This window comes from Melanotaenia boesemani, chromosome 13 (genome assembly GCF_017639745.1).
Source record: "Melanotaenia boesemani isolate fMelBoe1 chromosome 13, fMelBoe1.pri, whole genome shotgun sequence".
Lineage (NCBI taxonomy): Eukaryota > Metazoa > Chordata > Actinopteri > Atheriniformes > Melanotaeniidae > Melanotaenia > Melanotaenia boesemani.
In genome coordinates this window covers 20,601,586-20,738,622 of record NC_055694.1, presented here as the reverse complement: position 1 = coordinate 20,738,622, position 137,037 = coordinate 20,601,586, and the positions used below count along the sequence as shown (strand labels likewise).

Sequence of the window (137,037 nt, the reverse complement as noted above, 5' to 3'; positions counted from 1 at the left end):
TTCAATTAAACATGGAAAGATTGCCAACAGAAGCGTTTTTCTTTTACTGCTGATGTCAGTGCTGAAAATATTGTTGAACTAAGTTTCACTTCAACAAGTCAGAAAACAATAGGGGTCATTGTCTGTCTTATTTAGGACATTTCACATATTTTGAGGGTCATTTAGTCATTTTGCCTTTGTTAATTTTATGTCCCATTTTATGTCCCATTTTACTCATACATCTTTTTGTTGTCATTTAACTTTTGAATCAAAAAGCACTCTGGTTTAACCAAGAGCTTGACACTTTATTGTGATGAACGTCAATATTACATAGCTTTTCTTTTCTTTTCTTTTCTTTCATTCTTTTTCCTCAGTTAACAGACTTATCTGTTCATGTATTGTATTGACGTTATGTACCCTTTTGCCCTTTAGGTGGCAGAACCTCGTTTTCACGGAACAAAAAGGAAGTCGGTCAACTTCCGCCTTCCTCCTCCTCCTGTTGAAGAACAAGCTACAGCTGCAATGGCAAAGCTAATTTTGCCGTGGCTGAATTGTCTTATTTTATTCAGCACTGTCCAAGCCGTGTTTGAGGATCAAGTAGGGAAATTCGACTGGTGAGAGTAATGTAGAGAACTGCTGAAATATGTGTAATATCTTTCTATTTTATAAGGTGGCCATGCTAATGCTAACACCTGTCACAGCATATAGCTGCGAGTCGGTGTCTTTGAATGGACTTTTTAGGAGAGGACATTGCAAAGTTATTCAAATAAATACATTTATTTATTTTTTTATAGCTTAGTTTTGACACTATTTTATGTCTATTTCTTATTAATGATCTGTTAAGAAGCCAGTGACCCCATAAACTCATTCAAATAATGTAAACTAGGCTGATTTTTTTTTTCTTCTTCTTCTTCTTTTTTAATTTTGGAATCTATGTAAAGAAGCTGATCATAACCATTGTACCTTCCTCCAATATTGTTTGCTTTTTCATTAGGTCCTATGTCATAACACCAGCATAGTTTTCATTGAGTGAAACAGCCAGTAGTTTTGCAATTATAATGATAAACTGAATCTTTTTTGTTCTCTTTTTTCATAGGAGGCAGCAGTATGTAGGGAAAGTTCGCTTTGCTCGTTTTGATGCACACATGCAGTCATCCAAAAAAGTTCTTCTAGCAACAGAGAGTAATGTTTTCGCTGCACTTAATACCAGGACAGGAGAGCTCTGTGAGTATCGAGTCATTCTGAAAGATGAGACATCTCTAAGCTAACATATTTTATTATATTTCAACTGCTTCTTAATTCATCTGTCAATTCAATGTCTGTTACAGTCTGGCGACATATGGACAAGATTGGGTCAGAGGGAAACATTGATGCTCTTCTGCAACATGGACAAGGTGCTTTTCCTTTGCCCCTGCAATTAAATTTTTTAGTTTGCTTCACTGTAAGTTTCTAATTCCTAAAACTTGTTTTTATCTCTTAGATGCAGTGCTGGTTGTCGGCAACGGCCGACTGCTGCGTTCCTGGGAGGTTAATATTGGTGGTTTGAACTGGGAAATTGTACTTGACTCTGGCAGGTGAATACCTCCCTTGCTTGCACTGGTTAGGATTGCATTTGTTGTTGTTTTGTTTTAAAAAAAACGCTTTTGTTATGTATTTTAGTTTCCAGTCAGCATGTTTAGTTGGACAACAGGGCACAGTTAAACATGTGGCTGTTTTGAAGAAAACTGCCATCTCTCTCCATTACCTGTCTAATGGTCATCAAAAATGGATAGAAAACCTACCAGAGAGGTAAGTTGTCATGCATTTTTTTTATATATTATACATAAATAATGACTATCTTTTATAACAAGTAGAATTTGTTCCTCAAATAAAAAAAAAAACAAAAAGGTAAACTAAAATTGTCAAATGGAATAATTTAGTAATTTCAGCTTTAAAAGTGCTTTTCTTTTTACCTCCACAGTGAAACTGTTGATTACCAGACTGTATACTCTGGTGGAAATGGGGAAGTTTATGCATTAGGAGTTGTTCCACATTCCCACATTGCTATTGTAGCCTACAGTTTGGAGGATGGAGAAATACTCAAGCAGGTAATCCTGTCATCTTAAAAGAAAACAAAAATGTGTAAAACATGAATTAACTTTAAACTTTAGAAACTTGTGAGGAAAAATTCAGTTTAATTTAAAAACGTTAATTATTTTCCTTGCTGGAAATTCTTCCAGGTCTCAGTGGAAGCTCCATGGCTGTCCGACATACCGACCAGCTGTACAGTGGTTGGCCAGGGGATCCTGACTTGTGTAGACTCTATAACCATGTCTCTATACACACTGGACTTACACGTACAATCACAGATGACCCAGATCCCCCTGCAGGTATGAAGCAACATGGAACAAAAACCTCTCAGTGTTTGTTGCTGTAGTTTAACTGGGTCTCATTCATCTCTCTCGTTTTGTCTCTACAAATTTCTGTTTCATTGTGCAAATGCTTTCCAAATATTTTTTACAAAATTTTTTTAAAAATTATTGTTTTCTTTCAGTCACTTGGACTTGAAGTAGTCGCTGGCTTTCATCTGTCCCTGGTGTCACACCAGCCTAATCCAGCCCTTCAGCCGCTGCCAGAATTCTTCCTTCAGCTTGGGCCTGATCACTATTTGCTTCTCCAGCTGAATAATGGTCAGATAGTTACGCTGAGGGATTTCAAACCAGTATGTTAAAAAGTTCTCCTTATTACAATTTTTCATGATTGATTGCAACTTTGTCACCCAAACACACTGTTTTTGTGATGTTTCACATTCAGAAATGTTACTCTATTCAGGTATTCAAGTCATTTGACTGTAAAGGTTTGTTTCAACAGCAGGGAAAGTTTCCAGGAACTGCAGAGTTTTGGAAGGTTCTTTCCTTGATCTTCTTTGTTCTGATAACAGTGAGCCTGAAGTAAACAGATTAAAGGAGAGATATTTTAACCCTAAAAACCACAATGGTCCTTTCACTGCTTTATGTGCTCTTGTCAATACGACAGTGAGGACAGATGTTGTCTCGCATCTAAAGCATACACTAGATTTAAGTTGAATTAGAGAAAACTGAGGTGTGAAGGAAATTTAGATCCTTGAAAAAGAAGTTTCTGAGATCTTAAATCCCAGGTTCAGTATAGATATGAGTTTGTCCAAAACAGCCAGTCCATGTATAAGTCCAAAGGTGCAGTTTAAGAAATTTTATGTTGTTTTTTTTTTGTTGTTGTTTGTTTGTTGTCAGTGACATAATTGTCTTAATTTACAGGCCCTGCTTGTTTCATTTGCAACAACTGGAGAGAAGACGGTTGCTTCTGTCATGTCACCCAAGAATAAAACAGTGAGTTTTTTAAATATTGCCTCCCTTAGTTTCTTTTAAGATTTGGTTTGCCATCGATGTCCATCTGCAAATTCCTGTGAGTTTTAGCTACTTTGTACAGTCATGGATGTCGTGTTGCTTATAAAATGATGATGTGTGATGTGCACATTTAGTTTGGTGAACAATTCAAATTTGTTACAATCTAGTTTAATCTGACTTTTTATGCAACTGATTGAAAGCAATATTTTGAATTTTACTTAAAGACTTGATAAACACAAAAGGTGGTTATTTGTTACTTCCCTGCAGGCTTGCAGTATTAATCTTTTTAATGCTGGAACTGGACGCAGACTTCTTGACACAACCCTCATTTTCACTGTTGATCCAAATGGAGGGAAACCAGAGAGGGTGAGTTTGGTTTTGTTTTATCAGTAATTTTGTGCCATGTTCAGGAACCATGACGTTCACACAAAGTTTAAAAATGACCTTGAGTTGAGCTTGATACATAAGTATATCATGTTGTTTGGTGTTAATGTTTAACAGTCTCATTCATTTTAATGATGTCTTTCAGCTCTTTGTGCAAGCGTTCCTAAAGAAAGATGATGCTGTTGGGTACAGAGTCATGGTGCAGACAGAGGATCACACACTCACTTTTATACAGCAGCCAGGTATGAAAAGCAAAACAGAGGAAGCTAGGAGAGGGCACTTTTTCCATCTAGCTTGTTCTAGATGATCGTAACAAACGCTGCACGGTGCACCCATGTTTATGTCTGTTTAACTTTATCCTGACTGCTAATAATGGGATGCTTTATAAAAACTTGACATTTTTGTTGAATTAGTTTTACTTTTTGAGGGTTTTCTTCTGTAAGAGGAATAAATATTGGTTGTTGTCATGGTTTGTTAGTCAGAGGTTGAATAAATGAACATTACAGATCATAAACTGCTTACAGTAAATCATACTTGTTGTAAATAGCATGTTAACAGTGAAGTAGTTTATTTCCTTGATAATTACTGTAGCAGTGCATAAACATCTGGTAAGTGGGACAAAAGGATTCTTAAAATAAGATCTGTACAGAAGCAATGACTGCAATGGGGCTGCTCAGCTGATTTATGTACAGCTGCAAATTTATAAAAGGCTGATTTACACAAGTTCATGTAAAACCTTGAACAGATATCTCAAATCACCTTTCAGTATTTAATTAGAGCTTATAAGCTATGTTTTTTTATATTTTATTTAACCAGGATCATATGCTGCATCACATAAGCCTTGGTGTTGTGTACAGACTGAAAGTGACAGGAAACTGTGAGACCCAACTGAATGTTTTTGTCTCCCTGCTGCTTCCATCTGTTCTCATCCACTCACCAGACAAGGTTCAGTTCATCGTGAGTGCAGGCGAATCATTCATGTAACTTTCCATATGTAACGGTGTCTTTTTCCATTTAAACACTGGATGGCACCAAAGTCTTGATTTAGTTTGGACACACAGCACCACTTCACTGATGTCAAGATGTTTTGTTTTCAACTAAAATAAATGTTTCAGAGGTCACTTGTGGTAAGGTCTTGACAAATTAGTAAGTGAAATGCTTGCGTTAAGTTGTAAGTCTTATACTCACTGTGTTATTGCTGAGATCCAGTACATCTTTCCAAACATCAAAGACATAGTTGGAGCAATGCCTTCTTTAAAGAAAACATGTTTGTTATATTCCACCTCCTACTGGCAACCTCACACCAGTATGGGGAGCACAAACAGACTCAGATTTCGTAACAATCACACAGTCTTATCCTTTCCACAAGCAAGAAGGGAACATGTTGGCATGGTGGTGTTAATGGAAAACATCAGTTGTCGCAGAATGTGGAAGGTGAAATGAAAGATTACAGAGTAATAATGAGTTTTTCTTTCCAGGGCGTGTAATGTGGACCAGGGAGGAGGCCCTGTCAGATGTGGTGACAATGGAAATGGTGGATCTGCCCCTTACTGGAACACAGGCTGAGCTGGAGGGAGAGTTTGGCAAAAAAGCCGGTGAATGTCAAAAAATTATTCTTTGATCTAATGAGGTCTTATACTTTATAATTATTTTCACTTTTTAGCATTAGTAGGTTTTAATCATCAAAACTGCTTTTTAAATTGGTAGGAGCCAATGGTTAATTCAAGCAAGCAAATCATGTGTTTGATTGGGTTATGATTCACCTGGTTTCTCTTAGCTTCACTCTCTTTTGTCCTGTTTTTATTGCTGCGTATGGATTCAGCCATTCAAGGTAACATATGACTGTGTAATAAAATGTAACTGTGCATCCTGAAGTTAAGAGCACCTGAGGTTTGATAGAAAATACATTTTAATATCCTCTCAACCTTTCTTCAAGTCAGCAAAGCAACATTATCCTCCTCCAAAGAAGACAAATGTGTTCCTGTCTTTTTCTGTCTTGCGCTGTTCTATTGAATATATCAGAAACCTGACACTAACGCCCACTGAAACTCACTAAGTAGAGTTTCTGCTTCTGCTGCTCCACTTTTTCTAGATGGGCTGATGTCTATGGTGTTGAAGAGACTCTCCTCTCAGCTCATCCTGCTGCAGGCCTGGGTCACTCACCTCTGGAAGCTGTTTTATGATGCACGCAAGCCCCGAAGTCAAGTAAAAAATGAAATTACCATCGAGAACCTTTCCAGAGATGAGTTCAACTTGCAGAAAATGATGGTTATGGTTACAGCGTCTGGGAAGGTACAAGACTAAATTTCAGCATCTGAGTCACTGTTTGTTAGTATTTCAGGGGAGTTAAACTGTATTTTTGGTTGTAGCCAAACTAGATTTGATTTATTTAGTCTAAGATCAGGCAGGCCTAAAAAGAAATGACACTCAAAAAACTTCAGTCACCTCTCACTCTTTCCTGCATAGCTCATTTTTGTTTTTTTTCTGTTAAGCTCTTTGGAATTGACAGCAAGACTGGTGGTATTTTATGGAAACATTACCTTGACAACATCCCGTCTAATGCTGCTTTTAAACTTATGGTGCAACGGACGACTGCACACTTCCCTCATCCGCCACAGTGCACACTGCTCATCAAAGACAAGGTATCTAACAAAGCACTGGGCCCTCTTTTTGAAAAGTTTCTTCTCGGGTGTCAATTTTACTGTCTTTAAAATAAACCCCAACCTTTGTATGCTTTTGTGTTTTTACATATACCATGTGTGATGCATTTTTTGTTTTCTCTTCTTTTTTTAATTTGGTCATCAGGACACAGGCTTGGCCACACTACATGTATTTAACCCCATCTTTGGAAAGAAGAGTCATGTCACACCACCTGCTCTACCTCAGGCAATACTTCAGTCACTAATGCTGCCACTCATGGACCAGGATTATGCCAAGGTCTTGCTCCTCATTGATGACCAGTACAAGGTCTGTTGCAAACAGTAAAGCAGCTCAACAACTTCTCTCACTAATTCTTCTTTTCAGTCTCTCACATATTACACACTTGTGTAAAATTATATATATAAAAAGTATACATATTGAATTAAGCATTTTTATCGAAGTCATTTCCACCCATTTATAACCTATAAACATTGCTTTAATCATAATTTTTTTTTTCATCCCAGGTGACTGCATTTCCTTCTACGAAGTATGTTCTGCAGCAGCTTCAGGAGACGGCTTCATCCATCTTCTTTTATCTTGTTGACTCTAACCAGGGGAGACTCTCTGGCTACAGACTAAGAACGGCAAGTAAATGTTTTACTTCACTGTTTCCAGCTTCTTCCAGAGACCGTATGTAATAACATTTAAAAAACAGACAAAAGACTTAATCTGGGTAATTTTGTGCTCTTAGGACTTGTCAACGGAGCAGATCTGGGAGGTCGTCATTCCAGCAGAGATACAGAAAATTGTCTCTGTCAGAGGCAAAAGACCTAATGAGCATGTACACTCTCAGGGCAGAGTAATGGGAGACCGTAGTGTGCTCTATAAGGTATGCAAACATCCTTTAAAATCTCACTGTGGAAAGACTAAAAAAGTTCTAATTTGTTTGCTTTTAATTATGTGGATTTTATCTGTTATAGTGCTTTTTTTCCATATTAGTCAGAAAGTTAGTCATTCCACATTTTCTCATCTAAGGAGACTTTCTCAGTGAGTTATGTGAGCACAGCTGTCTGTTACAAGAAATTAGTCTGTTCCTGCACTTGTCAGTGCAGACGTTGGACTAGGAGATGAATTAACAGAAAATGTTAGAAATCACACAGGCTGCACGGTGGTGTGATTAGCCTTGCTGGTTTGAGCCTCAGCAGGGGGGAGGTTCAAACAGTGGCCTTTCTCTGTGGCTTTTGCATGTTGTTAAATGCGTGGAGTCTTCGGTACTCCGGCTGTCCAAAGACTTGCATGTTAGGTTAATTGGTTACTCTATATTCTTCTTAGGAGTGAGTGTAAATGGTTGTTTTTTGTTTCTCTCTCTTGGCCCTGCGATGGACTTTCGCCAAACTGTCCCTGCCTCTCGCCTGCTGATTGCTGGAATAGACTCCAGCTTTCCTGCAACCCTGAACTTGACTAAGCAGTATAATGAATGAATGATGAATATTAGAAATCACATGGAATCATACTGTGAAATCATAATGTGCATCATTTGTTGGGCACATAGATAAACTGATGGTACTGTATGTTAGACCTTTTTGTATCTGTTTAATCTTTTTTTTCACATTGCGATGTCCTTTTTAAAACAGCAGTACGGTATACATATTTAGATGCTAATTAAATTAAAAAAATGTTGGAAAAATTCCATTGACCATTTAAACAGAAAAAGGTCAGTATTTCCAAGTTTGTTTTTTATTTCATTTTCATAGTACTTGAACCCCAATCTACTCGCTGTGGTGACTGAGAGCACAGACTTGCATCAGGAGCGCAGCTTCATTGGCATCCTGCTGATTGATGGTGTGACTGGTCGCATCATCCATGAGGCCATTCAGAGAAAAGCTAGAGGACCAGTGCACGTTGTGCATTCTGAAAACTGGGTTGTGGTGAGCCTGACTTGATTTTTACAGTTGGTTATAAAAATAGAAATAGCAATTCTTTGCAATTGTTTTTTTTTTTTTTGTTTTTTTTTTGTTTTTTAAGAATTAGCTTTTTGGCAACACTGATCCCACAATTAAGAAAAGGTTGAAGGAGAAGACAGATGATGCTTTTAGGGTTATGTCTGTACTTACTGCATCCCCTCCCTGTATCTGCTTGATTTTCCACAGTATGTATACTGGAGCACAAAGTCTCGTAGGAACGAGTTCTCTGTTATTGAACTATATGAAGGAATGGAGCTCTACAACAGTACAGTATTCAGCTCGCTAGATCGGCCACATGTTCCTCAGGTGCTTCAGCAGTCTTACATTTTCCCCTCATCCATCTCTACCATGGAGGCTACCCTGACTGAGAAGGGCATCACCAGTCGCCATCTGCTCAGTGAGTTCCATTGGGATAAATAGCTGTCTGCTCCATAATATCCTCCTTTTTTATTTTTTATATGTAATTAAGCATGAGCCAAATTTTCTAAAACACTGTCTTCAGCATAGTTCTACTCCTTAACATGCTTCTTTGGACTTCCTTTGTCAAAGTTGGCTTGCCATCTGGAGGGATTCTGTCATTACCAAAGATGTTCCTTGACCCTCGCAGGCCAGAAATGGTATCGGAGCAAAGCCGGTAAGTTAGGCTTGGTTTAACATTGAATTCTTAAATTTTCCCCTGTCAGTCCTGATCCTAACCGGTTAACTTGTTCTCCAGTGAAGAGAACCTGATACCGTATGCACCAGAGCTAATGATCCGTACAGAGTGGTTCATCAACTACAATCAGACTGTATCAAGAGTTCGGGGTATTTACACCGCCCCCTCTGGACTGGAATCAACCTGCCTGGTGAGTCCAGCTTTAGAGTACTGACAAACACATTTCAGCCTAGGACAATTATAAGGGAAGGCTGTCCTGCAGCTGAGAGCATTTCAGCTGAATTAACCATAAATGATTGTGTTAAATCTTTTTTCTTTGTAGGTAGTGGCATATGGTCTTGACATCTACCAGACCCGAGTGTATCCCTCGAAGCAGTTTGATGTACTCAAGGACGACTATGACTACATGCTGATCAGTAGCGTACTCCTTGCCCTTTTCTTTGCCACCATGATCAGCAAACGCCTGGCAGAAGTTAAACTGCTCAACCGGGCTTGGCGATAAAGCGATCGTCAAAGTCCCGCACCTAAGAGCCCCGCGGCTGCACGAAGGACCTCAGTCCGAGTTAATGAGAACGCTGAGGCCATGCCTGATGAAGAACACAGGCCAAAGTTCAATACGGCCCAGAAGGAACTGCAAGGAATAGCGGGGAGGGGGTGAAAGGAGGGGTTAGTTAAGGATTTACATGTTTGTTTTTTTTTAACTTATTTTGTAAAAAAGAAATTATGAAATAGAATGAATTTTCTTTTTTGCTACATCATTTTGATTAAACGTTTAACACATGACTACTTACAAAAGAATGGAAGAAATGTGAATTTATTCAATTATAGAGTTTCTACATGTGAAAGTCAAGTACTTTCACATGTAAGACTACGGTAGACATTTCTGCATTATCCAGCAGTTCAAATGGAAAGCGATAAACAATGTAGAGGTCAGAGAGTAGATACAGGAAAACACAAACAGTGTGTGAGCATGACTTGGTACAGTACCATACTTAAATGGTTAGTGTTTTAGCCTGCTGAACTGCCATGAAACTCAAATGCCATATTAAGTTGGTGGCACACGAGCTGTGAACATAAAGTGTAAGGTGATAATGTAGCATGGACAAGAAAACTTTTTTCCAGCTGTTCTGAAAACTCTTAACTAAAAGCTTAATGTTTACACACTGCAGGGATCTACTTATGGCTCCTTTATTCTACTGTGGAGATATTTTGAGCAAAAGCAGATCTGACAAAGAGCTGCTTTGCTCAGAACACAAACTTGATGCAATAAAGAAGCTACAAGTGAGGTCTTGTGGTGTAGGAGCATTTTTTTTGTTTTTTTTTTGTGACGGATTATTCATGTTTCAGTAGGGGTGTAAATTACAAGTTTGATCACAATACAATATTGTATTGATTCAGTGGATAAGGATTCAATGTTTGCTGATATCACAGACTGCCATGATGTTTGACTCGATTCATCATTTTACGCCTGAGCTTAGACATTTAAATAAAAATTAATATTGTGTGTATTGAGCTGTAAAATCTTTACATAATGTAAAAGAAAGCTGAAAGAAATTTTAATTTGTAGACATTAAAGCAGGATGTAGTGTACACAAAATATTTGTAGAACTTGATCATGGATACACACCACACCAATCAGCATTTTCCTCAAAAATGGAATTTTGCTTGTTATAAGAAAAAATGTAAACAATTCCACATCATTTTTTAAGCCAGTTTCATCATCGAATGATTACTATATCAATGTTTGATCATTTAAATTTGGATTGATGCTGTTGGGGCATTGATCAATTAATTGATATATAAATTCAGAGTGATGTATTTTTACACCCCTACAACTTGGCCCAGCTTTGTTTGATGTGGATGTGTGTATTTGTCTCAGCTTGTCCTGAAGACCCGTCCCACTGAAGGCACCGTAACCACCCTCACATGCTTGACCAAGGAAAATGACCGACAGTAGCCTTTATTTTGCAATTTTGATCAATTAAAACTTCTCTTGGGATTCCAGTCTGAGTGGTTTCCTCCTCTTTCCAAAACCTTCCATATTGCTGCTAAAAAGAACCTTAAAATAATTCTGAAAACACATTTAAATTAAATATGTAGGAAATGTGTAAACTCATAATTGACAACAGTAGCTGGGTTGTTGTAGCTTTGGTTTAGCAAAAACAAACAAGCCAGTTATAGAATGAATAAGTTATTTATTTCTATAAATAGATTAAAAAGCAATTTATTATTTACACAAAATAATGAACTTCCAGCCTTTACTATGTAACCTTCATTAGAATTTCCAACAGTTTGGTGTAACAAAGGTTGTAAACATGGACCTGATCTTCAGCAGTGTAAACATGACATGATTTCAGTCCCATCCACAAAATTAAAAAAAAAAAAAAAACATAACTAAAGATCAAATCCATTACTGTTTTACTATATAGACATTTGAGAAAAATCATTAAATTGATTTCTCATAGCGATTTAATAGTGATTTTATGTTTAAGTAACTTCAAGTTTTAATCAAGTTTGAATTTTAATTCTAATTTTGTGTTTTGATCTCTGGATGTAGGACTAAATTTACACATCTGCACAAATTACAATGAATCAAACCTTTACACGAAGGCGTAATTTACATACACTACCAGTCAAAAGTTTGGACACACTTTCCCATTAGATTTAACAGGAGAGTGTATTTAACAGGTAAAATGCTGCTGGATGTAACCAAAGTCCAAAGATCAAACTTTTTAAAAGTTAAAATCTGTGTAAAAGAAATGCAAATGCATTTTAAGAAAATACAAAGATTTTAAGAATCTACTGAAACCTCCCAAAGCATGGGCCAGGTCAGGTGAAGTATCTAATGCCTTTATTGATCAAAGCAGGATCTGATTCTGTATCAGTATTGACCATATTCTACAATGTCTAGCGTACATAAAATTTGAGAATTATTTGGCAAAACATGAAATCTATGAATAAATTAGTTTTTTCTCATAAAAAATAATAATAACACATTAAATGAAGAGTCTGAAACAAGCCCAGCTTGTACCTTTGATCATTTACCCTCAATAAGAAATACAGTATTAGCTCAGGCTAATTTTAGTGACGTGAGCATGTGGCTGCTGGGCTTTAAAAACTAACGCTGCAATATCAAAGTCAGCTTCAGTCAAAATAGAAACTCTTCCAGGAGATAAATGTCTCTCCAGTATTAGTGTTAATACTGAGTTGTAGATTGAACAAGAGGAAGCATCTCCAGAATACTGATAGGTAAATGTTCAGTCACAAACAGACAAAAACCTCACAGTTGCATAAAACAAATGCGTAAGTCATTTAAAAGAGTAACAATGTGATATTAGAAACGTGAGTACCCATTTTTCTTACACACTACAATAGGGTTTATGATGTAAGTCACTTATTTACTCTTCAGTGTTTCAGAAACAGTGGGGATCTCTACCGTTTCAGCCAGATGCCGGTACTTGCGGTCCTGTTTGGTTCGCTAAGGAGTCTTTCTCGTCTGTGTGTGTGTGCCGGTCGGTCTGGCGGCAGGAGGATGTAGTGTGTATTGCTGGCCTGCTTGCCATCCTTCAAAATCGGAACAATACATGGAGAAAGCTGTGCAGTAGGTGGTGCCCTCTCACTCTGTTGTCTTTGTAATGCCTTACTTACATAATTTGGGTTAGCAGCAAAACTCTGTGTGACAGGCATCACTCCGTTGATGTAAATTGGGAGACATTTGGGGCTAGGGGTGCGTGGTGGGCAAGGTGGGACTAAAGGGACTCTTGGAGGGATTTTGGGAGGCTTGTCTTCCTCGTTGGCGCTCACTGTTTTTGAAAAAACTGAGGGTTTAGGTGGGATGGGGATACGAGGAGGGATTTGGGGCTTTTCAGTGGGCTGAGTTGGGAAACTGTTTTGTGACTGAGAAGGAAGACCTGAACACGAAAATCGGATTCTGGATGAGTTGTGCTGTTCTGGCTGTTTGCTTCCAAAAGCATCCCTGATGCCAGACTCTGCATGCTGGTTGTCTTCTCTCTGGAGGGCAAAGGACCAGTTTTTAGCTCCAAACCTGCTTCCACTACTCACTGGCCTGTCATCTCTGCTTGGCCAAGACAAAGCGAAGGAGCCAGTCCATGCGCCCCCATCCCTTAATGAGTTCTCCTGATAGGCATGATTTACTTTGCCATAGTCTTTGCTGCTGCCCCTGCAGATGGCCTTAGGGCAGCTTTTAGGTAAAAGGCGCTGGCGATCACTGGTAAAGAACTCAACCTCACTATCAGCTGCTTCATCTGACATGAACTCCTCAGGGTCAGGCAGCGGCGGGAGGGGTTTTGCCTCTTTCTGATGGCCCCCAAACATTGCTCGTCTCTGAGGAGAAGGGACCACTTGGTCTCCTTCATTTGGCAGCAGTGTGTTATCTGATGGTAGCCGGTAAGAATCTGAGCAGAAGGGAGACTGGGAGAAGGAGATGTTGGCTGAGAAGGAAAAGAAGAACAGAGTATTAAAACAACATGAACTCTCAGAAATCCCTTTGTTGAATAAAGTCTGCTGATCACGGTTGCTTCCGGCAGAGCAGAAACAACTGTCTGAGGAAGAAACATGGAAAACAACTTGCTTACTGCAGATGTCGAGCAGGAAACAAAAGTAAAAACATGTTGCAAACATCCGCTTAACCTATCCCCTTCTTCGTCAAACATCAGCCACAACAGTCTGATTAACACAGAAACCCTCATTATCTGCAGCGCAGGCCATAATCTTAACTGAGCTTCCCATAACCTTCTCTGTGGAAACATCCGACATGCCCCAGACTGCAGGAACAGCTGGTGACCAGGGAGTGATAGCTTCCCCTCCTCCCTCGCCTTCATCTCTTCACGCTGATACACAACTCTGTTCTATGATGCCAAGCTCACCTACACTCTGTCAACTGTTTTATTAGACTAATGCGTTTTTACTCAAGAATAAAAATCTCTTATGGTGATGAAAGTTTAAAAGTGAACCTAATTTCATGTTAGATCATTCATTCTAATAACACTTATAATAATAATAATTCAACTAACAGAACAACAAAAGTCAAACAAAAGCTCAAAAAGGTTGGTTCTAATGCAAATATCCTATTTGTATGTTTTCCAGTTAACCAAAGATGTGCAAACTGGAAGCTGTTTTCAGCCTGTATGTTCTTTTATGGTTAAAAAAAAAAAAGTTTAACAACATATATGTAACAGTAATGTCGAAAAGAGACTCACGGTGAAATTCCTTGGCTATCCGCGGTGGTTGAAGCTCCCTCAGGTTGTGCTCTATGTCAGCACTCAGGCCAAAGCCCACTCTGCAATGCAAGACAGATTGAGAAACCCATATAGAGCTGCGTGTAAATCATTCCTGCACATAACCTGTCGTCAGTCATTCACGTTAACAGATGCTTCCACAGAATATATGTGAAACACTATATGTATACTTTACCGGAAAACAAAGTTAATGTCTTTCCTAAGCCATATTCTGTTATAATGTTTGCTTTGAATTTATCTAACACTGTAATATTATTATGTAATATTATCATTTACATTTGTTTCATAAAAAATATGCGCTCAACTATTTTTGCCCATTCTGCAAGAAGGATTTTTCCTGAGTTTCTGCCTTTTTTTATTTTGAGGTGCTGAATCAGTTGTAGTGAACAAGTGATCATTCTTTTTATTGATTAAAAAAGCAAAGAATTAAAATTAAATTTTTTAATGTCAAATACTGTCAAACAGAATAGATGCAGGAGCCAAAATAGTGTACCTGTTCAGGTTAGGCTGTCCCCAGTAGTTCTTCTGATTTCCATCCATGTTTGGCGGAAATTTTACTTTTATAAATTATTATCAATTATTATTATCCCGTAGATGTTGATATAAAACTCCAGTGCAAGTCAGCTCCATTGAAGCGGTAACAGCGTCATTGTAGTCAGTCGTAAGCTGTTGGAGATATACAGAAACTTGTTAGAGTTGAAGTGGAAGGCATTAACATGAAAAAAGTCCATGTTTCATCTTTCACAACTGGCATATGCACTTAGTCACTTTTATTTAAGCAGGTCAAACTTTAGTCAGTGAGACAAGCTGGCAAACACAGCATATAAACATCTGGAGCCCAGTAAAACACACCCAGCTAAACACCAGGCAGGTCAAGGGTCAGCTAACAGCTCAAACAAATGCCTTAAGAAAAACAGGAATCAATATAAAATATATATAAATCACATACATGTGATAAAAACAAAATTCCAGATAAACTACAAAATATAACATATTACATTATACATTTAGTTTAAAAAAAACTAAGCCAAAATGCAGAAGCAGTGTGTAAAGTACACCCCATCATTCAATAACCATTTCTAGCAAAAATAACACAAAGTAGTCACTTTCTGTATTTGTTATCAGTCTTTCACATCATTGTGGACGAATTTTGGTCCACTCTTTTCTACATTGCTACAGAAAAAGCCAAGATCATCACAGTACTTGACAATTGGTATGAGATGTTTGGCTTTCAATAACACGTTGCTTCACACTATGAAAAACACCTCCACTTTAGTCTTTTCTTTCTTTATTCCTGAAGTCTCATGGTTGGCTCAGATGCAGCATTGAAATCCTAAGGCATGCTGCCATGTGTTTTTTTTTTTGTTTGTTTGTTTGTTTAGAAAGAAATAAAGAAAAGGTTTTCTTCTGCAAACCTTCTGCAATCCTGCAACAAGTCAAAACTGTTCAGTCTTTTTCTAATTTCCCTGACATAAACTTTAACATTAATATAGATCTGCACAGTGGGAAATTTAGCTCTTGGGAGTTTAACCTTGAAGTCAGCTTGCTGGGATGTCCACTTCTGGGAGGATTGGCAACTGTCTTAAATGTTTTCCACTTGAGAATAATATTTATCGCTGTAGAATGATGGACTGTAAATAGTTTGGAAATGGAAATGTGACCCTCCCTAAACTATCTGGCAGCAACAATTGCTTCTCTAAGATCACTGCTAATGTCTTTCCTCCTTGACATGGTGTCAACTCACACCTGAATGTTTCAGATCAGCAACATTTCTTTAGAGGGGTCCTCAGACTTGCTGATGATCAATACACAAAGTTTATTTGATTAGCAGCACCTTCCTACTTATTACCCTCTTAATTCCTGCAGAATTCACAAGGGTGTATTTAGTTTTCAACATACTGCTTCTGCAGTTTTGATTTGTTTTTCTTAAATTAATAATGACAGGGTTCAATATGTCATGTGTTTTCATTCACATAAGGTTGTATTTACCTCAGTTTAAGACTGAAAAGAACCATTTTTTTCATCATTAAATTATTATTATCATTTTATTTAAAGCCTTAGATTTTTTTTCTTTAAAGTGTACTTTCTTTTTACCACAACTACAGTTATACACTGTTTTAGATGAGCCTCAAAGAAACAACACTCACAAAAACAGCTCAGTAAATGGCTTCAATCTGCTCTGGCAGCTGCTGTACAGTATGTATCTCTTTGTAGTTCCAGGCTATTGCACAACCCCTGGGTCAGATGTGGGAGGGTGATAGCACTCCTCACCCTCCTTCCTCTCTTTGACCATGAAACACGGCAGTATCCGCCCTCACAATAGGGGCTAATTGTCCAGGATTCCTATGTTGCTGGATGACTAACATCACCACTGAGGTGGCACCAAAGCACTGCACGTATGCATGCATTTGAAGAAAAATCTAGTTTTTTTGTGTGTGTATCAACCCATCATATGAAAAATTGTATTAGTTTATAAGGGAATTCCTTACTGTTAACATGATTTTAAAAAATTATGATTGATGTGCAGTTCCAGTCAAAATTTTGTACATGCCAGAAATGCATTATAAATGTATAAATTATAGATCTACATTTACTATTGTTTTCCACACTTTTAACGGAAATGTGAGCATTAACATAATAACACACATTTGACAGGAGGCCAGTGTAAGTTCTCCATTTTACTATCACACTGCCATCTCATTCTTCAAAGTCCTGCTAAGTTCATTGTTGAAGTGGGAAGCAAACAATGCAGAGCATGCAAAGACAAATCCACTACAAACAAAACAGTGGCTCATGCGTGTATTTGAATATTAATGTCATCCTTAAACCAACCGTCTGTGGCGTCATTTGCACCCGTGAGCCTCGGGGATGGAAGATGCAGAACAATTATGAATTCTACCGGCAATTACTCAGTGTCCATGAATGGAACCACTCTCAGCCGTGAATAGGCCTTTGTGCCACTTTGGTGCAGAGTGAAGCAAGCCTGAAAATACAAGTGAACTCTCCCATGAGGTTAGGACTAGAGATACGCCATGGAGACAAGCTAACAAGGCAAAAGCATGAGCCTGTGCCACACATCCCCTGCAGGAGGATTGAGTGTGTTGGAACAGTTGGAAGGACAAGCCACAGGCTGGCGAAAAACTGTTTGTTTAGCTCAGGCAGGAGCCTTGATGTGTTGTCCTTGGCAGTTCCAACCTCACTCTTTTCAGGCTTTTCACTGACCAGACCATTACAAATGAGCTAATTACTATATGGTCCTTGCATGCTTTACACTCGCACCAAACAACCCTTAACAGCTCTACCTAAAGTTTGGAGTGCTTACATACATGGAACATAGTTTCCATTTATAAGATAGAAGTGAGAGTAGCAAAATAATCAAAATTGACAAGTTTAGATATTTTTCTTAAAAAAACATATATATATATTATTATTTTTTTTCTATTAACATTAATTCCCTATGCACTCTACATGATTTTTTAATGGGCCAGATGTACAAAGCCATACTATAAATGTGACATGTCCCATACAGCTCATTAAACCATAAATTTAAACCCAATAACCACGTCAATGGCATGCAGCAGTAGAGTATAGGTGGTGTGAGTCAATTTTGTGGCATGCGGCAGGGGAAGAGCATTTTAAAGCATAAAAAACCTTCTAAGAAAAAAAAAGAAAGATAAAATTGGTAGCACAGCCACTATGCTAGTCTGCTCTAAATTAATCTGCACAGGCATTGCGTGAAGTACAGTACAAGAATGTACTATATAGCCTTTTAATCTGAACTTAAATCCTGATTTTGTGGCATAAACCCTTTGTTTCTGTGACAATTTTCTGGAGCTATTCTGCAGTTTCTTTAATACCACTTATGCATACTGTTTACAAATTGAAATTTTAACATTGTTTAAATAATTAAGATCAATCTATTTTGACTGAACCCAGTAAATTTGCAAGGTAGGAAAACATAGCTAAGATGTTATTTGCTTATAGTGGGCAAGAATCATGAGGGAATTTCAGACTTTGTAGACTGTGATTTTCTCTGAGTTATGTTTTTATATAAGCTTTTTAAACATAAACAAATTTGCTTTAATAACTATGGATGTTACAAGGAGTATGACTGACACCCAAAAGGTCCTGAATGTGAAATGCCTCATTTGGCCGAGTGAGAGAACCAGTTCTTAGAAAGAAAGTAGTAGCCCAAGTAGGCAACCCATTTACTAGACAACAGTGTAGACTAAAACTGAATATGCAGCATTATTTCCATATTTTCAATTGTATTTAAAGCAGTTTTGTTTCTATTTATTTATTTATTTACTTACTTACTTACTTACTGATTTATTTATTTTCATTATTATTTTTTTTATTTTTATGTTTTTGCAAGCATTTTAACAAGTGGGGTGCTCTTCAGCGCCACGCAACGGCTGACTGTGGGACTGTCTTCCAGCCTCGACGCCGCTTCCAGTGGCCGACAACAGAGAAGCCTGCAGCGGGCAGGACGGCTCTGAGCCCCGCCGGACAAATAACCTAATCTGTACGGTTTATTAGCGTGAAAAAAAAACCCACAGTGACGATCAGGAACAGTCTAAACTCAGTTCAACTAAAATATTTACAAGCAGGACAAAGTCTTTGCTGGTTATTTTTTATTCAGGTCCCCGTGAGAAAAACAATTATTAATTGTAACGTAGACCTCACGTGAAAGAAGACGTCCCTCATTCACATACAGCAAAACACAGCTCCCGGTCCACCTGTTCAAGTTAAACTAAAACCTTTTTTTTTACTCAAATAACTTGTTAAAAGTTACTTAAAGTAAATTTGAAAAGTCTCACCATGAAAATGCGGGCTACTTCTCCATCACCTAAAGTCGGGCTGGTCGATCGTCTCCTGTCCAGTGATAGAAAACGTTGTCAAACTGTACTGTGAACCGGTCTCCCATCAAATCTGAGCCATGTGCAACATCCTTCCTCTGTCAACAACACAGGGAGGTGAAACTGATTTTGTCAGAGTGACGTGGTTTTCCATAACTCCTTATAATGGATCCAACACCCTGAGCACGGTACTGTAACTCCACCCAAGAACGCCTTAAAGGGGAAAAATACTCCCCCAAATTAAACACCATACTACTGAAAAATGCAGCAAATACCTCACAAATCACATCCATCTGTTCATATTCGTCTTCCATATTTTAGTACTTAGAAATACTTGTATTTCCATTTATTGTAATAGAAATAATAATTATTCAGCTTTACCTTTTTTCAGGCTGTGTGGCCAGAAAATATAACAAATTGGTCATGATTGAATTATTTTAAAAAATCTGAAACATAAAAACAGCTCTTTTAAAAACATTATAATTAGTGGGCTACTTTTAATTAGCATTTTTACTTTACAGTAGGGAATATTTTAGTTTAATTATGTCCAGGACAGTTTCTGATGAAACATTGAAGATATTTGAAGATATTTGAATTTATATATATATATATATATATATATATATATATATATATATATATATATTCTCAGCTTGTAGTATTTGCTGGTCAATATATCTTAAGCCTAAAGTCACATAATTCACTGCGTTTCCAGCTTTCACCACAAAATGTGTGTCCTTGTGCCCAGAGACCTCCTGAATCAGAATAGTTACCTAGTTGTGTAATGAGTGTACAAGAACTTGTATTTCATGGTGTAGTAATCAAGTTTGCTCTGACCTGCGTGGGAGTCAGAGGGTATGTGGGTGGATTGGAGTGACTACAGCACTGATAAAGAGGAACTAGTTGATTGGCAGCTCAGTCATATTGGATGAGGAATTATTGTGAAGCCTGCATGTCATACTTGGCTGTTTGTCTTCACCCACACTAAGCGAGGCTAGAACACAATACAGAGGGTCATTTACCAGAAAATAACAAGGAAGTGAGTGTTAGCCATTCTTGTTTTTACCACGAAGTTCAGACCACACTGAGTCTGCAGTCTTTCCTCGACTCTCAAATGATCACTTTTAACTGCTGTAATAATACAAATACATCCTCAAACCAAAAGAAGCACTAAAAATTGTAAAGTGTGAGAGAGCGAGAGACACCTCTTTTTATTCAGATCTTCCATTGTAGTAACACACAATAAACCCATAAAGGTTCATATACGGATTAAGGAGTGACTTAAACCTGTGCAGTCACTGTAAATCATAAACTAGCTAAATAAATACACCACTTGTCATGTTGAAATCTGCTTGGATTGCTGCAATCATCAACTGTCATTGACATTTGTTTGCTCACAGGAATGCTCATTTAGTAAATAAGATGTTTGATCAACTATATGTTGTGCAATGAATCATGATTGTGACAGAGCTGATACTGCTGCCCGTTGTCACAACGCACCACACAAAAATAGAGAATAATCTCACAGTATAATGTAAAGATTTCTAGATTGAAAAGCTCGTAGCAACGACTGTACAGTGCTTTTAATGCACTTCAGAGTCATTTGTTGTACTTTGTGTAGGGATGAACACAAACATTCAAAATGTTTGCCACTTGGACCAGCAGCTCTGAGGGTGCCCTGCAGTCCTCTGTGGACACATGTGGTGACCCAGGATGCTCAGAGCTGTGGGAGCTGTTGTTGGGGTGGGCCAGTGTCTTGCAGTGGAGGTCAAGTCATTTCCTGCTCTGAGAGACCTCCATCCCTCACAGCTGTCAGTGCAGTCAGAAGCCCACCTACTACATCTGTAGCAACCCACACCCCCTCTTTTATTTTTCTTTGTAAAGATGTGGAGGATCAGTTTGATTATGTTAAAGAAACACTCAACAATAATGCTAGAGTTATCTGTAGGAAAACTATATTTAAGAAGGAAATATTAAGTTGCACTTTCAAAAAGTAGTGGCTTAAAACCTTTAAAAGTGGAAATATTTCAAAAGATATTCCTAATTTCAGGTTGATAGTGATTTTGATCAAAGTAGGTGTAACATATTTTCTATGGTGAATATATTTGGGTAGGTGGATGTGCTGACATGGTTTCATAGGGAATTCTCTTTTAGCGGAACCAGCTGAGTACAAACATGTAATAGTAATTAGAGCACCGTTATGGACCACAGACAAACATGCTTGCTGCTGTTTTTAAAGCCACAGCTGACTGATCTTGTGTTTGAGTTTCACATTCCTTTTAATCGTATTGCTGTTGCTCCAGTGAATCTGTGTCAGAGGTTTTTGTGACTAAAGACATTCGTGGCAGTTTATGAGATATAGAGTATATTTGAAATATACAACTCCTTAATTTAAAGTGGTTGCAGGTGCAATAAGTCAGAATTTCAACCCATAAAACCAAGTTTTTTTTAGATGAGTGCATCAGAATCGGTGAACCAGAGCTGAGACAAGCAGTAAAGTCATCAAGAAGGAACTTGCAGTAGTTAAGCTCAGAGATTCTTATGAAATTTTTTGATCTACGTAGTTTGTTGCACCTCTTTGTTACCACCCACCACTTCCTTCAGCCCAGCATGAAATATTCATGCCTTTGTTTCCAATTAGAATGACTATGATTAAGATCTGAATGAAGACCATTCACTGTGTTTGGCTTGCGTCTGTAGAGTGAAGGATGATTTGAAACACACACCCTTTGCTTAATCTGTTTAATCTAACGGATTTGCAGTTGGGTCTGACAAGATGGAGGCACCAGGAGGAAGCCGGGCGTCTCAAATGTCTGAGTGGGCTTCACTCTGTGGCCTTTGACCTCATCCTGTGAGTAGACAGCTCAGTTATCAAAGAAAGACCAGCCGTCGGGAGGAAGGGGAGGATGAACTGAAGTATGATGTTTGAGCTACTCTTGATTGATGTACTGTTTAGGAGGAACAAGAACCAAAAGAAATTCCTGGCAGCATTATACGATACACGAAACAATAATGTGTCTCATAAATAAAATGGATTTGAGGTGGAAAACACTCAGATACACACTCACGCATACACTCATGCTCATCTTTGTTAATCTGTTTAAACCATAGAAGCTCAAAAGTTTTTTTGTTTTTTTTTGGGGATGCCAACACAGAAAAAACAACAACAAAACACCATCAGCTGGCAAAGAGAGGGAGGAAGTGCTGAGAATTAAATGCAGTGTTGTGGGATTTCATGGTGTTGGCTTTGATGAAAGAAAGGGAACTGAGCTTGAAAAGAGCAATTCTTTAAATCTAAAACTAAAGGCTTTGGTGGCTCCCCTACCCATGATTTCAGGCCCCAATGTGGCCAGAAGGTTTTCAAGCCCAGCAAGAGGTCTTCCGCAGGCCTGTGAAGTTAACTTCCAGTTCATTAAGAGTTTCGCTTCAAATGAGAAAGGAGAAACGAAGGAGAAAAAGAAGCTCAGTCAAGTTGAAAGATTAAAAGATTTTCTTAAAGGTTTTCTAATTCTTCATTGGCAACTTAGCTTATCGGGCAGTATTTTTCATTTTGGGTAAAGACAAGTGTCAATATTTGAACATTACACACTGTTCACATCTTGTCCTGAGGTCAAAGTCTTTTTTGAGTCAGCACATGATAGGCAGGCTTGACTTTAGGAGGACATCGGAAACTACCCAAGTTTGGTAATATTTTTGTTGGAGTGATGATTATTTACATTGTGTACACATCATGATTTTGTTGTGTACTGAGTGGGGGCTGATGAAGTCACAACCCACAGATTTCCTTGGAAAGGACTGGATTCATTGTTCTTAGTCTGCCTTTCATCATTCAGCAACTTGGAATCTTAAGTTATTAATTAGTCTTCCTTTTTTCCCCTCTTTCTTTGTCTACCATTCCAACCCTCCTCTTTTTCCCTCTCTCTCTCTCTTCACTTACTCTCATTCCATCACTTCCCGTTGAGTCACAGACTTAAGGTTTACCTCTCCCCTCTCTGCTTTCTTTCTCCATTTCCTTGTTCAGACGCCCGTATTCTGAGGACTAAAGCTGTGTGACGTTATAAAAGCCTTCCAGCAGAAATCGATCTGTGGAAGCAAGTAGCGTTGGAGGAAAAACGTCAGAGCCGATGTAGGCGTCTCTTCAACTTGACTGATTTATGGAATGAAGAGAGGATAATGGGAGTATTAGCTCTCCAAATAATTCACCACTTCACTTGTCAAAACATGCCATCAGTCTTTATCATTAATGGAAACAAGTTAAATTCTTCAGAAAAAAAAACTGTACTAATATAAATATTTCCTGGGATTTTGATGGCGAAGTTGAATTTCCTATAATATTTTTCTAATGTGTGTGGGTATTTGCAGATGTACCCTGACATAGTGGGAGGAAGTGATGCTGGAGTGAGGTAAGGGCTTGTGTTAAACATTAACTGCATGCCTGAGTAGGAAGGAGGGCTGAGGGCAGGGCACAGTAAAACCAAACGGCTTGGTGGTGGAGTGTTTGACTCACTGAAAAATACAGATGTTGACTCAGTTGGCAAATTTGTCTCCTGGAGCATGTTGCCTGTCTGTGTGACATTTTGTTTGTGTACATCTTGTAATGTCTATATTAAGAAATAAGACAGTGGAAGTCATACAGAACAATCTTTTGTGAAAGAAAACAGAAACATAGGTTTATATTGGAAATATAGACTTGTGGTTTGTTCTGAAACTGCTTAAAGCGTCACTGAATCACAGCACGGGGAAAATGATACTTAGCTTTAAGGAGCGCCTATTTACACCACTGCTGTAATCCAGTCCTGGCACCAGTTTGTTGCTCTTTTCTGTCCAAAGTCAACTTGTAATTGTGACAACCCAAAGATCTGAAAGAAAGGGCCGTTGGACTCTCTGAAATTAGTCATCCTGGATGTGTTGCAAGACCCAGGAATGGTGTGAGGTTGTTGACATTACTGAGGTCAAGGAGTAGTTGAGGACACCTCTCACATCAGTGGCATGTGATTATGTGATGACACTGAAGAGCTATTCAAAGTGATCATGATCATAGACTATGGCTGTAACATAGCATGATTAATGTGAACTGAGAAGTTATTGTAAACACCAGTAAATTCAACTTTCCTGTTTAAATTAAAGTGATGAAAATTAATTTATCTATCATTTTGCTTCAATAAAATGTCCCAAGAGAACACAAACATACACACTGAAGTATTTAATTTCTACACTTTAGCCTGATTTAAAGAAAAATCTGCACATATTTAATAATTGCAAATTAGGGGAAAATTCAGATATTTGCATATCTGTAATGCAATTTTAATACAATTTAAGAAAACTTGTTCTATATTGGTCTTAATGTGAGTTAAGACAAATGGTCTTAATTTACTGGTAACATTTTTACCAGTAAATTCTAGTGAAAAGAGTTGAGATTCATACCTCAGAGGCCTTTCACTCAAAAACAGTTTTTCCCATTTTCTGAAAAGAAATATCACTTTTATTCCACATTTTCAGATTTATTCCTATCTACACTACTGTTCAAAAGTTTGGGGTCACTTCCCTATTGAATCCCATGGCAAAGTGACCCCAAACTTTTGAACGGTAGTGTATATTCTAAAGTTTTTAATACAAAAATTATTATTCATGTGATCAGTTTTCTGTGTCACAAATAAAATGTATGATTAAACAGTAGTTCTAGACTGGTTCCTTTATATTTGTGCAGCTGAAACAAACAGAGGGCGACAAACAGGATTATTATGTGGGACAACTGGGAAGCCTCATCAGCAGAGACGAGTATTAACGTAAGTGATCTCGCTGGTTTGTATGTCAGCTCCAGAGATAGTTTACGGACATGGTGTAAGTTGACATAAATTAAATTATCAACTAAAAGAAAAAAAAAAGAATCTATCACTTTTTGTGTGTTTAAAGGCATCTGTTTTACATTGTTTGCCAGAAATATAACTTCAAATGTCATCTCTTTGTCCTTTGCTGCTCTCTCCAAACAATATATACCACCATGCTTGTGTTTTATGTAGCATCAGATTAGAAAGCCAGCAGATCCAGGAGGACAGTAAAGAGCTCTCAAACAGTCCAGAGTCACCAATGGACTGATGCTAGTGTCCTCCAGGACCTCAGTGAACTACTAGGTGAGGGGCTGAAGGCTGACAAATGACGCATGGTGTCTTTGAAAGATATTTTCTTTGATTACTACACAAATAACTCATCTTGGCTTCAATGCTGCACCTGATCCCAGTTATTAAATTTGCTGTCACATCCTGGAATGGGGGAGGAAACAGGCAGAACAAAGGAGACAAAAGGGAACCACAAAACAAAATGGGAAATTTGATAACAGCCATTTTCTCAAACCCACACACATAATAGAAACATTTTTTTGTAATAAAATTTACTTTACCACAAATTCCTGGTTTGATTTTCTACACCTTCATGTTGTTCCGCTATATGAGCTGTCAGCAATTGTTGTTATGGTGTCTGTTTCTTTAGGGGTAGTATAGAGATGATATCTTGCAAGTGAAGAATTTCATCTCTGTATTATCTCTATACATCTATAAACATTCATTCATTTGTTTTCTATACTGCTTAGTCTAATTCAGTCCAGGCAATTAGCAAGCAAGAGGCAGGGTACACCCTGGATAGGTCCCCAGTCCATTGCAGGGCCAACACAGAGAGACAGACAACCACTCACTCCTAGGGAGAATTTAGAGTGACCAGTTAACCTAACATGCATGTCTTTAGATGGTGGGAGGAAGTACCCATGCATACATATGCGTCAACATTTAATTAGCATCTATATCAAAGCTTACAGGTGACGTTTATCACTCTGTACTGTTTGATGTAGTCAGACTTGTCCACATCTTGCCCTATATTATCGTTGTGATGTTGAGATTACATAATGTTTAACACAACAGGCCACTGTTTGTCTATTGCCTTTTGTAAAACATTGGCTTCTTAGTCAAAGCACTGCAGCACTGACACCTTGTGTCTGAAGGATGTTACTTCTTTTTCATTTATTCATTATTGAAAGAGCACTGAATGTTGTTTATATTATCAACATAACGTTATCAGGCTGGTGGTCCCCTGTAACCTGCTTGCTTGGTGGTCTGACTGGGGCCTTCCTCAGCCACATTCTGGCCGGACGCATGGTTGGGCTGGGAGTTGTGCTCCAGGATTGGTCTGACTCTAGCCTTTGCAGAGGTGTTAACGCATTTGAGCATTCACACTCATCTTTGAATACTCTTCATTCCTCATATTCTGCACTGACAGTCACTGTATTGTCCTGTGAGTTCATACACTAAAAGCCATTTTTATTTAGATTTTATTTTTGTGTTCCTGGTCTTTTGGTTGTTGCTGTGATACACATTTTCAGCTTGCTCATCTTATAGGTGCTCCTGATAACAGTCAGCTTTGTTTTCCTCCCATGGGATGTCCTCTGTTGCGTTTCTGTACAGGTGGAGCATGTTTGTTTGAAGAGCCGTTGCTTTCTGTCAGGTGCATCTTGTTCTCTCTTCTCACCACTTTTTTTTCCATTCAGCAGCAAAAGTTTAAGGAATTAAGAGTTGAAGATTTTTAGTGATCTCATAAAAATCTCAGCACCAACAGAGGAAAATGACCTGAACAAACTGGTTACCATTAACTGTTGCTAAACCACTAAGTTTGGCACTTAATTAACAGTCAACTACTCTGAGCTATACTTCCATCAGTCGAGGAGCAGAACAACACAGGTCCTCTCTTAAATCTATCAGTAAGATTTCCAAAAAGTACAAGCAGTTTAATCCCTGAGTAGATCAAGAAGCTGTTTAGAGAGACAGATCAGCTGTCACACATTTGCAGGCAAACACAGACGGTCAAATCAATTATTACAATTTACACAAGATTTGGCCCTTTAAATTAGATTAATTTGAAACTATTTTAAGTGGCTACGACTGGCCTATTAATGTTGTGTAGCGCTGTAGCTTTGCCAGCTGTCACCACAGTTCACTACCCTGCTCTCCACTCGTGATCGCTCAGCTTCAAACACAAGCAAATGGCTCATCAGTGTCTCCTCAGGACCAGATCGAATCAGGGAGGGATCATTGTTCTAGACACACAGATGGAAAAAAACAACACCACACAGTCAGGCTTACAGCTTACAAAAAGAAACTATAAATACATTAAAAGGAAAAACAGTTAAAAATATAATGACTAAATAGTTTTGCAAGCACTCACTGCCACAGCAGAAATAAAGGCATCCATGATGTGGTAGTCTGCCCCACCATGTCCACTCATACCAAAATTCCTGCAAGCGTCACTGCTTGCTGTGTGCTGTGTGGATCTCTGAGTCAGAAAGTCAAACACACGGATCTCATGGCCATTATAAGACAGCTCCCCCTGTGAAAACATGGATTTATTGGGTAACATGAAGCTTATGCTTCCTCTTAAAATGAGCTGCTTACATTTCTGTTCATTTGTTATCTTAAACGATATGTAAACTGGTTTTACTGACCTGCTACTGGCTGCACTGTGAGTACACTTGTTTTTTAGAACCAGTTTCCTATTTATGTGCAGTTGATGTTTTCTTATCCCTTCCTATTTTTTTCCTGAATCCACCTTCCTTAAGCCCTTTTAAAACTGGTCAAACAACCTTTGAACACCTGCAAATCTGGGCTTTTGAGAGCAGGCAGGCAGTGTTTAATCTCTATTTAGTCGAATGACTGCAGTAATTTACCTCTCAACAAGAAGGGAATGAAACAGCTCTATTTTAAAGGGATGAACCTACATTGAAAAACCTGTTATAACAAGTTACTTATGATGTAAAAATTGCATTGTAATCCCACCTTGCTGCCATAGATGGTTGTTTTTCTCTGGCAGATCTCCTCAGTGAATGCCACCATAGAAAAGGCTGCTGTCAACCCACCTTCAAACTCCATGTTGACAACCTGCAAAAACAAAAGATAGACCAGAAAGAAAAGTGGGAGGTTTCTAGCTGAGAATAAAGACCTTCAATGTTTGCATAAATTGCCAATTAACTGTCAATTTTTTGTTTATTATTTCTGGAAACTGAAGATTTTGGAGAGAAACTTAAAAGAAGTAAATGATAAAACTGTGTAAACAGGGTAAGAGCTGCAGAGGCTGTAGGATCTAGTGCTTACTGTCTGAGTCACTGACTAGTCTGGGAAAGATCAGGGCCATTCAACTGATGGTATCCTGGTACAAACTTAAAGGTTTAGGGAGGAAAGGTACTGTACATTGTGCAATATAGTTTAACAGCCAAAGTTTTCTCACCTGGTTACTGCAGACATCATTGTCACACTCATAGACACAGCGGCCATAAGGTCCAGTTCTCAGAGCTTCAGTTACAGACTCAATGTCAGGGATTGAGTTTGGGCATATGACTGACACTGGCCAGCCAGTGTGGCCCTGGAAAACAGACACAAGTTCAATGCACTTGAGCCTTGTATAAAAAGTGAACCATTCTTTTCACTGTTGGTATAGTAAATTATTAGTAAAAGCAATTATACTTGCCTGTTTCACTCTGTCCAAGTAGATTTTGCATGCCGAGTATGGACAGTCTCTTTCTACTGAACAGTCGAGGCAGTGGTCTCCAGCACCTGCTGGCTGACAAGAAAATATTCAGCTCAATTATATTTATGTTATGAATAACCTAAATTTTCTTCTTAGACTTTTTTTTGTGACAAATGTGAGGCAAAGCATTCTTTTAATAAATCCATGAACAGAACCCAAATAATTTACAGGGCCCCTACTGGTTATGTGTAAACAGCTTAATTTGTTCAGAAGAAATTTGGATTTGTCCGCTACCACATATACAAGAACCCGGTTTGAAAGGACTTTGCTGAGTTTACAGGTTCCCAATAACAGAGTAAACTACACACCTTGCTTTTTCGCTGGAAGTGGCTAACGGCTCCAAATGAGGACACTTTTACACACCTGCCAACAACAAACGTTAATGATTTATTTTCAGAATACTAAGCTGACCTGTCTGGTCCAACAACACCAGCTTCAGAGGGTTACAGGTTCTGCTAGCATTATCTGTATCTCAGCAGCCAGGAGACTGAATACACACAGCACCCTAGTTAACAAACCAGGATTTTTGCTTTTATTTCAGAGCCAAATGTATCTTAATGATGACCATAAAAGAAGCCTGGTTGATCATTAACTTCTGTCTGATGGTTTACCTGCGTGCTCCAGCCCAGTGATGAATCAGGTCGATGTCATGACATGATTTGGCCAAAAGAGCAAAAGAGCTCTCCGTTTCATTCCTCCAGTTCCCTCGAACATATGAGTGAGCAAAGTGATAAAACCCAACCTGAAACAACATTTTGATGCAGTTTTTAAACACATTTACTGACTAACACTTTAATAATTTAATAACTTTAAAGACAAACTATGCCAGACAACACTGGTACAATACAAAACTACCAAATGTTTGGTTCTTAAAATTATGATTTCATTATATATATATATATATATATATATATATATATGCCTTTAAATGGATTGTCAATATACAAATATATGCAGCATGTAATCAATGACTTGAATGAGGTTCGTGTGATAGAGGGGTGATTTTTCTTGGTCTTCATTTATCATGTTCACAAGTAAAATCTGTTTCCATACAAAGACATTTTTCTTTTCGTACCATGTAGCTCAAAACATTAATGAGTTAAGGAGGTGCTGCATATATGGAGTACCTGTAGTGTCGATACTGCATGATTTAGTGTTTATTGCTCTTTAGATACTCTTTTTTTTTTTTTTTTTTTAGAAAAAGTGAATTATTGTGATGCATCATGGAAAAAGGAGAAACAAAGGGTGCCTAATCTTGCAAGTCCAGCATTTTGGCTTTCATTCATACAAAACCTACAAGTGTGTTGGTATTGAATGTGTTGCTTTTACGAAGACAGACATGGATTGATGTGTTTGTATTCTTACCGGTTCAAGGTGCTGAATATGAATCACATCACCAATGACTCCAGCATCTATAAGCTCCTAGAAAAAGAGAAGGTATTTCTGAATATTAAATAAAATAAATAAATAATTTTTTCATTTTTATTTCTTGTCAGTTTTGTGGTTTAAGTATGCCACAATGTACTGAACTGTTTTACAATCCTATAAGAAAATAAGCTGTACGTTTACGCCACATTATCAGAAGAAAAGCACTGCATACTTAAAACTAATTATCACTGATAAAATTGAGGATTATCAAGTCTGTCAACAAAATCCTAGTTTGACCTAACTTTATTTAAAAACCTTCTACTTCCAATTCAGCGAATGTGTTGCTCATTAAAATGAGACACAAGCAGGTTACAAAGATTTTGGGACACCGGAACTCCCCATAATCCTTTAATTTAAAATAGTCAAATGTTTAGATAAACTCACTTGAACAAATATTTACCTTTATCTTGTGGATAAGTGGATCATAACGGAGAACATGACCCACAGACAGTATCACGCCACTTTGAGTACACGCCTCCACTATCATTGTGCAGTCTTCTGAAGTTGTCTAAAGTCATGCAGACACAAAGTGCAAAGGCTACTTGAGGGTATATCTTTTTTAAATAATAAGAAACTATAAAGTAAAAACAATAGTCAATTCAGACTATGGGAATCTGAAAAAGCAGTTAATTATTTTCATTTACAAAACACTTACTGCCATTGGTTTCTCCAGGAGAATATGGTAGCCCTTTTTTGCAAAAGCCACTGCAGGGTCCTGGGGAACATAAACTAGTTTACTGGACGAATTGTCCTAAACTTAGTGAGTAGTTTACATTTTAAAGAATTGTGTAAAACAGAATCGGGTCATAATTATAAGCAGCTAACATTTTCAATGTTATATTTAGTTACCTTATGAAGGCGATCTGGAGTGCAAATTAACACAGCATCTGCAAATTTCTCTCTTTCAGCTACACTTTGCCAGTCTATTGTAGACAACAAAGAGGATTTTAATTTCAAAGTTCAAGGCAGATAATTCTGAACCATTAAAATAAAAATTAAAAACATTCTACTGAGCCTCACCTTCAAATATATTTTCATCATCGATTTTGTGTTGTTTTTTAAGTTTGGTGCGGGCAAATTTTCTTGGATCAGCTACTGCAACAACCTGAAAAGGTGGAGATGGGCAAGAAAAGCCTGTCAGACAATACAACTTACCCACCACATGGTGTTCAGGTCTTTTACTTAGAGGAGATAGGGAAAATAATGCTAGACACAATTTATATGCAGTGATTTAAACAAAAACACTGTCCACTGAGCTGTCTCGTTGGGCCAGGACTCCCTTGAAAAAAGGTTTTAAATCTCAATTGGACCTTCCTGGTTAAATAGAGATTAAATAAATAAAAAAAGACCATCTCCAAACCTTCATGCGTTTAGGATGAACGGATGCAAACTGGGAGTAGTTCTCCCCTCGACAACCAGCTCCCACCACGATGACACGGACAGGTGAAGACATTCTGCAGCCCTGTGAACTGACACAGAACAAAGATGGGAAAATGCATTTGACACAGTAAAAATCCACAGTTGTCTAAATAAATTTTCATTTATAGGTCTAAACCAGTGTTTCTCTGTCCAGGTCCACAGAGCCCTGCATGTTTTGGATGTGTTACAACTTTAACACACCTAATTCAGACAAATTAGCTTCCTCGTGAAGTTATTTGCAAACCTGTTAACGGATCATTATTTTCATTCAGGTGTGTTAACGTAGGGTTACCTCTAAAACATACAGGGAAGTCCTGAGCTGAGGGCCTGGATTGAGAAACACTGGCCGAAACGAAAAATTGATCAAAAATTATAATCTAAAAGCCACAAAACTCAGACTATTCCATTTGTTTATCAGTATCACGGAGAAATTCTATAAGCCAAATTTTAAAAAAAGAGTTTATTCTACCTGTTTTGTCCCATTAAACTAAAAAGCCTTCTGTCTGACTTCCGCGTTGGTCAACTTTTAGTCAAATAAAACTGCAAAGACACTAGACTAGACTTCAGTAAATTAACGACGACGAATAGCTACTTCTTCGTCAGTAAAATCAGCCATGAAACAGCCCAACAGAGACTTTACGCCACCTGCAGTATACGCGAGATCCTTTTGCTGCGTTCACTGCGCCTCGTAAATGAGTAGGTCTTGCTGTAAAATCGTTATTTGTTGCAAAAAAGTGACCTCTGATACAATCACTAATGTAACAAGATATATGTGGCAGTTTAGTAGTTGTATGTTAAAAAAACAGCAGACAATAAAATGTATTTATTTATTTTTACTGCAAACACACAAATGCGACATTGCCTATTTGCTCACTTTTTGCAAGTATCTTTATTTAGCCACCCTATTTCATTGATTGATTACTAATTCCTTGTATACATCTTTTTTAAATATAAGAACCAAGTCGATTCATTTCACACAATCGGTAATGATGTCATCATACGACCAAAATAATGGATTGTCCGCCTTCCGCAAATTCTAACAGACGACGTACAATTGGCAACATAGGTCACATGACGTGACTGTAGCATGAGCTCGGGTTTTTCGATGAACGACAGCTTCAAACAAACCAGAAACCAGCTAATTTATTTTATTTGAGCGTATTCACAGTGACAGAATAGCTGTGCATCGCGACGTATTGTTTTTAAAAACATTTGTTTTACTGCTATTTGTTCTGCTATACAACGCGTAGTTGCAATTTGGGGCATTTGTTTCTGTTAGCTTACCAAGTTTAGCTTGCTAGCTAACATAAATATGAATATAGACAACGTAAATCAGTCTGTTACTACTGGAGTTCCGGCTACGACGTCTTCAACTTCAAGTAATTGCATCGCGAATGATAATACAACACCCAACGTCAGCAGCATCCCCTCGGTCACGAGTAATGGTAATGTTATGTGACTTTAGCTAATATCTATGCTGTCTGTGGTATTTCCTGCACACAACTGACATTCCTCTTTTGCAAGAGGATGGATTTTTTATTTATTTATTTATTTTTATGGGATCTGAATTTATTATTAATATGTTCTTCATACTTATCTTAAAATAAGTCTCCGACTTGTACGGACTTAGTTATACCTAACTTTGTTCACAGTAGGCTAATGGTTGATTCTGCTACGGATGAATGATTGTTAAACCATTAGGATGAACTGTGAATACATTTAATGTCAACATAGATGGATACATATTTTATTCTTCCCAAAGTAAATGACTGTTCAACACTGCTTCCAGCAGGATTTATTTATTGCAAAATAAAATGGTGTTTCTAACTAACTAACTAACTAATTAATTAGTAATATAACAGTTCTTAATTGCAAGTAAAGCTATCTTTTTTATGTTGTGTTTTAACCGATCATTTTACTCATCAGTTGCCACCACAGCGGCCGTGGTTGCACCATCAACAGACTCACAAGTGTCAAATGGTGTCTACATTCCTAGTGGCATTGCCAATGGGGATGTAAAGCCTGCTGTCTCCACCACACCTTTGGCTGATTTCCTCATGCAGCTGGAGGATTACACTCCCACTGTAAGTCAGTCGGGCTTTCATCTTTGATAAATTGATGACTCATAAACACAAATATAATGGTGTTCTTTTAGGCTCTTATATTTATTTCCTAAACATAAAGAAGCTCTTTTTATTTTTCAGATTCCTGATGCAGTTACAGGCTACTACCTCAATCGGGCTGGCTTTGAGGCTTCTGATCCAAGAATGTAAGTGCATGAAACATTACATGCTGATCTGAGGTTGCATCTGTTAGAGGCACAATGTTTTACATATTCATGAAAAGAATGTGGTTGTCTCCATCACCTTTTCCAGAAATGTCACTTTTTGGAGCCTGGTGGTGTAAAAATGACATGTTGTCAGCGTTTTATATTAAAATTCATGTTAATGCATTTGGATGTTTGTTGTAAGCATTTTCACCTGATACCTCATGAAACCAAATGACCCAAATCATATGTGTGATCAGAGTTTATATTTGGGGTTTTTCACGAGGTTATAACATACAAAGCAAACAGAACAACGTTAAACTCTTTGGGAAATCATAGTTAAACCATTGAAAATGTAAATGACGTGATCAGTCTTGTGTAAGCTCATAGGCAGGGCAAGTTTATTTGTTTAGCAAATCTTATGTACAAGACAATTCAAGATGCTTTACATAAAACATTAAAAACATTACAGCGGGGTGTAGGAGGGAGGTAATAAAAAGTACGTTAAAAACAAACTTTAAAAAGAAATAAACGGAATTAAATAAAAACAAACTAGAAAAATTTGTTTTCATTTTAATTTTTTTTTCACTATTATATTTGATTCTTTTTGCTTGTTATCTTGGCATTATAATCATAAAGACAGTCCATTTTTACAAACCAAAAATCTGACTTGATTTTTTTTTTAAGAGCAAAATTATATGCAGACTCATTACATTAATAGTCTTAATTATCACTATTATTATTGTGAGTGAAAATGAGGCCAGGCAAACTCTGATTGCATTTACAAGTTTCTTGTACAGTTTGGGGGGGAAAAAAATGACGTTCTTTTTGCATTCTGCAGAATTCGTCTGATCTCCCTTGCTTCTCAGAAGTTTATCTCCGACATTGCCAATGATGCACTGCAGTACTGCAAAATGAAAGGGACTGCCTCAGGAAGCTCCAGAAGTAAGGCAAAGGTGAGTATCAATCAAATTTTAACATGCACATTAACAATTAATTTTATTATTGGGAAGAAAACAAAACAAAAATATATATATTTTTCATTTTTCTTTTAATTTCTTGGAGTTATATTAAGATTTATGTTCTTAAACACATTTCTTATGTTAAACTTTTATACTTGGTTTTCCACAATACTCCTACATACCTAAACAGGTGGATGTAGTGGCTCAGTCATGTAAACTTTCACACATTTTTAATAAGATAAAGTGATTAAAATTAGCACTACCAAACGGTTGAGCAGCGCATTAAAGGGTAAATCTGAGGCCTCCATACAGTACTCTAAATGTTAGATCAGGGGTGCTGACAGGAGATTTTCTGCTGCTTTGAGGATGTTTTGTCCTTTCTATCATCTCATATTTACTGTTCTGCATTTTTCATCTTTCCCTCATAGGATAAGAAGTACACTCTGACAATGGAGGACTTGACTCCTGCCCTTTCTGAATATGGTGTGAATGTTAAGAAACCTTATTACTTTACATAGAATTCTGTTTTTGAAGGTTTTGCTTTTTCTTTTTTTTTTTTTTTAGTAATGATCTCCCTGCTGACCCAATAGAACCTGCCACTGCCCTTATTGCTAAATAAGCTTTGACAAATCTTTATAGCAACTTTGCAGTTTGTCTTTTTTTTTTTTTTTGCAAAACTATACATTTGTTAATTTGTGGAATTTTGTTTAATTGTGAAAATAAAACCTTTAACAAAAATGATGTTTCTTGAGAGATTTTATTTTTGGTGCTCCCACTTCCATTTCCAGTGCTTCCACTTTTCTTAAGACTAAAGAAGTTGTTTCATTTAAATGCATCTTGAATTTATTATGGAGCTTTAGATGTCATCTCTTCTCTAGCACACATGCTATCAGCACTTTCCTATTTTTGTATTTTATTGTTGGCCATGTGCAGTTGTGTTTTCCTGCTGTACGCTACATGAAATATTTTCTAAAATTAAATTGTTTTTTATAATTTTAATAACTAAACTGTTTTAGATTTTTATTTTTGTTTTGTTTTAGTAAATACACACATACATTGCATTGAGGCCAAGTGAACTTTCCTGTTGCACTGAGCAACAACAATGAGAGACATGTACAGTATTTTCAACATATCCTTTACTGCTGGGATTCCTCGAAGTGAGACAGAAAGCCACCTCTCAGATATTGTTTGGAAATCAGTAACTCTGCTGTTTACTTTAGCTTAGTTAATATCTTAGAGCCACATAATTATGTAGTTTAATCCCACACAGTTGAAATAATCATGTATTTGTATTTAAAATGTCAAGAATACACTAAATATATTTGATCTGTGCTTAAGTTTTCAGTAGTTTATAACTGAAAAAAAGTCAAATGACCCAATGACTAATGTATTTGAGCTCTTCAAACACATCACAAACATGTTCTTTTGATAGAAATGTACTATTTCCTTACATCTATTCACTGAGCCTTATTAGAAACCATCCCAACAGTCTACTGCATGTATAAAACCATCTGAACTAGACTAGTTTAACAGATTTAGTACAAACAACAAAAACATTTCTACTTGTGGCAGTAAATTTGGTTTTATTGTGCCTTACGCTATCGCCATGAGGATTCTGGTACAATCACCCATCATTTTATTTTTGTCCTTTCTGGCAATGCTCTTTTTACTAAAGTGTGGAGCTGTCACACAAATTTAAAAAGAATGGGGCCGTGAGTTTGTTGTAAAAACGTGAAATGACTCAATTATAACGTGATAACTAATTGTAAGAACACCTAGAACTAAGTATAATATAAAATATATTTTGTGGAGCTTGTTCTCGTCAAGCAGAAACATTTAATTTCTTTTAATCAAAGATTCATTGTTCTACTCTGATTTATTCTTGTACACACAGGGATGAGGGACAATTATGAGCAACACGGTCATGGTGCGTGCGTGTGTCTGAGTTGTCATAGAGTGTGGGTGTGTTGCTTTTGTTAACACGTACCTGTAGTTACGCCTATAGTCTTCATGTCTTTTGAAAGCTAAGATGACATTCATGCACCGTTGGGGCTGTGAGAATTAAATTACTGATACAAAGATGTTGCCCTGCCTCCTTTAAAGGTGCAACATCAACAGCATCAGTGTCCTCCAAGCTTCACCATTGTACAATCTCTCCCATGAAGTACAACTTGAGCCAATTTGATAAATTAGACAATTCTCTGATCTACTGCATGCGCAGTTTCCTCATTCAATACAGTTTATATAGTTTTCACTAAAAAAAACATATCACGTTATAAGGTCATTAGTTTAACGTTTTACAATAACTATAATGACGTAACACGATACGGTATTTATTTATTTTGTTTGGGTGACCCTACGCTTTGGTATCTTTTGACCCTTTTGAGTCCCCTAACATCTCTGATATGAGCGTGAGCGACATTCCGGTTCACACTCCTGACCAGTTGGTGGCGGAACTCACCAAATCGTTGCGTGCCAACATTAAATCAAGAAGAAGAAGAAGAAGAAGATCATCTCTTTGAGCCACCGTAGGTACTTCTGCGCATGTTCTGTGCATTCAAACGAGTCGCGTGTAATTTACAAATCAGTATATATAGTCTTAAGAAGTGCTCCAGGCTCCACAATGTCTGTTCAAGCAACAAACCCCAACAACCCGATTGTCTTCTTCGACATTACCATTGGAGGGCAGGTGAGTAGTACAAAGAGATGAGTTTATTTCCCTGCTAACGTTGAGTTTACGTTACAGCTTCCCTCCAGCCTCAGCACAAAGTCAGTTCTGAGTAAATGTTAAGCCCCTAAGAGCTGCAGCAAAAACATTTAAACTACCATATGTTTCTGTATAAATATATGTGATATGAAACAATGAAAAAAAAAATCTGTAATCGTGGTGTATCTTGTGAGCTGCGTGCAGGAGCTGTTGTGCTAAGTCGCAATGAAACCAGGTCAAAGCCATGTTGTCACCTTTGCTAAAGAGGTAGTTAAATTAATTTAGGACTTGGGGTTATTCCATTAGAAAGTCTATAAATCCCTACCGCTTTATTTTATAGGGCTGCATTTGTCTTTTTATAGGTTTGTTTAGTGACTTTTTCAGGCCCTTGGCTCGCAGACATATGGTCTTTGTTTTCACAAGCTGGCATAATTTTCTGATGTCTTAATGAAATGTCTGCGACATGCTTTAGTCAAAATAACAAAGTCACTGAAGAAGCTCTAGTTTTTCCTATTAATTTACACCTCTATTCAGTTGGATCATTTTGGGGACACGGAGCGACCCTTATATTTCCATCAACCATGGATCCCTCTTTTAGCTACCAACTGATTTACGTTTTGATGGGTGCACAGAGGTATTTGGCACCTTAATTGATAGCTGAGTTATAGTCACTGTAAAAGCAGTAAGAGAAACAATCTGTTATGGGGATAAAAATAATTTGAATATATTTGCCACACAGTAAGCAACTGACGTGTCTTTCAGCCCTACCTCATACCACTGGCAATGACTAAGTGCTTTATATAATGTAATACTATATTCTTACAGACATCTCTTCAGGCAAATAAAGAAATTCCACTGCAAGGAGACTGTATCTGTCTAAACTGGTGCTTTTAGTTGTATTACCTGATTGGTGTCAGTAGGTGGTATATGATTGCAGTTTTTTACATTTCAATGATGGTGTGTCATTCTGATCATGTGACATAAAGAGAATGAAATATTAGACATATGCCTCAGTGCATAAAAAAAAAAAGTGGACATGAAAAGTGTTGGAAAAATCTGGCATTTCAACAGGGGTTAAATGTCAGGATTTTACATGAAATCACAATAAATAATTTCAAAATGTTTCCCAGCTTTAATGGGGCCCTTTATCTTACATGTTTCAGTTGAAAAAACAAACCGTTTGCTGTTGTTACTGAGTAAATGTCAGGAAAATACTATGTCGACAGTACTGAACTCATCTTGTGAGGCTGAACTTAACCAGAGTCTGTTTAACTGATGACAGGTTTGTACACAAGAAGACCAAACAGTCATGCGGAAGTGCACATTCCTCTCGTTGCTTTTATTTCTTACACGGAGAACCGGAATAGCCACTTCACTGCTGCATGCTGCCATTTTGGTGTGTTCAGGATCACTTTTGATACATTATATCTTTCAGAGTTTATCCTGGAACACCTAGATATTTAAAAACAGTAGCTCACGCTGTGCTTCATATTAGCTGTTCTGAGCTGTTTATGGAGATAAAGATAGATTTTTAGACTCATTAAAACCAAGTACCACATACCTATAAAAACGAGGTTGGGGAGTAGGCAGAAGAACAAGATTTAGTGAAAGAAATATGTGCTGTGTGTTTTAATATTTTATTGGAAACTATTCAGTAAATAATGGATACAACAGAAAATAAAAAGAATGATAGAAAACAATCATCACAGCAGTATTTCACCGACGCTATCATTTCCCGTTTGTGTATTACGCATATTTACAAATAAAATTTATTGTTTTATTTACAAATTAAAGCTTCACAACACTTTGCTGCACAGCTTCTCAGATTATTACAGGTGCAGTCATAGCTGCAGCATTTTTGCTCATCCAGGTTAGTAGGAAGAGGCGTTATCGATGAAACTCTTGTTTTTGTTTATAGTTGGTCATAAATCTATTTTGTGACATGGCACATTTGTTTGGTATTCTTCTTCACATATGGAGTAATTTGTCTCTCTTCTCCTTTGATTGGTTAAACGTGGCCATAGGCAGTAGAGACTCATATGTGCCTTTGCTCAAATGCCAGTAAATCTGCCACATGCACACATTTTCTGGTAGATTGCTGTACTGTCCTTGTGTCTTACTCTTCACCCAGAATACCACACCTATTAGGAAACTATTGATGCACTCCAGCCACAGAAGGTTAACAGAGATGTAGGCTGGTACTGCAAAGCCATAGATTATACAGCCAGCAAACATAACAAGGTAAGGCACCCAAAACATAGTAAAGCACAGCACTAGGCTAAACCACAGAGGCGGCCGCCACCAGCTGTTCTTCTCCAGCTCTTTAATCTTACTGATTTTTGTTTCCATGCTGTATGTCCAGGTTGATGTGAAAGACAGGTCACTCCTCTTGTTTTCTTGCTTCTCCCTAGATTCGTATATCCTGTCAGCCTCTTCCACCCACGGGGGAATTTTGGACCAAAATGGCAGCAATATTAAAACTGCTGCTGCGAGAAGTCCCATATTAGAAACTGTAATCAGTGTTGACTCTTCAACCTCGCATACTATCTCTTTTATCCCAGTTTTATGAATTAGTTCCAATGGTTCAGCAGTGACTGTTCTAAAAGCATAAATAACAGCTTGTAGCCAAACCAGCAATGTCAGAACCACATTCCTGAGCAGCTTGGAGTTTGTGTGCTTGCTCAAACAGTCATCTCCTAAACAGTAATCCAGTAAAGTCAGGCACATCATGGGCAGTGGCAGTGAACTGTATGTTGCTGAGGCGTTGGCCAAGACGAAGCATGGCGACACAAAATACCTCTCAGCTCCAAGAAACCACAACGTTGCCAATAAAAATGTCAAAAGTAAGTCAGCTAGTACAATGGACAGGCTGAACAAGCTTAAAATGTAAGTGTACCCTTTCTTGGTGCATGAATAAAAAACACCTGTGTCAAGGCCAAACTTAAAAAGGAAGAGGAAAAAATATTTCTCGGTATTGTCTGTGAGAGTGTAAGACACCTCCTCCCATTGCTTTAAGATGGCCAGCATTTTGATGAGGTTTCTAGTTTTCGGAGATGATGGGAAGTCTTTCCAGCATTTATGGTCATGCAGAAGTGATAGAGTCAAGATGCCCCAGGCAACTCTGCAAAAAAAACAGTATAATTAATTATTTTAGTTTTACAAACAGTTGTCACAGGAGGTGTTGTGTACAGAGGGATATAATGTTAAGTCTGACACTAAATAAATACTCCAGCGTATTAACTCACCAACTCCATGACTTTAACCATTCTTCTATCTGGTCAGATGTTGCTATTAAACCTTTTACTTAAGATATTTAATCTTGTAATCATTCGTATATTAATATTCAGCTTTGTGCATTTATGTCTCCTTGTTTTTCTTTTATAATATGTTTTAGCTATAATCTTCTAGTTGCTTAAAACTGGCCCCAAATCCTGCTGCAAATCTCTTAGCAAGTCCTCCTAAATTCCTTTTTAGTTGCTATTAGTCCAATTTAGAAAACTATTTTACCGTGTAATATCAGGCACTAAGAGCAAGGGGTATAACAATACATCATTCTACATCAATTATATGGCCAATGACTTCAAGCTAAAATACAGACCTTGTTCTTTCTGGCACAATTTCCAATTATCACTAATCTGTCTTTGTTGTAAGAATATATATTTTTTTTTTATGGATTTTTTGAAATACCTGAGCTCAAGAAAAAACAAACATATTCTAATTGCTTTTTGTGATTTTGATATGAATAAAAATGACTGCTCAGCCAGTTAAGCTAAATATCAACCCAAATTTATAGACTTTATTGTTGGGTGTATCTTCTTATGCATGTAGCTTCTTGAAAATGAGTTACAACGTATAAAAAAAGTGTATTTCTTGTGTTAAACCAGGCCATTAGCATAACCCCGACTCATTCTGTTTTTTAATGTCTAACAGGAAACATTCACATTTCCTTTTTAATTTTTGCACTTTGGAATATTCTGACCCGACTTCCATGTCAGCTTTGCAGTATTCCACATACCAACATCAACGTAGATCAATTTCACTACATGAATTGTTTAACCAGTGACAAATTAGGCTGCTGGTTCTCCAACATGAAATATTAACAAAAGTCAAATTGAAAGAGTTAAAAATAAAAAGACGATTTTACCTCCCTGTCCGGTATTGTCCTGATCTAGTGAGTTTCAGTGGAGGGGCTTATCAAGTAGAGGGTGTGCTCCTTTTCATTTGCAAGAGTATGGCTGCTAACAGGTGGATCAGTTCTTTTTAAAGCTGCTCTTCATGGCTCCACCTTCTCACTGTGAAAGCACATATCAGTCTACTGTGTTTTCCCTCTCACACTCATAAGGTGATTGCCTCTTGTAACTGAGTGATTTGAATGTTCCATATAAGGCAGTGCAGAACAAAACATCCACTAACAATGCATTTGGGTGAAACCACACCCTGTAAGTAGTTTTGTTTGTTTGACCCACGGCAGTATACAATTACATCATAACTAAGAGATCCGACATCCAGTATTGTGTTGAACTTTAGGTTGCTTTCCAGAGAGGCTACCAAACCTGACAGGCTTGACTCAACGTGTTTGCTGTGTAGTATTGTTTGCTTTTAGTGGAAAAATAAACATTTAACTCAGCTTCTCAAATCAGCTGGAAAGTTAAGAGATGTGGTTATTTTTTTTCTGTGCTAGAATTCATGCAATTGTAAATGGCATGTTTTTAAAGTAAAACTCGTTTTCATATTCAAATCACTGTAACTGACCTTTTCTAAACTTCAGAAACATACATTGTGTGACAGGTTAAAAGCTGTCCTACCTGTTGTTACGCCCTGGACTTCTGACTCTGATCAGAGACGAGCCTTCCACAGATCATTGTTCTGTAGTTGATAATTGTACTGTGTCAAGACGCTTATCTTCACCCATTTTTTTATCTTTCTGAAGGCCGCGTAGGCCGACTGTACGGTCTAAATAATACAGCACACTGTTCGAACTAATGATAAAAGATGTGATGCATGCCTGTTTGCCGTACATATGCATGAAGTGAAAGAAAAGTTGTGCAGTGATGCTGTGAGGACAAATCTCCCTTGTACCAGCACTTCTGCTTCACTTCTCACTCTCGTGCACAGATAAACATGTTACAAATCCGGTAATTTACATGCCCTACTGCGTCTGAAGCCTGGGAGGAGACACCTACGCAGCCGTACTACACTTACAAACACAAAGTGCACCAATGATTTTGTATGTAATGAACTACTGTGTAAAGATTATGTGTTTGTTTTCCAGTATTATGTACTGTATAAATAATCTGCTTCACATTTACAAAAACTAAAAAAGACTAAAGAGTGCCAAAGTATTCGACAACAAGAATTCCTGTTCCAGCTAGTGAGATTGATGAAATGTAGTTGTTTCCATATTTAAACACCAGAAAATAGCCCAATCACAGCTTTCTTTATCGATGTTGATTTTAAAAATGCACTTCAGTATTGGAGATGTTTCCGTATATGATCAGTTTCCAATACTGTACTCCAATATTGTTTCTCCAGCTGTCCACATAGCCATTATTTTTTTTCTACAGCGTAATAAAACTGCCATGTTTGAAGTTTGTGAAGGTCTGAGGAGACCGGATTGTTCTAACGTGGTATCTACAGGGTGTGCAGAATTATTAGGCAAGTTGTATTTTTGAGGATTAATATTATTATTGAACAACAACTATGTTCGCAATGAACACAAAAGACTCATAAATATCAAAGCTGACTATTTCTGGAAGTTGGAGTGAGGCTTTTTTAGTTTTAGTATCTTAGGAGGATATCTGTGTGTGCAGGTGACTATTACTGTGCATAATTATTAGGCAACTTAACAAAAACCAAATATATACCCATTTCACTTATTTATTTTCACCAGGGAAACCAATATAACAACTCAAAATGTACAAATATAGATTTCTGGCATTCAAAAACAAAACAAAAACAAATCAGTGACCAATATAACCACCTTTCTTTGCGAGGACACTCAAAAGCCTGCCATCCATAGATTCTGTCAGTGTCTTGATCTGTTCACGATCAACATTGCGTGCAGCAGCAACCACAGCCTCCCAGACACTGTTCAGAGAGGTGTACTGTTTTCCCTCCCTGTAGATCTCACATTTGATGAGGGACCACAGGTTCTCTATGGGGTTAAGATCAGGTCAACAAGGAGGCCATGTCATTATTTTTTCTTCTTTTAGACCAGGGCTACTCAATTCGGTCCTACGAGGGCCGCAATCCAGCAGGTTTTCCATGTATCCCTGCACCAACACACCTGAGTCAAATTAGGTGGCTCTAACAGCCAATCAGGTTCTACACAATAACTCATTAATTTGACTCAGGTGTGTTGGTACAGGAATACATGGAAAACCTGCTGGATTGCAGCCCTCGTAGGACCGAATTGAGTAGCCCTGTTTTAGACCTTTTCTGGCCAGCCACGCAGTGGAGTACTTGGATGCGTGTGATGGAGCATTGTCCTGCATGAAAATCATGTTTTTCTTGAACGATGCTGACTTCTTCCTGTACCACTGCTTGAAGAAGGTGTCTTCCAGAAACTGGCAGTAGGACTGGGAGTTGCGCTTGACTCCATCCTCAACCCAAAAAAGTCCCACAAGCTCATCTTTGATGACACCAGCCCATACCAGTATCCCACCTCCACCTTGCTGGCATCTGAGTCAGAGTGGAGCTCTCTGCCCTGTACTGATCCAGCCACGGGCCCATCCATCTGGCCCATCAAGACTCACTCTCATTTCATCAGTCCATAAAACCTTAGAAAAATCAGTCTTATGATATTTCTTGGCCCAGTCTTGACGTTTAATCTTGTGTGTCTTGTTCAGTGGTGGTCATTTTTCAGCCTTCCTTACCTTGGCCATGTCCCTGAGTATTGCACACCTTGTGTTTCTTGGCACTCCAGGGATGTTGCAGCTCTGAAATATGGCAAAACTGGTGGCCAATGGCATCTTGGCAGCTTCAAGCTTGATTTTCCTCAGTTCATGGGCAGTGATTTTGCACCTTGTTTTTTCAACACGCTTCTTGCGACCCCGTTGACTATTTTGAATGAAACGCTGGATTGTTCGATGATCACGCCTCACTATCTCACTATTTTTGACTTTTCAGAGTCCGTCAAATCTCTCTTCTGACCCATTTTGCCAAAGGAATGGAAGTTGCCTAATAATTATGCACACCTGATATAGGGTGTTGATGTCATTAGACCACACCCCTTCTCATTACAGAGATGCACATCACCTGATATGCTTAATTGGTAGTAGGCTTTCAAGCCTGTACCTGTTGGAGTAGGACAACATGCATAAAGAGGATTATGTGGTCACTCACTTGCCTAATAATTCTGCACACAGTGTATTGTACTGTATTGACTATGGATAGGATGTCTTTTCAGATATTTGCATTCATTTCATGTATTGAGCCGCAACCTGGCTCAGTAGCCATGACAAATATGGTAACAATGCAAAGTATATTCAAAATATTTTAATTTATAGCCAACCAAGGGAAAATATAGCAATATGTAAAAAGATATGGAGATATGTAAATTAATGTTTGGTGAGTTGGATGGGTGTCAGTGTCATACTCTGTATATAAATTACAGTGTGTGCATGAAAATGACTTAATACTCTGTCAGTACTCTAACCGGTTGGTCCACTTCAGCATTTTTGTACTATTATACATAACACCAAATGATCTTGAACGATTAATCTGCATTGTGTTTAAGTAGAACTCCATTTCTTAGCAAGTATGCATAACATCTTCTCGTACAAAGAATAAATTAATCTGAGAAAACAAAAATGGATTCAGTGAGCTCCAAATTCATTTATGTATTTGTTTCCATCCGTAGATGCACAGGAGGAGCAGTTTTATTTATCTGCTATACTCTATGTACTACGATACGTTTGTTCTGTTCTGTGAACACACTTACTCGCTGCAGCGTTTTTAAATGTGCCACTAAACCAGCCAGTTATAAACTTGGATAAAGTCATCAAAATTGCAATATAATGAGGTATTACTGTTGTGTGATAAGGATTAGCAAGTACAAAGTACAAACTGAGTGCATGCCCAGAAAGGAGGAGACTAATTATTTTTTGTTCTGATGCATTTCCTGTAGCCAAAAACAGTTTTGAATGCCATTAAAAACCAGTTTGTCTTAACAGGGTGCTTGCTTTGGCACATGCACAACTATTTCTGAAAGTTTTCTCAACTGTCTTTTAGGATGTTGGACGGATGAAGGTTGAGCTGTTTGCAGATGTTGTTCCAAAAACAGCTGAGAATTTCAGGTTTGAACCAAGTCACATTTTTTTTTTCATATTCTGTTAAGAAAAATTTGACTTGAATAGTTTACTAACACTTCTTGCTTTCTTTCTTTCTTATTTTTATTTATTTATTTTTTTAAATCTTTTGCAGGCAGTTCTGTACAGGAGAGTTCAGGTAAATGTTATTTTCTTCACAAAAAACACTGCTTTCAAAGGGGGTCTAAAAATGAGCACAATCAGACAACAAACAAAAATATCACTTGCTGTGTTTAATTTTTATAACTAAAAGACACATTTATCTTTTCACTGCAAATGTATTTATTAAATATTTGTGTTAATCATAATGTTTTTTTAAAGTTGGCATTTCTCATTTTAAGTGTTGACTCACTTAGATCCAATAATAAATCTCTAATTATCAGTGAGATTGTGATAAAACGAGACATATAAAAAGTGGTAGAGGTAATAATCCCTAGTATGATGCTATAGAATCAATCATTCACATGGTCTGCACTGAATACCAGCCACAAGCACTTCTGTTTTCTGGAACATGTTTTTCTGACAAATCTGATAAAACTAGCTCCACCTTGGCAGGTGTTTAAGTCTGTTCAACTACCTGCACCCGACTACCTGTACACATCCAACATAATACAAAGGTCAAACCCTGCACAAAGAAAGTCCAGATAGTGTAATGAGCTGCTGTTTCACAATATTACAACATTTTTCTGGGTTTGTTTGGAGGAAATCACAACAGAATTTATTTTCAAAGCTACAGTTTGACAGATTACGTTACTGCTTAAGTGGTTGTCATTCAGTTTAAATAAGCTGGTTATGTTGCATATTTTCTTATTGTCTCCAAACCTGTCCTGCAGGAAGGATGGTGTTCCCATTGGTTTCAAAGGCTGCACATTTCACAGGTAATTCTTGTAATTAAAACAATGATATATATATATATAAATAAATAATACTGATGATGCTGATGATCGGATGAACAAGCTAAAACTTCGTCTGCTGAGAGATCTTTATTCAAATAATCAGTCTCATAAAGCTGACCTACAAAACGTTGCCATTAACAGTCTACAACAGAAGTGTTGAGGCCAAAGCCATCGACAGTCTCATTTGCATTAATATTTATCAGAGCTTTCACTGATACACCTGCTAGCATTAAGATTTTGCCACTCTGCTATTACCACATGTTGAATGCCAGTTTATCTTATTCTGTGCTGTAAGACACACCACGTCACTTTCAAGAGAGCTCTAGGGTATGGCCACTTTTCTCACAGAGCTACGGAGTATATCTAATAAAGGACTGAAGGGAGACTGGTTCTGTTAACTCAGTGACTCACACTTTATTTCTGCTCTTCAGCAGAAGTAATCTTTCACCTCTGCACAGGGGTGTGGTTTGTATCTGCTGTCATAAACACTGATACCACTCCCCTCTTTTAAGTAGAATAATATTACTGATTGATACAGAAACCCAGTTTGTCTTTTTTCCAAGTCTAATCTCAATTTGATTCTTTAAAAACATTTAAATAAGTAGAATTATTCTCACAGTGTAACATTAAAACAAAACTAACATTTTCTTTTCCAGGCCAACTGGCATTTCTGTAACACTTATTATAAACAATCAGCTCTAACTATGAAGGTGAGGTGGACTTCCCGTTCCTTTAGCTGAGGGAGGAGGATTATTGTTCCCCGGTTAGATCACTCAGGCACTTGAAAGTACCTTTTACCTAGTTCAAAATCCTTGAAGATGCAAAACAGAACTTGCAATTTTCTCTGTGATGTGCCCCCTACCGATGGCTACATCGTTATCCATCTTGCATTCTACCTGTACTGTGAACGCTCTCAAGTCCCAGTGGTGGTGTAGAGCTGGTGGAGTCCCGTTGCTAGCCTCAGTTATGTTGTCTGGCAAAGCTGGATTCTGTAAGTTTATAGGCTTCTCACAAGCACTTGATCAAGGTGGCTGCAATACAGTTCCTCTTGGTGTTTAAATAGGATTGGATTGAGGTGTCTTTGCAGTGGCTCTTACTACTCCTTTCTCTCTCATGTCAGATAACTATACACCGTCTCTTGGGTTCAGTCTGATTAGGTCACGTGCTCTGTGCTAGTTGTTAAGTTACACCTCTGTTTACCTCTCCTGCTGTTCTTTATCTCTTAGCTGGGCAATGTCCATCCATACCAGCTCTGGCTAAGATGGAAGCAAAGGCAGTTTAGTCTGGATTTCCTGCCCCTGAGCAGTTCAGCTGGGCTGTGTCTGTTTGCAATTTCGGATATTTTGAGCTGGATCAAAATATGAACTGCACACCAGTCAGGTGGCTGCTCCACTTTGGAAATCACTGCAAGCTATACCATGCTTGCCAACTTTTTTTTTTCACTTTTTGTTGGAGTGGGACACATGGGTGTTGACAAGGCAGTTTGTCATCATCTTTTAGCTCTTTTGTATTTCCCTTGTATTCTTTATAGAACACTAAAAAGAAACTGCTGTTTCGCTGATACAGTGGGACCAATGACACTCTGTCGATTCGTTACCAGTCCTAGAGCTACACTTGCAGAGCGACTAAGTAGCCCCTTGTTAATCCTTCCACTACATACACAGCTTTGACAATGTTTCTATTCATTGTGCTCAGTTTTGCCATGAATTTCCCCCTGATTGTAAGAGGCATGTACTTTTTGGGGGCATGCCTTCACCCAAAAATTTTATTTGTGTAGGCTCCAGCTTTGATCTGTGCTTTAAGGCTTGATACTAATTCTCTGGTAGCACAGTTACATTTGCTCCTGTGTCTAAAAATATGGTAGACCCAAGAACACTAGGATCTGATGCCACTTCGTGTTTTGCTATTATATTGTAGAAAGGGAAGTTGTCCTGCATTAACCAATAGAGGAACCAATTTTTTTCTTCATTGTCTTCTCCTTCAGTCATTCTTAATGCAGTAGGGAGTGAAACACGTTATTTAATAGGTCTGATTAATTTAAGTAGTGCATTGTCAACACAAACTCGGTCTGAATGAATGTTGCACCGCCCACCTGAACCAAGTCCCCAGTTATACAGAGTCTAGCAGACAGTCCTGGTTTGAATGCACCCAGAACATCCGTAAAAGAAAAGAAAAAGAAGGAAAGAAAAAAAATAACAACAGTTGTTGACAAAGCTACAGGTGGGAGAGAGTTGTTTGTTTAAGAAAAATATATATATTTATGGCTGATTGAGCAGCCATGTACAGTATGTGGCAGATACTGTCCAGCTTAACATGGTATTAAGATGGAAATGTACAATTTAGTGTCAGATTGATGATTGTTCACCAAAATTTACCGTGTTTCTGTTGTTGGGAATACAATCCAGTGTTTCTTCTACCATGACAGCATGTCAGTTCTTCTCTGATTGGCCAGTGTCCCTCCACTGTTTGTCCGCTGATGGGAACACGCCATCAGCGGACAACAGCGCCAACCACCGCACCTCCTCAGTGTCACAGAGACGGCAATAATCTTCATGAAGCACAGCTCTGTGTTCTTCGCATTTACTTTTTTTCCCATAGTTCAAGTTTTCCACTGCCGTTTGAACAGCCGAGAAATGCGCAAATCCTTCCAGATTTCCTTGACGTTAAGAAAATAGTCTGATTCTGATCAGTTTTGCTCATACATGCACAAAAAATGACACCTCAGCGATGGTGGAGGGTCTACATCTACCAGATTAGTCTATACTGCATTGCACAGGATTTTCAGCCTGTCGGCTGTAGCAAACAGGGAAGATGCTTCATTGCCGTTTCAAGCAATAATATTGGGGAGGAAGGAGTGTCTTGTTTATTGAATTCTAAAAGTAAATGCTTTCTTTATAAGTTTTTACTTATTTATTTATTTATTTTTTTCTTCCTGGGTTTAGGCAGTGGGATCAGCTACATTTTGCAAAGTTAGAACAAAAATTATAATGTTGAAACTGAAACCCAAACAAGCGCGTATGTTAAAATATATACCTGATTAAACAATTTGCTAGTGTTTTTTTAATGTTTACAGTTCTCTATTTAGTAAATTTAAGTCAGTGTGAATGTATAGAGTCAACAATTTTGCTAAACCATTTACAAATGTTTGCACTTTATTTATGTCAGTAGTTGTTTATGAATAAAGCTTAACATAAATACCATTTCCTTTGTATTTGTTCAACTTTACCCTTTTGATCGTTGGACTAATCTCTCTTTCCTGCCTTATTAATTCATCTGAAGCACGGAGAGGTTAACACAATGATTACCTGTTGCACATTTTTATTCTACTTTGTTTAAACAAATCAAGTGCTAAATGATTAATTCACCAATTCAACATGGCCTGACATGAACCTGAAATGTGTCGTAGCCTGGATCCAGCATATGTCAGTAAGTTCTGTACTCAAGTCACCACACCAAAGGCCCATTTATGTTCCCTTACATGCGTAGATGGGGAAGTCCGTTTCAAACGTTGTCACACATCACCATCGTCATACATCCATACGTCTTTTGCGTTGCCATGGTTGTTGAGTCAGTTCTTCCACTAGTGTGCACTGAGTTCAGAGCTCGCTCCTGCCAGCCGACATCAGACTGTTATCCGCTTCTTATTACTCTTCTTCCTCTAATACTGTTTTACTTTCATCTTTGTCATTGACAGGGTGATCAAAGACTTCATGATACAAGGAGGAGACTTTGTCAATGTGAGTACATGCACACCTCTTTTGTACTCTTTTCACTTCTTTTTATTCACAGTAAATATAAACTACTCACAGATCATTTCTATATATATATATATATATATATATATATATATATATATATATATATATATATTTATATATTTATTTATTTATTTATTTATTTATTTATTTATTTATTTATTTATATATATATATATATATATATATATATATATATATATATATATATATATATATATATATATATATATATATATATATATATATATATATATATTTATTTATTTATTTATTTATTAGTGCTGGGCAACGATTAAAATTATTAATCGCATTGTTTCACGCAAAATGTCTCTTTCCTTTAAAAGAAGGCCTACGGCTATATAAAGAAAATGCAGTAAATTTTGGTTTACAAACACTAACTCAGGGGTCTCCAACGTGCAACTCTGGAGCCGCAAGTAGCTCTCTGGACCTTTTACAATGCCTCTAAATATGTGGCTAAAATAGTTTTTTTTAAGTCTATCTTTCTTGTCATCAGGTTGGAAACCAGGGACTTTTTTTTCTTTTACTTTACATCATTTTCCACAAATATCTACATCCCTTAGAAGAAAGTCTGTTTATCCTCTTTTTTATAAAGGTTTTATGTTTTTCTTTCTTTTAAAACCTAAAAAAAACTAAAAATGGAAATAAAAATGTGGTTCTTTAAAAATAACAAATATCCTATGGTGGCTATATATATATATATATATATATATATATATATATATATATATATATATATATATATATATATATATATATATATATATATATATATATATAAAGTTGCCTTTTTGAAAAGTCTTGTAACATTTGCAGCTCTAAAGTAGTTTTATTTAGCTGGCTGAGGGAAAAATGGCTCTTTGGATTGGAAAGGCTGCAGACCCCTGCACTAAACACATAAACAGGTTTAGCAGCAGTTTTCTCTTTAAACAGCAACAGTTTAAATATTTCTTCATCTATATTTATAAAATCAAATATTTATGAGAAAGAAGGATGAAATGTTCAGGATTTACTAACTAAAAGGTAAAAAGTCAGCAGGATGAATTTAAAGCTGTGAAGCTGCTTCCTTCTAAACACAGAAGGAACAATATGTGATGAATATCAGCATCAGGTGAACAGACAGAAACAGGATTTGAATCTCACAGCTTCTAGATGGTGAGGAGAGAGAAATATTCACAATATGCACAATAACTTCCATCCATGCACCTTCAGTGCTTCATTATCCAGATTTGTGGCCCATAAATTCTCTAAACTTTAATTTTAAGTTTGACTGCACCTGCAGCCTCCGTTACCGGGAGTTAAGGGGTTAACATCTCGTCTGTAGATGTAACGTCAGGTCTGTGGTATCCCCAGAAAGTCCAGAATCTCAGCTAACAGCTCAGTAAAACCATTTCTATGACCAACACATACAGTTAAGACAACACATAATTCAAAGACCAGCTACATAAAGTCCAAAAAACATGTAAAAACAGACGATGTCTCCCCATGAACACGAGCCAACGACTCCTCTACTGAAAGCTCACATCTCACAGATTCCACAGCTGGAAGTTCCATCTCGCTATGACCAAGATTCACTGAACCAGAGGCAGAAGAAGACCCGATTTATGCTTTACACTTGTAAAAGTCAGAAAGCATGTCTTTGCTGTCTTGCATAAATTAAAACCGCATTCATAAAAAAAATAATAATAAATAAAAAGTTTCTCACTGTCTTTTGGAAGCAGTTTCCTGTCCAAAAATCACGATGAATATATATATATATATATATATATATACACACACACTACATCATACTGTTCACATTTTGACATTAGACCAAGACAACACCTAACACATGACAAGTTATTGAGGCATTGGCATTTTATAATATAGTATAATGTATACTTGGTCCACAGCAAAGAATGATCAAACTGTCATTATAAAACCAGAGCTGTCAGGTTTCTCTCTGGAAGATTGTGACTTGACTTTCTACTATGCACTAAGATGACTTTTGAAATGATTTAGCTCCATAAAAGTCAAATTCAGCTTAAAATTCTGAACAGTGAATTGGATATTATCTTTTCAGTCCACATTTACACTAAACCTCATTGCAGTAGATAAAGTAAATAAAACTCATTTCAAGTGTAGTATTATGAGGGCTACTCAATTTGGTCCTACGAGGGCCTCAACCCAGCAGGTTTTCCAAGTATCCCTGTTTTAACACACCTGATGCAAATTAGTCATTGTGTAGGATGTCATAAGCTGTTTGATCCATTTAATTTTAGTCAGGTTTGTTGAGGTAGGAATGAATTGAAAACCTGCTGGCCCTTGTAGGACCAAATTGAGTTGCCCTGATCTATGGGTCAGTTATGTTGGAAAAACATTTCTTTTCTCATGCGCCAATGCATGAATTCTGCATGGTAACTTTTTTTTAACTTATCTTGCTTTTAATAATTTTAATGTAATTTATTATTTTATTGTGATTATGTGTTGATGCCTTTTACTATTTTAAATACCTGTAATGTCTTTGTTTTATGTAAAGCACTTTGAATTGTCCTGTACATGAAATGTGCTATACAGATAAACTGCCTTGCCTATTTAATAGCTTTAAATGAGGAAAGGAAGGATTTCCCCAATTTAAAATGAATTAAAAAGTAGTGTATTTTTTTTTTATACCCGTGACTGTTCTAATCAGTCATTTGAATTTCTTTTACCCAGTAGTCATTTGCTGACTCCATCGCTCACTCATCCACATTCCCTCTCACTTCCTTTCACACTCATTTGCTTATCAGTCCAGTGTTTAAATTATAGAAAGACTGAAGCAGATGTTCATTTCCCAAAAAGACAATAAAAAACACAACAAATGTATAAGGAATAATGTGTCCAACCCATTAGCCAACACTATGCTCTCCTCTCCTCCTTCAAAGTTATACCTTTCATAATGTTTTTGTTCTTTTCTTAAGTTTTTCCTTAGTTTTAATATTTATCGTATACCCAACAGACAGAAATGTGCAAACTCTTAAGTGTAGTTTAAACACTGTTTGTTTTTTTTTTATTATTCTTTTCACCAGTCACCAGCTTATGGAAACTGCTTTTCTCCCCCCCCCCCCCCCTCTTGTGGATAAAAAGGAAATTACATTTTTTTTTCTCTCCACGGTGAGCCTTATTATTATAATGCTAATGTATGCACTGTTTATCTGTTATGAAGGGTGATGGGACTGGTATCTGCAGCATCTACAGAGGTCCGTTTGCAGATGAAAACTTCAAAATGAAGCATTCTGCACCTGGTCTTCTTTCCATGGTATGTGTGTGAATCTATGGAAAGGGCTCTAAAATCAGTAAGGGATGTAATTTGTCCAGGTGGGGGTGCTCTTGTAGTCATTTTATTCTATAAAAAAACAACTTCTTTAAATGGGAAGATTTAATATGTGCTTTTTATTTGAGTTAAGAAAAGTGTATCTTTCTCATCCATCTTTTGTGCAGGCAAACAGTGGTCCGGGAACAAATGGCTGTCAGTTTTTCATTACCTGCACTAAATGTGATTGGTTAGATGGGAAACATGTTGTTTTTGGTGAGTGAATCAAATGTTTTGAAATGTACACACATAGATTTTAAAGTTGTTTCCCTAATTTTTGTCTGAGTAAAACTGTTGCATTCATAACTCTTAGGAAAAGTGGTGGATGGTCTGCTGATAATGAGAAAAATTGAGGTAAAAACTTAATTTTTTTTCTGTAGGTTTATTTCTTTGTGCTTCAACAATTGGTAATATTGTTGTAATATATCCACTTTGTGGACGTGTAGCTATTTTAATTTTTCCTCAATTGAAGTTGATGTCAGCATACATGCATAGGACAATGACTTATGAGCTTTCATCGCTGCTGTGATGTTTAAAACTAAATGCATATGCAGCTATTAAAAAAGATATATCCTTCCTGTAACTAACACCCACAGTCTATCAATGTTTTTATTGCATCATATTTATGTAACAACTAATTATACTGTTGAGGATGATGGAAGTCTTTTGTCATTTTTATGACTTTTTTTGCTCCTTGCAAACAGAATGTCCCCACGGGCCCCAACAACAAGCCAAAACTCCCAATCGTCATTGCTCAATGTGGAGAGATGTGAACCTGCTAGCTACGTGGATGAGAAATTCACATTTCTGTATGTGTTAAATAGTGTCTAAATGGTAACTGTATAACTTCCCTGTAAAGGATACCTTTTCCCATACGGAATAGATTGAAGGTCGATTGTACTTCATTAAAGCCTCTTTAGATTTCAGACTAACTGCTGCATCAAATTGCAAATTATTCAAGTCATATTCTTTTGTGGCAAGACCTAATTTTTTCTTTGAGGATAAATTTGGTAAAACTTAATGTTCAGTGTACTTGTTTCAATTTCTGCCTTTTTCAGACTAATGGGAAAATGTGTTTGTGATCACCATATATCCATTTTTTAAATAAATTTGTACATTTTTATATATTTTTGCTGTTTTCTTTCTTTTTTGTCATAAGAAGTTGTCCTTATTATAAAATATCATTATTGTTTCGATCACAGTGAAAAGTCTATTTAAAATTTTTGATCAGACATGAGTTGAAAATTTAGTTTGGCCAACTACAAATATTCTGTCCATTGTTTTCCCCCTAATATGTGTTCAGCAAACATTTGATTTGACATCTAATTGTGTTGTCACTCAGCTATACAAACATATGTCATGTCTGAAAAAATTAACCATTTGCTTTAACGCTCAGGTTTTCAGAGAACTTTATCAGCAATTAAACAAAGATATGTTGTACACTGTGATAATTAATTGTATTAATGTCAGCCTTGTAGCTATGGAGCAAATGAGGGCACACACTCCACTGCCAAGCAATCCTCTGCTGAACTTGCAGCTACCTCATGTATCCTAGCCCTCTATACAAATCCAAGCCTCCAGACCCCATCCCCCACTCATGCTCTCCCCTCTACTGCCTTGGACATCGTTCCCTTGGCATAAAGAAAACCTTTCAGATGGAGTCTCTGTTCTTATGGAGGCAGGAAGAAGGTTTTTTTTTTTCTTCAAAAAGGGGTTCTCTCCATGGGAAGGCCTTCTGGGGTTTATTTTTGTGTGTGGGAGTGAGAAGCTCGGTCGTTAACAGCAAGCTCTTCACACATCGGCCAGTGCTCATAAACGGTGCCAATGGAGCATTAACATGACAATAGAGCAGGGGGAGCTGGGGTGGAGTTGTCTCGCTCTCAGTCTGGGTTTGTCTACTTTGTGTTAGTGGAAGTGGACTTTCTGAATTCACACAAAATGACCGTAGGACTCAATCACAATTTAGTTTTTGTGTACGCATAAAATGATAATTTCGTAGAAACTGTACACAGAGCAGGACTGAAATAATCTCTACCAAAAGATTACAAGATTCAATCACATATGGTCAGTGTATTAACTGTTTATACATTTTTGTTTCACTGGGGTGAAATCAACCTTTGGATAACCTTTTATCTTGGACAACATAATACAAAGTGTGGTAGTACCACATCTCAATAATAGTCACTTTCATTGTTTAATTCACACATTTTGTGTTTTAATGTTTCAGAATACGGTATTACTGGTGATTTTTTTAGAGTGCCACCATAAGAACCTCCAGCTGCAGTTGTAAAAAGTGTCAAAATGACTAAAAGATTGTCATATTCAGGAACAAATATTAAGGGTTTCCCTTTCTTCTTTTAAACTGGTCATTTGTCACTGAAAAAAAAGTTCTACGGTGCTGCATTTATTGAGTGTGGCTCTCCCCACACTCAAATGCAGCACATGTGGCATGTCACCAATGTGTGTGTTAATGTATGACAATTCTGTTAAAATGTATCAAATTTAACACGAAATTGGTCAGACACCAATACGAAAGCTAGCCGTTTGTGTCAGTATGTAAAACTAATCTAAGTTTAGTGTCATGTTCAAGTAAAACCCCTTTAACTTGACTTTCTGGAAGACACGTTCAAAAGGGTCAAGCTTATCTGTCTGGTTTGACTGGCTTTGACATCACTACAGGGCGGTGAAAATAGACAGGTACAATCTCTTTGACCAATCATTTCAGCAAACGCTTCGATCCAACGAGATTGGCCGTTGTCTGAACCAATTAGAAGTCGATTTCATCTACATTTCAGATTCCAGCCAATTGGCATGTGAGTAGGGCGGACCTTCCAACAGGAACATTCCCCGGCACTGTTACTCATTCTGCCCAGTTCGATCGGCAACGGGAGCGGAAAGAGGAAAGCTGAGAGCCCGAAGGCAGTAGCCCCCACCACCGCCGGCCCAGGTTACCATCTAGCACCGGGAAAAATAGCAGAGAGCCGCCGCCGGCAGAAGCCATTACCAACCAGTAGTAACCATGAGCAGCGAGGCCGAGACACAACAACCGCCGCAGCCTGCTGCCGATGCGGAAAGCCCATCCAGCCCGGCAGCCGCAGCTTCCGCGGGGGATAAGAAGGTCATCGGTAAGACTGTTGAAGCTAGTTAAGCTAACTATATAGCTACATGTTTTGTGTTAAAGTAGGGCGATGCGCCAAAGTGGTGGTTGCTCTTTCCACTAATCCGACCCGTGGCTGAATTGACTGTAAAGTAAAACAATATGATGATGTCGCTCATTGTAAGCATTTCTGAATTTGAAAGAATAAAATAAATACACATTACGTGAACTTTCACATTAGTCGGTTTTAGGTAATCTTTGGGATTGTATTTTTAATTGAATGGTTCAATAAAATATTGTGTTTTACTTAAACTTATAATAATTAGTTAAGTAGCCAAACCGTAGTCCTAATATTAATGCTAACTGGCGATATCGAATAAAAAAAAAATCCATTTGGCGGAAGGCTAATGTCATCCTAAAGCCCGACCGGTATACTTAATTAAAGATAGTTTTAAATTTTTCATTACTTTAACCTGTTTATTAAATTTTAATTTCGAAATAGATCGTGTGAGTATTCAAATAAAGCACGGATTTCAGCCTGTGCATTTTCTCTGTTCATCGGCCTCCTCACGTCAAATATCCGCTAGAGATACCTTTGAATCCAACCGTCCGTCACATGGAGAATCGTTAGAGTTAAATCTAGCCCTTATCGGGACCAGTATGTTTACATTCCCACCATAGTCTTTAAAATATAGGGGTTGACCCTGAACGGTTGGAACCTCAACGGTAACTGTTAGTAGCGTGGCAGCCTGAAAAGCGCACAGTCTCATTTCTTACCTACAACTTAACTGGCTACAAACGTTAGCTGCTTACTATCCCTTTGTTCGCAGGGAAGAACCTGATTCCATGTTTGAGTATTTTGTTCTAAATAGTCGGAACACACACATTTGTCCGGTCCAGTCGGGCAAACTATTCTATTTAATATCGATTCTCAACCTCCCTGGTTACACATGTCATTGGTTGTCTAGTTTTGGTCGAATTTCTGGGCTGTTACTGTGGCCTAGATTCTTAACGATTGCTCTTCGATAGCTACCGAAGCCATATTAGCCTAGCCAGCTAACTGTAGCTATTTACATGGCTGAAAGGGCCACCCAAAATGTCCGCCGTGTGGTGGCGATTTTATGTTGCCACTTGACTGTTATTAATGACGAAGACAGAATAACTAGTGCTCGTTTTCGTCTCACTTCGAAAACATTTAAATTTCACAGTAGATACTGTCTGGCGTGTTATGTTCATTTGCGTCTACTGGCTCCACTCCAACCACATGGTTCTCATACTCGGAGCTACATAGCTAAGCTAACAGGCGAGGGGAGGCTGCTGCTTGCTAAAGTATCCGGGTGCGACTCTACCACGTGTGAAAGCTCACGTCCTGAGCTTTACGTCAGAAAATGGGGCAGTAGGTCTGTAGTATTGCAACATCAGAAACGCATGAGGCTTCCTCAGCGTACTCCCTGCTTCCGTCTATGACATGCATATCACAGTTCTGCGAGACAATCTGGAACCATGAGGAGGATAGTGTTGAATCCATAAATCCGCCCTAAGTAGTGTGTTCTCTTGCTCATTATGGTTCATGTCTCACACCGGGAGCAGCTGGCACTAGGCACTCCTAAGCATCAGCATCTATAATAAGAGTGACAGTTGGAAGTTAAATATAACTTCAACATAATGTGTGGCCATGGCTAGTTTTCATGATGTTTTATTTAATTACTTTGTTAGTCATCTTTTGATGTTTAAAACTGTTCACCTATTGGTAGAAAACAGGAGTTATATTAAGTGTTGCACTGAAATTACTTAATTTGTTTAGTTTATTTAATTAAGTGTATGTCTCATTTCAGCAACAAAAGTCTTGGGTACAGTCAAATGGTTCAACGTCAGGAATGGATATGGTTTTATCAATAGGTAAGTGAACCTTTTGCTGTTTTTGCTTCATAGAGACTCTTGATATAATTTGTGTGGGCGTGAGTAAAGAAAGAACATTCTCAATCCTATTATGGTTATGCTTTGGTTACAGAGCTGACCAGATTAATTTTTCTTCTGCTCTCCATACTGTTGAAACGGCAGTACTTAATTAATCCTTGCACTTGCCAGCTTATTTGCAATCTGTTTGTAGAGGCGGTGTTACATTGAACGGCTCAGCAAGATATTAACTTAAAACTGTTCTTCCTTGTTTAGGAATGATACAAAAGAGGACGTTTTTGTACACCAGGTAAGTTGATAGTAGTGTTATATTCTTGTTTAAAAAACAAAAACAAATATCTCTGATTAAGAAGTTTAACATCTGATTTATTGATGATTTCAGACAGCCATAAAAAAGAACAACCCGAGAAAATATCTTCGCAGTGTTGGAGATGGAGAAACTGTGGAGTTTGATGTAGTCGAAGGAGAGAAGGTCAGTGTGGATTTTATTCACATATTCTTTTCCTTGTTTTGTTTAGTACCTTCTAAAGAAAATATCTTGTGTATTTTCTGTCATGGCTGTCAGTTGCAATAAATAATTTCTGTGCATAGGGAGCAGAAGCAGCAAATGTCACTGGCCCAGGAGGCGTTGCAGTCCAGGGAAGTAAGTATGCCGCTGACAGGAACCGCTACAGGCGTTACCCCCGGAGGAGGGGCCCTCCCCGTGGAGGAGACTATCCAGAGAACTATCCAAGCGATGGAGAAGGCGAGCCTGGCAGTGGAGGACGTGACAAAGGAGGCAGAGAGGGGGGAGACAGCGCCCCTGAAGGAGACTCGCAGCAACAACAGCGCAGACCCACGTACCCTGGAAGACGGCGCTACCCGCCATACTTTGTACGTAGACGCTACGGCCGCCGGCCCCCGTACACCAACGCACCACGCGGAGAGATGACTGAGGTATGCTGTCAGAGGGCTACTATCCTGAAGCAGAAACCCAGTTGTCCTATGACAAAGTCAGGGCACTTGATCATGTCATACTTGCCTCTTAACCCTCTCCTCTCTTACACTCACGTGGTTGTGATCAACAAATCTTGGTGTATCGGGGGTCTTACCAGTATGATGCAAATGGACTCAAATAGACCCCATCTACTCAGCTTTGTAGAAACACTCAATCTACTAGACAATAAATCTCCCAGTTTCATTACAACTGTTGACACTTAAAGAACCTATGCCTGCTATTGTTTAATCTGTTTACTTTCAGGGAGGTGAGGGTGACGAGAGCCAGGGAGGTCCAGACCAGGGGAACAAACCAGTGAGGCAGAACTACTACAGAGACTTCCGACCAAGGTTCAGACCAAGGTTTGCATGTTTGCTTCATTGATGGAGGGCAGCAATAATTGGTAGAGTGAAGTGTTGGTTTCTTTTGATCAGTTTTGGGGCCACGTGTGACACTAGCAAAAGTGCCACACATTTGGCCAGAGAAGCTCTCCTTTTATTGCAGCCAAACCTCAAATAGCAGCAGTATGTCAGCATTTGCAAAAAAATTTGTTTGTTTTATCTACAATTCTTGTTATTTTAAAGTGGCATCTTGTCCATATGATTGTGTTCTATGCATTATTTTTCTACTTAATAGTTCAACCAGTAGCTTAAATCTTCCTTATTGCCTGTTTACTCTAGAGGTCCACCCCGTCCCAGACCAGTGCGGGATGGTGAGGAGGACAAGGAGAACCAAGGCGGCGAAAGTGGTCAGAATCAACAGCCACGCCAGCGGCGCTATCGTCGTAACTACAACTACCGCCGCAGACGCCAACAGACTGGTGGCAAACCTGGCCAGGACAACAAGGAGGCCAAGACGGGTGACCCATCTGCAGAGAAAACGTCCGCTCCCGAGGCCCAGCAGGGTGGGGCTGAGTAGGAAACAACATGCCCACCGGCACCTACCATCTTTTACCATCGTCCGGGTAAGTCTGAAGTCTGTGCTTTCAGTTTCACAATCAGTGACTGACCACAGTGAAAAACATTTTTGTCATTGTTCTCCAGAGGGGTTTTGTAGCTGTCTAGCTTATCAATGGACCACCCCCTCCACAAAAGCTGATGCTCATGTGAAGCCACTTTTTTTTCTTTTTTTTTTTTTATAATTTATTTTCTTTCTGAGAGGAGGGAGATCACCAGTGGGTGTTCCAACGAAAGAGGTCATTCAGTGGATTTGATAAAGCAAACTGTCAGGCACCATAAAGTCCTCTCCCTTTTGGCTGGCTTTCATATGAGCAACAACTTTTGGATGCTTTTCTGCTATCTGGTAGTAATGCACATTTTCAGGCATGTCATTATGCAGAGTGCCAAATAAGAAACCCCTAATGGTTATAACATTGAATGAATGTACAACATACAGATGAACTGTTGGCTAAAATGCCTTTACTCTTTTACAGTTTTTTTTTCTGTCAACAAGAAGAAACATCAAGATCTGAGCAATAAAAATTTGACTTGACGATCGTCACAAGCTTGCACCATGTGTTTGACCAGATTACCACCAATGGCCTGCAGAATCTATGCAGACTTGTTTTTTTTTCCCATTATTTTTATGTGACAGCTACAATGTTTTGGGGAAACAACAAATGTTTTTCTAAACCTGTCCTAAGTTTTTACACCAAATCGTTTTTAAAGATAAAATTGAATTTGATATCTGGTCAGTTTGACATTTTTAAATAACTTTTTATGTATTCAAAACATTTTAACAAAATGCAAGCTCAAATAAAACTCAAGAAACCAGAAAACTTGTCTGTAGTGGTGGTTTTTATTTGATTCAAGTATACAGGCCATCAAAGCATCAGATTTCAAGCTTATAGATTGAAGGTTTGTCTACACATATAGAAAACAAAGGTATACTTTCTAAACTGCATCTACTTAAGTCTTCATGATTTGTCATGCAAGAAATGTAACAAGTATTTGGCAATAGGCCCCATCTTGAGGTTTGATTGCAAGCAGATGCAGGACGTTTTATTCGTAAAATACTCAGCTTTTCAGTGTACATACTACTAGAGTTGACTTTGGCATGCCCAAATTTTGAGACTAAAGATCCATTTTACAATGCAGGAAAAACATTACATTTATACAGGAACATCAGAACTAAGTTGCATGAGTAAAAAGGTCCACTGGGTTAGGAATGCTGCTTTTCTAAATGTGCAGCATATATTCGACGCACACTCAGGGTGAACACAAAGCTTTAATAGATGGCTCTGCAGCAAGTTTTTTTAAATTTAAAAATAATTCGGTCTGAACAATGTACAAAAAACTAAATGAAGCAGAAACCTCATGGCTACATTTTCTAGAAACATGACACATGGTCTGTTAAGGCTGTTGTGAAGTTTGTCCAGTGCTGACTTAAAAAAAAAAAAAACTTATGGTAATTATTTTCCTATCTGATTCAATAGCAACTGTCTGGAAAAACCTGAATATGGAGTGCTAATCTACTAGTGTGTGCATTTTGTCCACTCTAGCAAATCTTGACATGGTATGCCCACTGGCCATTCAAACATTTGTCTCTTTGCGCAACCGCTTCATACGTTGTACATTGTCCTCCATGGCAGTGGGGTTGGTAATCTCTGTGGCACAGTTTGCAGGAAACCAGCCCTTTTCTCCGTCCCGCATTCTCTCCCCATAGCACCATGCTAGGAAGAACACGGGAAAATGAATTAAAACAGTTGTCTGCTTTAATGTGAAATTTAGAGGGTGACAAGTGTCAAGCACAATGTGATGCTTCTTATTTAGTGATGGAGCCATGTAGAACTCACCTTCCTCTTTTTGCAGGACGATGACAAGCTCAGCCTGTCGCAGGCCAAGTTCATCTGGCTCCTTTGGCATGTAGGCTTTGGTGGCCTCATACTGCGGTAGATCTAAAACATTGATGCATTGAATTGTTTATATAACTAAAATTTATGTCTGGTAAGTGGTCTTTAATAGGTATCCGTTTAGATTGTTAAAAACAAAAACCATGTTCCACATAAGCCTTTGTTGGTTCTTTGCTTTAATGTCAGAATCTGATCTAAGACATTTTATTTTATTAAGGTTAAGGGCCTAAAATTAAACAGACGTAAAACCCTTCCAGCAACTTTTAACCCTTTTTGTCTACGTTAAGTTGTAGAACATGAAAACATTCACACAGTAACGAAAATATACTGTAACGGTCACATCAAAATCTTTAAAGCTGTGGCATCAGAGTGTAAGACTTTAATTAAACAGATTCATTTAAAAGAAAACGTATCTCATGTCTGTTCAAAAGTCATTTAGCCATCTGATCCAGTTTTAACAAATAACTGCAAATGATAGCACATAATTACTTTCCAGAGAAATCTTTCATGAAGTCCTTGAAAAGGATGGCCACACTTACATTTAGAATTTCTCCATGTAATTAAAGCATGCAGACCTACCATCTCTGTAAGTCAATACACCCGTCTGCTTGTTCTCTGTCAGAGCGATTATCCAGCGTGCACGGTCCACCCTTGGCAAAAAAAAAGAATCAGAGGTTTATACAATGAAGTCTGTTTTTGTAAAACATGGCAGCAGGTTGCAGTTAAGACGTTGTCAGCAGAGGGAGCCAAACACATAATGGCCCATTTTCAGAGTGTATGTGTGGGTGGCAATGTGAATTAATTGCATCTATAACTAGATATTCAAAAGATTAAGCCTGTAGTTGTATTTATTTCTGTTCAGTTCTGTGACAGATTGATAGAAGTCATAAGTGGATGGAGTTCCAGATGTGTTTTCAAATGTCAACTCCCATCTCTGGTACATTAAGTGAATATTGGAGCTATAAAAACATTAGATGGGGGCTTAGGGCAGCAGTACCTGGAGTCAGCTACTAAGGAGATTCGCTCTGATCTCCCCTCGCTGTTCCTGCTCATCTTCAGTTTGAAGGAAAGGTTGCTGGAGTTGGTTTTGGCAGATGGAGACATCTGTACATCTGTTTCCTCCCCGACTTCCACTTCCACATTCTCCAGAGTAGCATAGTCCAGCACCACAAAGCTCTCCTCACTGGACAGACAGAAAATCATGACTTTATTATGTTCAGTCACTGGCTGCAGCATGTAGGGACGGAATCAGTAATACTCTGACTAAACATATATATATACACACATAAAAAATAGTTAAACTATATTCCTTGGATAACTGCTTTTAAAGCATCTAATATTTTATCACCTGATGCCGAGGGACTAGGTCACAATGTTGACTGTGGAAGCACTAAAATGACTCCAATGTTGTAGGCAACTCCTTCTCTGAGCTGACATTGTTTGCTTTCTCCCTAATTCAAAACAGACAGCTGTACCCAGCCGAGCTGACTAGCTTAATGCAAGATTGAAGAATCTCAAGTATGCACACACCACATCCATCCTCTCTCCTTGCTGTCCCTTTTCCATCCACTTCTCATGCTCCCTGCCAGCAGCTGGATCCACTTAGTTTCAGACCCCTTTTATTTTATTCACCTAAAAAGTCACCTAAAAATGACCACATTACTTTAATACACCATAAGTGACATCATCCACTATTCTTCAACAGCTGATGCCCAAACAGGTTTGCTCTTTAGTCTTACATGTGATTTCATTTGCTCAGACTCTAAATTGTGCATTTTGATTGGATGTGTTGGAGAATATTTGCTTATATTTTCACAAGCTATTATAAAACAAAGTCAGTGAAGTCTCTTGGAAAACATGTGCAGCTACCAGCTCCCTTTTTAAGATCACTAAAGCATTTTGTGACATAGCAACATCAGTTTGCCCCATTCATTAAAAACACATTTTCATCTTTATCAACAAAATGTTATTCAACTTAAGTGAAAAATATAAATAAACAAGCTGTGCATGTGAACTCACGTTTTCTTCTTAGTGACAATCAGTACATCATTAAAGAGAAACAGGTAGTAGCTTCTGGTGCTGAAAGCCCTCCATATGCTGAGCTCCTCAGTGGAGATGGCGAGCTCACCCCGCTTCTTCAACCAGCGTGATGATGACACCAGTGGGAAAGGCTGTGAGAACACATGGTTAGCCAAGAAAACCAAGAAGTCCTTCTCTGTACCAGACTGGCTCTATCATTACAGGCGTAAAATCATTTCAAAGCTTTGTCCATGTAGATTTATGCTTCCTGCCGTTCATACAACATAACAACCTAATCTAACCCTGAATGCGTCTCTGCAGAAACATGCTCAGTTCGTACCTTGATTTTTCCAAACTCCATCTGCTTCTGGATAGTATACATCTGCTCTGTCCTCTCCATCCGCCTTGCTCCATCATTGCAGCTAGTGACCAACTGTCAAGGTGATAATTGTAGCAGTTACAACTAAACAATCACAGAAACACAGACACGTGACTTTTGAGTGTTTTCAAAGCATTTATTTGAGTTGTCAACATCTATACCTTGCTCATAGCTTGCAGGGCCCACAAAGCAGCAAAGTACTCCGCTGTCTGAGGTTTCGTTTTTTGGCAGATTGTCTGAAGACAAAAAGGGGAAAAAGTTAAAATATTACTTTCTTCTGTTGGCAAATGACCTTCATCTCATTTTCATTATTAATGGCTACAACTGGAGAACATTGTGAGATAATGTGAGAAGTTTACACTTAAACATAAGCCATAGGTAAAAAATGGATCAGTTATTTTAAGGCCCGACCATTTTCAAATGTCAAAGCAATACATATTCAATGACTCAAAAATGATTAGCCCACTCAGGCCTCATATGAACAATCCACAGCTTGTGGCTTCTCTGAACAGCTGCCTATCATTAGGACTGGCAGTTAAAGGCCACGTTAAAGAAGAAAACTTTCAGAAAACTGCTAGTTGGCAGTACCTGGTAACTGTGCTGCCATTCAACTAAACTAAAGACAGACATATAGACAGAGGTCCTTTATCCCCAACTGCACCCTGGTTGCTGAAAAATGGCCCACTACTCGTAGTGTAATTTGCATATGATACACTAACAATTTCCCAATTGGGATTAATGAAGTATCAATTATAATCATCTCATAAAATATGTAAACTAAAAGATGATGTAAAAAAGATGGCTTCTACAATAGGATAATGATCTGAAGAGGCCAAAACTGACCATTAAAACTAAGCACATGCAGACTTATAAATCTCTGGAGGTAGAAGGCATTTACAGGGTAAATAGATGGATATTTCAGCATTTAATGCGGTAATATTTGCCAATGTTGATATCACTAAATACTGACTATGGCAGATGGCAACAGCCAAAATGACAATAGTTAAAACTTTTAAAATAGTTCAACTTTTTTCCTTGTCTGTTATATTGCTTAAAATATACAAGAAATGTCTCAACTTGATGTCTTTTGGAGATTACGTAAAGCTTTGTTCACATTCCAGTTCATAGTAACAGATACTATAACCACACCAGTGTATCTACCTCACACAGACATGTTCAGGTAATTTCAGGAAATATGTGTATAATATATATATATATATATATATATATATATATATATATATATATATATATATATATATATATATATATATATATATATATATTTATATATATATTTATATATTTGAGAGCATGTTCATTTATGAGGGTAAACATTAAACTAACATCCAGCAGCAGTGGCAGCCTGGTTACTCTCTGCATGGGTAGGATGAGGAAGGAAAGCATGGGGAGGCCTCCACACTCAGAACTAGTCTCGATTTGCTTCAGAGTATCTCTGAATGCCGTATTATTGTTCCTAAGAGACACAAAAAGAGAAAAGTTCAGCGCATTCTGTCGTGTTACAGGAGTCACACAAGAGCTTGTTTTAGTTTGTTCTGCCACTCACAGCAGCCTCTGAAGCGTCCTTTGTTGGAAGGTTTCATTGGAGCAGTAGACAATGTAGGGTTCAAAGTGATGGGCAGCATGGTTCTGAATTATGTCGCTGATGTCTCGGATTACTGGGTTTTCATTGTGACGTTGTTCCAGGTCCTTAAAAAAACTGAAAATCCAACAAATCAGTGATGCAACCGGTATACACACAGCTCAGCGTGTTGGGGCTAAAATGAATTATAACATCTAAGTAAAAATGTTACAAGTTCACTTACACCACATAGAGATGAGCGTATGAGGGTTTTCCCCTTGTAGCTGGTTGCATCAGAGGGATGTACAACAATCAAATCCTTACGCTAAATTTAGAATACTTTATTTGTATTACAATGTATTTACACAATGATGCTGCAGATAAACTAAAGTCACCTTTGTTATTGCATAATTTTGTAACTATTAAAAATTATTTGTCAGCCATTGTGCCTTTATACAGAATTAATGTAACATTTTTTTTCACTACAACATCCACATAGTCCCTTTGTGCCAAATCATAAAAGCCTTTCCATTTTTAGCACATCAGTAAAGGCAGGTTTCGGCCTTTTCTTTTTAAACATAAAGTTGTAAAATGATACCTAAAACAAAACAGCCCCACCCAGGAAGAAACTAAATGGCAAATTCACATACAGATGCTGTGAGTTGACCAGACTTGTCAAACAGAATCTCCCCTGACAGATCCTATTTTACTCTCTCAGAATCAAAGAGGGAAACTTGCTTCTTCTGTTGCTGATAAAACTTGATCTATTAAGTTAAAAGCAGCACACAAAGGCAGTTCTCAAAAATATTACCATCTTAAAGCCCGGGAATACCACTCTGAGCAGCTAGGCAGCAGAACCAGTTTAGCTTGCGTGTCTAAACTTGTTAACCTGCCTGCAGGATACTAAGAACATGCTAGGGGAAAATACTCAACCTAAAACTTTAAACAAACTTACTCTCCCTGAGACCATGTTTCAGTGGGAATTCAAAGTGATACCATGACATAAAAACACACAATATGCGGTTCTACTGAAAAAGCACAACAATTCTTGTATGAAGATACTATTATTCTGCTTCTTTCTCTCTGATAAGATCCTTTTTTACTCAAACCTGCTGGTATTTTTAAAAGATTCTGACACACATGCACAAGTTAGATGCTTAACAGAAAACAAAATGATAGGCAATTAATACCTTTCATTAAAAAAAAACTTTTATTATGATGATAATGAAATAAATAATTTTATCAGCGTATCAAAATAAAAAAAGTGTTAGAGAAAGGTATTGTGCTGACCGTTGGCTAATGTTGTGGATGACAGAGATGTTGGAGAAGAGGTGGTGGTGCTCTGTGGTCGTCATGGTTTTCCTTAGTGCATCGCTGTTCTTGAAGTGATGTACCAGGATGCCCAAGCTGTGCAGGTATGAATGCTCTGAGGTGATGATCTCAAAAATGGCCTGTTAAAGAATCACATATAAAATGTAAATGGACTGTACTTATATAGCACTTTTTTTAGTCACATGTTGACCACGCAAAGCACGTTGGCACTACATATCACATTCAAGCACACACTCAAACAGCACTTCTCAGATTTTATACTGTGCTTTTCTCCTTTCTTACACAATCATACCCCAATAGACACATCGGGGGAGCAGCATGGGGTTCAGTGTCTTGCACGTTGACATGTAGCCAGGGGAAGCCTGGAATTGATCCACCAACTTTCCATTTGGTAGAGGACTACTCTTCCTCCTGAGTTACAGCCTCCCCGATTGAGTGTAAAGGTGCAAACAAAACAAAACAAAACTAAAACTAAATAAAACACATTGTGGTTGTATAGGGTCCTATTGCATTTTGCCTTCCACAGAACCTGCTGACACCCCTCTTTACCTTCAACTTCAACCCCACTTTGTTTTTCCCCTATTTGTTTTTTTCTTTTATTATAATCTTGGAATTAGAATGAACTGTTTCTCGCCCTATGTAATGAAACTACTCAAAATACTTCAAATTGGTAAAGTGGAAATAAAAAACACAAATAAAATCGTAAAAATCAAAATAAAAACTAAAAAGTGGTACATATATATGTATTCCCCCTGTTGATATGAGGCCCTTAAAGAAGTTCTGGTGCTGGTAATAATCACTTTCTGAAGTCATATAATGAATTAAATTAGGTCTACCTGCATGAAACTAAGTGTGAAAGACCTAAACAGGTCAGTTGTGGGGAAAAAAAAAAAAAAAAAAAAAATCCCACAGACCATCACTGAATCCACCATCACATAATTTAAAGAATATGGTGCCACAAAAAAAACTGCCTTGAAAAGTTTGTCCACTAAAGGTAACAGACAGCATTGTGCTTGGGGCTCATCTTTCTGACAATGAGCCAAAGCTAAAACAGCACTTCTGTGATTTAAGGGGAAACAAATGTTTTAGAATGGCCAAGTCAAAAACCGGACCTCAATCTAACTGAGAACCAGTGATTTAACGATTTCTGAATACCAGCAGAACCAGTCCCACTTGAAGGAGCTGGGGTGCTACTGTTTTGTTTGCGTGCTTATTTATTTATTTATTTATTTGTCTCACCCATTCATACCATTATCTATTGGTCCATTATGTTACTGGTTGTAATGAAAAAGGGGTTGAATACTTTTGCAAGCCACTGTACCTTATCCATGTAGGCTTGTAGGCTGACAGGGAACCTCCATGACACACCAAACGTCTTTACTTACTCTCCACTTCTTACTTCCCAAATGTGGGCTTTTGCTGTCATAATCTTTCTGTTTTCCTGTCCCATAACATGCATCCCTAGCTATGACAGAAATCAGGTGAGAGTCACATGGTGGTGACACACCTTCTACAATCTTTATTCCAATAAAGGTGAAGTGTCTCAGAGAAGACCAAAGTGCATGGACTGAGCTGAATCAAGTATACCACACAAAACAACAGTATTTATAGCATTCAGCTTTAGTATCATATCTGCAGGAAGTTGCCAATCTGGAGCCCACTGCTTTAATACTAAAACTAAATCCATGAGGGGTCTAAAGGTACAAAAATGTAAAATAAGCACCTGCTCAGGGGACTGCCAATGTATGATTACACTGGCAGGGTGTGGCTTTATTCAGCAACAGGAGCACACACAGGGTAGACCTTTGGTATTGACACAACATTTGACATCTTAGACTTCTGGTGAGGTCACATTACAAAAGAAAGATTAGCAAACAGAGTATTGACATAATGTAACCCTATCTGTGATTAAGAGTGATTTTAGAAGGATTTTGGAATTAAATAAAAAAACAGGAAAGACAAATTTAAGGTGTGTATGGTTCAAAAGAATGAACAAATATAGAAATGATAGTGGCTGAGTTATAATTTTGTGGACTTTTCTATACTTAACTCATACTTGGTACTAACATTTAAACTATTTTAGGCTTTCAAGCGTTAATGTGACCTTCATCCCTTTTTTTTTTTTTATAGAAATAGCTGCTTGAAAAATCTTTTGACTTTAGGAAAGTGCAATACCACATCACTAACCAATGTTAGTTGAGTTAAACACAGGGATGGGTTTTATTTTCCCTGTTTCTATTGTAGCCCCACAATGCAAAACATTTTTCATTCCCCACAGAAATATAAGTGCCATTGGGTTTAGTCCAGTTCATGCCTTCATCTGGACTTTAATAATGGGCTTTTCATACTGCAATTTGTGTTGCATCAGTCTGCTTTGTTATGTCGTACACATGCATTAGGAGCAATAACAGAGTCTGGACTTGTTTTTGGCTGAACAATAGGAAAAAGTCTAAAACAAGAACATAATAATGATCTGTGTATCCTTGTGGGTATACTCTCTTATTGATGAAAATAAATGTGTGGATGAAAGGCACATCTCCTGAACAGTCTCTCCACAAAAAAAGGCTTTGCATGCACATAGAACTGGAGTCTGCAGAGCATGCAGCCCATGCTAACACATGCAGACATCCACTGAGGGGTCAGCATGTAGCATCGCATGAATTTCCCCTCAGTGTGCAGAAAGTCCCCATTAGAAATGTTAAATATGGAAATATATAGACACACGCTTACCTCTTGTCTCTTTCTCTCTTGAGGCGTGATTTCTGTTAAAATATCAGTGTCCTTCACCTTTGCAAGACAAAATAAAAATAAATGACTAAATAGCAAAAACCAAAGTTAAGACTACACTATTTTTCTGTGTATTTCAGCGCAATACTTCTGCAAAATCAGTAACATTTGCATAGATACAGCAAGTAGAACAAGTCAAGCAACTGTTTACCCTTTAAAGAATGAAAGTAAAAGCGAGATGCAACAACACATAATCTGAGTGCAAACAGAGAGCTGTGATAAGAGCTTGATTTGCATGGTACTGTCATTCCATTTAAAAGGTTTACCTGTGGCAGCTGGCTCCAGGTGAGCTGTGCTGGTCTGTAGCTCTTCACTACAATGCCCTGTTCCTCCTCGGGAGGCTCCACCACCACAAAGTCTTCCAGTAGCTCATCCTGGTTGGTGGAGTGAAGCCCACGCTCACGCATCTCCTGGTAGAGGCATGGTGTAGCTGAGGATGGCAAAAACATCAACAAACCCTGAAGTTTCACTTCACATAGAAAACTATACTTCAAAATCCCACATGTACGACAGCAGGGGTGAACTTACTAGTTTTCTAAACAAAGAATTTACACTTTTAGAAGATTTAGAAGATTATATTAAGGTGATGATAATGTGAGTAAAAGGTAATAAGTTTGTAATCATGTTAAACATGCAGATAAAATCTGATGTAACTTAGCAGGACTGTTTCTGGAGGAGGAGTTGTGTAGATTTTGAGCAGCTGCTCCAGACAGATAACAGCTTTATGAAAACCCTGAAGTTTCACTTCACATAGAAAACTATACTGCAAAATCCCACATGTACGACAGCAGGGGTGAACTTACTAGTTTTCTAAACACAGAATTTACACTTTTAGAAGATTTAGAAGATTATATTAAGGTGACGATAATGTGAGTAAAAAGTTATAAGTTTGTTATCATGTTAAACATGCAGATAAAATCTGATGTAACTTAGCAGGACTGTTTCCGGAGGAGGAGTTGTGTAGATTTTGAGCAGCTGCTCCAGACATATAACAGCTTTATGAGACACTTCTTTAAATCAACCCCCTTTTAAATAGTAACAAAAAAAAAAAAAAAAAAAAAAAACTTTTAAAAACAAGTAAAAAATTAAAGCTGGTGTCAGTGTCTGAGAGTATAGCACAAGTGTCAGCAATCCACCGGTAATTGTCATGCTGAAAGCGTTCAGAGCTACTTCTTTCCTGTTGGACCTGTTGCCTCAAGCTCTTTTCCAAGAAATGGCATAGAAATTGTTCCATCCACATATCAAATCCAGCTTGCACTAAACATTTTCATTATATACAAAATCTGTGACATTCAAGTCCTTTGCGATCTTATTTTGAAAATGTAAAATGTCATGATTTCCCAACTCTCTGTAGTCATGTAGCCAAATTTAGCCAAGGGTACAAAGTGACACGAGTAAACATACCATTTTTGAATGAACCACGCTGGTTCTTCTTTCTTCCAAGTGTGCGCTAGAGAGGAGACAACAGAAAGCATTAGTTTCTTTGTTTTTTTTTTTTTAAGTGTACCTTTTTAATTATAGTCTTAAACATACTATGTATATATAAAAACCCTAGCCTATTAATTTTTGTACATCAGTCTGGAAGGCAGGAAATAGCGATGGAAACATGTCATCATCCTCATGACTAAAGGAGAATTTCAACATTGGTCATCGGCAGCACGCTGGCTGTGACTGATAAAATAAGAAAACTGATTCAAAAGTCAAGGAATGGTACATTACCTCTTTCATTTCTCAACAATTAAAAACAACGGTAGATTACAGGGAAACGCTGCTTCTGATATACACCTGTTATTATATATTTATAAGCTAACAACTGAAAGATAACTGTAAAGAAAACTATCTGTTAAGGCTTTTTAATTTATTATAACCAGTAAGTATACCGGTAGAGTACTGCACGTACCTTGCGACCAGGAGCGGGAGCTGGACCAGGACTAATTTCTTTCTCCTCATTAACAGGTTTCAGTGTGGTGGGAGCTGTTTGCTCTGCTGTGATAGCTTCAATGTCAATGCTAGTCACTGCTGCTCTGTACGACTTGTTCCTGCGGTTCCTCCTCAAAGCAAAGCCATCTCCATCACTGTCATAATCCTCCCAAGACACATCTGGTCCCTGGGTTGAGTGTCGGCTGTGGTTCCTACTGGTGGATTTCTCTAGTCCCACTGGAAACGTCACCACTGTGGTGTGGTGGCGGTTTTTAGGCCTGCTTGTTATTGCTAAATTCTTTGGGATGAGTTGATGTGTGCCAACCTTCAGTGCTGCAGGACTCTTTGTACTCAAAACCACCTGCTGAGGTACAACAATCCGATCCACTGTATCTTCCTGTAGTGTCGATGTTTCAGACTGGGGTTTCTGCAAGGTTTCTGGTTGGCAGCAGTTATCACCTGGCTCGTGAATATGGAGTTCTGTGGAGAATTGATTCTCAAAAATTAGAGGAGCCTGGTTGGCCTCACAGCTGTCTGATTTGCTTTGGGACATGGTGTCCTCCAGCAGTGATACTGTATCCCTCTCCTGAGCTCCTTCAATACCTACAGCATTCAGAAAAAATCTTATGAGGAGAGGAATAAAGCACAATCCATAAACTCCTATCAAGAGACTTAACCTATGACTCATTTCTCACTCCTACCCTGCACTTGCCCACATAACACACAGAAAGGCCTGCTACAGCAAATTTGCACCAAAGAAACTACAATTAAACAAATTCAGTTTTTCTGATGAGTGCCTGATTTGCTGTGGGAAGAGCTGACAAATTACCACATAATTCTGCAGATAGCCCAACTCTAAACATGTTTTCATAGGCTTAAAATCACGTTCATGACAGTAAATCAGCGTTGAGCACTTTAACGCTGTACTAACCACACAGTAAGTAAACAACTGGCTTGATATGACTTTCTTGTCCGTCTAATCGCAGTCTTGAGTTTACAATAACTATGCAGCCTGAAAGACGGATTAGAGTGGGAGAAAAATGTCTGCCTGACATTCCCATGGGTCATAACTACCTTAGCTGACACGCAGTTCCAACTCCGAGTCCATCAAGCTTACCTGAGAAAGGAGCGCCTCCAACAGCAGCCGTGTTAATCAGCGGGTTTGTCCGTCGGTTCTGGTCGAGCTGCAGTCTGACGGTGAAAAGGTGCGGCCGCAGTACTGCTCCGTCTCACTGTCACACATTTCTCTCGCACTTCCTCCTCTGTTTGCAGGGCGCCCATTAAGCTGAGCTGCTGACGTCACAACAGGTGAGCGCCAATCAATCATCGATGGTGACAGAAGTGACAGTTTAGAGCAAATAAGACCCACAGGAAGTCCCTTCGCGAGGATAAACACCTAAAAACTCATGCATGCCAACCGTTTCATGCAAGTTGAACTCCACCTGTTTTCACTTAATTACAAGTATCTGTCAAAGTTTAAGTTGAGCTCAGTTATAAAACTATTGTAAATACACGAGAAAACGTTTTGGTCATTTATTGTTTTTTTAAAAAAATATTTTCAAACAAATCTTTCTGTACTTGTTTTAGCTGTTAAGCAAAAATCGACTCTCTGCCTCTATCTGGTGGTCATTGTGAGGCATTAATTCATTCTCCATCTTAACTTTATTCTTCTAAAAGTCAAAATTAAATGTACATTTCCTACCAATCTGGCACAAATGAAGAAACGGACTAAGCAAACACACCACATAAATGCTACTTAAATTTTATTTAAATTGTCTCTGCAATTTTTTTTTCTTCTTACCTTGATAGCCAAGTTAATTATTGTTGCCGCTCAAGCCTTTTTTCTTGTCTTTTATTGTGGGGGAATCCATATACCAGAAAAAAATCAAAATATAATAGCCATTTATCTTTTTATCAACAGGGCGGGTAAGATTTGCAAGTTAGTTAAAATTATTTTATTTTACACATACTTTTGCTTGCAAATCAGATCAGTCATTTTATCATACTTTGTCGTTTTTCTCTTGCTAGATACACAGTATTGTTTATAATGTTATTTCCTTTTTACTGAATTGTAAGGTGTTATATTCAAATAAAATGATTATCTATTTGAATATATATATATATATATATATATATATATATATATATATATATATATATATATATATATATATATATATATATAAAAAGTAAAAGTAGATTATAGATATCTTGCTATTGATGGACTAACTCAAAGCTGCCCTTACAGCTCAGGCCAACATTTCAGATCAATGATGCACTAAATGTAATTCATTCATACCAAACACAAGTTAAAAACAAACACAATCAAAAATCAGGTTTCTTGATTAAATTTATTATCTTAATCTTTAACAGTCTGAAAATATTATTGTACAAGATTAAGCATTCTATCCAAACAAGGCTGAGACTCATAATGCAATATGGAAATAATGAAATGACTAAATTCTGAGGGTTTTTATATACAATATCTGTGTATGTATGTATGTATATATATATATATATACATATATATATATATATATATATATATATATATATATATATATATAATTAAATGGCAATGATACTTATATCAGTCTTAATTTTAATATTATATGGCATCAGATGAGAAGAAAATATGAATAGTTCCAAATGATCAATCAGGCCCATGTCTTTCAAGGAGTTCTGTCTTATTTTTGTTCAAATGGGCATCAAACAGCTTGAAAGCAAACAGAATATTTACCAACACAAGGTAGGACTAATTGGTCATGATTACAAAGAGTAAGTGTACTCTTAAACGTTAATGCACTGATTCATGCACAAGTAAAACTTAAAATCTGTCTCCAGATATTTACAGTGCATTTGCCACATTTTCATAATGAGCTCTAAGTGGATGAAACTATCCTGAATTATTAATGAATACCAAGATGACTTGAAAATCTAGAAAGTGAATGAGCACAGAAAAAGTGAAAGCCATATAATAATTTGCCTGTATTTGTGTTAGGTCTGTTATGAAAAAAAAAAAACATTCTCCCTGAATGTCTAAAGTGAATTATACAGTACATTGTATAAGTCTTGTTCATCTCATTTACAATCAGAAGTTCAACCAAGAGCAGTTGAGTACTGAAGCAGACCATTACCAAAGACTAACTGGTAATATTTAGGGAACAGGATATTTTTATATGCCTATCTGCTGCAGACAGAGAGCGCTCTACAATGTGTAAGCGGATCTGCTCATCAAAGATTTATCCTCCAGGTTAGTGGGACACAAACCGGAATTGGACACAGAACAAACTAATGTTATTTGTGACTATTGCAATATTTAGTGCACAGATAAGAAACCTGATCTAAAATGCAGCTCTTCTGATGCACATGTTTTGTTTTTGTTAAAGAAAAATAGCAGGATTTTACATGTTTCGTGCTTCTTTGCTTTTCCTTGTTTTTCATTGCTTTCATTTTTAAAACCCAGTATGCCTAATATTTCACCAAAACATGCTCAGTACTCAACACATGCACACATTTCATTTTCACACTAGCTTAACACTCGTCACATTTTGAGCCATTAAATTGGAATTTTAGTTTCTTTTCAGCAAATATGAATAAAATTCAATTCACACATCTACATAATCTTTGCATTGTTTAAAAATAGGATATGTGTCAATATTTCAAATAACAGAGAAATTAAAAATGGCCTAACTAAAGAAAACCGATCAGTTTGAGCTTTGTTAAGATTGGTTCACTAAAAGAACATCTGGCAGTAAAATGGAGCCTAGAAAATGCTTCTATGAGCTGGATACAAAAATGTCATGACTAAGACCTGATAAAGAAGTGACACTATGAACATAAAGGATGTATTAGCTGCTTCATGATGTAACAAGCCTTTGCTGAGTACATTTTTAGATGACACCACTTTTTGGAGCTATTTCCATTTGGTACATAATGGCAAGTGGATTTAACAGAGGGATCATATAAATGCAATAATAAACTCACAAGCAGCTTCTTTAAATCTACCACAAGCCTATCAAATCTGGTACATGAATTATCTTCTAGTGATTTGCAGGAAAGTAGTAAGATACTACATGTGATCTTAATTCAGTTCAGGACATGTGCATTTATAACAAATGCCTTTACAGAGTCAGTGCATGCTGGAATGTTTGTGCTGAAAGACCAAGACCATGAGATGTTTTTTTTTGTGGGAGATGGAGGATCATTCACCAAAGCTGAGCCTCAGAGCCTGTGTGGACAGCAGCAACCACAGCGTGGGCCTGTGCTACTGGAGGCTGAAGAATGACACAGCAGAGTTCAGGGGAGATGAGCTCTTACTCGCTCTCTGTTGTACGGTGTGGGACAGAGGATGAGGAAGAGAGAGCATTGGGTTAAGTGGATGAGGGTGAGGAACACTGCAGGGCAGTGGGTGGGGAAATTATCCCGTTCACTTTTTGGCTATGTCACCTTTCTTCAGAATTATCTGCCGCTGCCAGGGGGCCAGTTTGGTCTCATCATAGCCCATGGTCCGTAGTCGCTCCAGCTCCGTCTTTTCCTCTTTCTCCTTCGCCTGTTTGGCCTGCTGTTCGGCTTTTCTATTTGAATCCACAAGGATAGATAAAAAAAAAGAAAAAAAAAATCAGCAATGTAAGATTATCCTTCAAAATAATTCCCTTAATTTTAGTTTGTAAGTTAGTTCTCTAGTTTGATTATTCAGTTTTAATTTCATCTTTTAGGAATCTTTTAGGAAAATGCTGTGATTTTCTTCCATTCAGCCATGACATTTGGTGCTGATGTTGTCTGCATCATCCAAAATATATTAATATAATTTCTGAAGTGTTTTGTTATCTGAAAAGAAAAAAATAAATATGCAAATGAGAGCAGCTTTGTTGGGAATTCGGCTGTATTTGGATGTACTGGAACTTTGAAGCGAGAGGTTTGGCTAGGCCCATTTAAGTTTAGTTTAGCATGTACATGCTGGAGTTATTCAGTCTCCCGCCAGATTTTCTGGGTGTGTTAGTCTGGTTTTGAAAGCTTTGATTTCTTACTATTTAGATTGGACTTACATGTTTACATACATTTTAAACTCCGGTTTTGTACAATAATGAGCTTTTTCCAGGGTGAGGTAAACCTGCTGAGTAAGTCTCTAAAAGTTTAAATTAAAGGCATGTGTGTGTCAACTTGGTGAAATTTGAGTTCTCATTAGGTGGATTTTCTTTTGCAGCATTCACATAGCTATGGTGCATCCTATTTATCTACCTCCAATCTCTAAATCGAACATGGCTACCACTGACATATTGTGATCACTGCCATTTTAAACTAATTATTATCTTTTATCAAATGTCTAATTAACATGTTGGTACTATATGTGCAAAATACAATGCTTTGTACTGCCATTAACTTGTGTTGTGTATGATAGTTAGCCTGGAAAATTAGTAAATCCGGTTTACTGACTTGAGTCAAAATGAATGAAGCACTAATGATGGTTGAATGGAAACCTATGGTGATGTGACCCAGTGATGTGATCCAGTGATCCAAGGCAGAACTGGTGATCCGTGCTACCTTGGGTCAATCTAGATGACTATTTAAGATTAGCTATAATGTGAGTCATTTGAAAAAATGCACAAATGTAATCAGACAGCTCTGAATCAGTTGCCCTAATCCCAGAATATTATCTGATAGAGCCATTACGTGAACAGTTTGCCAATCATTGTTTCCAGTGGAAAAAAATACAAAGACTTGATTAATTTTCATCCTTCAGTTGTTTAGCCAATTTCTTTAACATGCTACAAATATCGCTGTTTTTAAAAAAAAATTAAAATCTTACCTTTTTTGTTCCCTGTCACATCAGGAAGTTGAAAGCACAAGAAAAAAAGGTGTAAATATCTCAAACAGCAACAAGCTCTCCCACAAAGTAGAGCAATTATGTTTTATTGCTTGTCTTGTCACTAACTAAAAGGTCATATCACATATGAAACATTAATAAATGCTTCACAGTCATACACACCGATGGAGACTGACAAAATGGATGGAAATAACAGACACCGACTAACCCACCAAGTGGGGGTTAACATTAATTTTGGTGGGTAGAAATGAAAACTTACTGGCCAGTTTGTCAGATTGAATCATTTAGGTTATTTTTCTGGCAGTGCTATCACTACATTTCCCAAGAACACTGTTCTATGACATATCAATCATCCATAGGCAGCGTGTTTACTTTAGCGTGTCAGCTCTTTCCTGAACAAAGTGAAGCTGAATAAGGAGCCATGTGACATGTAGAAGGAAAAACAAAAATCTGGTGGATAGGCAGTTTAAATGGGATGGGACATATGGGAGGAAAGGGAGAATGTCAACGACGAAAAAGGAGGTGGAAGCATTGAGATCTGGCATGCAGACAGTTTGCGCTCACCTTGTCCAAAGTTTGTGTGTAAATGCAAACAGTAATCTAAGGACACAGAATATTGGCTCTGCTACTTCTAGGAACTAAAACCTTCTGTGTATTTCAGTGAACTACTTTAGCTAATCAGGTGATTTTGGTATTGAAAAGAGATGTTAGCATAACAGACTGATTATTCTAGCTAGCAGTACATTATAATATTACAGGACAAAACAGTGCAAGACAATACCTTGTTATGTTAAAACTAATGTACCAGATCTAAATGGTGTTGTCCAGCTGAGAAATCCCTAAGCCAAAATATCTGTTTTGTGTCTATAGATCCATGTTACATGGAAAACTGGAACTTTCTGCTGACAAAAATTATTTTACATTTATTTTACAATAGAGTGTATCAGAACACTTGTTGTAAAGAGATGCTCTGATGAATCAAAAGACAGAACTGTACAGTCTTACATTGTACAGTATGTTTCTATTGATTTTTTTTCCACACCCATTTTTATGCTTTACATATATACATATTATTATGCATTACATAGCTCTCTAATCTCAACATTTAGATGAACCAGCATTTGAAGTCAAAAGTTAAACTAAACTGCAGCTCACAAAGAATACTGCTATAATAAATCAGATCCATCTCACTAATAAACTGAATCATACTCTAAGCTTGAAGAAGCTTTACAACAAATGTCACAAAGCATGGTCATGTTTACAACAATGGTTGTAAACGTATAAAAACTATTAAATACCCATAGTCTCCACCCACTGGTTCTGGAGCTAAAGAAATATGGCACAAGGCAGCGGAGCAAAACCACACTGTTACTCACCTCTCTTCATCCATTTTCTTTTTCATCATGTCTCTCCTCCATGCTGGCATTGATGCCAGGCGTGCAGCCTCTTCTTCAGCCTGTAAGGAGACACAGTGGTCCAAAAAAGAGACAGAGATGGAGGCCCACCCTAGTCAGTAAAGAATGTTTAAACTGAAGCCCTCATATAATTGCCTTTGGTTAACTACCATTTACTAACTACAATAAACAGTGACCCAGCAACATCTTGAATACTTATAGAACCCTTATCATTTTAAAATCCAAGATTAATCAGTCATAATTTGCAGCACAACATCAAAAACAGACGGTAAGTCAGATTATCTATATCACAGGGCCAACTGTCATCAATCCTGTAACCCTAGTAGACACAGTTCAATAACATTAACTCCAATTGCCATGTAGAGCAGGCCTTTAATATAATAATTTTTTAAACATCATCGAGATGACTCAGACCAGTTTATAGAACCTATAGTTGGCTTTACATTTTATATGGCTGTAGTATTACTTTTGTCAAGATCTTTGAAAAACTCAATCAAATTTATTAGTCATTTAGGTGTTTTGTGCCTCTTAAATGTCGCATAAATATACTCAGAAGTAGGTGAGCACCTGCAGACAAAACTGTGTTGAACCACACATCCAATCATTTTTGTTCATTCATGTTCTCAAATGTCAAATGTTATACAGCTAGCCTCTATAGAAACCCAAAGAGACTATGCAGTCAGTACATTATACTGTTTAAACTGATGTATTAAATGACAAAAGCAAACAGACTTCACAATATCTATTCATTTGCCGTTTTGTACTGAAACAAACTAAATGGTTTTAAAAGAGTAGATCAGCGTTTTACAGGATGTTTTCAGTGTGCATGTACTGTAACTGGATCCTTTTTTCTCTAGCCTGTAATTGGAGGTGGAGCAGGAGCAGAGAAAGAGGGCAGCCATCTTGGATTTCTCATCCTCACTTGAGATCCATTACCCTTTTGCATTCCTTTTACTGAAGGATTTCACTTCCCCTAGCTAACATGAGTCCAGGTAAGATTATCTGCCCATTTAAATCTTAATGATTCCCCTGGGAATTTAAGGCCATGAAAAAAAGAAGTATGCAAAAAATTAGCCTGCAGAAATTATATTTACACAATGTAAGTTGGTAGTGTTTTAGTCAAATGATCAGAAAGGGGTTGCATTATGACTGGAGTAAGGACGCTTCTTATTTAGTGACAGCAGATACTGTGGTTTCACATTTTGTAGTTAAGCTGCAGTCAAACCAGTGTATTAATAATAAGCTGCTTGCCACCATACTTATGTTTAACCATTCATTAAATCCTAGTCTTGGCAGTATTGATGTTTGACTTGCATTACATGACTTGGATGAATTACGTTACCCACTAAGCTATAGTTGTTGTGAACTGGGGTTTACACTCAAAGCAGTGACTCAAACTTCTGGCCCTCAAGAGCGGAGCAAAACATTATCATTTTATCCTGAATTTCTGCAAAGTAATACAAACAAAGGTTTGTTGCTTTAAAACAAAATTCTCACATACTCCAAAATAACTGATAAGTAAATTCAGATTCAGGGAGCAAGAGAGAGGTTCATGTATAAAATCATAAGCCAAACTTAAGATTTAAATTAGAAATGGTTCAAATGTGAGAAATGAAGCATGCATATTAACTGTTAAATTAAATTCCTCAACCCAATGCAATCCCAACCTGACACAATCTTACAAGTATTGGTGTCACCGTTCCTCAATATGTTGCACCAATCAGTATAAAGCATCCATGCCAGCCTGAGTGCAACCAGTGCATTGCATAACCCAGGCAAGCATTTGTTACCATCAAAACTACACGGAAAAAATTCATTTGGAAACTTTTCTGAATCTCAAAATTTTCTGTGACCCAAGAAGAAAAACCTGGAGTTTTTCCAGTTTTCCATTACAGCTATTTGAATGATTAAGATTATGAAAAATATAAGTTATATATTGATGTTAATCAATCACTTTCTGTGAGGTTTTTACAAACTGTGCTGTTCTGATGAACAGTGTTGGGGGTAACGCGTTACAAAGGTAACTCGTTACTCTAATATACTACGTTTGGCAGTAACGAAGTAATACAACGCATTACTAACTATATTTTGGTAATATTATTACAGTAAATGAGTCCGGTAATGCGTTACAATCCCAACTGTCAGTATAAACATCAGACAAATAAATAATAAAACAACCATCGCGCAACAGCCGAAAATAAATATGAAGTAGAAGAAGAAGAAGAAGAGGAAGAAGAAGAAGACGAGGGCGGCGGCTTTAAATTAACAGAAGAAGAAGAAGAAAAGGACGAGGAATGATGGCAACCGACTCGACATTTTCTAAGTGGGTTTACTCTCACTATTTTGAATACATCAGAGAAATCGAAAAGAACAATGAGGTGTAGAACAAGAGTTTGTATCACATCATGTCGTTTAATTCTTCCATATCATTACATTATTGTAATTCAGCAGTTCATATTAACAACTACTTTCTGATGCAACCTCATTAGACTTTGTTGCCACACACATACTATAATAATGAGGAACTACATTTAAATGAGAACTATTCACCATGACAAAATATTGCGCACCTTCATTGCGTAATGCCTTGTCCTAAATGCTTATTTTGGTGAAAAGTAACTGAAAAGTAATATGTTACTTATTACTTTATACAGAGAGTAATATTGTAAAGAAATGTATTACTTAAAATTGAAAGTAACTGGTAATGTGAAATATATTACACTTGGGAAGTAACTTTCCCAACACTGCTGATGAAATGCTTGTTGGCCTTGGTATTGACTAATGGATCAAGCATTTTCTTATACTGGTTGATTTTATATAAAATAAACTAATGGAAATGTAAATTTGAATTCTTTCTGTGTAATCTTCATTTCCTGAATTTAGCAAATTCACGTGTTATGCTACTCCAATAACACTGTAGGGCAATACAGACATTAACGTTACTACACAATCTTTAGATTGTTATTTATATTCTTAAAATCCGACAAAAATACACCACATAAGTTGAAATCTATTCAGTAAATGGCTTTTAGTTTACCAGCTGACTGCCTCCCATTTGAGCTGTGAGGTGACGAAGATTCACTGTAACCTCCTTATGGCTCCTGCAAGCCATGGATAGCATGACAGCGGGTGGTACTAAGAGGGTTACTTGAAGGTAATCTTGATGCCACAGAACAGACACCATGAGAATAGCGTGGATCTTCTGAGCCACAAGTATTGCAGTGAAGGATTTCACATTCAAGAGCTGTGTTTGACAATGGCTCTTTCATTGGCACATATCAGGGTGGATGTTTGTTTTCAAAATTATGATACAACTTTTGAAAAAGGTATTATTTTAGTTTGATTTCTGCACATGTAACTGAAATGTTAATCAGTAGAATAATATCTCATTTGTGAGAAAAGACTGCTGAAATCCTATAATCACTAAAACGCCAACTTTATTTCTGATAGCAATGTAGAAACCAAATAATAAAGCAATACATTTAAAATAATGTAAAATCAAGAAAAAAAAAGTAAAGTATACACAAATAATACACAACAAAACAAAGGAATCACTTAAATGGGATATTTAGAAACTATTACATGCTTTAAGTTATAACTTTGACATGAAATATTCTTACATCTGGAGCCATAAATTCGCATTTTTATTTAGTTCTACAATATACTGACCATACTCTATCAATTTTTGTGACCAATACTTAAAGGCACACATAAAAACAAAATTCTGATTTCACAGATTTAAAAACAAAGGCTACTTGTGAGCCATTAAATAGCCTTCGACTTTGCCAACCCTCCCAGTTTCTTTGTCTCACTTTAAGCAACAATGAGCACATAAAATGCTGAATATCAAGAATCAAAGGTTGCGCTATAGAAAACCTTCTACTGTATTTCTTTTTAATGTCTAAAACATGTATCCTTTGGGGGTCAGTTGTGAATGAATCCCTTAAAATTCTGATAGCACAGACAAGACACAGACATGTAGAGTAAAAAGATTACTGTATATAAAGATATCCATGATCTGAACTGCTATACTTCCTCACAGATTCAGCTGAATTTGTCTGATCATGTGATAAATAAATGCCTAGATACAAAACTTTACTCACAAACTTGTGCACCACTAAATCTGAAAGCTGTAAGGGGAAGCCATTTTGATGCTTCTTTCAGGATGTTAGCCTGCTTTTCACTTTTTATATTGATGATTATACCGATTATACTGTAATGTGCACACTCACAATGACTAAAGCATCAATTGAGAGTTGCATTTTGCCACAACCAGTCACACTTTTGCTTTGCTAAGGACTAGTAGCCAAAGTAAAACTCTATGATTTATTATTTATTCAATGACATGATCAATCGGATTTTTCTGAAAAAAAGATCATAGTCACACAGACCGTTCCTGATATAAAAACATCAGATTGAACACCCTCTGAGCATTCTTAATTAACATCCACTAAACCAATAAACAAAGGCTAGACACTGCTCAGCTCTATGGTGTTACCATCTGAAACTAAGTATAAGTGAGACATTTAAATGTAGTTTAATGAATCAGCTAAATCTGGACAACAATGGATAGAAAAATGGGTAAAAAAAAAAGGAAGGAAATTGGTGCAGTCATGGGCAACACAGAGAGAAAGAGGAAATGTGCTTATGGGTATAAAAGTGTAACTGAAGTTTAACTGTTATCATGTACTCTGAAGTACTTACCAATTGTCACCTAATCTTGCACATTAAAAAGAGCATTTAATTTCATTACTTTTTATGGCAAATCTTTTTGTTTTAAAAGTTTGTTTTCCTAAAAGCAAAGTACAATGGCAATTAATCATGCTTCATTTACAAATCTCTTGGTTCACCACTATTCAAATAAAACGGTAATTTCAAATTAATGTCTCTTGAAATAAATGGCTTTCTCTGCATCCACTAAGGCCTATAGTAATGGAAATCTCAGTGCAGCTAAATGGAAGCCCTTTGCTACAGTTCAGGTACAAGGACCAGTAAAGGTCCTTATGTCATGGTCTAACACACCTGATGGATTTTCTCTTTCAGCATGGTCCTCTGTGCAGACTACACCCAATCAAACCTTGCCTTTTATGCATTCCCTCTTTGGTTGTGATCTTAGTGCACTTTTTGCCCACATTGCTTTTAGATATCGAAAAGCTCTGCTTCTTTTTCTTTCCAAAAAGCAAAACTCCGATCAATGTATCTAATGATTTCCTCATTACTGAACTCTTTTAGCTCATAAATTACTTTAATTGAGTCCTCTGTGGGTTCCTCTGTGGGTTCTGTGGGTGGTAGGGTTTTATCAACAATAGGTTCATCTATGATTTTAACAGTAACAGGTGGGACATCTTTCATTGGACCTGGTCCTGAACTTTCTGTTGTGTCCTGCAGTGTCTGAAGTTGTTGTACACTTTCAGTTGTGGAGCTTTGCATGTGGTCCGGCTGTGATATTGTCCCATTGGTAACCACAGACTCATTAAATGGCATCTGCTCATTGGATTTTACATTCTCTTGAGAACTATTCTCCAATGAATCATTTGAGGCTCTCAGCTCCACACATTGGCCATTGTCAGAAATGTCATTCTTTGCAGTGGATGATGATGAGGAAACTTGTAATTGGGAAGCCGATGGGGAAGGTTGTGGTGTTGGTGCAGGTGGATTAGAATGTGCATTTGTGGGTGGAGGAGTATGCGTAGGAGGAGGAGGAGGAGGAGGATGAGAAGGTGGGGGTGGGAGTGACTCTTGCATTGGCATAATGGGTATGTCAGAAGACATAGAACGTAGAGAAGCTGTCATCACACCTCCATCATTCGAGTCTCCAAAATACTTTAGTTTGATGTCCTCAAAGCCATCTGCCCAATCCCGTTTCCCCCTCTCAATTTCCTCCATGACTTCCTTGTGAAACTGTCTTATAACCTCCCATTTATGGCTGCCAAGACGATCAAACATCTCATAGCATAAAAGGTGTCGGAATTTCCGCTCATTACGAGACATGTTCATTTCCAATAACTGGAAGTATCCAAGCATGAAGAGGTCAAGGGTTAGGCTTTCATAGCTCACAGGTGACCCGCTGATGTGTGGCAAGAAGTGCTCTGGCCAGTAGATCATCTGGGCACGACTAAGTCTGCGGATCTGGCGTGTCGGCACTTGGCTCATGATTGTCCTCCAGTGCCCAATCAGATTCCCTACTACCTGCTTTGACTTCATGAATAGGAGAAGTTTATCATCTTCATTCTGTATCTCCCCACTAACTTGTGCATTGAATTGGCTGTAGTCCTCATAGGTCACGTCTAGGTGATTTCTTCTCTTGCCTGTATATTTAGTTGGATAACATTCTGAGATGGTATACTTTCGCCAGTGTTCAAGGAACAGAAAGACAATTCTCTCTTTCCTCATTTCAATGCATTCTTGGACATAGCTTAGATCTGTCTGCACCTCCAGGCTTCTTGTTAGTTGGTCATTATTTAAAATGGGGTCTGAAGAAAGAACCTGGTTGAACTGCTCCATGTTTGTTGAAGCCATTACCTCAGAGGGCACATATGTCTGAGGAGCATGAGATGCAAGAATAACTGGTTCTTCAACAAGTGGTGCAACAGCCCCATTTTCTAGATGTAAATGTTCATTGGCTTTGAAGTCAAGGTTTGCAGATGGGGTGCAAGGAACTTCATCCCCACAAGCTGTCTCCTGATCATAGCTACACTCACTTACCACAGGGAGGGATCTTTTGCGTTTGTAAACCCTGCTAGCTTGATGATCTGGAAATTGTGATTGATTCTGAATTTCATAATTGGCCTTAAGGTTCTTCACTGAGACTCCCCACTGCTTTATTTCCTTCTCTACCTCCTCTCTGGTCGAGAAGGACTGAGAACGTCCAATATATCCAGTGGCAACTGATGCAGGTTGAGACTGGTCTGTGATCATATTCTTTGCCTCTATTTGTGAATATCCAGGAAATATAAGATCTAAAACATCTATCTCTTTGCCTCCCAGGGTGGCAAGAAGAACTGCCATACTTTTGAGCAGGGTAGAGATCTTGCTGCACCAGGCTGGGAGATCCTCTGCTTGTCCATGTACCTGCTTTGGATTAACTGAGAAGTGTCCTTGACTGAGAGCAGCAGAAACTGGTAAGAGCTGGTGAAGCTCTCGCTCGAGTTCTTCCAGTTCCTTCTCCACTTCTGATACCTTATGCATGACCTGCAGGTTCTCAATTTGCTTCTCAATTCGGTTTAGGTCAGCTTCGGTCATCAGTTCCCCAAACGGACCCAAAATGGCATTGTGGACGTGGGAGTAGTGCCATTCTTGAGGCTGGTAGTGCCCACTTGACGCAAACTAAATGAGAGGTCGGAGACCAGCAAGACAAGAAAAAAGGGAAGGAGGGAGGGATTCCTTCAGCACGAAGCTCTTGGTGTGTACACACACTTGAGTGCAAATCCATCCTAACACACAGGATTTACATGGATTTAGTGGTGCAATGGCACAGCCTTATTACAGGCACTAAACTCTCTACTGTAATTTAGAATCAAAGAGAACAGAGAATCCTTTGTCCTTTTTTTATTAACTGACAAAATATATACCCTGAACAGACCAATATTGGTACAAACATAATATTGATTTAAGTGTCCCAACATGCCTGTATTTGTATTTAGGTGCTTGACACTTCAGACCTTTCACACCTATATTTATTTAGTACTTTTATTTTTATGCATCAGTGTTTGTGTTCTGTTTTAGTTTAAAGAAACACTACAAAAACACTAGGAAATCAGATTTCATGTCCACCCAACAATGTACTTTTTCATCTTGCCGCATGCTCTGTGACCCAGCTATGAGGTAACACTGCAATATAGTGTAACAGTGTTAATTCACCTTAGGTCCCGGCACCAGTGCAAAAGAGACACTTTAGTCTTGACCCAACAAGGGGGAGATACCATATTGGGAGTGCTGGAGATGCAACAGAGTTAAAACTTCCAATACTACCAGAGTTTTGTTTTTTTGTTTGTTTGTTTTGTTTTGTTTTTTCTAAAAGGATTTGGTGTGGAATTAATCTTTAACAGATAATGATCTGCTTACAAACCATTCCGCCTGGAAAGACAAAAACAACAAACAACAATTTAATTGAGATATTCTTTGATTTTTAAATTACACTGCACTCATGTTTTATTTACTATATAAAACTATACAAATGTTGTATTATTATGTCTTTTTTGTGTTTTTGTCATTATCGCTCATTGACCTGTAGTGTGAATGGGCCCAGCATCACACCACTGAATCTGCATGTAAGAACTTGGAGGCACAAAACTCCATCATGGAACACCATCCCACACTATGAATAATATAGTCAAGTGTGTTAATGCTGTGATGGTTGTTACAGCCAAGTATTCAACTCAATGCACTCCAAAACACCAGATAACAAAGTTAATGAATATAAAGAAAGAAGCATGCATAGAAATGCCTACAGAAGCATTTCTAATTTTTTTTTATAAATATCAAACAAGTGAATCAGGACCATTTGCTAGCTATGCACCATGCCACATACTGATTAGCTACCTTTTCATTGTTTGCAAGAGAAATTATAACACAATAACTCCCTATGTCTTATTCAAAATGTTCTGCCATTATATACTGTTAGATGTCTTAATGAAGCACTAGCATCCAAACATATGTTTGGATGCTAGTTTGAAATGTTTACCTCCTGGACTGTTAACAGGATATGATTTCAGGCTTTGTTAGCAATAAATTATTAATCAGTCAGATTTAATTAATCAAACTGCATATCAGTAGTGTTTTTCTTATATTATATAACACATACTGGCATGTCTTCACAATACTCTAGTATAAATTACTGATCAACACCTTGTTCAAATACTCATAACATTAACACACTTAGAGGGAAACTAAAATGTAGGTGCCATTCATTCTAAAGCCCTTCAAATATATATATATATATTTTTTTTTTTTTTTTTTTTTGCAAAATAGTGTATGCTGGCTGAAATACTTGTAAATAACTATAACCACGTCTTTCATTCTGAAGATGTACATAATAGATATAAACTGCAAAAGGGCTCAGAAAAGCTAAAACAAGCATTCTCTTAGACCTTCCAAGAAGGCACAGATGCTACATATACTTATCAATTTGTAGCCTTGACTGACTGGATGTTGAATGTTTCCTCATCAAGCAAACTTTTTCATGCACAGACACACTAAATGAGAAATGCTTTCACAGAACCTCAAATTCAAAGTCACAAAAACTCACACTCACATCAAAACACTAGCTATCCCCTTTGTGATGATTATTAAAAAACAAAAGAAAAAAACAAACAAAACAAAAACCATAGAATAAAATAATCAAGTTTTCAGCACGTTTTAAATTTAGGAGAACACAAGTGGGATAGCTAAGACACAACGCTTGCTGACTTTTTAAGTCTTGCAACATTATGCCTACCTTGCGTTTGTACTCTTCTTCCTCTTGCATCTTGGCCTGAAGCTTTCGCACCATAACCTGCCTCTTCCATTCAGGGATGGCTTTTCCCTGCTCATCGTGAGTCGGCACTAGTGCCTCGACATCTGCGAGGCTGGTCTTCCTTCCTGACTCTGCCTGTGCTTTTCCACCACTGTCGTTCCCATTGACTGCAGAGCTGCAGGACAGTTGCTCGTAGCTTGCTGAGGTTGACATGGTTCTAGAGCCAGTGGGACTGGGACTGGGGCTGGGGCTTGGAGTGGCTGGTGGGGAGGTAACAGGTGTACTGGGCTGTGGCGGGGATGATGGTTTGGCTGGTGGGGTAGATGACTGAGTCTCTGGGGATGTGGTGGTCCCCTTCAGGAATATAAAGGCACGGATTAATGAGAAACATAGTCACAAAACTCATAATTGGTGGATTTATTTTACTAGTAATAGCATTTTAAGAGGCTATACACCTCAAAGACAACATTCATCATACTCACAGATTTTAACTTAGTAAATTATTTGCATCAAATTACCAAGTTAAGGCCTGGTAGCCATGATGCTTTGCACAAAAGTTGACTGATCAACATCAAAGAGTATTATGTTATTGCTCCAGACAGCACAAATTTGCACACATTGCTACTTGAATAAAAAGAGTGGTTTAAAATATACAAGAAATTTATAAAAGCTGTGCCTGAATTCACTCAACCTTTGTATCTTTATTGGTCACTACCCATTACATAAATTTGTCATGGAGGAAGAAAATGGACCTACATTGTTGCCTGTGGGTCCACTGTTGGAAAACACAGTGGTGTAGCCTTTACTGTGCGGTGTGGGTTTAAGGCTCTTTCCTGCTTTGATCTCTGCCAGCAGCTCTGAGTTGTCACCAGTGGGGGACATCATGTTGAAAGATTTTGTGCCTGCAAACAAAAGAGGAGAGCAGACAAGTGAAACCAGGTAGAAAGAAGGTAGTGAAGGAGACACAAACAGAGTGAGAGAGATACACTGAAGAAGAGAATAGGGGTTGGGTGGCATTTCAGTATTAAATATTTCATCGAATCAGCCACATAACAATGCTGACTTGCAGTATGTTTTACAATAAAGAGAGGTCATTATGGTTTGGTGAAGCTCTAAGTTGGATATGTTTCTTTTGAAAATCGTTTATCCCTTTAGGCTACTGCAGCTTTGGTAACACCTGGAGTGAGCGTGGATAACAAGGTGATAAAAATGACCAGCTATGCTACAAGTGAACTTTCAACTTTTTTAAAAACAACTGAGCTATTAAAAATAAGTCTGTCATAATTAAATATTAATCAAAAATACTTTTTACATTTTTCCCATTTGAGAAGAGTTTTTCAAACAAAACTTTTAGAAAGAAAGGGTCAGAAGAATGGGGCCACAGCTCGTAAGGACAACGTGCCAGCACATTCAGTGCTTTCAGTCGAGCCATTGCTGGCTGAGAAACACATCACAGAACCTCACCACCCTCTTTGTTCACCTCATCTAGCACCACGTGATTTTTTGTATTTCGCCTAAATGAAGTCTGCATTCAAGGAGAAAGTTTTGAGTTTGTTCATGAGATGAATATAAAAATGCAGTGTTTTGATCAGAAGCAGAATAGAATACACCAATTTTTAGCTGCAAGAAGAAAGAACTTTTTTTTAAATTAAAACTGAATTACATTATTCAAAGCATATATAAATAGCCCATTGTACTTTTAGCTTTAGTTGATACTAATCTCTTTTTGTGAACAATGCAACAAATTCAGTGAGATTTAACCTCTAATTTTAAATACTATAACAGTTTTATTTCTAAGAAAAGCCAATTAATCAGGCAATGTCAAAGTAGTATATTTACACAAGTCAGCATTTAAATATGCTTTATTTGTTCATAGATAATTTCCAAAACAATTCAAAAATAGAAAAAGTAACACAAGAATAACAACAGCACGATCATCCTTCAGTGTTATTATATCATCAGCTGGGTGCAAAGTAGCCTTTAAGTAACTATTATTAGTTTTGGTCCTAATACGTAAAAAGCCAGTAGCTACCTCACCTGTTTTAGTGAATGTAAAACCTCCAATGTAGTGAATATCCTCAGTCCCTCATTGTTTGCTCATTCTCTATTTGCTGAATGGAAAAAAAAGTGCTCCTGTGAAAGTGTTCCCTGTTGAGGCAACCACAATGGTCTGCTGGACATAAAGACCTGCTAGCGTGCCACCCCTCCTCACTCTCCCTTGCTCTCTCTTTCTCTGTGTCTCCCTTGGGGAGGAGAGAACAGCTTTCTATTAAAGACCCATCATCACAGTTGGGGGAAATCTAAAGGAATCACCAGTAACTGGAAGTGACAGCGAGCCACTGGAAAGCTGGCCAGGAATTAACACACAAACGCACGCACACACACAGTCACCGTTCAATCCTCAGCTCGTCAGTCCACTCCACCGGACCAATCCTCCCTACAGCAAACCTGACACACAGTTAACTCATGCAGTTGCACTTCACATTTTCTGGATTATATAAAGGCTGCCGACCTACACGCTGAAAGCTTAACACAGTTAGCTCTTGTATTTACATAACAAGTTGCCTGTAAACTGGAATAAAAAAAACAACTGAGCTTGACTCTGACAAACTCCTGATGTGAGACAGCTCTTTAAGATCACTTTCAGTAGATTATACAGTTTAAGCTCCACTGACATGAGTCCAAAACTCAAACAAAACCACTGGGAATTTATTTACACAAATGCACCAAGATCAGTGACAAAACAAAACACAACCTTCTAAACAGAAATCCAGAATAGTTAGAAATCTATATGAATTGAAAAGTTTCAATGTACCTGATTATGTTTAAAGAATATTTAAGTTTTGTTTATGACAATGTTTTTAATGCAAGGGGAGAAATGTGGCAGGTAGAGAAAATATGTCATGGACATCTCAGCACAAAAATGCTTTTTGTTCCGGAGTCAGACTTTATGAAGGGAAAGTGATTTTTAACAGTAACCCACATTCATTAACCACATCTTGTAAATCCAGGTTTCTGCTATTGAAGAGAAAAAAAACATCCCTTAAATCCTTTGAAGCTGATAGATCTGTCTATAGTGAGTCATCATGACTCAGTTACCTGGATTGTTGTATTTTTAAAGACTGTATATACTTTAATTTAAGCTCTCAAATCTGTTAATTTCCCTTCATTTTATGGCTTTCACAGGCCTATGTGGAAAACTAATCATGTAATTACCGAGGTCACACTGTGCAGAGGTGATCATTAGAAGAACTACAAAACAATATGACAGTACTAAACATCTGCAGTGTCGTAGCAGTTTTCCTGTCAGCCATCTGTTTTGTGGTGTCGTTTCAACAAATGACTAAACTGTAAATTCATCTTGAGCTCTCTTTTGTGTCACAAATCACTGAAGTCACAAATCATGCCACTAGTGAGCACACACTACTTGTTAGCACTACGTAGTTTTCTATTCTAACATTAGACTTTAGAAGGAACATAAATAAACTACAGCTGGAAATTAGCTGATCAAAGAGTGGAAATAAAAAGACAAAATTGAGAATAATTTACATTTTACAGCTTAAGTGATATTGCCACATTTTACTGTTTTAATTGTTCATGTTTTAACTGTGACCAAGCCTTTACTTGAATCTAATGTAATTATGTAAACCATGAAATAAATAAATAAATATATGAATGAATGAAATCTTTGCCTGAGATGATGATTTGCCTCTGGTTGTACTCATCACAAATGCTTCTCGGCAAAATTATGTTTTCCATATACCTTTCTCATTATCTGTGACCTGCATTATAAAATTAGTTTTAAAAACAGTTTCACAAAATTAATATTTATTTTCTGATGCTTTTGAATTTGACGTACACTCTAACTGTTGTGATGCATTGTATTTAAAGTACATAAAGGTATTTAATATTACTTAGCAACCTTAAGGTTTCTTGAGAAAAGAAAAATGTCAATAATTGCTTTTTAATATACATAAATTAACCTTTAAAGCTCGGCCAGCACACATCCATCCCTCAAGGGCAAAACATGACAGTTGTTGCAGAATAAAAAATATGTAATGGAAATAAAATAAATTCCAACCTTTGAAACTACTCATATCTTTTTCAGCCAAAACAAAATGAATGATGCACAATATCTGACACCACTCTGCTGGTGAAGAGCACACACAGCCTCACATAGAAGTAAAAGTTGTGTATAAAACATGAAAATGAAATTTACATTTTAAACAGCGTTCCAATTTTAGGATTGAGTTTGTAAAACAGATCAGTTTCAGTGACTTGATGTCATTTTTCTTTCTAGAAGAGCAGACTCACACTGTTTAAAACTTTAATAATGAAACACACTGGTTGAATCAGTCTCATATAAATCAGCTACACATAATGAGCAAACACGTATATGAGAAGCACAAGAATGTGGTATTAAATGTGGATTATTTGAACATGGAGGTCTACTGTGAGCTCTACATGTGTCTAAGTAGAATCATTTACAAGGAAGACTGGTTTTCAGTCTGTACTTACTCTTCATCTGTCTAAGTGGCCCTGCTTCGGCCTGGGTGGCAGAGATATCCCCGCCTTTACAGGGGAGTGGTGCGGACAGAGCACGGTGGGCAAAAAGAAAAACAAAACAAAGCAAACAGACAAAAACAGGGGGAGAGGAAGTGTGTGGGAAGAGAAAGGTGAACAAGAGTGTAATGAAGGATTAATAGAGAGAAAGATTTTTGGACAAAAGCAGCAGTGCCGACTTGACAAAGACAAAATAGAACTAAAACTGAATTAGAAATGTAGAAATGTCAGAGGAGTAAAGAAAGTCTTGCTTTATCTTTTCATCCTACTATTGTAATTTTATGGATAAACACTTATTGTATATCCGGCTTCATTTGACCTCCTGGCTGACCAGTTCTTTTTTATCAGCTATTTCTTTGGTGACTTGGTAGTTATTTCTAATTAATAACAATAAACTTGTAATTGGTTGTTCTTTGTATCTTAAAACTCTGATTTATTGCAAAATTGATTTTTACCATTTAAGAAACACGTAAGCATCCACAATTAAAATCTCCCTGCAACCAGAGCAGCAAATGTGCCATGAGACTGCATCATTCAGGCCAGAGGGGCACTTAGGGAAATGGCTGAACACTAAACCAGATCTCTGGGTAATGGTAACCCTACATGATTAATTTATTATCTGTTACTTAGAATGCTAGGGTTGGATACAACCTCGGACATTTACATAACCTTTACTATCACTGTGCTGCTTTCTAGGGATGATTGTATAACAAAGTCTGCAAGCAAAAATAAAATTAGAAAAGATGTTCAGTATCAGAAATTCAGATAAATGAAGTGTAGAAAAAAAAAAGTTGAGGGATACTCACTTCCTGATGAGGAAGATGGGCGTCGCTGTTGGGCGGAGGTGCTACTGGCATTATTCTGGGCGATTTGTGTTCCTGGGGGTAGTGGAGGAGGTGGAGGGGGTGTTGGCAATGCATTGCTTGGAGGAGGAGGAGGAGGAGGGGGTGGCGGAGGAGGTGGAGGTGGTGGTGGGACAGACTCCTCTGTGGCGCCATTTTCAGAGCTATGGGTGGGACTGTCGGTGGGTTCCTCCAATAACACGGAACCCTGTTGGGGAAAAAGAAGATCAACGAGGCAGAGATTGTCAGTTATTTGATACTGATTGACTTGGTTTGGTCATGCTTGCAGGCTTTGTCCAGCAACCATGTAGTTACCATGTTAGTCAATGTGTTCTTACTAAAAAAGAAGTGGTGAATTACTGAAACAGGCTCTTTTTATCCTTTGGTAATTATTGTTCTTCTTCCATTTAGTTTGCCTCTTAAAACTAAATAAATAATATAATAAAAAAGATTAAAACAAATAACTTATCTTGCTTCTGAAAACACAAAATACCATGTTTTCCATTGTTTTTGCACTGGGTAAAAGTGAATTTCTTACTTTAAACTGGCATGCCGAATCCTCTGCTGGGCCAAGTAAGCATTAAATTCTTGCACAGAGGCTGCTGACAGAAACAGATGAACGGTTCCCTCCCTCTGCTTCCTGCTGTCTCCAATCAACTCATAAAACACAATACCCTTTTACTAAAAAGAGAGCTAATACTACCTAATCCCAAGGGGGAACCTCAGAGGGGAAAACGGTGGGAATACACCATCTGTCGCTGCAAATGATAGTCTTGCACGCGTCTGACATCCTCCCAAAGCGTGCCATAACTCTGCTGGGGGCAAGTTAATGAACCGTGACATTTAACTCCACCCCTCCTTTGCTTTTCAGACGCGTGCTTATCATTGTGGCCCCCTTTACTTTCAAACCCCCAAGAGAGCTGGGTGGGGAGGACCATGTCCAGATGGGCCTTGGCAGCACGTGCCACTTCCACTGATTAGCCAGTCCATCTGGTAGGGTCCTCATAGAGAAGGAAGGGCCCCATTGGGACCGTAATTGGCTCAATGTGAATAATACACCGTATTAACCCCCCCCCCTTCCCCCTCGGATACTCATGGGATTTTAAGAACACCACTCCTGGGACATTGATGAGGATGTAACAGATTCTGCTCATTCCTTTATTTCTGCTTGTGAAGTTATGTAGACATTTAACCAGTGATCAAGAGGTATTATGAAAATATTTACTGTCTCAGTTTTTTCAGTTGTACAAATTGAAATTTTATATGCGGTAGCCTGTATTGATAAATCTGAACATACATTTAATCACAAGCCTTTGTGTTTAACAGAAAATTACATTATAGCTGCATTGTAGGGATAAATGAACTTTTTTAAGCTGTAGACATTTATGTTTTAAATGCTCTCGCTGATGTATGTTGTAATGTTAGACTGTTTGGTTTTATTTAATTATATTCAGACAAGGTTTCAGCTTTACTCTCCATTTTGTGTCTGTTTGCTGGCAGCTTCCCACTGAGTGCTCTCTTGTCCAGAACCATCCTAAGCTTGTTCCATTATAGCTGCATTGACCGTTTACACAATGAGGTGGAGACTCAAGAGGTAATGGAAATGAGGAGGCAGTTTGCATCAGGTGGAAAACAAAAGCTCAAGAGGGCACAAGATTATACAACATGCTGAGTGGTAATGCCTAAACAAATAGAGCAGTCAGTGTTGTAACCTAATGCCAACACACAATCACACAGCTTAACCTCGCCCAAAAGCCTCACCCTTTACGGAGCTGAGATGACCACTGGATAGGATACCCAAGGAACAGTATATTATCCCCCGACTAAACAAATACTATGTGTAGTAACCTGTACACTGGTTTGGGATCTTTTTGTTATATAAGTGAAAAAATACCTGAATACTGTACATACTTAACTGTTATATACACTTATTTTTGTATATATATTAAATTTTCACCCTACAGGAAAAAGTAAGTCAGTTTATTCTACTTACAGTATTTCTCAATGTCAGACCGTAAAATATAATAACTATTCACATTGACTTTTAGAAATGGTAAATTGTTAGTTTGGAGTTTCCCCAACACTTCTACCTAGAAATATCTTTTACAAACAGAAGATCTGACCTCCTCGTTGGGCGCCATGCCTTTGCTCCCACGGGGCTCGGCCGTGTCGTTGCCCAGGGTCTTGTAGTAGTCCCCAGTGCTGGGCTGCTTGCTGAAGCTCCTTGACTTCCTGTTTGAATCCACACGCCGCAATTTATCGTGGTTTTCTCCCGGAGTCAGCTGCTTCACAGATAAAAAGAAAAGAAATGAGAGCAAGAAATGTGAGCAGCTTTGAATTCCTTTGGTCTAATCTACTTACAATTCTCCATGTATCCTCTATTTAAAGGGGTCAAAGAAATCAAAAGCATCAATTATTGTTTTGGACAGTAGTTGCACACGTAGATATTTGGTTAAGAAAATAACAGAACTGCTAATGTTTTAAAAATACTGAATGATGGATAGAAAGGCAAGGCAAGTTTATTTGTATAGCACATTTCATGTACAAGACCATTCAAAGTGATGTACATAAAACATTAACAGCATTACAGCAGAGTGCAGAAGAAGCATTAAAAAGTACAAGAAACTATAAGAAAAAATTAAAGAAATGAACAAAAGACAGAATAAGCTAAAAATAAAAAAAGATAAGATGAAATGAAAAAAAGTAAAAGTTACAGTGTGAGGCATAAACATTTGTTTTGATAAAAGGAAGCAGAAAATAGAAAAGTTTTAACCTTGATTTAAAACAGCAGCATTTCATGGCAAGATGGAAAGACATAGCTTTATGATAGCCAAAGAGCAACACAATGTACCACATATTTACTCTCATTCAGTTCCAGATTAGCTTTCTCATGTGACCAAAGCAGCTTTATATGGAAAAGAGAACAAAGCTATAATTAAGTCCATGTGAAAACCTGGCACCTAGGTTTCCTCCTCTTGGACCAAAAGCCCCATATGTAGTTTTTAAACAAGTGCAAAGAAGATCCTTTTGTCAGAGTAAAGTCAGTGGCCATTCATTCAGCCCCTTTTAATTTAGGCTCCAACATCAATCAGACAGACAGACAGACAAACAGTCTTCACCACATTCTGCTATGTAGGTTAGATTTTACATATTCATCCGGAGTATTCAGATATGCATCATATAATTCCTCATCTTTCATTGTACAAGGCTATTATCCTTTCAGTGTCTAGGTGCATTTCCCTAATGCAAAAAAACTTCCATTTGCATTTAGTAAAATAAAATAAGTCTGCATTAAAACATACTTATTCCCAATAAAAATATCCAGTTATTATCAATAAAACTGATGCATAAAGAAATAACCTTTTCTTGTTTACCTCATGTTCTTAAAAAGTAGACTTTAAAGTTGTTCTTTAAAAAAAAAACTGTCATCAAAGCAAGATGTTGCTTTGCCTTTCAAATCTAAGACTCAGCATCAAATTTGTATTCATTTACATCCAAATGTTTGCACGCAGCAGGACTTGTCACAATACCTGGACCAGTCCCTCAAATACCCAGATGTCTGATGTTAACAAAAGCGGAAACAATTGACAGCTGACCCCTCCTCCCCTGGTGTCATGTTTAGTTATAATAAGCCCCTTAATCATGTTGACTCATGTCTGCTGTCAAAGAGATGGTCCCTGAGCTCTCATCATGTGGGAGGGTAATGTGAGCAGAGAGTGCTACAGATGGTTTGTCATCCTCTAGAGGTGGGTCAACATCAGCAATTGTACAAAGTGTTTTGGTTGCAGCCCCCTGTCCCCAAAAATCATACGAGCATTCACATGCATCCCTTCATCGCATTGTACAGATCGCTCTGTCAGCATAAAGTCATATTTTTTCGTGTAAAAAGATAAAACTGGTTTTACATGTATATAGTATGTGTGACACTATCAAAAGTTGATTAGCCTGTTTGCTGTTAGATAGTTCGCCACATTTGCATGTATTTGTACACAGGTAAGAAGTTTTAGTGAGAAAAAAAATCCGTGATAATTAGTTAAGAGTTACAAACATAATTCTACAATAAAACCTTTTAAATAGAAGAAAGCAAAACAGTTGTATGCATACATTTGAATAAATGAAACAGAATAACTTTTTAACTGTGCAACAACCCTGGAACTTGTAGATAAGATAAAATATATGAATGAACTTTCTACTGACTTTGCTACTCGTAAAATCAATTTTTGCCCCTTTACATCTCACCTTATTTTAAAGAATCCCCTCTTACTTTCTCTTGTCCAGACAGAGCCACATCCACAAAATCCAGCGGAGCACAGAGAGTAGCTGTCACCAGATCCAGAGCTTCACCTTCTCTCCGCTTCTTCTACGCCTGTCACTGTACCTGCCCTCTCAGTTTACCCGCAGGCCTCATCAATAACCTATTGGGCCAGCACTGCAATGATAATGATGTCACAACCAACCCATAGACCAGCCACTCCCCAACCCTGCCCAGTTCCTCTTATGCAAAACACAAACTCCCATGTGCTGCTCGGAGCCATGGGCGAACACATGCAAATCCCCAAAAGCTTTAGGATTATTAGAATATTCTAGCCTTCTGTGTCCTGAATTAGAAGCAAAATTAGTCAGGAATAATACTAACTGCGAGGGAAATATCAAAGTCCAAGTTATCTGGAGGGATTGCTGTTCAATGAATAAAAACCTGAGCAGAGAAGCGGTGATTGTTTAAATACTCCACATTAAACAAGTCAAAGCAACTGCAGACAAATGAGCTGAGCAAAGCATCAAAAGCAAAGGCCTCTACTGCCACAAACACCTAAAATGATTATCATGTAAAGCTGTTTTCAACAGATGTACTGCACAATGTGTTAATGAATTAACAAAAAGTGTTTAAATATGTTTAGGCTCTAATACGAGACCATGAGACCAGTCCATCTGATCACCTGTGTCCCCGTAACTACGACAACTTAGCTAGATTGTTTTTCGCAACACATAGGACACATAATGATCTTACTTGTGTGTGTTTTTGTGCACATGTGTGCATAAGTGTTGGCTTCTATTCTATCATTAATGAGGGCATGCCCTGAGCTGGTCACCTGGCCACAGAGGGGAGAATGGGCGGCACTTCTCCTTTCCCCACAAGGCTCATTGTGCATGCTTGTACACACAAACACAAAGAGTTCCCCACTGGAGACAGGGTATGATAAAAACTCCCTCACTATTGACTCTATAACTGCAATATCTTACGACCTTACATAGGTATATTCTGATATATTCTATTCTATAAACCATGGATTTTCACAGAGAATCAGGTGGTTCTGATGTAACTTTTTAATGTTAAAATGTTTTTTAGATGAAAACATGCTATATCAGCAGAAAAGTAATACTCATCCTTATATAGCATTTGACTGCTTCTGTACGAGATAAGAAAAACAGTCATTTTAAATAGTGATTTTATTCTGTTAAACTTGGACAAAAAAAATAACTAAATCAAACAATAATTTTTAGAAAAAATGTGCAAATATCCGTTATCACCTTTGTTAAACTTCCATTGTTCTCAGATTAACTCATTGACACCTCATTTAGATTTCAACTTCACAAACATTACAGCAATACTAAACCACTTTATGGTGCACAGACATTGAAGTTAATGTCAATCTTAATTGCTACTCCTTGTAGGCCCTTGAAACCCCTTTTGAGTGATCCATGGCCAGATTAATTATTGGAATTAAAATCAAACCCATCATATCAGCCATTGTGTGAAGCAACCCAGAGGCCTGGCACACTAATGAGCATCTTTTGTGGCCTCATTAGCCATGCAAACTCAATAACATCATTGTTGGCTTCTAGACAAGGTACATAGTTACAGAACTATTAGACACAGAGGAGGGAAAAACAGTTATTTGCCAAATACTCTCTCTTTCCACTTTTGTAGAATTAGCCAATATCAGATAAGAGCTTCTTTAAGAAATTCTAGTTTCACCAGGACAAGAGATAGTTTCAATAAACTGGTCCACATCAGACCTACAGGTAGCTAACTAAGCTGTTGCTGTCTGTGTGATTAATTGTGTTGTGCTTTAAATGATCAAGAATGTTTGTCTTTTTCTGCAGGAAGATGAATTTGCACAGAACAATGAACCAAATAGAGAATGTGATTCCTGTTGGCATTGCTCTGAAGCATTTCTGACCAATTATTCTTTATTCTTTAGAGTAAACAAGAGCCACACGTTTGTACCTCATTTTTGCTGGCTTTTCTTTCCACATGCCGCAGATTGCTTTTCACTTTGAGGAACTCGGCCGACGAAGGCTCCTGAGGGGGCTGTGGTGCTGGGTAGCTTGGAGGCGGCGGGGGTGCTGGGGGAGACTGTGGTGGAGGTGGGGGTGGATAGGATGGAGGAGGAGGGGGCTTGGAGGCAGCAGTGATAGATTTCTCATTCTCCTTAGGCACATCGGTGCCAATGTCAGGGTTCAACATGTCCATGTATGCTTGCATGTCTGAAATGCCTGACTCTGATGCACCTGTGAGACAGACACAGTCCATAACATGTTAGGCTGCTGGTTTTAATTTACAAATAAAGGCACAGGTAAAACTTCTAGCATTTACCCAATTCCACTTTTTTTACATGCACAGATGAAATATGAACGAGAAACACGACTGTGCACCTCCATAAGAACAAACTGCATGCATACAGACCACTAGGGTGCAGCACCAGTATAAAAAGCATCTTTCACAGAACAGAAGGAAACAAACTGTTGCATGTTGTAAATGAAAGAGTTGTGGCTGAAATACAGCAGAATGTGTGTCATTCGACATTCTGATTTAATGAGAATTTAATATAATTCAGAATAAAAAAAATAAAATAAATATAAAATATTTGTTTAGTGTTTAAAAAGTTGCAGACCTTGATGTGCAACTGTATTCAGCTGAGCAGGTGGTCCTCGTGACATTGTTAAACTAGTCCTCTTCTCCCCAGTGCTGGACTGGCTGGAGTTGGCTGAGTCGTAGTTGGACAGTGAGCTGGATGGCGACCCGATGTCAAAGTGTGCCGCCTGGTTGGCAGGAGGCATGGTGGTGTTAGGGGATGAAAGGCCAGAGTCTGGCTGCTTGTACTCAAGATCCATCGAGGGGTCTCGAGACAAAACACGGTGCTCCACACTCTGTCAGAGGGTGCAGTTCATGAACACAGACATCATCATATTTGTTGTATTAAGGTGTCTCATATGGGGAATTTTTTTTCCACAGTACCCCAAACAACACAATATTTCTAGAATCCTTGATTGCTTGTTAGTCAAACATATATGCTTAATTTAATTTAGATATAAAATAAAACAATCATTATACAATAGATTTATTGTTATTAATATGAGCTATCATCATGTTCACTCATCAGTTCATCATTCCCATTACCTCTAAGTCCCTGATGGCTTACACAAGAAGAAAAGTATTATGAGTTTAATTACTGCAGGCTAATGAAGGATCTCACAGCTGATCAGAAAGGCTCTGGGGACAGTGCAGTGCAGTGCTCATGTGGCTGAATGTCTCTCATGAGAAAGCACACAAGAGAAAAGAAAATATGTTTCCCAGGTACCAGAAAGTTCAGTGTAGAGGAGTTATTATTACCCTGAACACTCTGGGATTTTAATTCACTCTGATCATGGTGCTCCCTATATGTTGAGTGTTAGTAGCTTTAATAATTAAAAAATCTAGCTCTGACAGAATTGGTGTTTTAGAAGTATCTATTCTAACTTCTGTAGAAGCCACTATTGGTGACTATGGTTTTAATAATCAGACAGTTGCAAGAACAAGCACATGGCTTGAAACCTAGTTTAGAGGAAATATGAATCTCAAGAGATGTAATTTCTCAATTTAAGAGTGAAAACTATCTTAAAGTACTTGTAACTATCCAGGTAATTTAGAACATTTTTGATTGATATTACTCAAAGGCTAAAGTACTTTATTTGTTTCACGTTGAAAAATGTCTCCAATATGAAAATCTAGAATGAGATAATAAAAATTTATTTTCAGTGTCATACACTATGGATAAACCATGTTGTGTTCAGTTCAACTGAAGTAATTTTGGAAGTGCGAAAGGGATGTACCACAAAGCAGACAATGTAAGATAATTACTCATCATTTGAATATTTGATCATTTGAATATCACACTTTTGTCTTTAAGAACCCACCTATTTTATCTGTTACTGTTTATAGACTACCCAAGCCTCCCTCCTGCTTTATACAAGAATTTTCTGACTTTTTAACTGTAATACACTCAAAATACAGCAACATTTTAATAACTGGTGATTTTAACCTACACATTGACAACAGCTCTGATGCTCTTGCAGAAGAGTTTTTAAATCTTTTAAACTGTCTAGATTTTAAACAACATGTCACACAGCCAACCCACAACAGAGGACACACCTTGGACCTGGTCATAACCTATGGCCTGTCCACCGGTATGTCCTCTGTTGTTGACCTGGCTGTGTCAGACCACTACTGCGTGTTTCTTAACATCACTTTTAGCCAACAGGAGGCCCCAGTGAGGACTGTGAGGAAATGATATATTGCTTCTGAAGTGGCTGCAAATTTTATTAAGATTTTAAACCAAACTGCTGCTCAGATTTTACCTGCATCATGTGATTTCATTGTGGATCATTTTAACAGCAAACTTGAGTCAGCTATTGATGCTGTAGCTCCACTCAAAACTAAAATAATCAAACCCAAACCCTCACCCTGGAGAAATGAGCAAATCAAAGAGCTCAACCAAAATGAAAGGAGAGCAGAGAGGAAATGGAGGAAAACAAAATTAATCATTCATTTAGAAATTTTTACTGAACTCAAAACCTATAATGAAGCAGTTAAACAGGCCAGAACACTTAATTTTTTTCAACCTTATTACAGAAAACAAGAATAACCCCAAATTTCTTTTTAAAACAATAGAGCTTTTAATAAACACAAGTTTTAATAAGTCTTCCATGCCTGCATCAGAAGCTGAATGCAAGGAGTTTGCAGACCAATTTTGAAGTAAAATTAATGCTATAAAATCCAGTCTTTTATCTCGATTACATATTGATTTTAACATACCTGAAGCTTTGTTTTTGCCTGAGGAAACACTGGAGAGTTTTGTCCTGGTTGATGCAAAGATGCTTGGTCGAGTTTTCTCCCAACTTAACACAACAACCTGCCTTTTAGATCCCACATCACTTTTAAAAACATTTTATGGTTTCTTTGAGTGAGAGTTTTTTTGACATGGTAAATTACTCCCTTCAGATAGGTGTCTTCCCCGCCACCGTTAAAATGGCGGTGGTGAGGCCCCTTCTGAAGAAGAATAATTTAGATCCAGACATTCTTGATAACTACTGACCTGCATCCAACTTACCGTTTTTAAGTAAAATTATTGAAAAACTTGTCTTTATGCAATTACATGAGTTTTTGCATAAACATAGTATTTTAGAAAAATATCATTCTGGTTTTAGGACAAACCACAGTACCAAGACAGCCCTATCAAAGATTGTTAATGATCTTAGATTTTACTTAGACTTGCAGAAACTTTCTGTGCTGGTTTTACTGGATCTTTGTGCCACCTTTGATACAGTTGATCAAAGGATTTTATTAGACAGACTCAGAAGTCTGGTGGGCCTCTCAGGTACTATTCCAAAATGGTTTTACTCCTATCTTACAGATCTAAAGGTTTTTGTATGGATACCTGCTCTTCAAGAATCTATGAAGTCAAATGTGGGGTTCCCCAAGAATCAGTTTTAGGCCCAATTCTTTTTAATCTGTACATGTTGCCTCTTAGGGATGTCATTGGGAGACACAGCATTGATTTTCACAGCCAATACACAGCTGTGTCTCCTGATAATCTGGAGCAAATTAATACTCTTTTAAAATTTAGATATAAAGTCATGAATGGCAAAGAATTTCCTACAGCTCAATCACGACAAAACTGAAATTTTAAGACAAGAGAGAGATTATTTTATCAAAAATACATCATTTCAATCCTTGTAAGTGTGTGAAAAACTTAGGTGTTCTTTTTTACTCTGAGCTGAAAACACATCAGAAATGTCACAAAGACAGTATTTTTTCATCTTAAAAACATCGTCAGAGTCCGCCCATTTCTCTCTCCTTCCAGCACCAAGGTGCTGGTGCTGATGCTTTTATTTCTAGTAGATTATATTAAATGGTAAATGGTCTGTATTTATATATTGTATTTGTATTTTTATATCTGTATTATTTATTATTATTCTAGAATGGGGGGTTAACTGCTCTGTCTATATGTGTGTTTATGTCTGTGTGACTACGTGTGAGAGAGATAATCATTTTTTTTTAATGCTATGCTACTTTGATGTGTGAATTCTTGTTTTATTTAATATGTATAAACTGTTTTTATCATGTAAAGCACTTTGTGTTGCTTTTGGTAGGAAAAGTGCTTTATAAATATGATTTGATTTACCTGGTAGCAATAAAAGCATGAAATCTTGGACTAGCACTTTTTACAGACAAATTTCCCCCCAAAAATATTTTTACTTTGAAGACATACACTACCGTTCAAAAGTTTGGGGTCACTTCCCTATTGAATCTCATGGCAAAGTGACCCCAAACTTTTGAACAGTTTTTTTTTGGCAGTTCCATTTAGGGGCAACACAGCAAATCATCTGCCTCCATCAGACCCTGTCGCTGCGTCCTCTTCTCTTACACCAACTAACTTCATGTCCTCTTTCCCTACACCCATTAATCTCCCCTTTTGTCTTCCTCTAGACCTCCGAAGGTTATGTATTCGGTGGTGCTGGTTTGTCTGTCTGTTAGCAACATAACCCAAAAAGTTATGGATGGATTTTTTGACATTTTCAAGAAATCTCAGAAATGGAATACGAAAAAAGTGTATAGGTTTTAGGGGTCCAGTGATCCAGTTCACTGCCTGGATCCAGGAATTTTTAAAGGATTCTTCCTTATGGGGATACAGGAATAATTTTGGTAAATAATTTTGCCATTAGAGCTTCTAATTTAAAAATTTGCGTGGCAGAAGTCTGTGCTCTCTGAGTGCTTCTAGTTCTTACTGATACTCTTTTATTACACATCACAACTCACACTTTTCTCCTCCTGTTTTAACTGACTTTTATACGTCTCTTCAGCCCTCGTCCACACTCATTGCTCTGAACTGTTGACCCTAAATACTACCCTGTAACCTCACCGTTTCTACTTGAGTCCCTCTCATTCACACACATGAGTGTGAATGAGTCGTTTTACAACGACTTGTTTTTGATTCTGTCCTTTTATGGATTTACCTCCACCTCTCTAGATTTTCCTTTACTTGATCACAATGTTATCTGCAAACATCATAATCAAAGGAGATTTCTGTCTGACTGTCTGACTCTGCCTGTCCAGTATCATAGTGAACAAGAATGGGCTCTGAGAAGATTCTTGATGCAGTTCTGACTCCACCTTGACCTTAAACCTCACTACTGTCTTATAGCTCTCAGACATGTTCTGCACCTGTCTTCTTCGAGACATCCTCTCACTCTCTGAACAACCTAGTCTCCTTTCAGGACAAGCATGAGAATTTGTTTTTTATTAAACAAAAAAGTCCAAGGTTTGCATGCCACACTGATTGCACATGCTCTTTGTTTTAAACAACTTTCTTATCTAGCATAGTTAACCTTTTCATCCCATTAAAGGTTGATTTCCCTTAAGATAGGAACTTCTGTACTTTATCAGAGATTTGGACCTCAGTGTGTATGTGAATAATAAAGAATCTTAAAAAAAAAAATCCAAAACAAATATCTACATAAATTTGAAAACACTAAAAATTTAGCTTCCTTAACAACTGTCTGATGCATCAGCTCACAGTTTGACTCTGTTGACGGGGAGGTCAGAGGTAAAGATTTATGACATGTTGTGGCTTAACGTACCATGTTCTCCACTGTGCGCAGATACTTGGCACACTGGGAGTGGCCATTGTATTCAGCCAAGTCTGCTCCTGTGAAGCCATCCTGGTCCCTTACGCCCAGGTCCACCCCGTTGACCACAAGGATCTGGCAGCACTGAGAGAAGATAGATTAAGTGTCGGAAATTTGATGGAGAAAATTACAGTATTACTGTTTAGTTCAGTGATGATTAACCTAATCTACACAAAAACTAGGAACAGTATCCACATTTGAAAGTAATGACTACTTTAGTTTTTGCTGATTTAAACTTCAGAGGCAGAAAAGTACATCACTTAAACACAGATAATCCGCTGATAATGTTAATTCTTAAACACAATTAAAAAATAAAAATGTCTATTACTACATTTGAATTTGCTTCAATAATAATTTAATTCATACAATTGTGGGCTAAGTTGTGATTATAAAATACTGACATGGTGAATAAATATCCTACTAACAAGAAGAATGAAGCTTTTATATCAAAAGATGTTTAGTAACTAATTTAAAGCAAATTTGTGGCTAAAGCAAGAGAAAGTTTTGCTATATTGATTCATATTTAACTTCTGAATTAAGTTTATTCCACCGAAGTAAATTTACTGTTTAAATTCCAACCTTTCCTATAGAATTCCCAGTTTTCACTAAGAATGAAGCTGGTGATGAAAAAGCTGTAAGACAACACTCGGTTAGAAAAACTGTTAGTCAAAGCAGCAGGTTAGAAAGGTGGTGAAAACCATAAGCGTTAACTCATTCAAAACAGATGGCTGTAAAACCCATTATGGGTAAGTGAGCACCACAAAGAATCCCAGTGCATGTGCATAATGTATTTTCCACTTTATGTAGTTGTTTCTTAACATGTTTCTCTGAAATTGCTTTTATTATCATAAATAAAAAAAAAAAATTAAAAAATGATCAAAATGAAATACATGATACAAGTGACATCAGTTTCTGGTTAAAAATGTACATGTTTAACCCCATACAGTAAACATTAGGTACAACACTTACCTCTAATTCACCGTTTTCTGCAGCATCATGAAGGGGAGTCCCTCCCCAGTTGTCTGTGACAATCTCTCCACCGTGCAGAAGCAGCCAGCTGAGCACCTTTGCATGGCCGCGACTGGCTGCAAAGTGCATGGCTGTGGCTCCATCACTGTCTCTGTCTGTGAGGCTAATCTCTGTGAAACTCATCTACAAGGAGGTTATTCAGAGATTGCAGCTCATTTTGGGGGGATTAGAAGCATTTAGTCATTTTAAAGTTTAATTTAATGGTTTGTAGCAATTATAAAATATCAGGTTTTTAGTAAAGTCAAACCACTGTACAAAGCATTTCTTCAATTGTTATCACAAAACATTTTTTTAATAATAGATTTTTACAAATCAATTATACTAAAAGCAAATGTCCATCAGGAACCATCTGAGAATTAAAAGTTATATTACATATTTTTAAATTAAAATTACAGCTGTTTAATAACAGCTCATTAAATATGAGTTGTTAATCTAGGAGTAAATAGATGCACTGTTAAGATTTGTTGTACAGTTTCCTGACATTTCAACATACCAGCCAGACGATGACAGTGTTATGGCCCATCTGAGCAGCAGCATGCAGAGGTGTCATCCCGTCATTGGCCCTGATGCTTGGATCCGCCCCACTGTCCTTGACAAGGTATTGGACAACCTCCAAATGACCCTCCTGGCAGGCCAGGTAGAGCGGTGTGGCACCATTCTTAGTTTGAGCATTGACAACACTGTCGGTAAATCATACCATGAAGTAAATAAGTATCATGAAGGGACTGAAAAATAAACCAGATTGATGATACTTTATTTTAAAATGATTAAAAAGAGCATTTATCTTTAGAGGCATCTTAGCCTAAACAAGACAGAGTGGATGAAGATTTCCCCAATATCACTTTTAGGTGTAATGGTAAAAACAACAGAAAAACAAACAACAAAGCAAAAAACATTTGAAAGTCTGTTTGTACAAAAGTCTTAATATACATTACAGGCGTTGGAACCTAAGGAACTGAGCTTGGATTTGAGACAACAGCGTCACAATTGAGGTAATACACAGGCAAAATCAAATCTGCTTTAAAGTACTGCTCAGTTATAATTTTTTGGGCTCTTTCTGTTGCCATAACATGTCCACTTGTTAGAGAAGTGGAAAGAAAACATCCAAAATCCACAAGAATATGACTGAAGTTTAGCGTGTAGGCTCTGATCCCTTCACTCCCGAATGTTTATTTTATATTGACGTGATGAATTAAATTCTGCTTTGAAGCTTACAGGTAGATGGCAGAGTGGTTGAGGGGTTGAAAAAGACAGGAAGTGTTAAAGTTTGGAGAGGTGACAGCAGCAACAGTAGCAGCAAGAATGAGGCTGAGAGTGAGAAAGGATTGTTGCCATTTAAATAGACCAGATTGGAGGAGTGCGATTGATAGGTGGCGAGTAGAGCAAGAGGCAGACCGTGTGGGAAGCAACAGAGCAGCTCGGGTTGACTGTCTGTTACAGGTTTCACTTAATTCATGTAAATTCTTTATTAAAATTTAACATTATGAGACAATTCCAGATTTAAATTTTTAGAAAAAAATTTAAGCTTGTAATACATCAAGACATTAAAAACAAGCAAAAAAAACAAAAAAAAAACAAAAAACAAAAACAAAACAACAACAACAAAAAAAAAACATCACCTATGGAAATTTTATTGTGATACAAGGTAAAAAGAGTATGCTGTTCACCATTACGAAGAAGCAATAAAAACAAACCAAAAACATTTTGGTTCAGGTGCGGGTCATTTTCACAAACTTATATTTTATTTAGCTTATTAATCATTTTATCTTGTTCATAGAATGAAAATTAGCAGTTACTGAGAAAATCCAGATTTAAGACTTTAACAAGTATTTTATCAGCTCTATTTGAAGAAGCGGATATGTATCTCATGATAACAGTCAACTGCGACAGAAAGACCTGCTTTACTCAGTGTCATTATATGGCTATTTTGAGAGTATACAGCAGTGATGTCCAGCCAAATCTCACTCTCATTTATGTGCAAGGCCCATAGTCCCGCCTCCAATCCCAAACCTTGTCCAATGCCCACATCCCTTCCTGTCCCAGATCTTCTCAGTAACAGCGGGAGGTCATAGAGTGAACAAGCGCTTCCCCACTAAATCCCCATAAGGTCGTACTTTATTTGGACTCTGACAAATGAGCAATGAGTCTCTTAAGAGGATTATCACTCCACTAGCTTTGCCCGACTTGCTTTTGTGCTTAATGTAAAGGGCCAGTGGGCAAGACAAACAGAGCAGGTAGACAGGAGTACAGAAGGATGAGAGAAATGAGAAGCAGTGTTCCTGTGGACTCAAACATGAACCTACCATGCTTTGCCTGAAAAGGAATTTGACCCATTCAAGCAACATGTGGGGTGCGCAATTATTTGTTCAAATATACAAAGAAACACAGGTTTGCTTTGAGGATAAATTTGGAAGGCCTCTTTGGATGATTGAAGGAAAAGTACTAAGTCAAAACAGTTGGATACTAAATATTTAAAAATAAGAAGAGGAAGTTATCTGTGTTTCTGTCATTAGGAAGTGGGTAGACAAATCAATTATTCATCCATGTAACCAAAGTGGGCTGGAGTTCAGCTGCACACAGTAGTCAATGCAGGAGAGAACCTTTTATTTTTCATTTAGTGAATCCATAAAGCTTTACAACAAAATGTGTTCAAGGTTGTATACCATCCAAACAAAGCACAATGTACCATTTCCACAACTCCTCAGTGTGAAGAGGCTTAGACACTCCTCACCAAAGAAGTGCTTTAGGAGGACAGGTGTAGATTTCAAAAGATAAAAAGTAGGTTGGCCAAGTTTGACAACACAGCAAGCAAGTGGTGCAAGGGGCACAACCTTGCCAGTCACTCCAAGGAAAAATAACTCAAACTAAAGTAGGAGTCATTTGACACCTTTTCAGTTCAGCTTCGATAAACATTTTACCTCATTACCTGTTTGTCCAATGTAGCCTCCCTTCTCACAGTAACAAAAACCAACATTATCTTCATTACAGGGAACTAATTGATGTCACAGTAATGGCCTTCTTGCCTGAATAAGCCTTATGACGTACTTAATGGTTTTTCCCATCTAAATAATGAAAATGCTGTGTATATATTTTTCTTTAGGTTTATAAACTATAGGGCAATGTGTGTGACTGTTTCTGCATGTTTCAGAGTCTCAAAGGAAAAGGAAGACAACATACACATTTGAGAATTGCTTTTCATAACTGCGTGGTTTAAGGTTTTTTGTCCTGGTCCTTGTTACGAAAATGTTATAAAAATGGACACACATCTGTGCCCCAGAGTGTGTTGTTTTATAATCCATCCATGGCCACTGTACTCAAAAGCATCACAAAATACCACACTACGTTGCATTTCTTCAGCTTAAACCTCTTGTTGTAGGAGAGAACTGAAAGGGGTTTTATCCAACTTGTACCAAGAAGTTATTAAGAAGATTAAAGTTTAGGAAAGTAGGGGGAAGTCAGGTGTTGCCACGTGTGAAATACTTATTTACGCCTTTCTCTCTGTGAATCAAACAGACTGCTTGACACGATCAAATAAAAAAAAATTACTCAAAAGCCATAAATCACAGCAGCTGTGAGTTATATAAAATTAACATCAGGCTGACGTTAGAGGAGGAAACTACATCTTAAAAATATATCTAATGTTCAGTTAACATCTTAACCACTTTATTTTCCATCCTCTCTAATCTCACCTCTAACCCTAACAATTCAAAAGTAAAAAGAATGAAAATTAGCAATTAGATAACTTGTGATTATTTTGTGTACCCACTCTGAGCTCCTGAGTTTCAGACTAACTCTGGATTATCCAAATGTAGAGGTCTTCCCCTTTCAACTGTATGTTGGATCTGTGTCGATGCCAAAGATCTTAATCTGCACTAATTGATTACATAACCTGTCTGCAGCTTCACACACTCACTCTCTTTCACCACCTCTCATTCATTCACTCCTTTGTGTGTCAAGGCTATCAGCCCCGGCAGAGCACATTAGGGTTTTTGTTTTGGTTTACTGGGGTGGATTAGTGAAAGGGCTGCCAATTTAGATGTGGTTCATAAATCTAACAAACTAAAATATCTGGAAACAAAGATGCAGCTGAACTCTAAACCATCTGTGCACAAAAAGACAGTAATTGCATAAGTTAAAGTTTGAAGAGAAAATGCACACATGCATCTTTTTACCTAAAACAAAGTGGTTAGAGGAAATAGTTGTAGATTGTTTTCTTTTTTCCCCAGAAAATACACAATGATTCTTAAAAGTACCAGTTAAAAGTTAAAGTACACACAAATTATATCCTCCTTGAATTAACATCATGTTCCATTGAAATTTTCACAATATGTATTGCATATGAAAATGCAAATATCAATATCTGATAGATTCAACTTTGTTTCTCCACTTTTAATGCTGAAAATGAATAATCAATATTAATTTATGTGATGACTTTTATCTTCTATTGATTTATATATATATATATATATATATATATATATAAACATGTGCATATACTGCATGGCCTGTGAAGCTGTTCAGAGTAAGAAGAGCTGTGTGTGTGAATGTTGCTTCAAGTGCAAATGTGCTTCAAGTGGTCAAAAAACAAGAAAAGCTTGTTATACGGTCTACATTGATACACTGAGTTGCTGCCCGCACTGTTTTTGAACAAGCTGTGGGTTGTATTAACACGTGGATTTTCTGCAGTTGAGAGAACAGAGAGTCGTAACAAAGTAAATAACATCAGATGGAGAACATCACACTTCTGGTTGACCTTTCAGAGTACCTTTTAGCTTTAGCCTCAACCTTTAGGCAACAATCTGCTTCTCCAAACTGAGAGTGCTCTTAATGCTGTTGACTGCAGGTAATCTTTTAAATGATAAAATACCCCTAAGCCTAAATTCCTTAATTCTTTTGTGATAGTTTTAAGTTCTTTGTTGATTTAATGTTGTGAAACAAAACTTTAAATGTAATGCTATAAACAGAAAAACTTCCAAAGGACTTCAGAGTTGTTGCTTGTTTACTATCTCAGTGTATGTACTTTTACTTCTGCAGTCACGCTCTCATTATGTTGCACCATCATTAGTCGCTTGTTACTAAAGTGATGATGTAACCCAAAGTCACATTCTTCTTGTGATTTTTTTTCAGGTAGCACAAACTGAGCCTCTCAAATGCCTCTTAAAACATACTGATATAAATTTGCATCTTATAATAAACCCTGAAACAAGAGGGCTATCTCCCTGTTGCAAAGTTCTTCTCCAAACAATGCCCGAGGACAGTGACTAGAAAGCAGCCCATCTATTCAAATGGATTTGTTTTCCTCATTATCTTATCGCCAGTTGGTGCTTCTGTGTGTCACCATGGAGATGACAGTAAACAGTGATGGTGGGAGGGGTGGTGCGGAGGAGTGAATGGGGCCAAGCTATCAGGGAGCTACCATGTCCCTGAGGCTCATTAAATTTTCAGCAGCTATGCACCTGTCTGGGTGCAACCACACAATATTAGAGGGTTAGCTGCTTATTGTGTTAATGTCATCAATGTCAAAACAGTCCAAAACATAAGATTATGTAGTTTAAACACTGAGCCGTGATCACACTGCTGTCATAATGAAAGCAGGAGGAAATCATTTTTGATAGCAATAAATACAAGGTTTGAGAAGCTTCAGCTTAATGCTTAATATTTTGTTTTGTTTTTTTAAACCAGACCATTAAATGTCTTTATGTGTTTATAGTGTTATATCCCAGTCAAAAACAGATCAAGCAAGAGACTTTCTTATGTTCACAACTAATTTGCCAGAGTGCCAATGAGTGCAATCACACGACTCCAAACACACCATCAGTGAAACTGGAAAGGTTTTGTTGAAAGCGGACCAGACCCTTAATATATCTAGAATTTGTTCCAGATGAGGCAAAACCCTCATGAACTCAGAGAAGCCAACATGTTTAATATACCGGCTGTTAGAACCAACACAAAATACCACAACAACAGAGTAAAAAGAGTTCATTTGTGGAACAAATACACAGAAGAATGTGTGGAAGAATCGTCCCACTAACCAAATTGTCTTACCAAATTCACTTGTTTCTGCTCTTTTTTCTTCAACTTACTATTGATGGTCTAAGGTTGTGGGCTGCGATAAGTGACAAACCTTTTCCAACTCCCTGTTCAAATGTATCTACTCAAATCATCTTGAGGTTGCTGTTTGTCTGTCAATTATTTTATTCTTTTTTTTTTTCTTCTAATGTAATTATTTGTTGGAAATGTATTTGTTCCAAAATAAAGTAATCTAAAAACATAAAAAACAAACAAAACCAAAACAAAGCAAACTCTGGCCCACTTGAAAACCAGACGTCTTGGTTCATTTCCCAGTGAATCCTGGTGCAGTTTACTTACAGTGTGAATGCAAATGCACTATCCAGACAACCAAAGAGACAAAGTGACGTAGAGCTCATTGCTTTCGGGTAGAGGAAAAATAAAGCCAACAGCACAGGAGCAAAGATGATAAGGTTAGAAAAAAAGTTAGAAATTGTCTTTAAAAAAGAAACTAAAAACTAAAGCCTATGCCTTCATAAATATGGTTTTACTGCATTGTTTATTTGTGGTTTATTTGGTCCTGGTCAGTCGTAATCTAGGCTTTCTTCTTTCTCCTGCTTCTTTTCCTTTTGGTCAGTGGATATTTGAGGCAATACTGCCCCAAATGAGTCATAGTTATAACTGCATGATGTTGCCTATGCAGTTTGGTCTGCTTCAGTAAAGTACAGTGTGAAACCAAACCAAGCCAAATGAAGGGATGAAAAAAACTCATTCAGAGGCCATAAAAACTGGTCTTCTTGAAATGGTCCCTTTACGCTGTTTCCATAAGACAGCTATGCTTGATTTGGCAGCAAATTGAAACACATTTAATGTCTGATAAGCGAAATGGTTGTGGTTTCTGTAGCTAGTTCCCCTGTTAATAGCAGATACAATGGATGAACTTTTATATATTTCTATATGACTCCCCAGCTTAAACAACATTAAAATGCAAAATTAAGGGGTTGGTTCCTCTGAATCACAGACCAATGCCACTACTGCTTCCTAATTGGTGTCCATTTTATTTATCTATTCCCACTCAGGTTATTTAGTTGTGTTTATTTTGGGCTTAAAAAAATCTTACATGGTGACAGCCAAGTGATAAGATTTTGGGGTGCTCCAGATTACTGTCTGAATCCAGGATTGTGTACTAAGGGGAGATAGGGATAATTTTGCCATTAGAGCTTCTTACGGCTGTCACCTGTTGAACTAATTAATCCATTTTGTATGCAAATCACCATGTGTCATTGCCTGGCTGGGATTGGCTCCACATCACCACACCTTCTCCCTGGTTTGCTGCCCTCTGGATAAATTGCTGCGGCTGAGGCCTGCTTCCGTGGATAAAAGGACGCGGCAACCTCTGAATCAGTGGCAGCTGTGTTCTGGTAAACAGGTTGTCCATCTTGGTAGAGACTGTTTGTTTGATAGTGGTCTGTGCAGACCCACTTTGTGTCTGACCTCTTAGGTCTTGTTAAGGTTTTTATGGGTCCGCTCCTTTTACCTCAGCAGGGCAATGACCCGGGGAAGATTGATGATGAGTGGCAAAAGAGAAGTTTGGCAAATAAAAGGAGAAGAAAGCGTTTGATGGTAGAAAGGGGCTTTACCAAAACAAAATGGGCATGGATTTTTCAGGGAGAAATTGATCATAAAAATAACAAAAAGTTAATAATAAAGCTGTACTTTTGTATGCATTTCTTTCAGGTTTTAGTCTGCAAAGTGCAACAGTGTCCACTGGGGGTCTCTTAACATAATTAGTTGGATTGTAACATAATTTCACTAGAGCAGCTATAAAGAATCATAATATCTGCAGAAGTTGTTTGAGGACTTTTATTAATGTGGAGTTATTTACTGAACTCAACACTGTTTATCAAGTTGGAACATTTTCTAAGTTTATCTGCAGACGGACTCTGATTTCTTTGTTCCACCCATGTGGTTAAAAGGAGAATCTCACCAAACAAGCTGTCGAATCTGAGTGAGTCATCTGGCTGATAGCCCGGTTGAAATGGACTGAAAACTCCGCCCACCCAGCTCGCTGCCGGGTCACCCAGGCGGTAAATGGTGCAGACCCAGTGTAAAGGCTTTGTTTGGGACTGCTTGTTGTTTTATATCATTTTAATCGTTTGTTGGAGACTGGGCCAGCTAGAATTTTAATCCCTCCATCATAGTTTTCTTTTTTAGTTTATTGTTTAGTTAGTTTGCTGCTTCTGGTTGTTTTTTGTTTGTAGTCAGTGCAGTCAGTTAGGTTTTGTTTCTCTTATTTGACCATTAGTTAAGTAGACTGTTATTTTATTCTTAGTACATACAATTTAGTATGAATTTTGTTTCATTTATTTGCACAGCACCATCCCTCCTGTGTATTTGTTTCTTTGTGTCACCTGCCACATGGGAAAATAAATTCCCAATTACTCCACCTTACATCTTGGCATGACTCTTTCTTGTCACTTTCTCCTTCCCTAGCTGAGCCGGGTCGTAACAGACCTTCTGACTTGAAAATAATGCCCACAATCATTGGCAAAATAAATAAATAAATAAAATTACAATAGTTGGGTGGAGGTCTGTGCTCTCTGAGTCAGAGACAGACAAACCAACGCTACAGAATACCTCCACCTTAGCAGAGGTCATGTATGCTCACTTGTTGACTTGACCCTCACACAGAAGTACAAATTTGCATTAACAGTACAGAAATGACTCCAGGTGGAGTTCATATGCAGCAAACAAGTGCTATTGCAGAAAGTAGTATTTTGGAAAATTAAATCACTGAGATTTCTTTTCTAAGTGTAAATGTATAATGTGAACAGTTCAAATCACTTCCCACTAAAGCGAATAGGTCATTAGTTCCTGTGTAAGTCCAGAGCTGAAGCACTGCCCAAACGCTGGCTTTTTCTCAGTCAGTCTTAAAATGTAAAAATAAGTGTTGCAGTACTCATCGTTGGAAATGTGGAAGATCCTTTATCAATGTCAGACTTCTAATGTGGCAACAGTGTGAAATCTGAATCTGAGTAGGAGCTCCACTGTAATATGCTGCAGTTACAAAGAGCAGGGACAACTCACTGCTGGACACAAAGCACTTCTGAATAAAAATCTACATTTATGCAGCTGATATTATAGAATTTGATGGCTTAATTTTATCTCCTACAACATTAGTAAAATAAATAACTGCTTTAATTTGGGGCTGTTGATCCCAACACAGTCAAATGTTGCATTGGCCTGACTGACAGGTGTTTTTGTGCTCTGGTGGCCTTTATTTGACAGTAGTTCACCAGACAAAGGATTAGAGAGGGAGGTGACATGCGGCAAAGGGCTCTAGTTTAGGAACTGAACCTTTGCCAGCTGCATTAAAGAGCTACAGCCTAAATCATTTTAACAGTGAAATGAAGCATACACACTGCTGGAACTAAATTATTATAGCTCTTACTTTGGGCTGTAACCCAGTAACAGTCGGAGAGAGGACAGGTCTCCCTTGGCAGCAGCGTAGTGAACAGGTAGGGCACCTGTGTCAGTAGAAACCCCGGGGTCCACCTCGCCACTCTTCAGCAGCCAGTCAGTGATCTCATGGTGACTGAAGCGGGATGCGAGGTGGAGAACAGTGGCTCCAGAGCTGTCCCTGTCCTGGAAGTGAAAAAAGTAACAAATAATTTACAATAAAACAATATCAAGACATACAGCTGTGATTGTGAATAATCTGAGTAATTTCCTGAAGAACCAGCTGACTGTTCATTATATATTATGAAATTAGGATTGACACAAGATGAGTCTAAATGCTGCCAGAATGTGTCTGGCCTCCTTCACATTCAAACATATTTCTACCTGGCCCTGTCCAGGTTAGACCTGTTAGAAACAGCTGTCTAAGATGGGGCAGGTTTCAAAGAATAAGACTTCAACAAACACGTCACTCAGCACTTTGTCACATGTTTTGCTGCAGTGAAAATAAACCGAGAGGTTCCAGACTAACTCCCACTTGCTTTTTTGTCAGGCAATGCCAGGCTAGTAGCCACTAGCAAATTCCGACTAATCGTTAGCATGCTGGACATTAAGAACTTTAAATGTTTGGCATCCAAAGACCACATAAAAGTCATGTAAGCAGACTAGAAAACTTCAGTGAGAGGTGCAGCTTCATAACAGCTACTTAAATGAAAACTACAACAAAGCCAATCAAAAATGTGATTACACCCACTCTTAAATAAACTTGTAGGTTTATCAAAACTTCCAGCAAGCACTGTAAATTGTTTTTACTGTAACTTTGCTCTGACTTAGAAGTGGCTTTTGACTAAGAAAACTCCCAGATTGCCAATAAATACAGTAAAAGCTTTTGCAACTCTCCAGTCCAACAGTGACTTTAAGAGGAAAGGACTTTATGGCTGTCATATTGGCTGTGTTTACATGTCATAAACTTTCACCATTACCTAACATACTTTGCAATACTGGCATTATATTGCCAAGTACACTGGACCTGCAGTTCAGAGAAATAGAGCTGAACATCACTAACATTCGATGAATCAGTTCAGAAACAAAAAGACATAATGGGGAAATATGACAGCACTGAATTATTGGATGTCTCCAACATCTTTCTGTCTGTGCAACAGCCCTCAACTGTGATAGACACATGTAGCACATCAGAGACTTTTATTTTATTATGTTTTAACTTGAGGATCACAGACTGCCACAAGCCTGTAGGACTCGGGATTGTATGGTCTATGTTGTGTATAAATCATTTTGAACCTGTCAGGCAGGTACAAGAAATGCTTACATGTATTATTTGTAATAAAATAACATCCTACAGTAGATTAAATGTTATTGTTCAGGAAAGAATAAAGCCAGCTATGAATATTTGAGTTGATGTCTGAGCTTCTGCACATTCAGTTTTTAAATGTGCAGAATATGCACCTTTTTTCATAGTGCCCAGTGTTTCAAGAACATTCTTGACTTGTGCAGTCCTAAAGGTTTGTCTTGCACCATTTTAAACAAAAAATGTTTTCCACTCATTTACTAAATTAGTTCTTATTAGACTTTGGCCTAATTCACTGCATTGTTCAATGCATGGTCACCTCATTACTCATCAGACTTACAAAGCAGTCTGCACATCAAATCTCAATTTCCATTTGAGTCCCAGTCACGTGGGATCTTTTTTTGTTCATAAATGAAATCTGAAAGACACACACCCACCCCCACCAAGCATTTAGCAATATCAAATTTCCTTTGAATTCTTTTGTATTTTAAAAAACTGCTTTAGTTGTGTCCCAGTTTCTCTACTCTTTGTGTAAACCCAAACAAGTTAAGGCTCTTCAGTACTGTGGTAAACTGCAGAACTGGAAAAATGTTAGTGTGTACTTTCAAGGGTCACAGCTTTCGAGACTCTGTGAAAACACACACTTTCTTACTGAGTGAGAATATGTTGCATCTACCAAGTCAGCATGAGGTTTAATCCACCATGTGAGGGTTAAACCATTACAGCACCAACCACCCAACCAGCTATCTAATCAAACTGTGCTGACATTATGTACTTTTGTTTGTGACCATCGTAAGTCAATGTATTAGTTTATGAATGATATCAGATTTGCAAATTCAGTTTTGCATACCTCATTACCATGGGAACAAGAGGCAGTGAAGCAAAGTGAGTATTACACTAAAAGGAAAAGTTTGATTTCAAGGAACTTTGAAATCCCTGCGGCTAACAACATTTGTGTGCATTTCATGTGTTTAATATAACTTCATTATTATTTTAAGAGTGTTTTACACAATAAAGCATCACTCTCTTGTAAAAAATGTGGTCATCATCTGATGTTTATTGATTCCAGGTCAGTTACTGGTGATATTTTTTTCCATTTGCAATCTTGTAGGAAGTTGTCTTTTGTTCTTACCAATTGTCTAAAAATCACTAAAAGACGCAAGTTTTTCATTTGTCAGTTTGTCATCTGAGTCTAGGCTATAGGATACTTCATTGCCTTGTGGTCAACTTGTCACAAGGCCAAAACAGACAGCAGCACGTGACACCCAATAAAATCCCGAAAATGTATGTGATGTGAGTCATTTAACTTAATTTACCATGAAACTATAATCTATTAGTAAGAATAAAACCCCTCATAGTTGGTCCTTTAAACTGATAGGAAATTGAATGTGCAAGTTGTATTAATTACCACAAAATAAATTAAGCTCTAACCATCTACTTTACTTTAGTTGGTTCACCTCTAACTTAACTCACCTCTGGCCGACATCCTCCCTGGGTCAGTAGCCACTGTAGGCAGGCCAGGTTGCCGGTAGCCGCTGCATCATGCGCCGGAGTGGCCCCATTGTTCGCTAAGCAGTTGCCTGGTAGCCCTGCCTCCTCCACCAAGAAGCGCACGCAAGTCAGTTTCCCGGCCCGGGCTGCGTGGTGGACGGGCGAAGCTCCCAGCACATCCTTGACGTCGCTGTTGAGCACTTTTGCAGCTAATTGCACTTTCAGGGACTGCACGTCCCCCTGTCTCGCTGCGACCAGCGCCTTCTCGCCCTCCACCACCATTGCTGCGCTGCGGCTGCAGGTTGGCCGACTCCTTCCTTTACTTCTCTACGTTGACCCCGATTAGTTCACCCGGCGTATGGGGTCAGCATTGTATGTCTAAATGCTCAGATCATCTCCGTCAGCGGGTTAGTTTTATGGGAAAGTTCATGGCGCTTTACAGAGCGGGGTTCAATGACGATCCGTTTCAGAGGCAAATGTGTGATACATTTACATGCTGAAATAATAAAATTCACTCCATTCTTCTTAATTCTAGAGATACACTAACCTCTTTTTGTGCGCGACGGTTTGGCTTTATTGTCTTCTGTTTCTTCAGGATCCCCCAGTACCTGTTGCACGAGTTGCTTTGTGTCCTGTTAACTATTCGTTTGAATTTATTTACCTATTTTCGCCGCCTAATTGATAACGCGCATCAAGTGCCTTGGAAAGTATTTCGTAGTGTTTTTCTTTCTATAGCAGATGGCGACATGGGACTCAGCACCTGTTGAATAATCCAGCAGGGGGAGGATTGCTGAGCCTGTTACAAGTTACTGCTCTCTGAAAATCCGCTCAGAAATTAAAGGAGCAGTGCGCACAAACCACGGAAAACTTTTACTGCTGCCCAACAGTCAGTGACACGAGCATGGTCGTGGGTGTCAGTGAAGTATAGACCCACAGAGCTAATTAATAACTCAAAAGTGGACTTTATGTCTAAACGCCTATTCTTGTTTGCATACAGCTTCACCTGCATTCATTTTACATATAGCAGTGAAAGCACCACTGGATGCTTGCTGTTAAGGCACTGTATAGGTCCATCTGGTGGCCTTTTGTAAAATTGTAGAACTTGAAGCCCCATTGTTTATTTATTTAATGAGAAATTAGTTTTGCAGCAAATGAGCAAGGTAAATTTACCCATTTTATTTCATGGCATTTTCCTTGAATGTGTGAGGAAAATAATGACTACATTTCATCCAGAATATTTATATGACAGACATACCCATACCAACAAGTTTGCAGGTCAGAATTAAAACCCTCAAACTGGGTGATAATGAGAAGCAGGTGTATTATATAGTACATTTTTCCTCGGTAACATGCTGCTTACAAGTCAAGGTAAGTATAACAAATATTCTGAAATGGCTTAAGCATGAGTAAAAATACAAATGATTTTACTTTAGTAAAAACTGAGTTGAGATGTAAATTTACACTGCAGTCTTTTGTAAGAATCCTTCCCTCTTCTGCAGTATACCTGCAAAACTGTGCTGCAAATTTCCCTCACTCATCACACTCATCCTTTCGGTTTGACTTTCAGTATTCATTTATATTGTGTAAACAGTGGATACAGTTTGTAAGCATGAAAATTTTCCTCATTCTCAAAATCTGTATTGATAAGTTTCTCTGTTAAGCATTCTGGTTAAATATAAAACCACTTTTAAAAAAATCTAACATTAGATGCAAATCTTTTCAACTCACTGCTTTGAAGAAGCACCACAGACTTTCCCAGCAAACTGAAAACATGTCTTCATTATTTTTAACCATTACATGTTTTCTTTCTGGCACTAAAGTCAGACTTTCTTACATTTTGATATTAATTTCTTTAGTTGAAATCAGCTCACAAACCTAATTAATTAACTGATGAGCTAGCAGGTTTGAAGTGATTACTTAAATCCACAGTGAGTTGGTTATTTTAGTTCAGAGGAGTCCTGAGTTCTGCATAAATTTAAGCGTGAAATCATAATGAATCTTGCTTTAACTAAGGATTAGTTAAACTGTTTTCATTCTTATTGTTAGCCTATTAACTGTAATACTTTTCTTCACCAAATGATGGCAGGAAAACCTCATACTGATGTAGGTACATAGTCGTCAACACTCTTCAAATCACTATCAACTAGATATCTTATACAAGCCTACAAGAGACAAATATGAATAAATGAGTAAAGGCAGTTTTATAGTGAAATGGCTTTTAAGTGCACAGATTTTTTTAAATTAGAATAATTGTAAAAGGTCAGCTCCACTGCTTTGAGTGAAATTACATGCAAATAAGAAATAGCTTATTTAAAAATAATCGTGTATACGTTTGCTGTCTTTTTATTTTATAAGGGCTATTTTTATGTGGTTATTTTGTAGAAATGACTAAATCAACAACCTGCATCATCCCGGTCTACACCCATCCTGCCTCCTCACTGTCAGGTTGTTGATAGATTTTTCAGTTCAAGCAGCTTTTTTCGGGATGAGGGTGGTTTTAATGCTGAGCTTGAGGGGGTAAGAGGGGTGGGGAGGGCTGCTAGGCGAGGCTCGTGTTCGGCGCGTGCCTCTTCGGCCCATCTGTTGCACCGGTCCAACTGTCATACCAGCACTAATTTGGGGGAGGAGAAGGGAAGGGAAATTCCCACGGGAGGTGGTTGCTACAATTCCCCAGAGGAAGTGGGCACGCGCCGAAAAAGAGCTCCAAACCGGATGATATCACGGGAATGATAAAGTTAAAACATAAGCAATAACATATCTATGTTTTATAATATAGTTTTGCATTATAAATGGCCTCTTTTGGCATTTACACAGTATCAACACTGTCTATGTTAAGCTTTATTTTATTTTATTTTATTTTATTTTATTTTATTTTATGTTAACAAACCACCCTCGTATGTTTATTATTATTATTGGTGTTTTTCCTTTTTTATTTTCGTTGTTTTTCATTAAAAGCTGACCTATTTTCTTGAATAAAGTCAGCAAAGAAAATATGCAACAAAGTTTGCATCCTGCATTGTACCATATTTATCATTTAACGTCCATATGCTGTCTTAGTCTATTAATAATGTGTTTGCCTGTTTAGTCCAGACAAACACTGTAAGGCAGGGAACTTCTTTGTCGTAGCTGCATGATGATCGATCTGACACAAGGGTCCTTTTCCCAGTGTTCCTGGACTTTCCCACAATTCATAGTAATGAGCAGCTAAATCCCCATTGAACTGGAATAGGGGCTGCCAACGGTTTTCCCTGTGAAGCCTGGGAAAGCTGGGATATTTCTTGCACGCGCCAGACATGCGACAGTTATTCAAATTTGGACTCATTTATTCAGCGCGTGGGCCCCATCTATTGTATGTTCACAGCTGCTGCTGCGCGGCGGGAACATTCAAATTGTGACATTTTCTGCTCAAGTTCATGTCTCTTGTATTCGGATGACACCCCTGGTTTATTCCTTGATATAAACAAAAATAGGCTATAACATTGCTTTGTTGACAGTAAAACCCCATTATTTTATAAAATTTGGAAAATGTATTATTTGTCTCAAAATATACCGATAGGATCTACTTTTGAGCACGTAAAATCACCCTATAGGTTTTTCTTAAATCTATGTGAGCAAGAAACATGTACCATAAAGACTAGACTTGTAGATGTTTATTTGTTTTCCGTATAATACGCTTTAAAACGAGGCCAGACATAACAGCAGGATGCTCTGCAGAGCAGCTCCTGGCGCCCATCTGCAACGGCTCAGCTGGTCGGCGCGTGCCACATAGTAATTGCTTTTGCCTAAGTAAACCTGGGCGCGTGCAAATCCATCTTCCCGTGTAACGATAAAAGAATATTCAAATATTCACAGTAATAACAATGTACTAGGCAACACATGTTTTTTTATGTTATACAAGGGAAAAAAATCACCAAAGAAATGAACCTGCTACAGTATTTATTTATTCATTTATTTAAAAAAAAAGAGAGACCACACAATAGAAAACAAACTTTATTGGGCAGCTGAAAAAAGACCAACACACACAAAGAGGAGAAAATACTTTATTTTTTTATTTTCCAAACCCCTTTTTCTTTCTTTCTTTCTTTCTTTCTTTCTTTCTTTCTTTCTTTCTTTCTTTCTTTCTTTCTTTCTTTCTTTCTTTCTTTCTTTCTTTCTTTCTTTCTTTCTTTCTTATTAAAATGGCCTATAAAAGTAATAAAGCCTATGTACTATTTCAAATAGTAAAAGGGTGTTTTCATTCTGTCTTGCATGCATTTGTACTTCAGGACATTTAACTTTAGATGAAAGGACATCATGACAGATTTTTGATCGACTACATAAGTGTTAGCATTTGACTTGCTGTTCTTGGAAAAAAATGTTCTGAAGTATAAACTAATGAAGTATTTATATGAGTTGCACGTGCTGAGTTTTAACACGTGATTATGAAAAGTCCCTTTAAATTAAAATTTTGAGGTTTTTACAAATATGTGCATTAAGTGCAGCTGAATTTTGATGTATTTGAAACGGCTCTTCTTATCATACCTGCTCTTTTGGTAATAAATTTTATTAATAATCCTAAACAGATCTTCTGTAGTTAAACTATAGTTTGTGTTATTCTTTCTAAAACGGTGTTTTTTTTAAAGAAAAGTGAGAACAGCCACATATTTAATAAAGCTCTGGTTCAACAATATCATGCAAAACCTTAGATATTATTTTGTTTCCTAAAAAGTGTTAAACACAGTCTTTCTTCTTGAACTCACCATGCAGTGGTGATCTCTCTTTGACAGTCATTCATCCGTGACCTGCAGTGAGAATTGCTATAGTCAGACTTTCTCACACTCATGACAGACTGACAGGCAGGACAATTTATTTGACAGGACAATTATTTAGACAATGCAGCATATAGAGCAAAAAATTTAAGAAATCTTCAGAACAATCTGGGGTTGTATGATTTGTTAGAATTCTATTTAAATTAATTTAGAGGGCCTCAGTACAAGCAAAGAAAAAAATAGAAAGAACAAATACTTTGCAATAACCAGTCAGATGTTACAGTGAATTTAGCGTTGATATAGTGGACACTTTTTTTCTTACAACTTATTGGCCAAATTTTAAGATTGACTTCCTTTTTGTTTCTTTTTGACTGAATAGTATTACATCCAATAGTGACAATAAATATTTCAAGTAAAAAAATGCACTGAACTAGAGCCAGGATAATAGAATATATATTCACTTTAAATATAACGATAGATATTTAAAAAAAAATAAAGAAATAAAGCGAAAACATACCAGGAGTGGCATCACTGCTGCTCGGATCCTCAAGTCATATTGGTTTTGCAGGTCGCTTCTGGCTGCAGTTGTACTGAGCGCCCTTTTACACCACGAGGTTTGAAGCTCAATGACAAGAGACGCTGCTCTTTGTGGGCGGATACCTCGCGCGCACCACGCCCACTCGGAGGCTGCGCAACTTCATGTAACATCACAGAAAACTACAGGTTAGCTGAACAACATGATTTATAATTCTACCGAAACATCCAGCAGTGAATTTTTATGGCTCCACAGTTTTTCCTCACTATTTCGTGAAAGACTGTGACCTTAAGTAACACTTAGCACGTGAGCCATTTATTTGTGCCTTTTTCTCAGAAAAGTTACAAGTTTTTATTATATTAATTCATGGATATATTTGCAGTAATGAATGCAACTTAAGTTTGGCAACATCTTTCTGTGACATTGTTAGTTCCCAATTTCAGCTCATTGATCACGATATGAACACTTAATGGATGATTTTACTTTATAAAGCAGCTTTAAAAGAAATCTAAATATTTTAACATTTGTGAAGGATATGTATTTATTCATATATGTCCTTATTATATCCCTGTGGGCAGTTATTTTGTGTCCCTGAAGCTTCAAAAATAATTAATAGGGGCAGGAAAGCCATATGCAGCCTTTGTTCGCTTGGCTCGTGCTGCTCTCGTGCCCCTGATATGTCAGCACAATGGGTCTCCCTCAATAAGAAATCCAATATTCAAAAACCCCGCTAAGGAACCGTCCAATAGTTTGCTGCCACTGCTTTTGTCCTCAACACGCCGCACTGTTGGGCTGCTACTGAATAGAAAATGAAAAAACAAAAGATTAAGTTTTAGGTTTTAGGTCTACTATCTATACACGTTTTCCTCTAAACACCAGTCGAACTACTGCTGGTTATTGGTGGAGTGCACAAAGAGAGACATGAGTTGGGGGGGGGACAAAAAGTGTCCTCGCTGGAAACGTCAGCCATTGGCGGAGGAGCCCATGCGACGCACAAAGTTTACCTTTGTCAATTTTAAGAGAAAAACAAATGTGCACCACCAGATGTGTGGTTGAGGCTTGGCTTTTGGCTTGGTTAGGCTTCTTTGGATATTCAAATCCTGTCTGAGCCATCCATCTGATTTACGCAATGTACAAATATTTATCCGCCTCAGAGACTGCAAACGACGCTTTGAATGATGCTTTGAATTGAATAAGACCTCTTTATCAAAATAGAACTGACAAAGGCCACATAATAATAATAATAATAATAATAATAATAATAATAAAATAGTTACAGTGTAATTTTAATTGTTTAAAAGAGATTTTTCGCAGCTGTTCTTTCGTTTCTCTTTTTTATTATTTAACATTTGCATTTTACCAGGTGTCTTTAATCCTGTGCTAAACACAGACTCGGTCTTTTCGGACCTTTTTCTTTCAGCTGCAGCACAGCTTTAACTTTGCCCCATAGACCCAAATGACTGTTCAGAGTTTAGATTATTTGACACCAGCTGAAATAATTTACAATCATCACGAAACAACCGCAGAATTCTTTATTTTATTTGAAAGAGTTGAATTAACTCAAAAATACAGCTTATAACATAATTGAATTTATTTTCTGCATCATCAGTTTGTTTTGTAATAGTTTAGCCCTGTTAGACTATAACTACCCAAATCCATCTTTTGTTACCGCCTCACAACACGTGACCTGATCGGACGCTGAAGAAAACAGAACAGATTCAGTGACGTCAAATGGACTTCGTGCATTTAATAAAAAGTTCGGATTTTCATCCCCGGGTGGCAGATGCTTTATGAAAAGGGCGTTGGTTTCAGCTTGGGAAGCTCAAAGTCACATTTTGATAGGTGTTTTTTGCATCCCAAGAGGATGGTGTTGTGTCTCGCCAGGTCTCCAAAAAAGGAACAAATAAAAAGTCTAGGCTGTGTTAAACATGCAAGCATTTAATATTTTTCATTAGCTTGGGTAAATATTTCTCTTCCCACATATAATCTTCCTTCTTGCTTTGCTGCCACCTGATTTTAAAAAACAAACAGTTATTTTCTCTCATGATGATATCCAGATATAAAACACCTTTTCCATTTCACTGAAACACATTTAATGCAGATTTGTGCATGCTAAATCAGAATAACATGCAAGTTGTCTGTCTGTCTTTGTTATCTTATACCCAGTTTTAGTGGTTGTGTCATCATCTTGAGGAGTTAAGAAGCAACAAAACATGTCCTATAGGACTTTATAGATGAAAACAGAAACAGACTATTATCTGTGCAATATCTGTGAAAGTCATCCCATGATAATCCTAAATTTTTAATCTGGAGGCAATATATGTAAAAAAGAATTATTACCTCAAAATGCCACCACTCATCAGCACCATGGACAGAGGTCCTGTCACAAATGACCAATATAAGAATAAATATCAGTTCCAGTTATTCTTCCTGATCTGAGTCAGTTTTTTTTTTTTTTTTGTAAGGCCTTATCAAGGAAGCCTAACACACGACCAGATAAATAGCTGTGAACCCCTTAAAGTATTTCTAAGATCTTTAATCCCCTGTAACATTCTCTGACTTGGAAACTGAGGCTTGTGTTGCATGCTCTTAGCCTTGTTAATTGTAGGAAAAACTTTCTTCTGATTTTATTACATCACTCAAACAAATGGAAAACAAATTACAAAGACTATGATGAACCAGCAACCAGTCTATGGTGTACCCGGTATCTAGCAGCTGAGACATGGTTCCTATACTGTGACTTTTAGTAGAGTAAAGGGAGGAATTACTGAAAATCACAGAGTGAGTTTTGTAAATTGCTATCTGTGCTATGCTTTCACTCAAACTGAGGCAGAAGCCAACGAACTCTACCTCAACAAAGTCTACCGCTGTCTGAAGTTTGCTCTGGTAGAAGACTATTATTCATTCTGTCATCGCTTATTTGTTTAAAGGTTAATCCTCATTTTGTCAAGTTATAGAAAGAGTTAGATGTGAATTGGATTTTTCTATAATGCTAACATTGAATAAATCTTAGCTTGTTGCATGGAGTGTGGACTTTGGACACATATTTAAAGACTGTTTTCAAGATTACACATGCATGTGTAAGGACAGTATATTTACACATTAGCCACTTTATACAATATACTGCCCCTCACTGAAGAATAAATAAAGATATTTTAAAACTGAATATATACACAGTATCTCACAGAAGTGAGTACACCCTTCACATTTTTGCTAACATTTCATTATATCTTTTCATGGGACAACACTATAGAAATTAAACTTTGACATACAGAATATCAAAGTTTTTATAGTTTGTTGTACTGTATATCAAAGTTTCATATATATATATATATATATATATATATACACACACACACACTACTGTTTAAAAGTTTTAGAACGCCCCAATTTTTTCCAGTTATTTATTGCAGTTCAAGTCATTCATGTCCAATGAATAGCCTGAAATGTAAATGGTGAATTGCCAGATTTTTTTTTTAAAAAGGTAAGGTTACCTAAAACTGAAAAATAATGTATATTACAGAATTACACAAAAAGGCCTTTTTCGGGGAACACAAATGGGTTAACAATTAAAGCTGTCCAGCAGCAGGGAGGGTAATCAAGCCTTGAAAGCTGGTGCTACTAATTTCTACAGGTGTTCCAACTTTGTTGGATTACTTACAATCCCATCTGTCTGCATAGATGAAGTGCTTGAACACACTGTGGTACCAAACCCTCGTGAGCATCAGTTGAACAGTACTGTACTGCAGAAAGTGGACTGTTACTACAGAAATGGCCAGAAAAAGGCAGTTAACAATGGAGGAGAGATAGACCACCATGACACTTAAAAATGTAGGTACAGAGAAGTTGCAAAGAAAGCCAAGGTGTCAGTGAGTACAGTTTCCTTCACCATCAAAAGGCTCTCAGAAACTGGGGCAAACTCTGACAGGAAGACGTCTAGGAGACCCAAAGCCAGATCTGACTCAGAGGAAGTTTCTAATAGTCAACAGCTTGCGTGATAGGCAGCTCACAGGACAACAGCTTAATAGTGGTCATAGTATGCAAGTCTCAGTTTCAACTGTGAAGAAAAGACTTCGAGCTGCAGGTTTGACAGGACAAGTTGCTGTGAGAAAGCCATTGCTAAGATGTCAGAATAAGAGAAAAGGTTTGCCTGGGCCAGGAAACACTGCTATTGGACTACTAAAGACTAAAAGAAGGAATTATGGACTGATGAATCAAAATTTGAAATCTTCGGTTCATCACACAGGATCTTTGTACAGCATTGAGTAGGTGAGAGGATGGTCCCACAGTGCCTAGCATCAACTGTCAAACATGGAGGAGGAAGTGTGATGGTCTGGGGCTGGATCCGGGGTCGGTGGCCTGAACAGAGTGAGTGGCACCTTGAACCAAAACGGCCACCACAGCATTCTGCAGTGCCATGCAATACCCTCTGGTATGCGTATAGCTGGTCAGAGGTTCATAGACAGCAAGATAATGAACAAAAACCCAATTCCAAGCTTTTCCAGAACCACCTCAGGAAAAAAGAAGATGGTAAGCTTAAAAACATGGAGTGGTCAGCACAGTGTCCAGACTTAAACCCCATCAAGGGGGGGGAGTACATGTCTGTAGAAGTAACATATTGTATGTGAAAAACATATGTCACTGTTTTTTTTTTTTTTTTATAATTCATGCATCAGAGGAATATAAAATGCCCCTATGGATTGGCATGGTGTGGGTAATCAATACTTGTAGATTGTTTTGCTCTCTAACATTTTAAGAGAATTAATATTTTAGACATAACGATCATCTGGCAAGGTCTTATTTCAGTAATCAAGAAGAAAAAATTAAACACAAAGATTAAGACACTGTCAGAAGAACCATTAAATAATGTTTGCCTTTAATAAAAGATGAGAATGCACAGTGTGAATGAGTATCATTATCAACACTCCAGCATAAGCCTAAAGAAACATTATCTTTTTTAAAGTGATGCTGCATTGTTTCTTTGTCCAAATTGCATGACTTAAAATCTTTATAAATATTAGATAAACAATACAAGGCCATCATTCTGATACACTGTATGTCCATCATTTAGGGTAGAATCTTAAGCAGATTAAGCAGAATCTGTGAAGTAGGATTTATTTCATGGTTTGTGAACTTCTGAACATTCATTCCTTTTCATTTCAGAAAAATAATTATACTTTTGAAATAGAATTTGTAACCATGAATTATTTTGCTATTATGAATTATTATTATATTATCTTAAATGAATGAACAGTTCGTCAGAAATGTCATTTTATTATCTCACTGAGAAGAAGAAAACAGGAAATCTTTGTATGTGTGTAGTGTAGTTTATATTCTGCTATATTTTAAAATCATTATAAGAGGCTGTTTATCTAACCAGAAATATTAGGCTCAATGCTGTGTTGAGACACAAGCAGCACCAGACGCTTCGGTGCCAGGCAAATAATGGTATAGCGTAGATTTTGGCTTGGGATGCCAGACGTCTTTTCATGTTCCGTCACGATTAAATTTTAGAAAACCAAAAGTCTGGAAGCTACCATGTGATCGTGATGGAGACCACCTTAGCCCGTCGACGCTTTTTGGTTTCACGCCTCAATAAACCAATCCCATCTGTCTGAGCACGTGGCTCGTGTCTGCCTCATGCCATTTATACAACCAAATTATAACTTCAGATTTTATAGGCTATACCAAAAGACTAAGATTTAAGTTGTTGTTGGGAATAATTATCTTTTCACATTTTGATCCATACATTAGTCCAAAACTGATAAAGCTAGTTTTTCTTCTCACATGTTAATTTTATTCTTATAACCAATAAAAATGCTATAATAAGCTCTGTTTGCCACTTTTGACTTTATTTAACTGGAATCTCCCATGAATGACCAGCAGTTGAAATTAATGTTAAAAGAAAGGCAGCAAATCGTTTCCCTTACATTTCCTAGAACATTGTCCTTCCATTTTTTTGTCCGTCCTCCAACAAAGGATCACTGTGCTCTGTTTGCACAGATGGATACCCACGCTGAAACCAAAGACACAAAGGTCCCAACCGAAGCTTCTCTTGGACTTTTCTCTCTCTCTCTCTCTCTCTCTTTTTTTAGTCTTATCTCAAAGAACCAGTTCCCAGACAGAACTTGATGGCAGTTATTTGGGGCCCCAATGGGGCAGGGCGCGTGCAACTGGGGGGTAGTGTGAAATCCCCTGAAGTTGTATCGGGGCAGCTTGCAGTGGAAAAAGCGGCATTATCTTAACCCAAAACGATACGAGCTTGTTCGGCGGGCATATCTCTTCTCAAATGCATACGTGAACTTGAGTAGATATTGCAGTGTGACCCAATGTTCCCGCTCTTTGTGATCCCCTTAAATTAGCATATTTATTTATTTATTATCAGACATAATTATTATTAAATGCAGACAGAAAGAATTCTATGTGCAAATTAGGCCAAACTTGAGGTTTGTATATTTCCACCCCACCCTCTTCTTAACTTGCTATTATAGATTTATTCTGTCGTGTTAGTTAGACTCTGGCAACAGAACAATTATGATTTTTTATATTTTCACCTCATTCATTTTCTGACTAAAACAAAGATGGAAGTACATTGACGGCTTGAGCGCAACGAAAGCCAAAGCCAGGATGTTAATGGGAAAGTGCAGTGGTGCAACGAGGGGGGCTGTGTGTAGGGTGTGTAGAGACTGAAGAGAAGGGAGGGGGTTTCCCCATCTGTTGAGCCGGTTGTGGCGCGTGCCGAACGCGTGAATTCCACTGGCAACTCAGAGGTTCGTTGAGTGTAAAGAGCAAGAGCGGAGATGAACTGAAACTGAAACTGTTATAATAAAAGTTAAGTTTAAAATAATACTATTCAGCGTTGATTCATTTAGACATTGAGACGTTTAAATAAGTGGATGACTTCAGTTTTTTGGATCATAAAATGTTTTAAGTCAGACTGTTTAGCAGACTTCTAATTCTCATCATAATAGGCTATAAATGCAGTATATCCATACTCCGCATGGTGCACGCATCTCTTTGTTCGTATTGGAGGTAGTTGCAGTCTCCTCCTCTAATTGCAGGTAAAGCCACTGTTGATTTTGAAAACAAGCTTCTGAGGGCCCAGAAACAGATGTTAATCCATACATAGCTTGGCTTGGGTATCTCATTTATTCGTTTTAGCAATAGATTAATGTCGTCACCTCGGAATGACGTTGTGTTTGTAATGTTTTGGTGGGGGAGTATTATAGAAGAACCCATAAGCATAAATGAACGCACATTTATTTAGCTATCTGAAAAATTTCTGGCTTTTGAACTGTACAATTGCAACAAAGCAAGGTTTAGCTGCCCAATAAGATAGGGTCAGGCATTCATTTAAGGGTATTTTTAAATTAGAACCTAAATATTACCAGTAGACAGATAACAGTGACAAAGTCACAATTTTCATTACAAAGGAGTGTGGAAAAGAAGCATCATGTGGTAAATTAAGAAGGGTAGTTTTCTAGTTCTACAAATGGTTCTTCTTTTTATTTGTCTTTTATTAACACAATAAAAGAAAAATAAGAAGCCATTTGTTTGTAAGTCCAATGTGTAACACGATCTTAGATGAACGTTAAATGCTTACATTTTAAACGAGAAAAGCGCAACAATATCACGAAAGTCCGCATACCAGCATTGACGCAAGGGTCCGAAGGGACCAGATGGTCCAGACAGGAGCTAAAATCATCTTCCCAAGGGCATTGTACACACCCCCTCCCCCCACAGCTCAATGGCTTGAGTTCCCTCCCCTCTGAAGCCCATGTACCACATAAATAGGAGGCTCCCCACCTCTGCGGCACACTTGAGCTCAACATCTCCGAGAGCAAGTTTCTCTCCTCAAAAAGCACAGCAACAAACAGCAAACGAAATGAGTCCCAGCATCACTACTGAGGCCAATCAGCCTCTTCCTGCGAGGTCCACTGTGGCTCAGAGAAAACAAGCCAACGAACTCAGAAAGGTGAGGGGAAAAAGAAATCACAACTGCTTAGATTAGTGCTATTCTTTTCGTGTTTTGTTTCCACAATAAGACAGCTGAATAACAGTATTTTTTATTCTTTCCTCTAGACTTTGAAGCCCTTGCTGGAGAAGAGAAGACGTGCTCGCATCAATGACAGTCTCAATCATTTGAAGAGCCTCATTCTGCCCCTTGTTGGCAAAGACAACGCGCGCTACTCCAAGCTGGAGAAAGCTGATATTCTGGAAATGACCGTCCGTTTCCTCAGAGATCTTCCTTCCACCCCAGTCAAAGGTGAGCGTCATTTCTATAGAAACAGCACAAGTTTATTCCTCTCTTTTTAATTATATTTACATGTTGCTTCATATGAAAGTCCAGTTACTGATCAAATTTCTTTTCTTCTCCCTCTAGAATCTGCAGACAGTTTCAGAGAAGGTTACAAAGCTTGCCTCCAGCGCGTCTCCACTCTGCTTCCTAAAACTACTTTGGACCAAGAAGCGTGCCAGCGGGTGCACGATTTCGTCCAGCAGTCAATGTCCGCCAACGTCACCCCAACCTGCCTGAACTGCTGCGCCCAGAGCTCCAGAACTTTGCCTCAGATCCAACAGAGAATCCTGAGCCTCAAATCCAGCTTCAGCTCCAGACAAGAGAGCCCATCCCGCAGCGTCGGCGCAGTGGCACCCAGCCGAGCGCAGTCAGTCCCGCAGCAGGTCAGCGTTGGGATGTGGAGACCTTGGTAGACTGAATGGACATTTATCTTGTGTGTGTTCATTTATTCTGACCTGTTCTTATTTGTATTATCAGTAGTCATAGCAAAGAAGAAGAATAATTTGAACTGCTGTATAGTAACTTAATCTTTAATATTTAATGCCAGCGGACGCGAGCACAGATCTTAACGAAACTGAAGTTAATTAACTTTTTACAACGCAATCCTCTTTGGGGTTTCAAAGACGCGGGTTGTAGACAACACTTTTGTAAAACCCCAAGGGTTATTTTGTTTGAGGGTTGCACACTGGACTTAAAAGTATTTTGGTCTGTGCAACATTTTAGTCTGTAAACACTATGTGTTATATATAATTATTTCATATCCACTGATGGCATTTAAGAAAAAAATTGTTTTTGAACATTTCCAATGTTTTGTCATTGACAAAAGATTTGTAATAAATGTACATTTACACAGATGGTCTTGTTGTTTGATCCTATGTTTTGTGTATTGGTCTATCATTACCCCCAGGCGCCTTAAAAAGAGGTTTCACAGTGAAATGAAAGAATAAACAAATAATAATAAAATAAAATAAAAAAAAAAGGCGCCAGAGCCACAGGTCAGGGAGAGCCTATTGATGCTGATGAGCAGCTGCTCCATTGTTGCTGATACGAAACGCCTCTCGATTTGCCGCCAAAACTGTGGGAAGGAGTGGGGCCAGTTGGGTTACAGGAAGCCCACCGAGACTACAAGAAAGCACCATGAAACCACAAGTCATTAATAACGACGCAGCGCGTCTCCTTACTCCATCACTGCAGGCATAAATCAATAGAGGTAGTGAGGCCATTTAACATCTCACGCTGTAGCATCCCACCATAAATACGTCGATCACACAGAAATACATAGAGGGAGGAATAAACTGGCCTAATGCATTGAAAATTTTCAGTTGATCTACAAGACAAATTGAATGTGTACAACCCTTAAAATACATCTATTTCTGATGTTTAATCCAGATGCTTAACCTACCTGAATTTTGGTAGATTAAAATATAATTGATTTAAAAACAAATACTGAGAAAAAGTTATAGGCTATTAAGACAAATCCTGTGAGAATAATGTTCTGCACACATCTTAAACAAATCTCATCTCAGGGACATGAAGAAGAATCTAATCGGAAATATTTTAGTTAGTGAAATTTTCTTTGAATTAAATTAAATAAAATACTTAATGCACTGCACAATGAGTAGGGCTGCATAAATCACTGAAATCCTGTTATTTTAAAAGAGCTTTTTGAAAGAAAAGAAAAAAAAAAAAAAAAACAATGATTATACTATTGAAGTGGCTGACAAAACTTAAAGGTCTTGAAGAAAGGCAACCTCAACAAGAGACAAGAGACAAGAGAACTGCTTGAAGATGTTCACTTTTTAAAAAATGTTTATGAAACCACAGAGGAAAACAATACTTTCCCATTGCATGTTTCTGTTTTATATTATTCTGCTTTGTCATTAATTCTCTTTAATCTTTTACTGATGTAGGCTGGGTACAGTCTGTTAATGCCTATACATGAAAAAAGTGACATCTAGCAAAGATAATCTCATGCATTCTGTAAATAATAATTTTGAACTTCCTAGCTGACTTCTAAGCTCTTGTTAGATGTTTTTATTCAGTTGCAAATGAAAATCAGTTTGAAACAAAAGCCTAAAATATGTGTCCTGGTAATCTTTAGTTCCACCAAATTTGTACACTTTTTCATACTATAGCAACCCACTATTACTTTAATATAGCTAGTTTTAGTTTGTGCTCAGCTCACTGCCTTGCAGCAAGCATCTTTTTCAAGATGAGAATTTCCTGCAGACTTCAGAAAAGTTTCCATCACAATCGTCATGTGCAGTAAATCAACCTTTTCCCTCTCAGCCTAATTCCAATTCAGTTAAATTCAAAATATTTTATTTGTCCCCAAAAGCCAATTTCCGGCACTCAGGCAGTTATATACTAAACCAACAAAGGAAAAAAAGTAATAAATAAGTATGAAAAACTGGGCTATACATACAGGAAATACCAGATTAAAAAAAAATATTCAGTTAAGTGTAGAGTGGGGTGAGTTGGTATGCTATATGAGCCAGTTCAAGCTCCCAAAATTATGATGTACTATAAGCTAGATGCAAAATTAAGTCATCTTTATTTGTAAGGCATGTTTTAAAAAACTGCAAGACAATATGAATAATGAAAATTAGAAATCAGCAATCGAATTTCATGTTATGTACACTGCCTGGCCAAAAAATAAAAAATAAAAAAAATAAAAAAATCACCACCTGGATTTAACTTAGCAAAAACAGTCTCCTACTGCATCGGTGATTATCTTTCAGCTGGCAACAAGTTATTTAACCCCAACTGATACAATGAGTAGCTTCTTATTTCTTAAACAACCATGTGGAGAGACATATCCTGTGGTTGTGGAAAAGATATTAGTCTGTTTAAGAAGGATCAAATCACTGGCATGCATCAAGCAGAGAAAACACCTTAAGAGATACCAGAAACTATTGAAATTGGGTTAAGAACTGTCCAACGCATTATTAAAAACTGGAAGGATAGGGAGGAACCATCATCCTCCAGGAAGATGATGTGGTTGGAAAAATTCCTGAATAATGGTGATCACTGATCATTTAAACGTTTGGTGAAATCAAATCGAAGAAAAATAACAGTAGAACTCATGGCTATATTTATAAGGAAAGTAACATTCCCACATGTACAATGCAGAGACTGAACAGCTGTGTGGCCATAAGAAAACCCCCAATCAGTGAGGCGAACTGGAGAAAAAGGCTTCAGTTTGCTAGGGAGCATAAAGATTGGACTCTGTTGCAATGGAAGAAGGTCATGTGGTCTGATGAGTCCAGATTTACCCTGTTTCAGAGTGACAGGAGCATCAGGGTAAGAAGCGAGGCAGATGAAGTGATGCAGCCATCATGCCTGGTGACTACTGTACAAATGGGGGTGGCAATGTTATGATCTGGGGTTGCTGCACTCGGTCAGGTCTAGGTTCAGCAACATTATGAGCCCAAAGGTTGAGGTCAGTTGATACCTGAATTTACTGAATGAACAGGTTATTCATTGAATGAAGTT

At 37.7% G+C, this 137,037-nt stretch overlaps 10 protein-coding genes across 24 annotated transcripts; 5 read left to right on the top strand and 5 right to left on the bottom strand.

The window, feature by feature from the left end:
• The first annotated feature begins 427 nt into the window (after window positions 1-427).
• On the top strand, window positions 428-10,983 carry emc1 (ER membrane protein complex subunit 1). Of its 2 annotated transcripts, XM_042003662.1 has the most exons (23): window positions 437-593; window positions 1,076-1,203; window positions 1,308-1,373; window positions 1,460-1,553; window positions 1,639-1,767; window positions 1,940-2,066; window positions 2,199-2,348; window positions 2,513-2,680; window positions 3,252-3,323; window positions 3,609-3,707; window positions 3,871-3,967; window positions 5,204-5,320; window positions 5,548-5,556; window positions 5,818-6,017; window positions 6,218-6,367; window positions 6,531-6,692; window positions 6,890-7,009; window positions 7,117-7,254; window positions 8,120-8,293; window positions 8,516-8,726; window positions 8,879-8,963; window positions 9,045-9,174; window positions 9,307-10,983. In XM_042003662.1, exons 1-23 carry the CDS (start codon window positions 502-504, stop codon window positions 9,484-9,486), a joined length of 2,898 nt encoding a protein of 965 aa, XP_041859596.1. In that variant the 5' UTR covers window positions 437-501; the 3' UTR covers window positions 9,487-10,983. The 2 variants fall into 2 exon arrangements, with proteins under 2 accessions (XP_041859597.1, XP_041859596.1); XM_042003663.1 differs by lacking the exon at window positions 5,548-5,556 and having other exon boundaries at window positions 428-593.
• A 179-nt stretch (window positions 10,984-11,162) lies between these two features.
• On the bottom strand, window positions 11,163-19,342 carry LOC121651441 (ERBB receptor feedback inhibitor 1). The gene is made up of 4 exons (XM_042003666.1): window positions 19,063-19,342; window positions 14,736-14,908; window positions 14,204-14,283; window positions 11,163-13,435 (listed from the first exon to the last, which is right to left on the bottom strand). Exons 2-4 carry the CDS (start codon window positions 14,780-14,782, stop codon window positions 12,417-12,419), a joined length of 1,146 nt encoding a protein of 381 aa, XP_041859600.1. The 5' UTR covers window positions 14,783-14,908; window positions 19,063-19,342; the 3' UTR covers window positions 11,163-12,416.
• Window positions 19,343-26,692: 7,350 nt separating this feature from the next.
• On the bottom strand, window positions 26,693-32,124 carry zgc:154075 (uncharacterized protein LOC556929 homolog). Of its 2 annotated transcripts, none has more exons than XM_042003664.1 (14): window positions 31,982-32,124; window positions 31,454-31,562; window positions 31,114-31,198; window positions 30,943-31,016; window positions 30,749-30,808; window positions 30,494-30,601; window positions 30,031-30,087; window positions 29,277-29,407; window positions 28,974-29,028; window positions 28,606-28,698; window positions 28,366-28,500; window positions 27,918-28,019; window positions 27,310-27,471; window positions 26,693-27,181 (listed from the first exon to the last, which is right to left on the bottom strand). In XM_042003664.1, exons 1-14 carry the CDS (start codon window positions 31,993-31,995, stop codon window positions 27,035-27,037), a joined length of 1,332 nt encoding a protein of 443 aa, XP_041859598.1. In that variant the 5' UTR covers window positions 31,996-32,124; the 3' UTR covers window positions 26,693-27,034. The 2 variants fall into 2 exon arrangements, with proteins under 2 accessions (XP_041859598.1, XP_041859599.1); XM_042003665.1 differs by lacking the exon at window positions 31,982-32,124 and adding an exon at window positions 31,805-31,928.
• Window positions 32,125-32,561: 437 nt separating this feature from the next.
• taf10 (TAF10 RNA polymerase II, TATA box binding protein (TBP)-associated factor) lies at window positions 32,562-35,477 on the top strand. Its single transcript, XM_042003669.1, has 5 exons — window positions 32,562-32,957; window positions 33,439-33,596; window positions 33,717-33,781; window positions 34,620-34,734; window positions 35,169-35,477. The coding sequence occupies exons 1-5, from the start codon at window positions 32,825-32,827 to the stop codon at window positions 35,256-35,258; spliced, it is 561 nt and encodes a 186-aa protein (XP_041859603.1). The 5' UTR covers window positions 32,562-32,824; the 3' UTR covers window positions 35,259-35,477.
• A 1,775-nt stretch (window positions 35,478-37,252) lies between these two features.
• Window positions 37,253-54,882, top strand: ppih (peptidylprolyl isomerase H (cyclophilin H)). 2 transcript variants are annotated; one of them, XM_042003670.1, is made up of 9 exons: window positions 37,256-37,429; window positions 45,680-45,744; window positions 45,872-45,895; window positions 46,590-46,634; window positions 50,347-50,389; window positions 53,613-53,705; window positions 53,888-53,975; window positions 54,073-54,113; window positions 54,464-54,882. In XM_042003670.1, exons 1-9 carry the CDS (start codon window positions 37,364-37,366, stop codon window positions 54,530-54,532), a joined length of 534 nt encoding a protein of 177 aa, XP_041859604.1. In that variant the 5' UTR covers window positions 37,256-37,363; the 3' UTR covers window positions 54,533-54,882. The 2 variants fall into 2 exon arrangements, with proteins under 2 accessions (XP_041859605.1, XP_041859604.1); XM_042003671.1 differs by lacking the exon at window positions 46,590-46,634 and having other exon boundaries at window positions 37,253-37,429.
• On the bottom strand, window positions 39,071-42,524 carry si:dkeyp-100a1.6 (probable G-protein coupled receptor 160). Of its 2 annotated transcripts, none has more exons than XM_042003668.1 (2): window positions 42,253-42,524; window positions 39,071-40,568 (listed from the first exon to the last, which is right to left on the bottom strand). In XM_042003668.1, exon 2 carries the CDS (start codon window positions 40,472-40,474, stop codon window positions 39,416-39,418), a length of 1,059 nt encoding a protein of 352 aa, XP_041859602.1. In that variant the 5' UTR covers window positions 40,475-40,568; window positions 42,253-42,524; the 3' UTR covers window positions 39,071-39,415. The 2 variants fall into 2 exon arrangements, with proteins under 2 accessions (XP_041859602.1, XP_041859601.1); XM_042003667.1 differs by lacking the exon at window positions 42,253-42,524 and adding an exon at window positions 41,592-41,751.
• A 1,734-nt stretch (window positions 54,883-56,616) lies between the features above and the next one.
• ybx1 (Y box binding protein 1) lies at window positions 56,617-61,526 on the top strand. 4 transcript variants are annotated; one of them, XM_042003300.1, is made up of 8 exons: window positions 56,617-56,884; window positions 58,692-58,755; window positions 59,029-59,062; window positions 59,156-59,245; window positions 59,365-59,646; window positions 60,014-60,099; window positions 60,430-60,713; window positions 61,182-61,526. In XM_042003300.1, exons 1-7 carry the CDS (start codon window positions 56,779-56,781, stop codon window positions 60,665-60,667), a joined length of 900 nt encoding a protein of 299 aa, XP_041859234.1. In that variant the 5' UTR covers window positions 56,617-56,778; the 3' UTR covers window positions 60,668-60,713; window positions 61,182-61,526. The 4 variants fall into 4 exon arrangements, with proteins under 4 accessions (XP_041859234.1, XP_041859233.1, XP_041859232.1 ...); XM_042003299.1 differs by having other exon boundaries at window positions 60,014-60,111; XM_042003298.1 differs by having other exon boundaries at window positions 59,365-59,709.
• Window positions 61,520-73,916, bottom strand: arhgef16 (Rho guanine nucleotide exchange factor (GEF) 16). Its single transcript, XM_042003296.1, has 15 exons — window positions 73,737-73,916; window positions 72,600-73,222; window positions 72,104-72,149; window positions 70,966-71,129; window positions 70,643-70,699; window positions 67,871-68,031; window positions 66,566-66,718; window positions 66,346-66,475; window positions 65,160-65,234; window positions 64,960-65,052; window positions 64,620-64,771; window positions 63,598-63,783; window positions 63,180-63,250; window positions 62,544-62,645; window positions 61,520-62,420 (listed from the first exon to the last, which is right to left on the bottom strand). Exons 2-15 carry the CDS (start codon window positions 73,170-73,172, stop codon window positions 62,281-62,283), a joined length of 2,103 nt encoding a protein of 700 aa, XP_041859230.1. The 5' UTR covers window positions 73,173-73,222; window positions 73,737-73,916; the 3' UTR covers window positions 61,520-62,280.
• Window positions 73,917-74,951: 1,035 nt separating this feature from the next.
• On the bottom strand, window positions 74,952-120,747 carry espn (espin). 8 transcript variants are annotated; one of them, XM_042004943.1, is made up of 15 exons: window positions 119,943-120,747; window positions 117,159-117,352; window positions 108,192-108,378; window positions 107,639-107,821; window positions 106,622-106,753; window positions 101,617-101,872; window positions 100,950-101,233; window positions 96,844-97,005; window positions 94,685-94,928; window positions 90,072-90,217; window positions 89,298-89,669; window positions 79,823-79,902; window positions 78,429-78,449; window positions 77,069-77,196; window positions 74,952-76,946 (listed from the first exon to the last, which is right to left on the bottom strand). In XM_042004943.1, the coding sequence occupies exons 1-15, from the start codon at window positions 120,240-120,242 to the stop codon at window positions 76,936-76,938; spliced, it is 2,700 nt and encodes an 899-aa protein (XP_041860877.1). In that variant the 5' UTR covers window positions 120,243-120,747; the 3' UTR covers window positions 74,952-76,935. The 8 variants fall into 8 exon arrangements, with proteins under 8 accessions (XP_041860877.1, XP_041860873.1, XP_041860876.1 ...); XM_042004939.1 differs by having other exon boundaries at window positions 74,952-77,196; XM_042004942.1 differs by having other exon boundaries at window positions 74,952-77,196; window positions 78,429-78,440.
• A 10,922-nt stretch (window positions 120,748-131,669) lies between these two features.
• On the top strand, window positions 131,670-134,322 carry hes2.1 (hes family bHLH transcription factor 2, tandem duplicate 1). Its single transcript, XM_042003907.1, has 3 exons — window positions 131,670-133,218; window positions 133,326-133,509; window positions 133,627-134,322. The coding sequence occupies exons 1-3, from the start codon at window positions 133,021-133,023 to the stop codon at window positions 133,953-133,955; spliced, it is 711 nt and encodes a 236-aa protein (XP_041859841.1). The 5' UTR covers window positions 131,670-133,020; the 3' UTR covers window positions 133,956-134,322.
• The last annotated feature ends 2,715 nt before the right edge of the window (window positions 134,323-137,037 follow it).

Coding starts and splice junctions, on each gene's coding strand:
- taf10 (XM_042003669.1), top strand. CDS start 32,825: ATGAATATAGACAACGTAAATCAGTCTGTTACTACTGGAGTTCCGGCT. Junction 32,958..33,438: donor CCCCTCGGTCACGAGTAATG/GTAATGTTATGT, acceptor TTTACTCATCAG/TTGCCACCACAGCGGCCGTG. Junction 34,735..35,168: donor GCTCCAGAAGTAAGGCAAAG/GTGAGTATCAAT, acceptor TTTCCCTCATAG/GATAAGAAGTACACTCTGAC.
- hes2.1 (XM_042003907.1), top strand. CDS start 133,021: ATGTACCACATAAATAGGAGGCTCCCCACCTCTGCGGCACACTTGAGC. Junction 133,219..133,325: donor AAGCCAACGAACTCAGAAAG/GTGAGGGGAAAA, acceptor TCTTTCCTCTAG/ACTTTGAAGCCCTTGCTGGA. Junction 133,510..133,626: donor TCCTTCCACCCCAGTCAAAG/GTGAGCGTCATT, acceptor TTCTCCCTCTAG/AATCTGCAGACAGTTTCAGA.
- emc1 (XM_042003662.1), top strand. CDS start 502: ATGGCAAAGCTAATTTTGCCGTGGCTGAATTGTCTTATTTTATTCAGC. Junction 1,554..1,638: donor ATTGTACTTGACTCTGGCAG/GTGAATACCTCC, acceptor TATGTATTTTAG/TTTCCAGTCAGCATGTTTAG. Junction 8,727..8,878: donor CACCAGTCGCCATCTGCTCA/GTGAGTTCCATT, acceptor CCTTTGTCAAAG/TTGGCTTGCCATCTGGAGGG.
- arhgef16 (XM_042003296.1), bottom strand. CDS start 73,172: ATGTCCCAAAGCAAATCAGACAGCTGTGAGGCCAACCAGGCTCCTCTA. Junction 65,235..66,345: donor GGCTGCCACTGCTGCTGGAT/GTTAGTTTAATG, acceptor TTTTGTCTTCAG/ACAATCTGCCAAAAAACGAA. Junction 62,421..62,543: donor CGTCCTGCAAAAAGAGGAAG/GTGAGTTCTACA, acceptor TGTTCTTCCTAG/CATGGTGCTATGGGGAGAGA.
- espn (XM_042004939.1), bottom strand. CDS start 120,242: ATGGTGGTGGAGGGCGAGAAGGCGCTGGTCGCAGCGAGACAGGGGGAC. Junction 107,822..108,191: donor ACACTGTCATCGTCTGGCTG/GTATGTTGAAAT, acceptor ACCTCCTTGTAG/ATGAGTTTCACAGAGATTAG. Junction 97,006..100,949: donor GAAAAGCCAGCAAAAATGAG/GTACAAACGTGT, acceptor TTATCTGTGAAG/CAGCTGACTCCGGGAGAAAA.
- si:dkeyp-100a1.6 (XM_042003668.1), bottom strand. CDS start 40,474: ATGCTGGCCATCTTAAAGCAATGGGAGGAGGTGTCTTACACTCTCACA.
- ybx1 (XM_042003297.1), top strand. CDS start 56,779: ATGAGCAGCGAGGCCGAGACACAACAACCGCCGCAGCCTGCTGCCGAT. Junction 59,063..59,155: donor AGGACGTTTTTGTACACCAG/GTAAGTTGATAG, acceptor TGATGATTTCAG/ACAGCCATAAAAAAGAACAA. Junction 59,246..59,364: donor ATGTAGTCGAAGGAGAGAAG/GTCAGTGTGGAT, acceptor TTCTGTGCATAG/GGAGCAGAAGCAGCAAATGT.
- ppih (XM_042003670.1), top strand. CDS start 37,364: ATGTCTGTTCAAGCAACAAACCCCAACAACCCGATTGTCTTCTTCGAC. Junction 45,745..45,871: donor AAAACAGCTGAGAATTTCAG/GTTTGAACCAAG, acceptor AATCTTTTGCAG/GCAGTTCTGTACAGGAGAGT. Junction 53,976..54,072: donor TGGGAAACATGTTGTTTTTG/GTGAGTGAATCA, acceptor CATAACTCTTAG/GAAAAGTGGTGGATGGTCTG.
- zgc:154075 (XM_042003664.1), bottom strand. Junction 31,017..31,113: donor TGATGAAAATATATTTGAAG/GTGAGGCTCAGT, acceptor TGTCTACAATAG/ACTGGCAAAGTGTAGCTGAA. Junction 28,699..28,973: donor ACTTCCAGCGAAAAAGCAAG/GTGTGTAGTTTA, acceptor TTTTCTTGTCAG/CCAGCAGGTGCTGGAGACCA.
- LOC121651441 (XM_042003666.1), bottom strand. CDS start 14,782: ATGGATGGAAATCAGAAGAACTACTGGGGACAGCCTAACCTGAACAG. Junction 14,284..14,735: donor GGACAGCCTAACCTGAACAG/GTACACTATTTT, acceptor CTTGCATTGCAG/AGTGGGCTTTGGCCTGAGTG. Junction 13,436..14,203: donor GATAGCCAAGGAATTTCACC/GTGAGTCTCTTT, acceptor TTTCCTTCTCAG/CCAACATCTCCTTCTCCCAG.